This window comes from Anomaloglossus baeobatrachus, chromosome 3 (assembly GCF_048569485.1).
Source record: "Anomaloglossus baeobatrachus isolate aAnoBae1 chromosome 3, aAnoBae1.hap1, whole genome shotgun sequence".
NCBI lineage: Eukaryota > Metazoa > Chordata > Amphibia > Anura > Aromobatidae > Anomaloglossus > Anomaloglossus baeobatrachus.
The window spans coordinates 540469347-540613525 of NC_134355.1; positions in this window are offsets into that span (position 1 = coordinate 540469347).

Sequence of the window (144179 nt, forward strand, 5' to 3'; positions counted from 1 at the left end):
CAATCACCACTGCTTCTCCAAGAAAAGCATGCCCGCGCTACACCAGCATGTCGCACACAACATCACCACTTCCTTGAGAAAATCTGTGTGCGACAGGGTGCATTTCAACACAGATACTTGGACCAGTAAGCATAGACAGGGTCATTACATGTCACTGACTGGGCACTGGCAAACTATGGTGAGAGATGGAGAAGGGTCTGCTGTACAAGTCTTGCCGTCCCCACGAGTTGTTTCAATCCTTGTTCTGTATGTAGAAGTTAATACACTGCTTCTGCCTCTTCAACCTCGTGTGGGTCCTCTACCTTGGCGCAAACCCTGTGTGGTCAGGCCACCCTTCCTTGCAACTGCGCACAAGGACTACCACACACCTCCTTACTATGCTGGCAGCAGAGCTCAATGCCATCAGGCGGTCAAAGTTTTACTTTGAAATGTATGGGAAATGTGAGTCACACCGCTATTCCAGAGAATAGTAGTCAGGCAGGGTCAAAACATTAATTGAGGAACAGGAACAGAATGGGACGGCCAGGACTTAATCAGAAAACAAGCAGAGGTGAAATGCGTATCGGCCAACAAGGTACATAAACAGCAAGCAGGAAAAGTAGTCAGGTAACAAGCACACAAAATCATAAAACTGAACTGGGGGTAAAATTAACCAGAGGTTCATAGCTATGTCTGGCAGTGGTCTGCAGACAGGATGGGCATAAAAAAGGGTGTGGTGTCTTCCCATTGGTTGTAGCTGAATGATGGTATTTCATCTGTGAGATACCCACCAGCTACATTCAGCCAGAGATTCTGCATCTGTCAAGGTAATGCAGCCCAGTGGGTGAGCATAACCTGCGTCCACCTGCGCCGCTGGCATCGACTACTCTCCCATCATCAGCACTATTCATGAAAGGAACACGTTGTCACCTGGCGACCGGAGTACAAATTGACGGAGCGGACTCCGTTGGTGACTTAACAGCCGTGTGCGGCAATGATGCAAACCTGGCTGCGGGCCATCCTCAGGGCAATGTGACACACGTGCCTTTTAGGGCTCACGTGTTGAACCGAATTCGCCAGCAATTTTTAAAACACCATCACGGCCTACATGGCCTTGTGCAGTGGGCACGCTCGCTATGTGCTCACTTCCATCGTGCGCACACAGCAGCTCAACAACTTTCATCACTCCGGAAGTCTTAGGGTCTGGCAGTTAAACGCCGTAAATGCGATGTTTCGACACGCAGGAATTGGAATCTGCACATGTTGCAGCGTGTGTGGCAGCACCGCAGAGCCCTGCTGAAATACGGTAAGACATATAGCCTGGGATAACTTGATCCAGAGGTGGTGCAGATCACGCTGCTGGAGTGGTGTCAGATCAAGGACCTATGCACCCTGCTACACAGTTTTGAAATGTCGACGAAGATGTTTAGCACTGGCAATGTCATTCTCAGCGTGACAATTCTGGTCATCTACATGATGGAGCACACTGTAATTATTATTCGGAGTCAGGTGTTGGGACAAGAGGAAGGGGAGGAAGTACAGGAGGAGTCATATGCGGAAGGGATAACAAGATCTACGAGGTCCAGATGGTCAGTGGCACCTATGCGGCAGTCATGGTGAGGGAGAGGGATTAACAAGGGCGCATAGTATCAGCAAAAAGTGTTGATGAAAGTGCAGGAGCCCATGAAGAAATGGAGGACGAACTGGCGATGGGCATGGAAGACTCAGCAGATGAGTGAGAGCTTGCTCACATTTCGGTTGTGCGAGGTTGGGGGGAGAGGGCAGAGGAAGGATGCACGATTCTCACCTCTCTGCCACCAACACACCAAGGACTTGGTCCTCCTGGATGCACAAGACACATGAGCGCCTTCTTGCTGCACTACCTACATGACCCTCGGATTGTATGAATTTGAAGTAATCCTGAATACTGGGTTGCCACACTGTTAGATCCCCGGTACAAGACAAAATTTGGCGAACTAATTCCTGCCATAGAAATAGACGCACGTATACAGGAGTATCTGCAGAATGTGGTACGCAATCTTAGATCTACTTGTCCACTAAACACCAGTGCTGCACAGAGTGAATCTCAACGCTTTGTCATGGATAGGAGGAAATGGTCTTTTACTTGTCCACATCGGAGGGACCGAGGGATGGCTGCTGTGCTGAGATGGCGTTGAGTACGGTGTCCCTGCACAGTTGCACTTTTGGTCATATCCCAAAATGAGTTGAAAAAGGACAGATGCTGTTGGAAAGGGGAACAGGTGTGTTGGAAAGGGGAAAAAAGTTTTGGTCCGTGGATTTGGTGGTTAAGCTACTGTAACATTTGCTGAAGAAACAACATCTGTTACAGTGGGACTGGCAGATTTGGATAAAGTGGTATATAATCTGTGACCGCTATATAACGAAAATTAATAAGAAAAGAAAGAGAAAGGTATATATCCCCATCAGCAGTCAGTGTCCACCGTGCTCCCAGTTGGAAAAGGAGAGGTTGGCAACTTGAAGGTTTGGTGGAGGATACAGAGCTGTGTGGCTATGAAACTAATAGTAGCCTGAACCGAGTTAGACGCCATTCGGATCTGGAGACTGTGAGCCCTGTTAGCGTCACAGGGTCCACATGCCCACCCAGCCCAGGAACTCCCTGTTAACAACACAGGGGCCATTGAGTACGCTGACCGTGTGCGTAGGGGCCACACCTGTGGACAGCAGGCGCATTAGCAGCAGCAGGCCTGTTAATGCCACTGGGCTGCACAAGCAGGACTGTTAGGACAGGAGCTGGTCTTAACCGTTCTGCGTTACCAACTGTGGTGGTGGCCTGCATCCACCACCCGATCCCTGCCTACCTCTGGCCTAAAGCCGCAATGGGTTCAACACATGGAGGTGTGCTCTTTCGGAGCATAATAGAAGACTGCGCACCTCCTTGTTGGCTCCAGCCCCTTTTATAACCTGGGTCCACCCCAAACCAGGGTGAACCACAATGCACCTCCTGGAGACAAAAGTAGAGTGACACGTCATGAGTGGCATAACTAGCGTCCTATTTGGAAACGCAACTTCAATGATGACCTCATGGCTGCCATGACCCAAACACCTCACCAGTCATCGTCTGAGCATCAATAATGCGGTGACAAGTCATAGGTGTGGGCCTCTGCAAGCCATTTGGGAGGACACCTGATGCCCTGTGGTCTATATGGGACCCCCACATCAGGGCCAGGGCCAAAGAGTTCATTACCGGACCTAGTCTCTGATGCAGGAAGTGCCTGAGCATGCTCAGTAGCATGAAATACAGTCTCTGAAAAAAGACTATCAGCTTTAGCATGGTGTCTATGCCCAAAACAGGACTTATACCCGGCACGGAATGCAAGCACCTGTGCAAAGAGGCTTTTCACACTTAGTGTGGGAGCATGCGCTGTATCCCGAAATGAAAACTTAGCGTCAGGAATGGCACAGTCAGGCTGAGCATACTCACTAGGCGAAACACTGTAATTATGCTGCAGCTGGGGTACATCGGCACATGCATGCGCACTAGCTGCCTCTCCACACTTAGACGTGGAGGGGAAATTTGTCTTGGAGATGCTGTCTATGAACAGAAGGAAAAGCTAAAGGAAGCCTGACTTTCTATCCCTCCGAATTATGAAATGCAGCAATGAATTCCATGAGTTTGCTATAACATTAGCGTAGCAAAATGTGCATGAGGGTGTGATGTAGAGGTGCTAGAAATAGCTTGTCACCAGTGGGGCACTAATGGAATACAACAGCCAGTTCTATGATGCCACAAAATGGCAGTATTTTGTGCTATCATTATAGCTTATTAAAAACAGAGCACGAGGTTGTCATGCAGAGGTGCTGCACATAGATTTGCAGTAGTGTGAATTGACAAAAGTACAATAGCCACGTTTAGGATACAACTAGGTACAGTGAGTGTTTGCTAGTATAATGGCTGAGTTTAAAAAAGTTTGAGTGTGCAATGCAGGCAGACGTGCTGCAAATAACGTTCCAATACTGTGAATTGACAAAAGTACAATAGCCACGTTTAGGATACAACTAGGTACAGTGAGTGTTTGCTAGTATAATGGCTGAGTTTAAAAAAGTTTGAGTGTGCAAGGCAGGCAGATGTCCTGCAAATAACGTTCCAATACTGTGAATTGACAAAAGTACAATAGCCACGTTTAGGATTCAACTAGGTACAGTGAGTGTTTGCTAGTATAATGGCTGAGTTTAAAAAAGTTTGAGTGTGCAATGCAGGCAGACGTGCTGCAAATAACGTTCCAATACTGTGAATTGACAAAAGTACAATAGCCACGTTTAGGATACAACTAGGTACAGTGAGTGTTTGCTAGTATAATGGCTGAGTTTAAAAAAGTTTGAGTGTGCAATGCAGGCAGACGTCCTGCAAATAACGTTCCAATACTGTGAATTGACAAAAGTACAATAGCCACGTTTAGGATACAACTAGGTACAGTGAGTGTTTGCTAGTATAATGGCTGAGTTTAAAAAAGTTTGAGTGTGCAAGGCAGGCAGATGTCCTGCAAATAACGTTCCAATACTGTGAATTGACAAAAGTACAATAGCCACGTTTAGGATACAACTAGGTACAGTGAGTGTTTGCTAGTATAATGGCTGAGTTTAAAAAAGTTTGAGTGTGCAATGCAGGCAGACGTGCTGCAAATAACGTTCCAATACTGTGAATTGACAAAAGTACAATAGCCACGTTTAGGATACAACTAGGTACAGTGAGTGTTTGCTAGTATAATGGCTGAGTTTAAAAAAGTTTGAGTGTGCAATGCAGGCAGACGTCCTGCAAATAACGTTCCAATACTGTGAATTGACAAAAGTACAATAGCCACGTTTAGGATACAACTAGGTACAGTGAGTGTTTGCTAGTATAATGGCTGAGTTTAAAAAAGTTTGAGTGTGCAAGGCAGGCAGATGTCCTGCAAATAACGTTCCAATACTGTGAATTGACAAAAGTACAATAGCCACGTTTAGGATACAACTAGGTACAGTGAGTGTTTGCTAGTATAATGGCTGAGTTTAAAAAAGTTTGAGTGTGCAATGCAGGCAGATGTCCTGCAAATAACGTTCCAATACTGTGAATTGACAAAAGTACAATAGCCACGTTTAGGATACAACTAGGTACAGTGAGTGTTTGCTAGTATAATGGCTGAGTTTAAAAAAGTTTGAGTGTGCAAGGCAGGCAGATGTCCTGCAAATAACGTTCCAATACTGTGAATTGACAAAAGTACAATAGCCACGTTTAGGATACAACTAGGTACAGTGAGTGTTTGCTAGTATAATGGCTGAGTTTAAAAAAGTTTGAGTGTGCAATGCAGGCAGATGTCCTGCAAATAACGTTCCAATACTGTGAATTGACAAAAGTCCAATAGCCACGTTTAGGATACAACTAGGTACAGTGAGTGTTTGCTAGTATAATGGCTGAGTTTAAAAAAGTTTGAGTGTGCAATGCAGGCAGATGTCCTGCAAATAACGTTCCAATACTGTGAATTGACAAAAGTACAATAGCCACGTTTAGGATACAACTAGGTACAGTGAGTGTTTGCTAGTATAATGGCTGAGTTTAAAAAAGTTAGAGTGTGCAATGCAGGCAGACGTGCTGCAAATAACGTTCCAATACTGTGAATTGACAAAAGTCCAATAGCCACGTATAGGATGCCACTAGGTACACTGAGTGTTTGCTAGTATAATGGCTTCGTTATAATTAGTTGGAGTGTGCAACGCAGGCAGATGCGCTCTGCAAATGTCTTGGCACTAGTGGGACTATAGCAAAGTCCAATAGCCACGTATAGGATGCCACTAGGTACACTGAGTGTTTGCTAGTAAAATTGCTTAGTTTAAAAAAGTTGTAGTGTGCAATGCAGGCAGACGTGCTCTGCAAATGTCTTTGCACTAGTGGGACTATAGCAAAGTCCAATAGCCACGTATAGGATGCCACTAGGTACACTGAGTGTTTGCTAGTAAAATTGCTTAGTTTAAAAAAGTTGTAGTGTGCAATGCAGGCAGACGTGCTCTGCAAATGTCTTTGCACTAGTGGGACTATAGCAAAGTCCAATAGCCACGTATAGGATGCCACTAGGTACACTGAGTGTTTGCTAGTAAAATTGCTTAGTTTAAAAAACTTGGAGTGTGCAATGCAGGCAGATGTGCTCTGCTAATGTCTTTGCACTAGTGGGACTATAGCAAAGTCCAATAGCCACGTTTAGGATGCCACTAGGTACACTGAGTGTTTGCTAGTAAAATTGATTAGTTTAAAAAAGTTGTAGTGTGCAATGCAGGCAGACGTGCTCTGCAAATGTCTTTGCACTAGTGGGACTATAGCAAAGTCCAATAGCCACGTATAGGATGCCACTAGGTACACTGAGTGTTTGCTAGTAAAATTGCTTAGTTTAAAAAACTTGGAGTGTGCAATGCAGGCAGATGTGCTCTGCTAATGTCTTTGCACTAGTGGGACTATAGCAAAGTCCAATAGCCACGTTTAGGATGCCACTAGGTACACTGAGTGTTTGCTAGTAAAATTGCTTAGTTTAAAAAAGTTGTAGTGTGCAATGCAGGCAGACGTGCTCTGCAAATGTCTTTGCACTAGTGGGACTATAGCAAAGTCCAATAGCCACGTATAGGATGCCACTAGGTACACTGAGTGTTTGCTAGTAAAATTGCTTAGTTTAAAAAAGTTGTAGTGTGCAATGCAGGCAGACGTGCTCTGCAAATGTCTTTGCACTAGTGGGACTATAGCAAAGTCCAATAGCCACGTATAGGATGCCACTAGGTACACTGAGTGTTTGCTAGTAAAATTGCTTAGTTTAAAAAACTTGGAGTGTGCAATGCAGGCAGATGTGCTCTGCTAATGTCTTTGCACTAGTGGGACTATAGCAAAGTCCAATAGCCACATTTAGGATGCCACTAGGTACACTGAGTGTTTGCTAGTATAATGGCTTACTTAGAATGAGTTGGAGTGTGCAGAGGACAAGAGGGTACAGTGGCAGGATTGTGGTGCTCTGGGTAGAGGAATGGAAGCCTGCCTTTCTATTCCCTCCTAATGGTGAAATGCAGGGAGGAAATCCCTGACCTGGGCTACACAGACGCTGTTGCTGTTTGCAGGACCTGTCACTTATGGCTCTCTGACCCTGCCGCTTTGAGCCCTTAAAAGGACTGCTAGAATGTGCTCTCCCTAAGCTGTCTAACGCTGTGTATGCAGCGCATACAGCTGTATCGGCTATAGGACTCAGGAGGACGGAGCTGCGACACTGATGTCTGACACCAAAGACGCAGAAGGCAGATAATGGCGTTCGTGAAGAAAATGTGCGGTTTTATAATGCAGGGACATGTGACATGCAGATCCTATCACACATGCCGTTGCTTCTCTGGCTCAAAGTCCACTTAGGTGTGTGTGTGTCTGTGATTGGCTGACATGCTGGCCCGCCCCACAAGACGCGCGCGCTTAGGGAAGGAAGACAAGAAAAAAAAAAAAAAAAATGGCGATCGCCATTATAGAAACAGCAGTGATCTGAAGGCGCTGTTCACGCACACTATACACTGAAATGTGATAATAGTTTGATTCACAGAGTGACTTACACTATTACAGCAGAAACCAAGCTAGGATTTAGCTGTTTTTTGGCTGCTAGAACCGTTCTCGAACGTTTCTAGAACTATCGAGCTTTTGCAAAAAGCTCGAGTTCTAGTTCGATCTAGAACATGCCCCAAAATCACTCGAGCCGCGAACTGGAGAACCACGAACCACGAACCGCGCTCAACTCTAATATTGACCCATTTTGCCCTAAGTTATGGCAAGCTTTATTTAGGAATGTGGGAGAAGAACAACACATGTACCAAGAAGGTTGTCTATCAAAGGTCTGGCTCTTTGGCATCGCTTTACTGATGATATACTATTCATATGGGTTGTCTCACAAAACAAGCTAAAGTTATTTCTGGAGGAACTCAACACAAACAATTTTGGTTTGAAATTTATCTTAGCCACCAGTTAAACCTATGTTAACTAACTAGATATGAGTATATCATTATTTGTGGACCATGGAAAAATTTCCACCAAGTGGTACTGGAACTACTGTACGTGCATTCCAATAGTTATATCCACATTTCTAGTTGTCACTTCCTGGTAGGCCATACAAACATCCACAAAGGCCAATTAATCTAAATTAGAGAGATTTGCACACATGTCAAAGATTTCATTGAACAAGCTCATCTTCTTAAACGGAATTCATGACCGAGGCTTACAATCAGACCCATTTGGAAAAATCAACTGAGATCCAAGCAACAACCAGGAGGGACCTTCTTCTAAACTTCCACCAACCAATGAGTCCTTAAATCAATAATATGCAACATATTTGAATTGATGGACCAACGTCATTCCATATTCTTCCAACTGACATGGCACTCACATGATCTAGTTTGCCAATTGTATTGTCTGAGAGACCACTATTGATGAGCTGGATGATGCTTTTTCTCTTTTCCTGGGAATTCAACTTCATGGCTGCTCTTTGATTTGAATCAGGTACTTTTTGCTTGAAAATCCATACATACTGAGCTATTAGGGAATGTGACAACAAATTTATGTATGCTAAGATGATTATCAATCAAAAGAAGGTAATCTTACACTCAAAGCTGTAGTGGAGGAAAGAGATATAGAGCCTGAAAGTCAAAAGTTCAAACATTGCTACCCTTTTGCTCATCAGAGCCTATATATTTTTATCAACATATTTAAATATCCCTTAAAACTCCATATTTGCATTCAATGTTTTTCTCAATCAACCACTTACCAAAAAGTATACCATGATCTATTCCAACATAAGCAGCATCAAGGCATGGAGGGGCCACAGGCCCATTAGGTTGATGTGGTATACATACTATGATATACAGTGCCTACAAGTAGTATTCAACCTCCTGCAGATTTAGCAGGTTTACACATTCGGAATTAACTTGGCATTGTGACATTTGGACTGTAGATCAGCCTGGAAGTGTGAAATGCACTGCAGCAAAAAAGAATGTTATTTCTTTTTTTATATTTTTTTAAATTGTGAAAAGTTTATTCAGAGGGTCATTTATTATTCAACCCCTCAAACCACCAGAATTCTGTTTGGTTCCCCTAAAGTATTAAGAAGTATCTCAGGCACAAAGAACAATGAGCTTCACATGTTTGGATTAATTATCTCTTTTTCCAGCCTTTTCTGACTAATTAAGACCCTCCCCAAACTTGTGAACAGCACTCATACTTGGTCAACATGGGAAAGACAAAGGAGCATTCCAAGGCCATCAGAGAGAAGATCGTGGAGGGTCACAAGGCTGGCAAGGGGTACAAAACCCTTTCCAAGGAGTTGGGCCTACCTGTCTCCACTGTTGGGAGCATCATCCGGAAGTGGAAGGCTTATGGAACTACTGTTAGCCTTCCACGGCCTGGACAGCCTTTGAAAGTTTCCACCCGTGCCGAGGCCATGCTTGTCCGAAGAGTCAAGGCTAACCCAAGGACAACAAGGAAGGAGCTCCGGGAAGATCTCATGGTAGTGGGGACATTGGTTTCAGTCAATACTATAAGTAACGTACTCCACCGCAATGGTCTCCATTCCAGACAAGCCCGTAAGGTACCTTTACTTTCAAAGCGTCATCTCAAGGCTCTTCTACAGTTTGCTGTACACATGACATTTGGAGACTGGATGGCACTGCATACGACCCCAAGAATACCATCCCTACAGTCAAGCATGGTGGTGGCAGCATCATGCTGTGGGGCTGTTTCTCATCCAAGGAGCCTGGCCATCTGGTCCGCATCCATGGGAAGATGGATAGCACGGCCTACCTGGAGATTTTGGCCAAGAACCTCCGCTCCTCCATCAAGGATCTTAAGATGGGTCGTCATTTCATCTTCCAACAAGACAACGACCCAAAGCACACAGCCAAGAAAACCAAGGCCTGGTTCAAGAGGGAAAAAATCAAGGTGTTGCAGTGGCCTAGTCAGTCTCCTGACCTTAACCCAGCTCAAGATTAAAGTCCACATGAGACACCCAAAGAACCTAGATAACTTGGAGAAGATCTGCATGGAGAGTGGGCCAAGATAACTCCAGAGACTTGTGCTGGCCTGATCAGGTCTTATAAAAGACGATTATTAGCTGTAATTGCAAACAAGGGTTATTCCACAAAATATTAAACCTAGGGGTTGAATAATAGTTGACCCACACTTTTATGTTGAAAAATTATTAAAATTTAACTGAGCAACATAACTTGTTGGTTTGTAAGATTTATGCATCTGTTAATAAATCCTGCTCTTGTTTGAAGTTTGCAGACTCTAACTTATTTGCATCTTATCAAACCTGCTAAATCTGCAGGGGGTTGAATACTACTTGTAGGCACTGTACATGCTCATACATATACAGTATGTATATATATATATATATATATATATATTATTCAGTTTTTTAATATTCTCCTCCTGATTGTTATAATCTTCCACCACACACGTTACTAATAAGGCAAAAAGATTCACTATGGGGTCAACATAAAGCATTCATGCTCATCATCTAGCAACATTGATCCCATACAGAGCATATACCCAACTCAGGGATTTATATGTGCAACATTACTAATTAACTACTGAACCACAGCCAATGCACATACGTATATCTATATACATACATGTATACAGTATATATATATATATATATATATATATATATATATATATGGTATATATACGTATATACTGTATATGTAAATATATATATTTGTACTGTCAGCAATACCCTTAAAGCACAATATTCTCAATGTACCATTTCCCCCTATTTCTATAATGGAAATCCAGTAGGCTTATATACAGTACACATTTGATTTTTAACCCTTTGTTTTCACCTTTGTTTTTTAAAATAAAAAAACACTATATGGCTTATATCAAATAAAAGTTAAATGCAAACTTATTGTTCTAACTCCCTTGGGAAACTCACTAGACACATTTTGTCATTTATTAGCTAATTTATCACTATGCTGTTTGTCAATACAGCGTGTTGTGTTGTGTCTAAGTTCTGGGGTTGTCATCTTACTTTTCCCAATGACACGACTATTTAACGTACCATGCTCCCATTATACTATACATCCTGAAGAAGGAGGATGCCTCCCCTTTGAAACGCGATTTTTTTTGCATAGACGTCTCCTCTGACATCAGACACCAGCTTCATTCATTGCATCCCCTTGCCTGGTTTTCAGGCAATGCTTCTGTCTGGAGCCTGCAGTGTGTGGCACCATTCTGGATTCTGTAACCAAAAGCCATCAATATGTTTTGGTCACTTATGAAAGTCTGGAGATGGCTCACTGGTTTTCCCTTTTTATAGGCCATCAGTTGAACCAACTGATTTTATTTTTACTATGTGGCAGGATTGCTTTCTAATTATTGATAGATTGCAGCTGGTGTCATGACTTTCCGTGGCTTTTTGCACCTCTCTTTCTCATTATTATACATAACCTAATTTATAGAAATCTATGGTTTTATTTCTTTGTCTGTGTGTATTGGATAGATTGTTACTGACAGCTGGTAAGAATGTCATGTTCATAACACCTATAGAAATATATTTACATAGAAATTTTTTGACGTGTTCAATACTTATTTCAAGTCCTGTTACTGTTTTTATTTTAATGCAGACTCTCAGATGAAGAAGGGGTTGTCCAACCCCTTTAAAGTGTAAAAGTGTTTTTATTTTTATTTCCCCATAAATTAATAGACCAATGCAAATAATTAATTCTGTATTATTTCTTAAAGAAAACCTTGTTTCTTTCTTTGCCAAAATTGATCAGTCATTATCAAAATTCTCAACTTTGAAATAGGAAATGGCAGCTGAGAATCTATACTACAATATAGTCCTATGAATGCTTCATCATGTAAGACAGCATTTCCAAACAATATATGTAACCCTACAATTAATCAGTGTACTTATTGAAGAAACAGAAGTAACACAGTCAATAAATACTAAGACAAGTTTTTATTAATACATAATTAAAAAAATATGATAAAAATAGCAAATAGTGCTTCATGTGAACAAAATTCATATCAGAGACATGGACAAATGTAATATTGAATTCAAAATAATGTATCCACAAACAATAACTATTTAATTGCAGTGCTATTAATAAAGGGGATAAACTAAATATAACTGCAAGGATCAGTGAATGTAGTTATGAAACCCACCAGTGAAATTAAAGCCCTAGAGCGCCTAGGGTGAAGGGGACACAGACCTGCTACTCTTAGATCTACTTCTCCAAGGTAAGAAAACGCCTTTGTTTATATTATACTTGTTCATTGACTTTAGCTGCGCCATGCATATCGATACACATCATATAGATACTGTGCAAATACTATTATTAATAGGAGCTCTAGGGCTGCCATGTCACCGGTGTTTTCATAACTATGTTCACTGATCCTTGCAGGTATAGTTATTTTAGCCGTTTTATTTATAACACTTCCATTAAATAGCTATTGTTTGTAGATACACTATTTTGGATTTAATAATGCATTTGTCTGTGTCCCTGATATGAATTTTGTTCACATGAAGCACTGTTTGCTATTTTTCACAGTTTTTGATTATGTATTAGTAACAAACAGTGACTATGTCACTTCTGTTTCTTCAGTCAGTACACTGATTGATTGTAGAGTTACATGATTTGATTCTATTTTGATAAAAAAGGGAGGATGGGGTGGAGCTCTGCCTCTAGCTCATCCCTCTGCCTCTAGCTCATCCCTCTGCCTCTAGCTCCTCCCTCTGCCTCTAGCTCATCCCTCTGCCTCTAGCTCCTCCCTTTAGCTCTAGTTCCTCCCTGTGCCTCTAGACTAGATCTTCCCTCTGCATCTAGCTCCTCCCTCTGCCTTTAGCTCTTTCCTCTGCCTCTAGCTCCTCCCTCACATCTAGCTTCTCCCTCTGCATCTAGCTCCTCCCTCGGCATCTAGCTCCTCCCTCAGCATCTAGTTCCTCCCTCTGCCTCTATCTCCACCCTCTAGCTCTAGTTCCTCCCTCTGCCTCTAGCTTTTCTCTCTACCTCTAGCTCCTCCCTCTGCATCTAGCTCCTCCCTCTGCCTTTAGTTCTTTCCTCTAGCTCTAGTTTCTCCCTCTGTCTCTAGCTCTTCCCTCTGCTTCTAGCTCCTCACTCTGCAACTAGCTCCTCCCTCTGCCTTTAGCTCCTCCCTCTAGCTCTATTTCCTCCCTTTGCCTGTAGCTTCATCCTCCATCTGTAGCTATCTCACTAATGGGAAAGTCTTCAGTGAATACAGATTTTACCGCAACATTGAAGATTTTGAGAATGACTGATCAATCTGGCAGAGAAAGAAGCAAACTTCTCTGATTAGATACATTACAAAGTCACTTATTTTCATGTATTCTATTAATTTATGAAATAAAAATTAAAACAACAGTTACGCTTTAATTACAGCAGATAATTAGTATTCTGCATTTAAGTGACTCCCATTCAGGGTAGCACCAAAAGTCCCAGCCACACTAAATGAAATCAGGAGTGATGTCTGCAGTGCAAGCCCATCTCTATCTAGTGGCAGAGAAAGTGATGATAAAAGAGGATTCAAACAAGGATGTAACAATGTGTTTGTTTGTTTGTATTCTATTTCAATGCAGACTGTATGTTTATTTTCATTTTGATAGGAGGTGCTTGTAAATTTAATATTTTTTCACTTCATTTCATGGGCAGATTTGAAAATGTATTAATTTTTCAAAAATTTGCAGAGCAGGAAGTGATGTCACGTAAGAAATGTAATCTTGCTGGTGGTGATAATGATCTGCTATGTACCAACTGCATTGAAATAATTCATTTGGGTGAAATTAGTAACCCTGATATGTTAAATGAATCTAGTAGTTCTATTTTTGAAGGATAAACATTTGCTCCAAGTTTTACTTTTAACATATAATCTTTCAGTTTTGCTGCTGCATCTAATTTGGGGAAAGTTTAGGAGGTGTTGCTATATATCCGCTAGTCTATTGGAGTGTTTGGGGGTCTATTATTATACTTTATACCAAAGGTTGAACTTGACTTAAAAGTTTAAAGGGGGCTTTACATGCTACGACATCACTCAAGTGATCTCGTTGGGGTCACGGAATTTGTGTCGCACATCCGGTTGCTTTAGCGATGCCGTTGCGTGTGACACCTATGAGCGATTTTTCATCGTCGCAAAAACGTGAAAAATCGCTCATCTGTGACATGGGGCTCCATTCTCAAATATCGTTACAGCAGCAGTAACAAAGTTGTTCTTCGTTCCTGCGGCAGCACACATCGCTCCGTGTGACACCACAGGAACGAGGAACCTCACCTTACCTGCCTCCCGACCACAATGCGGAAGGAAGGAGGTGGGCGGGATGTTACGTCCCGCTCATCTCCGCCCCTCCACTTCTATTGGGCGGCGGTTCAGTGACGCTGCTGTGACGTCGCTGTGACGCTGAACGAACTGCACCCTTAGAAAGGAGGCGGCTCGCCGGTCACAGCGACGTCACAGGGAAGGTAAGTCCGTGTGACAGGTCTGGCCGATGTTGTGCGACACGGGCAGAGATTTGCCCGTGACGCACAACCGATGGGGGCGGGTACGCACGCTGGCGATATTGGTACCGATATCGCAGTGTGTAAAGCGGCCTTAACTCCACTTTCCTTATTTTTCTGTTATGCCATTGAGATTTGAAAGAAGATAATAGAGGTCCAGTGATTTCTATAACAAAAAATGAACACTACAGATTGCACCAGTTCCATCAATACAAATCAAAGTTGTGGAAATCTTCCAGTTAATTATGGAAGGGGCAGAGCTCATGATTTTTTAGGGGTCTAATTGTCATGGGACTAATAATTCATAGATACACGCAAATGTTTTAATGACTTATATGTTTATAAAATAAAATTTTAGATGATCAAAAAACTTTGTTAAGAGATTAAAGGAGTTTTCTCACAGATAAAGTTTAATTTTAAATAATTTTTTAATCAAGAGATCTTAGAATAATAATAAGTTACACAAATGGATGTGTTTAAAAATAATGCTACTGGGATAAGATAACTCGTGATCACAAATAATTCTTTCTTTGAGGTAAAACATTTTTTAAAACAGGCAGGGAAATGCTTTACCTCACAAAAAGAAACAGCTATGATCCCATGCTCTAAGGTCTTTATATTCTTTTTGATCAATAGATCTTAGAATAAGTTCCACAATTGGAAGTGTTTAAAAATAATGTTCCTGTGCTGAGATAACTTATGATCGCAATTAATTATTTCTTTGAAAAAATAATGTGCCTGTGCTAAGATAACTCATGACGGCACATAATTCTTTCTTTGAGGTAAAACATTTTTTTAATACAGGCATGGAAATGCTTTACCTCACACAAAGAAGCAGCTATGATCCCATGCTCTTAGGTCTTTATACTCTTTTTAATCAATAAATCTTAGAATTCACTCCACAATTGGATGTTTAACAATAATGTTCCTGTGCTGAGATAACTCATTATACAAATAATTCTTTGAAGTAAAACATTTTTTTTAAAATAGCCATGGAAATGCTTTACCGCACACAAAGAAGTAGCTATGATCCCATGCTCTAAGGTCTTTATACTCTTTTTAATTGATAGATCTTAGAATAAGTTCCACAAGTGGATGTGTTTGAAAATAATTTTCTTGTGCTGAGATAACTCATAATCACAAATAATTCTTTATGGTTTACCTCACAAAAAGAAGCAGCTATGATCCCATGCTCTAAGGTCTTTATATTCTTTTTAATCAATAGATCTTAGAATAAGTTCCACAATTTGATGTGTTTAAAAATAATGGTCTTGTGCTGAGATAACTCATGATCACAAATAATTATTTCTTTGAGGTAAAACATTTTTTCAATACATGCATGGAAATGCTTTACCTCACAAAAAGAAGCAGCTATGATCCCATGCTCTAAGGTCTTTATACTATTTTTAATCAATAGATCTTAGTATAAGCTCCAGAATTGGATGTATTTAAAAATAATGTTCCTGTACTGAGATAACTCATGATCACAAATAATTCTTTATGGTTTACCTCACAAAAAGAAGCAGCTATGATCCCATGCTCTAAGGTCTTTATATTATTTTTAATCAATGGATCTTAGAATAAGTTCCACAATTGGATGTGTTTAATAATAATGGTCTTGTGCTGAGATAACTTATGATCACAAATAATTCTTTCTTTGAGGTAAAACATTTTTTCAATACAGGCATGGAAATGCTTTACCTCACAAAAAGAAGCAGCTATTATCCCATGCTCTAAGGTCTTTATATTATTTTTAATCAATGGATCTTAGAATAAGTTCCACAATTGGATGTGTTTAATAATAATGGTCTTGTGCTGAGATAACTTATGATCACAAATAATTCTTTCTTTGAGGTAAAACATTTTTTCAATACAGGCATGGAAATGCTTTACCTCACAAAAAGAAGCAGCTATTATCCCATGCTCTAAGGTCTTTATATTATTTTTAATCAATGGATCTTAGAATAAGTTCCACAATTGGATGTGTTTAATAATAATGGTCTTGTGCTGAGATAACTTATGATCACAAATAATTCTTTCTTTGAGGTAAAACATTTTTTCAATACAGGCATGGAAATGCTTTACCTCACAAAAAGAAGCAGCTATTATCCCATGCTCTAAGGTCTTTATACTCTTTTTTTTAACTTCCTTTCCACCCAGTAGATGTTGTATGATCAGACCATGTCCCTCTACGGCCAGACACGACCATTACACAGTACACAGCAGGGGCACATTTATAAGATTATCTCAGCACAAAAGCATTTTTAAAACACATCTAATTGTAGAAATTATTATTATTCCAGGATATATTGATTAAAATGAGCTTTAAAATTAACTTTTTGGGGAAAACGCCTTTAATGCATTTATATATCTTGTTTTGCTCAATAAATTTACATAGACTATTATTAACCCCTTCACGACCGCGGGCAGTAAAATTACGTCCTATTTTAACGTGACTTAACGACCAGGGACGTAATTTTACTGCCTAAACTTCATTTGATTGCCGTGGCCATAGCAACGGCTTTCAAATGATGTCCCCTGCTGTTTCTTACAGCAGGGGACCTTTGCTTGACCCCAGGGGGGGTGGCATCGCCACCCCCCATAGGCGATCGATGTGATTGGCTGTTCAAATCGGAACCGCCAATCACATTGATCACGCTGTTTTCGGCAAAAAAAAATGCCAAAAATGGTGTGATCCTGTAAAATCCAGCTAGGACCGGAGCTGCAGCAGCTCCGATCATTAGCTGGAAGCAAGCAGACACCGTGGCCCCCCCCGCAGCACTGATTGGAGCGATCGTGCTATGACATGCAATCGCTCCAATCAGCGTGCAAAGGGGGCTGTCTGACCTGGCGGTGACCGCTCTCCCAAGGCTTGTTTTAGCCTGGAGACCCCTCCCCCAGCCATTCTGCGCTTGCATCCGCTGGGAGTTGTAGTGCCACGCTGCCCGCTGCTGCTGCTGCTTTCGCTTTCGCTTTCGCCTGATCCCTGCTGCCGCCGCCACTTCATCTGTGCTGCCGCCGCTGTTTTTCCAGGTGCCCGACCTCTGCTGCCCCCCCCCCTGATCTCTGGTGCCCCCAGCACCCCCCCCCCCACCCCGATCTCTGCTGCAACCCCCCCCCCGCCCCCGATCTCTGCTGTTGTCGCCACCTTCCACTGCCTGATCTTTGCAGCCGCCGCTGCTCCCCAGTGATCTGTGCTGTCCCCGTATCTCTGCTGCCCCCCCCCGATCTCTGCTGCCCCCCCCCGATCTCTGCTGCCCCCCCCCGCTCTCTGCTGCCCCCCCGATCTCTGCTGCCCCCTCCCGATCTCTGCTGCCCCCTCCCGATCTCTGCTTCCGTTGCCACCTTTCCCGGTGCACGACCTTAGCTCAGCCGCCGCGGGATCTGTGCTGCCCCCCCGATCTCTGCTGCCCCCCGATCTCTGCTGCCCCCCCCCGATCTCTGCTGCCCCCCCCCGATCTCTGCTGCCCCCCCCGATCTCTGCTGCCGTCGCCACCTTCTGCTGCCTGATCTTTGCAGCCGGCGCTGCCTGATCTGCCCCTTCCCCCACTCTGATTGCTCTGTAAACCCCCCCTCGGCTTCTCCTGTCCCCCCCTCGGCTTCTCCTGTCCCCCCCTCGGCTTCTCCTGTCCCCCCCTCGGCTTCTCCTGTCCCCCCCTGTCGTCCCCTCACCTGCTGCTGCCGCTGTCTGGATCCTCCTGCCTGAGTGTCTGACTGCTTCATCATCCAGACTCATCTGCGTCCTCCCTGGGTCCTAGCTTCCTTCTGCAGTCTGGTGACTGATATTCCTGCTGGTCCTGTGAGTATAATTTTTTTTTTTTTTCCCTTGTTGCTTTTTTTTTTTTTGTATTTCATCTGTCTGTGCGTCCTGCAGCCGCCGAGCGCAGATCCATGATGCATATCACGGATCTGCGTCCGAGCTCAGTTTAGCGCAGGATTTTTTTTTTTTTTTCCCGTATCAGTGATTGCTTTTTGCACCTTATCCGCCGAGCGCAGATCCATGATGCATATCACGGATCTGCGTCCGAGCTCAGTTTAGCGCAGGATTTTTTTTTTTTTTTTCCCGTATCAGTGATTGCTTTTTGCACCTTATCCGCCGAGCGCAGATCCATGATGCATATCACGGATCTGCGTCCGAGCTCAGTTTAGCGCAGGATTTTTTTTTTTTTTTTCCCGTATCAGTGATTGCTTTTTGCACCTTATCCGCCGAGCGCAGATCCATGATGCATATCACGGATCTGCGTCCGAGCTCAGTTTAGCGCAGGATTTTTTTTTTTTTTTTCCCGTATCAGTGATTGCTTTTTGCACCTTATCCGCCGAGCGCAGATCCATGATGCATATCACGGATCTGCGTCCGAGCTCAGTTTAGCGCAGGATTTTTTTTTTTTTCTTTTACGGACGCCTTTTTAGTATGTTTCTTTTTTATGATTCCAAATTTTAAATCTAGTTATTTTCTTTTTCTTTCTAGATTTTTTATTTGTCTACTCAAAGAAAATAAAGAAACACACACACACACACACACACACACACACACACACACACACACACACACACACACACTAATAAAGTTTAGTTTGTTGGGTTTTTTTGTTTTTTTTCCACGCCCCACACACCCTACACAATGTCTCACTTGCGCCGCTCATCCCGACCACGACTTTTTTCAGCCCAGGAGGCATATGACCATATTGCCTCCGAAACCGAGAGTGAGGGAGAAGACCCCACATTCTTGTACTCGTCCCACTCCGACTCCTCTTCCTCCTCCAGTGAAGAAGAATTACGAAGAAGCCACAGAAGAAGAAGTGGACATCAGCCAAGAGTGAGTGACCCCCAATCCAGCACTAGTGCTACTGCCCCCCAATCCAGCACTAGTGCTACTGCCCCCCAAACCAGCACTAGTGCTAGTGCCCCCCAGCCTAGCACTAGTGATCCCCTCTGGTCCCCGGCCCCTGCAAACTTTGCACCACGGATTCCGGACTTCATCCCCCAATCAGGAATCCAGTTTGAGACTGCCAACCTCAGTGAACTAGATTTTTTCAAAGTTTTTTTCACTGAGCAGTTCATAAGTCTCATGGTGGTGCAAACCAATTTGTACGCCGAACATTTTTTGGCTCAAAACGCTGCTTCCTCATTTTCTGACTGGTCTCCCATTGACGCAGTTGAAATGATGAAGTTCTGGGGTCTGGTTCTTAATATGGGGTTGGTGAAGAAGCCTGAAATCCGCAAATACTGGAGTGTAGATATTATAAATAACACTCCAGTATTTCGCATGGTAATGACCCGTCACCGTTTTGAGTCAATCCATAAATTTCTTCATTTCAGGGACAATTCGGAGTGTCTTCCCCGAGATGACCCGAATTTTGAAAGACTTTTCAAAATTCGTCCGGTCATCGATCACTTCAGCAACAAGTTTGCTGAAGTGTACATTCCCGAAAGGGAAATCTGCGTCGATGAAACCCTCATCCACTTCAAGGGAAGGCTGGGATTCCGTCAGTACCTGCCCAACAAGAGGGCCAGGTATGGAATCAAACTCTATAAACTCTGCGAGAGTACCTCAGGGTATACTCTCAGGTTTAGAGTTTATGAGGGAAAAGACACCCAGATCGAACCCCCAGAATGCCCACCTTCTCTGGGGGTGAGTGGGAAAATAGTGTGGGATTTGGTGCACCCACTGCTGGATAAGGGTTATCACTTGTATGTTGATAACTTTTATACCAGCATCCCACTATTCAGATCCCTCTCTGCCAGAGCTACTGCAGCGTGCGGTACTGTGCGCAGAAACCAGAGGGGTCTCCCTACGTCGCTAACTGGGCAGCTGCTCCGAAAGGGCGAGAGCAGAGCCCAGTGTAGCGACAACATGCTTGTGGTCAAGTTCAGAGACAAGAGGGACGTCTTTTTCTTGACCACAATCCATGATCCTGGCACCACCACCACCACAGTTCGGGGTTCTCTTTCACAGGTCCAGAAACCTAACTGTTGCCTGGGGTACAACCGGTACATGGGGGGAGTTGATCTCTCTGATCAAGTCCTCCAGCCCTACAGTGCAGCACGAAAGGCTAAGGTGTGGTACAAGAAGCTGGCTGTGCACCTCGTACAGATGGCACTGTACAACGCGTTCGTGCTATCACGATGTGCAGGCAGCACCAACACCTTCCTTCAGTTCCAGGAGGAAGTGGTCAAGGCCCTGATGTTTGGAGATCAGGAGGCAGCGGCCCCCAGTACCTCTGGAACTGAAGGTTCTCGTTTTGTACGAGGGCAACATTTCCCAGGCAAGGTCCCGCAAGCAGCCAGAAAAGGTAGGACACAGAGAAGGTGTAGAGTGTGCCACAGGAATGGGATTAGAAAGGACACAACATGGCAATGCGACACCTGCCCCGACAAACCTGGACTCTGCATCCCGGACTGTTTCAGAATCTACCATACATACATGCCAACCTGACATACTCCCCACAACTCACACAACATACACACACAAAAAAAAAACGGCACTCACACATACCATTCTGACTTATTCCCCTCAACTCACATAACACACACAGCCAAAAAAAAATAATATAAAAAAAAACACTCCCATGCCAACTTGACATTATCTCCAACACATGCCAACCTGACGTTCACTCCCGTAATAAAAACACTTACTTTCATCTTCAAGACGCAACACTAATTTTGGGATGGGGCATTGATCCAGGGAACTAGTCTGATTGCCATATGAGGAGTCGGGAAGGAATTTTTCCCCTAATGTGGAGTTTTTGATGCATGGGGTTTTTGCCTTCCTCTGGATCAATATGGGGGACATGGGGGTTCAAAATGCTCAGCACATATCTACATAGGTTCCTTGGGGGTTCTAGTTTCCAAAATGGGGTCACATGTGGGGGGTTTCCACTGTTTAGGCACATCAGGGGCTCTCCAAATGCGACTTGACACCCGCAGATCATTCCTCAAAATCTGCACTCCAAAATGTCCCTTCTTCCCGTCTGAGCCCTGCCATGCGCCTAAACAGTGGTTTTCCACCACATATGGGGTATCTGCGTACTCAGGAGAAATTGCACAACAAATTATATGGGGCAATTTTTCCTGATATGCTTGGGAAAATTAAAAATTTTTTGCTCAAAGAACATTTTTGTTGAGAAAATAAGATTTTTTTATTTTCTCGGCTCAATGTTCCAATCTAATGTGAAGCACCTGGGGGATAAAGGTGCTCACTAAACATCTAGATAAATTCCATGAGGGGTCTAGTTTCCAAATTGGGGTCACATGTGGGGGGTTTCCACTGTTTAGGCACATCAGGGGCTCTCCAAATGCGACTTGACACCCGCAGATCATTCCTCAAAATCTGCACTCCAAAATGTCCCTTCTTCCCGTCTGAGCCCTGCCATGCGCCTAAACAGTGGTTTTCCACCACATATGGGGTATCTGCGTACTCAGGAGAAATTGCACAACAAATTATATGGGGCAATTTTTCCTGATATGCTTGGGAAAATTAAAAATTTTTTGCTCAAAGAACATTTTTGTTGAGAAAATAAGATTTTTTTATTTTCTCGGCTCAATGTTCCAATCTAATGTGAAGCACCTGGGGGATAAAGGTGCTCACTAAACATCTAGATAAATTCCATGAGGGGTCTAGTTTCCAAATTGGGGTCACATGTGGGGGGTTTCCACTGTTTAGGCACATCAGGGGCTCTCCAAATGCGACTTGACACCCGCAGATCATTCCTCAAAATCTGCACTCCAAAATGTCCCTTCTTCCCGTCTGAGCCCTGCCATGCGCCTAAACAGTGGTTTTCCACCACATATGGGGTATCTGCGTACTCAGGAGAAATTGCACAACAAATTATATGGGGCAATTTTTCCTGATATGCTTGGGAAAATTAAAAATTTTTTGCTCAAAGAACATTTTTGTTGAGAAAATAAGATTTTTTTATTTTCTCGGCTCAATGTTCTAATCTAATGTGAAGCACCTGGGGGATAAAGGTGCTCACTAAACATCTAGATAAATTCCATGAGGGGTCTAGTTTCCAAAATGGGGTCACATGTGGGGGGTTTCCACTGTTTAGGCACATCAGGGGCTCTCCAAACGCAACATGGCATCCGCTAACGATTCCAGACAATTTTGCGTTCGAAAAGTCAAATGGCCCTCCTTGCCTTCTGAGCCCTGCTGTGCGCCCAAACAATTGATTTCCACCACATATGAGATATCGGCGTACTCAGAAGAAATTGCACAATACGTTTTATTGTGTGTTTTTTCCTAATACTCTTGTGAAAAAAAAAGCTACATGGTTGAAGTAACAATTTTGTGGTAAAAAAAAAAAAAATATTTTCTCGGCACAATGTAATAAACTTCTGTGAAGCCCCCAGGGGTTCAAAGTGCTCACTAAACATCTAGATAAATTCCATGAGGGGTCTAGTTTCCAAAATGGGGTCACTTGTGGGGGTGCTCCATTGTTTAGGCACCTCAGGGGGTCTCCAAACGCAACATGGCATCCGCTAACGATTCCAGACAATTTTGCGTTCAAAAAGTCAAATGGCCCTCCTTGCCTTCTGAGCCCTGCTGTGCGCCCAAACAATTGATTTCCACCACATATGAGATATCGGCGTACTCAGAAGAAATTGCACAATACGTTTTATTGTGTGTTTTTTCCTAATACTCTTGTGAAAAAAAAAGCTACATGGTTGAAGTAACAATTTTGTGGTAAAAAAAAAAAAAAATATTTTCTCGGCACAATGTAATAAACTTCTGTGAAGCCCCCAGGGGTTCAAAGTGCTCACTAAACATCTAGATAAATTCCATGAGGGGTCTAGTTTCCAAAATGGGGTCACTTGTGGGGGTGCTCCATTGTTTAGGCACCTCAGGGGGTCTCCAAACGCAACATGGCATCCGCTAACGATTCCAGACAATTTTGCGTTCAAAAAGTCAAATGGCCCTCCTTGCCTTCTGAGCCCTGCTGTGCGCCCAAACAATTGATTTCCACCACATATGAGATATCGGCGTACTCAGAAGAAATTGCACAATACGTTTTATTGTGTGTTTTTTCCTAATACTCTTGTGAAAAAAAAAGCTACATGGTTGAAGTAACAATTTTGTGGTAAAAAAAAAAAAAATATTTTCTCGGCACAATGTAATAAACTTCTGTGAAGCCCCCAGGGGTTCAAAGTGCTCACTAAACATCTAGATAAATTCCATGAGGGGTCTAGTTTCCAAAATGGGGTCACTTGTGGGGGTGCTCCATTGTTTAGGCACCTCAGGGGGTCTCCAAACGCAACATGGCATCCGCTAACGATTCCAGACAATTTTGCGTTCAAAAAGTCAAATGGCCCTCCTTGCCTTCTGAGCCCTGCTGTGCGCCCAAACAATTGATTTCCACCACATATGAGATATCGGCGTACTCAGAAGAAATTGCACAATACGTTTTATTGTGTGTTTTTTCCTAATACTCTTGTGAAAAAAAAAGCTACATGGTTGAAGTAACAATTTTGTGGTAAAAAAAAAAAAAATATTTTCTCGGCACAATGTAATAAACTTCTGTGAAGCCCCCAGGGGTTCAAAGTGCTCACTAAACATCTAGATAAATTCCATGAGGGGTCTAGTTTCCAAAATGGGGTCACTTGTGGGGGTGCTCCATTGTTTAGGCACCTCAGGGGGTCTCCAAACGCAACATGGCATCCGCTAACGATTCCAGACAATTTTGCGTTCAAAAAGTCAAATGGCCCTCCTTGCCTTCTGAGCCCTGCTGTGCGCCCAAACAATTGATTTCCACCACATATGAGATATCGGCGTACTCAGAAGAAATTGCACAATACGTTTTATTGTGTGTTTTTTCCTAATACCCTTGTGAAAAAAAAAGCTACATGGTTGAAGTAACAATTTTGTGGTAAAAAAAAAAAAAAATATTTTCTCGGCACAATGTAATAAACTTCTGTGAAGCCCCCAGGGGTTCAAAGTGCTCACTAAACATCTAGATAAATTCCATGAGGGGTCTAGTTTCCAAAATGGGGTCACTTGTGGGGGTGCTCCATTGTTTAGGCACCTCAGGGGGTCTCCAAACGCAACATGGCATCCGCTAACGATTCCAGACAATTTTGCGTTCAAAAAGTCAAATGGCCCTCCTTGCCTTCTGAGCCCTGCTGTGCGCCCAAACAATTGATTTCCACCACATATGAGATATCGGCGTACTCAGAAGAAATTGCACAATACGTTTTATTGTGTGTTTTTTCCTAATACCCTTGTGAAAAAAAAAGCTACATGGTTGAAGTAACAATTTTGTGGTAAAAAAAAAAAAAAATATTTTCTCGGCACAATGTAATAAACTTCTGTGAAGCCCCCAGGGGTTCAAAGTGCTCACTAAACATCTAGATAAATTCCATGAGGGGTCTAGTTTCCAAAATGGGGTCACTTGTGGGGGTGCTCCATTGTTTAGGCACCTCAGGGGGTCTCCAAACGCAACATGGCATCCGCTAACGATTCCAGACAATTTTGCGTTCAAAAAGTCAAATGGCCCTCCTTGCCTTCTGAGCCCTGCTGTGCGCCCAAACAATTGATTTCCACCACATATGAGATATCGGCGTACTCAGAAGAAATTGCACAATACGTTTTATTGTGTGTTTTTTCCTAATACCCTTGTGAAAAAAAAAGCTACATGGTTGAAGTAACAATTTTGTGGTAAAAAAAAAAAAAAATATTTTCTCGGCACAATGTAATAAACTTCTGTGAAGCCCCCAGGGGTTCAAAGTGCTCACTAAACATCTAGATAAATTCCATGAGGGGTCTAGTTTCCAAAATGGGGTCACTTGTGTGGGAGCTCCATTGTTTAGGCACCTCAACGGGTCTCCAAACCCGACATGGCGTCCAATAATGAGTCCAGCTAATTTTGCTTTCAAAAATTCGAATGGCGCTCCTTACCTTCCGAGCTCTGCCGTGCGCCCAAACAATTGATTTTTACCACACATGGGGTATCAGCGTACTCAGGAGAAATTGCACAATAAATTGTAGGGTGCACTTTCTCTTTTCTCCCTTGTGAAAATGTAAATTTTTATGGCTAAAGTAACATTTTCATGTAAAAAAGTAAAATTTTAATTTTTTCCTTCCACATGGCTTTGGTTCCTGTGAACTACCTAAAGGGTTAATAGACTTCTTAGATTTAGTTTTGAGCAGTGTGAGGGGTGCAGTTTTTAGAATGGGGTCACTTTGGGGTATTTTCTGTCACCTAGGCCTCTCAAAGTCACCTCAAATGTGATGTGGTCCCTAAAAAAAATGGTTTTGTAAATTTTGTTGGAAAAATGAGAAATTGCTGATGAACTTTGACCCCTTCTAACTTTCTAACGAAAAAAAATTTTGTTTCGAAAATTGCGCTGGTCTAAAGTAGACAAGTGGGAAATGTTATGTAGTAACTATTTTGTGTGACATATCTCCCAGATTTATAGGCATAAAATTTCAAAGTTTAAAAATTGCAAAATTTTCAAAATTTTCGCCAAATTTCCAAAATTTTCACAAATAAACGCAAAAAATATCAGCCTAAATTTACCACTATCATGAAGTACAATATGTCACGAAAAAACAATGTCAGAATCGCCGGGATCCGTTGAAGCGTTCCAGAGTTATAACCTGTCAAAGTGACACTGGTCAGAATTGCAAAAAATGGCCCGGTCATTAGGGTGTTTTAGTGGCCGGGGGTGAAGGGGTTAAACAGGACTTGAGCATGTCATTCACCAAAGGTTTGATATAAATGTGTAAGGAAGTTGTATGTTTATAGCAAAACCGCAGTACATAAATGATTAAATATAAGGTAATGCATTACGGTATCAGAAAGCATAGTCATTTTTGTGTGAATATTGTAGAAATGCTTGGATTTAGGCCAACTGTGCTCCATGATATTCAAAGACCAGGCTATTTTCGTTTGAGTCCATATTCAGGAGACAATGCGCATGATTTCAATAGAGACCCAGGTCTTTTTTATTTGTCTGCCTCACAGATGTTGAACCCTGGCAGTGGTTGTGTGGTTGATTCTGAATGTATCTGAAAATGCTAAAATAGGTCAGGGAGAAAGTGCTAGAAAAATAAAACATTTCAATTCCTACACCATGCTGTCAAGCCTATAGTTTATCAGAAGAATGGTTCATCATTATAATCCATTACAGCTGGATAATAAAAGTATTACAAACATAAATTTGAATGTAAATTAACCTTGATCTCATGAATTGTAGCATTCTGCACAAGCTTCCTTGTCAGTAATATTACCATTATGCAATATGAATGTCTTTTATTTTGATTTTCTGATGATTTTCCTTTGCCATCAGCTCAACCCCAATGATATTTATTTGTTAACGAATCCCATACAGTGTGTCACTTTTTACACAAGAAGAAAAGAAAATCCCTTTCTCCATGGCTTATAACATAGAAGTGAAAAGAGTAAGGAAATAAAACGGCGCGTTTCACTGGCTAGGTTCTGGTTGAATGAAATCTGGGATGCTTGCCAAATTAAAAAGAGAAGAAAAAAAAAATCCTGTTCTTCTTCTAGAATAGCCACAATGTTCATTATTAAGAAAAGCATATGAACCACAGGATTTGATTTTAATAACACCAATGTCTTCATTAATCTTAGCTTCCTGTTTAGCCTCATTATGCCTTAAATGCAGAGTTAATGTTCTACCTATTGAAGGATTTTACTTCAGATCCCACTTTTACCTCCTTGTCTATTATTTTCTCAAGGACTATCAGGTGTGCGTGTCAGATATCTTTAAATAGGCCGCTACCGGGAACAGATGCCTTGTTTATTTGGCCGGAGAACTAAAGTCTAAAGGAAAAAAAAAATCATAGAAAAGTGTGAAATCCATGTTTTTTTGTGTCAAGAAGCCTATTGCTATCACCTGCAATTGAGCTGATCTCTCCTACATGCTCTTTGGGCCCCGGATCTAAATCACCACCGCTGATAGCCTACGCCGCTTTGTATCTGCAGAACAAATAATGGCCTTTGTTCCGCGCAAGTTCCTAAACAAACTTAATCTTTCCAGCCCTGTGACAGATGACATTTAGATGTCCTTGTTACCCTTAAAATGAGTTTTATTGACAATCAGGGAACAAAAAGAAGGCCTTGATAAAGCCCAGTGTTTTATAGTCTTGCTAACAACATCTTAGCTTTAAGTGCAAGGGCTGGAGAAAGCCTGAAGTTGCCCCCATTTCCCCCTGCTTTGCTATATCACCATGACAACAGATATAGAAATCACTTAGTGACTCCAAGAAAGAAAACACTGTCACACAGTACCCCTTGTATAGCGAATCAAACTAAAGCTTTCATTCAAATGGCTATTCAGCGTGGGCATTCATGTAGAGGATGGGGTGGATTTTACACAGGTAACTACAACAGAAAGGCCAGCACGCACTCCAGCCAGAGCATATGGTAAAGTCTCTGCTTAATTAATGCATCCTCAATGGAATTTATTCATTTAAATGTGTTTTCTTTTACTTGAAACATCATCGTTGTAAAGGTCAACATTAATCAACATCTTGAAACTTTAAAGGACATTAAATAGTAATGCTTTTTATTCATATGGAAGAGATTCTTTTTCAAGTAGTTTTGTTAACTGTGTCAGATGCAAAAGACAATCCTGATTCATGAAGAAAAAAAAGACAAATCTAGAGAGGCCTCTACTGGTAGATGTATGTATGTGTCCCTTTGTGTTTTTAAAAGTTCTCTTAACACTTTCTATATGTTTTTGTTCTTCAGATTAGCAATGATATCGAATGAATATAACAATATTTTTTATTATTTGTTCAGGTATTTTATTTACTTAAGTAATTGGTATGTATATATATATATATATATATATATATATATATATATATATATATATATATAAATATATATATATATATCCATATATATAATTAATGTTCAATATACTAAAATATAATTTAGAATTAATTTTACAAATTTAATTTATTAGAATAAATACCTATTAATAAATATATAAATTGTGTGTTTCTAATTCGAGCAATATATAATTCAATGTATCATTCACTCTAATGATAAATAGAAGTTATATCAGCTTCAAGTTTTTGACCATCTCTTGTATTTAGATATATTATTGTGCTCGTCTCAATACTAAAATTGTATATATAAGTATATACAAACACATTTCAATTTAAAGCCATGTTAAGCTTGTAAGTATTTATAAAAGAGGTAAAATGAGGTCAATATATATGTGTACATGAATCAATAATTAAGCATTCTGATCTATATTCATTAACTAAAATTATATGTTAATTATCCAACCTTGATCTATGATTAATATGAATTGAAATAGAAAAAATATTCCTGTATAATAAAAAAAAAATATATGAATGAAACTAAATGAAATGTATACAACATTGAAGTGTATTCCAATGAAAGTTTTCATGATCAGACGATGAATGTATGTATATATTTCATTTTCAGACATAACATGTTAAAAGATGTTAACTAAAAATTAGCAATATTTAATGTCTACCTTTAATATAATACTTAAATTTATTTGTTTTAGCCTTATCATACTGTTCACAAGTAATATGTGTATATAGGTATATATATATATATATATATATATATATATATATATATATGCACTCTATATATATTTTTATATATATATATATATATATATAGTGTGCATATGAATGTGTATATATATATATATATATATATATATGTATATGTATCACCATCTATAAATATACATGTTCATACATATATTATGTGTGTGTGTATATATATATATATCTATATATATATATATATATATATATATATATATTTTCATACATGTATGTATATCTATATATATGTACATATATTCATAGATCACTGTATATATATATATATATATATATATATATATATATATATATATATATATACGTGTGTGTGTGTGTTTATGTATGTCATATTTTGAATATTCATACTTACATTACATTTCTAGATTTTATTTAGATCTAGAACTTTTACTAGAATGCAGGCTTTTTTGATCATAGACATTACTCAACGTATCTTGTATAGTTTGTTCTTTTTTTATTATTCTTCATTCTTCATGCTAGCTAAATTTTTAAGTGTAAAGTACTGAGGATTATGTTATCACTATATAAATATTGATGATACCTAGATGGACAACCTATGTAACTATGGAATTATTATTATTATTAATATTATTATTATTATTATTATTATTATTATTATTATTATTATTATTATTATGCACATGTATATGTCAAAGTCATGTCATTTAATAGATTTGGTATCTATTGTATTTATTTGAGAATTAATGTTTTAAGCATATGAACGTCTTTTTCTTTTATCATTAAATTATATTGTCCTGAAGAATAATTAAATATTCTGTTCATTCATTTAGCATTAAAGTTTTTTGTTATTATTATTATATCTTCTAGAGTGTATCAATAGATTTTTTTTTTGTATACGCATCCATGCAGTACATTCTGATTACTAGTGTACTGTGCTGCTACAGAAACTTGGGGGTTTAATGGATGACTGTTTCCCCCTAGTGACAAAAATAAGAATAGATGTTAAAATGTTCAGTTGCACTATGTTAAATACGCATTTTTTTTCAAAGTTTGTGTTTAGTCCAATATTCCTTTTTCAAATATGAAAACTGATACCTTAAAGTTGCAAAAATGTTAATTATTAGTTATTAGTTACTATTAATTAATTGTAGGTAATAAACAAATAAATTGTGACCTTTAGTTTATGGCATGAGAGATTTTATAAAAAAAAATGAAATGATTTGCAAAGCTAAATGGTTAAAATTACACATATTGTACGTATAACCCATAAATTGTCTGAATAAAGTAAAAGTAACAGCACAAAAATATCAAATAGTTTCTGTTTTAGGAATTTTTCAAATATGACAGATTTGATTCAGACATGTTTCTGATTGTGCCTTACATCTCAATAAACTGTAAAAAATCTTTATACATGGTGCAGATATAACCCCATTAATATGTATATAATAGACAGTAAGTTGCAGACATTTCTTCAATAAGCCTGAATCACACCTGAACATAAACTATATCAACACCTTTAAAATCCTATACACAGTCATAATGTATATTTGATCTAAATAAAAAGTAAATCATCAATTTTTATATAAGTTTATACAACATGTCTGTATAAGAATCAATTTCATTTAAGACAATAAAATGATAATAGAAAAGTTGTTTTTTATTTTTTTCTAGAAAATATATATTTTTAGTGAGTTTATTTTATATTGTATTCATTTTCTATAATATTACAGAGAGAAAGAATAAGACAATAATCTATTATGTGATTATTCAATCATAACTAAAAGTTTTCTGTGACTAATATACAGATCCTCAAGTACAGTGATTAGTTTTTAATAATCAGCAACATACAATTTGATTAAAAAATAATGAAAAGTATAATGCAACTTTGATTGCAAGATAATAATATCACTAGTTATTATTTTAAAGATTTGTATATTTGCAAGAATATTATTTGCTTTAGCGTATATAAAAATATCTGATTATTAACTGTAATTTTATCACTTTAGACAGTTCCTTCTTTTCTATATCAATAAAAAATGCAATCAATTATCAATTTGTCATGCAAATAAATTATTTCTAAACAAAAACCAAAAAAAAATTTAATTTTTATTACCTCCCTTACAAAGCAAAAAAAAAAAAGTACTGAACAATATCTGAACTAAAACATTCTTGATTCCTATAGTCACTAAATTAAAAAAATAGTCCAGCTATATCAGATGAGCCTTTTATACAGGTATAATTAATATTTCTATACAAATGTTAATAGCAGGTATATGTTTTTAGAAAATATAGAGGCAAAGTCATTTCTGCAAATTGTATTTGTTGAAATAACTGTGTTTCTGTTACTTTGGGGCTTATTTTGCAATATTTCTCTGTACGGTATTAACTATTTATAAGTAGACTTTGACAAACTAGTTATATTTAATATACTGCATTTTATTTTCTGTCTCCTATTTTAACAAAATGTGTATTGTTAGTTGCAGTACTGCATTGACATTTGACACAACTATCAGTGGACCAATACATTTTAAATAGATCAAGTCAGAAAAAAACACATAAATGCACAAATTTAACTGATATACCTATGTATGTGCATATATGTGTATATATATATATATATATATATATATATATATATATATATATATATATATACATACACACGCATATATATATATATATATATATATATATATATATATATATATATATATATATATACATACATATCATTCTCTATTCATTGTATATATATATACGGCCATATATCATTTTCTGTTCATTTAAATTTTGATAATTTCAATTACCTCTATTTACATATTACTTTAATATATTTTCATCTGTTGTCTTTGTGCATTACAACTTTATGTGCAATGTAAACTTAGCCACTGTTCAATGTAAAAGCACAGAAAACACACAGTGATGCAGAATATGCTGTTCCAAAAAAGTCTGTCAGTTTATAATTAACTTAAGTCAGTGCTCAGAACTGCAGACTCAAAACCTAACCAAGCAGTATACAGTGTATCACTCAGTGTGAGCACGTCATGTATATATATATTCATATTTATTTATTTTTATATATATATATATATATATATATATATATATATATATATATATATACTGTAACTGCTATTGTAAAATTTAGAATGTAATATTTTTATACATTTCTCCTCTTCTGATTTTGCAATTGTTTATTTACTGAAAGAATCAGTATGAAATTCTCATACAGATTCTCAAACAAAGAACATCATTTTGTAAAAGTGGACAAAGCTTGTGATACATAAAAAAAAAGTTGATCCGTTTTAATAACTATCTGATTTTTTTGTTAGATTGATTACAATTCAATTTCTATTAGTTATTTTCTAACTGAAACTTTCCTTATTTTAGCACTTAAATTGCCTTTATATACAGGTATCAGTCCATCAATAATTTGCTACTAGTCTCCTATAATAGCTTTCTGCATCATAAATAAGTCTTATTGGTAATACTATGTGGATTTCAATTGGTCATTTTGTTATTTTAGACACTCCGGTGGTTGATCATGATTCTGCACAAATTATCAGTGAAGGCCTGCTGACATGATCGATACCATAATTGTTACAATGTTTAGGTTTCTGAGAGATCATGGTGATTATTGTGAAGTCTTAGCGCACAAAAGATGAACAAGTAACAATAAAAGGATCATTGGTAAAAATTGAGTACACATGCATTAAATCGCTCTGACATTAAATTATTAAATTCAATTAAATTGAATGCTGTATGTATGATGATTGTATCGATGAAAATCTGCTTCTGACGCTATTACCAATTTTGTAAATAACCGGTTGTTTATTAATGGTTTGAAAAATTGTGACATTAATAGTTGGCATGAGTTTAAGATATATTATGTCCACTCTGTAACTTAGGCTACAATAGATACAATTGGAAAGATATCTTGAAGTTTTCCCTAAAATACTAAGATGGAATCATTTAAGATATGGCATCATTTAGAAACCCTGAAGATTTGATTGTCATGATTGCCCCTAGCTGTTGGAGCGTTGCAGATTCTTCATGGGTTCTACCTGCACAGCAATGCTCTCCGACAATCGCTTTGCGTGGAACTACAACCCAGCACCATTTATTGAAGGCCGGGAGAGCTGCTGTGCAAGGAATAGGTTTAAAGGACCCCAACTTCATTCACATCATGTTTACCAAAAATATTTAAAAAGTGTCACTAAAAGTACGGTATGTCTCCAACATTTGCACTATGTCAATATGAGTGAATGGATCTGTCAGGAGTTTCAAATTGAATGCTTGATATTATACTTGAAACAAATGTATGCCAAAGTATATCATATACATTTCACAAACAATGCTCCATTCAGACTGAATGCTTCATAAATAAGCCAAAACAAGAACACAGGAAAATATTGCTCTGTATCAAAAAAGCCTTATTTTCCTTTTTGTTATTTTATGTAGTAACATTTTTGGAACATACAAAAGTAAAGAAATCATACTAAACCACTACAAGTGCCTTTTTGCCTTCCACTCATAAATATATGTGCCAATGAGCTAAACAATGGTGGCCGTAGACTTTATCCGCATGACAGAGAACGCAAAAATAAAGCTCTCAAATTTACTACATCGTATGTTAAATTGCTTTAGATTTAATTGCTAAACCACATTAGTAATGCCTAAAATCCTATTAAAGTAGCAAATAGTCAACAAAAACGTACAATAATGTGCTTTTTTGTTCTTGATATTTTGGTATACTTATTTAAACAAAAAATAAACCCATCCAAACTAATACAAGCAGAGACTTGGCTGGGGATCCATACACTTGCTGTTTCAAATTTGCATTTCAATTAGTCTTTTGGCTTGCTTTACATCTCTAACTGATTCATGTCTAATATTATTTGCTCTGCACAAAGCAAACATTACGTCTCAAGACCCTGAAAATGGAGTTTGCTATTGTTGTCCCAACATCTACATCTGCACTACATCTGTGTATCAGCAAGCGACTCCTGGACCGGACTCCCCTATTTTAAAGCCAGAACATTTCTTGTCTGAAATTGGCTTTACAAGTGAGAATTTAACAGAAACTTGCAGTAGCCTACTAACATCAATAAAGATAGTACAATTGGAAGGATTTCGCACTAAAAGGGCTTTTCAATGCTATAATTTCTTGTGTGACTTGCTTTTTTTCAGTGGTTAAATGGAATTGGTGATTTCATCTATTTATTTTAAATGCAATATATATGTAAGTGTGTTTTGGAAAAAAACAATATATTGATTAACATTTTTTTTTTAATGAGAAAACATTAAAATTATAGAATAAAGCCCTTCTGATCAGCTGATCACTATGAGCCTGGATTTTTATAACACTTGGCACCCAAGAGATCCAGATGTCTTTCCTCACATTTGCTCTTTGCTCAGCATATGATGAGATAACCAGCTTTGTAAATAACATTATTTCGGGATACATTAGGAGTTGTCTATGATATATTTGTCTGTATGTGACCATCTAGTGCTTGTATTGGGAATTGCAACATGTCCACTTCTCATCATTTTTTTCCTTTGACACACTGTAAGCAAACGTATGAGAGGACACAACTATATGAATAGCTAGCAATGTCGTTCTGGAATGTAGAGCTAGTGCTATGATGTTAGCATGACAATGTCAGGTCATATGGACAAACAAGAGTAGACATTCTCAGACAAGCCTTTTGAATATCTTTGATAAAAAAAATTTGATAATTATATATTATATTGTACAGGTATAAAATGTTACTGATATATTGTATTTACACTACACAGGAATGTTCTGTGCTTCTTCTGTACATTCATTGCCAGTACTTTCCGAAAATCTTCCAGTATGAATTTTATGTTCTGTTTATATACCATGTGTAGTATATACATTCCTGTATAATCTTCCCTCTGTCAACATGCTGCACACTCACACTCTCCCATTCTCACATTCTGAATGGTATCTCCCATCTTAGAAGCAGGATGTCTTGGACAGCTGTCAAAATAGTAAGACAGTGAAACGGCTCTTTTCCTCTTGCGATTTTCATGTGCGAGTGCGATCCGATAAAACATCGGAACGCACCCGAACCAGTGTTAATAAAGGAGGCAGTATCCTCTTGCCTTTTATTTCTCTAGGTGCAGCGTTTTTCAGCGAGTCCCGCCTCACACACCCCCATACAAACCTATGGGAGCATGCGAAACATTGCACTGCACTCGTATGTTATGTGACTGCAGTGTGATATATGCAGAGACAGGCAGCAGAGGAGATGGGGAGAAAGTGCTCCCTCCTTCCTCTTCGAGGCTACAATACAATCACAAAATCACATCACAGTCACATGACCCTCGGCTGACGCACGCAGCAGAGGGTCATTAGCATATCGCTTCCGATGCTCTCGTATCAGAATCGGTGGAAGGCAGGCAGGTGGAAAAAAAACCCAAATGCTCAAATTTATCTTAGTTCAGTCTCCCTTTCTTAAAAGTCAAAAGTTTCAATACTAATTTAGATAAGAATTTTTCAGCATTCCTAATGGTACTGATGTAGCAAAAGTTATCATGACTCACAGTGCATCATCATGATAACGTATTACAGATGATTGTCTCTTTGAAAAAGTTTTGAGATAAAGTGAAGAACAATTATTTTTTAAAACTTTTATCCTTATTAGAAAGTTATGAAACTTTACAAACAATTTTATTAGGTGATTTGTAGCGATGAGTGAGAATGTTCACCACTGTAGCATGATGGCTCAGTGGTTAGCACTACAGTCTTACAGCGCTGGGGTTCTGGGTGCAAATCTCACCAAGGACATCATCTGTAAGTAGTTTGTATGTTCTCCCCGTGTTTGCGTGGGTTTCCTCTGGGTTCTCCGGTTTCCTCCCACACTACAAAGACATACAGATAGGGACACTAGATTGTGAGCCCAACGGGGACAATATTACCAATGTATGTAAAGAGCTGTGGAATTAATAGCACTATATAAATGAATAAATATTATTATTATTATTACCTGATCGAACATCAGGGTTCTCAGGCATGAATCAAGTGCAGCGTCTATTAGAAGTCAATGGGAAACGTGATCATTTTTAATCTCTGATGCTCAATGCTCAATCGATTAATGAGCAATGGCGAGCATGCTTTATCATCATTAGTGATTTGTCTTCATTCCTGTAAAAAAAAAAGGCATGTAAGTGGCTTTCAAATTCTCTCTTAGAGTACAGATGATGGCAGTGAAAGGGTCAGCTGAGCATCCAGGTCTCATTATCTGAGGATCGGTTGCTGCAGAAAATTGTCAGACTGGGGGTAAAAATACACTATTTGAACAAGAATGAAGAGAAGTCCCTACTATTTTTTTTTTCAAGATAAATCCTCCATTAAAGTGATTAGCAAGGTTTCACAACTTTCATTTTTGTTAAATAATTTTAGGTAGCATGGAATGTTTAGTTAATCTTAAACATTTCAGAATCTATTAACCCATGACAAAATGGTTGTTGAGTTACAATTTTTTTGTTCTGTAATGTCCAGTGCTCTGTTATCAGATGCAAGGTGCCAGCAGCAAAGACTGGGAAAAAGTGCAATTAGGTCTCATCAGTTGATAGAGAACAGTAGGGTGAGACAGGTGCTCAAATGATGCAGTTGTGAGATAACCAACACATAGTGGGATTAAAGCCGGCGTCACACGCTACTATTTATCTGATGATATGTCGGTGGGTCACGGTTTCCGTGACGCACATCCGGCATCGTTAGCGACGTCGTTGTGTGTGACACCTACATGCAACTCCGAACGATCGCAAATAGGTTGAAAATCGCTGATCGCTAACACGTTGTTCATTTTCAAAATATTGTTCGTCGTTTGGATCGCAGCAGACATATTGGTACGTTTGACACCCTGCAAACGACAAACAACATCCACACGACCGCTTTTGTCAAACAATATATCGCTGAACGATTTTGTGTCGCTTGTGAGATCATTACATGTGACCGCTAATAAACGACCTATGTGCGATTTCGGCAAATCGTAACTACGATATGGGCGTTTCACATCACTACTGAGATCATCAGATAAATCGTAGTGTGTAACGGGGCCTTAAGAGTAATAAACTGCTTCAATCCTACAGGTTAAAACACCAATAAAATGGCAAAAAAGATAGGTTGATTCTCTATATTGCTGAAAAAAATGCTAAGGAAGGGTTCCAGAAGACTGGATTACAAGTGATGTGGTTTATTAACTACACATTGAGTCATCATCCTAAATCATCAGGAAAGAAATCCACAAAAAATGATCCATTTAGCCTTTTGCCATCAGATTCAAAGTAATCGTTGGTACTCCTGTATATATTTGAGAAAGGTTTTATAGTTTGTTTTTATTAGATTTCATAAAGCTTTCCCGGAGGCGTTAGTTATTCAATAAAGGGTTTATCTAATACCTATTGTGCCCTTTATAAATATCTATCTTTAAGCCCTAACCACTTTTGCAGTTTCATTAATTAAAAAATTCCCTACCATACGCCCTTATCCTGCTATACATATTTTTTCCTTCCTTCCTGTAACTTTTCATTTGAGTTTAGACTCAAACATGATGTCACAGGTGGATGGCTCTGCAGTCATGTCCCCACAGCAACAGCTTATATAAACCCCTTCTGAAACAGTGTAAGTAGGGGGTCGAGTCCCCACTCCTGAAAACATCAACCATGTTATAGTTTGTTCCTGCATGGAGTTTGATAAGAATGTATTTTATAGTAACTTAGTACAGGAATGTAATGTAGGAATGTTTAATGTAAAATAGAACTGCTATATAGTTTGTAAGGAAGGAGATTGGCCTAGTAACTGACTGTAAGGCAAGCAACAGTTAAGTTTGGGACTAGCCCGAAAGGGGAGGAGTTAGTCTCTAGGGAAAGAACTAATTCCATCTTAGAATTCAGATATGTTTTGACTTGTGTGTAGTTTGGATGTTCAGGTTGTTTAATACCTAAAATGCTGCAGTTGGAAGAAGTTTCATTGACTCCAAAGCAGAAGATCAACTGTGAGATAACAAGAGTCCTTTGGGAGAATTTATCTACAGATGGAATAACTAAGGGCTACAAATGGAAGAGTAGCTCCAGAACTGGTAAATGGACTGTCAGTCAGGTCTCTAACCCATCCTGGCAGGGGTAAGAAACAATTTGCCAGCGGCAGTATTCCCCCTCCTTGTGCAGAACCTTTGGCAGCGACTGTGAGCAAGGAGCTCTTCTCTGGAGTTATGGCATCCCCCTTGCCCCTCTCTCATCCAGAGTGAATAGATCTTCTATTTGAAGAGCCTTAGAGCTTAGGCCTTGACCCCTAGGAAATTCATTCTCCAGGGAAAGTGACAACAGACTTATGTGGAAAAGTAACCATTGAAGACTATGTTGCTGTATATTTGAATATTATTTGAAAATAATGTGCATGAAATATTTACCTGCTTTATCACACATAAAGTCGAGGTTGTTGAAGTAAAATAAACGTTGAAAAAGAACTGTTTACTGCTGTGTTTGTCTTCACTGTGGATAAGATTTGGTTTGCCAATAGCATTGGTCATATACAACCTCTTGAAAGGTATGACCTGCACCACAAAAACCTATAAACCCAACCAGGTCCACCACAACATCAAAAATCATATCCCCCTTCGTGTGGGATTGACCAAGGCATTTGAGAATTGTTCCTCGACTGCGACTACCACCCCAGGCCAACCTTACAACTGGCATAGTCGACAGGATTAGGCTTTGCTTCAAGAAAATCAGCATGAAGTGGGGGAGGCTTGAGCCACAGTGAAGTCAATCTGAGGAGGAACTACAAGTGGACAGTGGAATGGCAGTCAGTGGCACAGCACAAAAAAGAAGCTCTGTCCTTCGTGGACATCAGAGGAGTGCAGGTGCACAAAGGCCTGTCTGGCCACTAAAAGGCTACATCATTCGGAGTTTGTTTCCAAGCCTAAAAGTTTTGGTACATGTCAAGGTGTCCGCTCTTTCAGGGCAAATTGGAAGACAAAAGTCCTCCCATTACAGATTGAGAAGAGCGAATGGATGGAGACTCTGTGGGAACAGGATGGTGTGCTGCTGAGAGAGACCACACCCTGCCAAGTATGTGATGCAAAGTGGAACTCCTAGGGGGTATAGAGTGCTGCACGATCTTGAATAGAGAAGCCAGATCAGTGCAACAAACTGGCTGCATGGCAAATGCTGAAGGCTGGACTGAATAATCCAGTTTGGGAAGCTGAAACAGTTGAGAAAGACTGATCAAGCCCTTGGATGGAAAGGAAGCTTTCTCTTCATGTCCATAGTGGGGAGGAGTTTTTCCCTTGACTACTTCTGAACAGACCTCACTTTGGGAAGAAGACTACCAAGCCAGATTCCAACATAGTGTTCTTGACTTAAGAGGTCTGATCATATATGAGGCTGACCAACATAGAATTAAGAGTCAGTTGTCAGACGAATTTGAAGGTTCTTTCCCTGAACACTATCTGAAACTGTCTTCCACCATAATGGTCCTTCGGTATGATCAGATAAGGAAACCAGGACCCACTGGACCATAGGGGGACTCCGGGCTTACCCTTAGTGGAAGGGGCTTGAATAAGCACTTAATACAAGGCAGACGCTAGGTGCCATTTCCAGGGCAGAGACCAGGACTGTGGCAACTAATTCCTAGAATTAAGACAGACACGGGGACAAGCGAACACAGTCACAAGAGTAGCAGGAACCTCCAGGGTAGCTGAGGTTGGTGGCACAGTCAAGGTGGACAAACGCAGTCTCTAGTATAGCAGGACCTCTGGGGTAGCTGAGGCTGGTGGCACGGTCAGGGTGGACAGGTGCAGTCTCAATTATAGCAGGAACTCCACAGTAGCTGAGGCTGGAGGCATGGGGAGGACAGGTACAGCCTCTAGTATAGCAATGCCAACCAGGGTAGTTGAGGCTGGAGGCATGGCTAGGTTGGATAGGCACAGTCTCTGGTATAGCAAGACCCACCAGGGTAGCTGAGGCTGGAGGCACAGTTAGGGTGGAAAGGCACAGTCTCTAGTGTAGCAAGGCCCAGTGGGGTAGCTGAGGCTGGTGGTATGGCTGGAGTGGACAGGCACAGGAAACCACAGAGACTGGGGGACAGGAAGGGATGCAGTTCACTGTAACCAAAGCACAGCAGATAAGGGAACATGACAAGTAGCTGGCTAGGGCACAGAACTACTAACTAACTGAACACATTGATCTGACACCTCCCCTAGTAGGAGAGTGCTTTAAGTACCCAGTGCCTTTCAGCGATAGGCTGAAAGGCACATCCAGGAAATAGTGCACTGGCCCTTTAAGAGAAGGGCACGCACCCTAGGAACACTCCGGAAGGACCTGCGCTGCGTGCACAGGCCTCGGAGGAGAAAGCAGGAAGAATCCACACGGAGTAGCGCGGATACATCAGGACGCATGATGAGCTGACCATGGTGGTGAGTAAGCATGCGTCCATGTTGGGAGGAGAGTAGGGAGTACAGGGACGCCAGTGCTACATTCCTATTATAATTTTCATCTGTTTTTCCACTCCTGATTTTGGCTTATAAATACTGATGTGAAATACTGACAAAATATTGAACATGGCCTAACAGTCTCCCATACGTCTTCATCCCTGCCAACTTTTAAATCATGTTTTTCTCTGAGATGCTGCAGAAAATCTTAGTGAAATATATATGGCTGAAATCAATCCACCAGTGCCAGATACATACTGCCCATGGATCCCATCAATGGGACTAAAACGTTATGCATAAAAAAAAGACTTAAATAAAAGAAGGAAATAAAAAAATATACATATTTGGCATTGCTATGAAAGTCCGATCTATCAAAATATTAAATGGATAAATGTTTTGGGTCATCCAATCCCTATAAAAAATATGCTAAAAAGCAATCAAGACTATACAACACTGCAACTCAAATTGGTATCAATAAAATTGTAACCTCACCACACATAAAAGCAAGCACGTACAAAGTGCCTTAGATAGAAAAATAAAAACATTACGTATCTTGTAAATTGGGGCAATAATACAATTTAAAAAAAAAACACTTTCTTGGCATAGCGATTTTTCATTTTTGCTTTTTACTTTTTTTCTCTTCTAATTCCAAAAGCCAAAACTTTATGTTTCCATCCAAATAGCCACTTGGGTGCTTGATATTTGCAGAATAATATAGTTTTGTATGGCACCATTTTTTTAACCATTGAACATACTGAAAAATGGAAGTATAGCTCGGCAAAAATCGCAATTCAGCAATTGGCTTATTTTTTTTTAATGACATTCATTGTGCGGTAAAAACAATTTTTTAAGTGACAAAAAAATGAAATTCATGTAAAAATGTTTTGTTTGTGTCGCCATGTTCTGAGATCTGAGCGTTTTAAATTTTCTGCCGATGGAGTTGTGTGAAGGCTTGTTATTTGCATGGTGAATTGATGTTTTGTTAATTTGTAAATACATAAAATATTTTGATCACTTCATATTACATTTTATGATAGTCTAGCATCTACAAAAAAAAGGCAATTCTGGAACTTAGATTTTTTTATTTTCTTCTTTATGCCATTTACCAATCAGAATACTTTTACAGATGTACAGTACAGACCAAAAGTTTGGACACACTTTCTCATTCAAAAAGTTTTCTTTATTTTCATGACTCTGAAAATTGTAGATTCACATTGAAGGCATCAAAACTATGAATTAACACATGTGGAATGAAATACTTAACAAAAAAATGTGAACCAACTGAAAATATGTCTTATATTCTAGGTTCTTCAAAGTAGCCACCTTTTGCTTTGATTACTGCTTTGCACACTCTTGGCATTCTCTTGATGAGCTTCAAGAGGTAGTCACCGGAAATGGTCTTCCAACAGTCTTGAAGGAGTTCCCAAAGATGCTTAGCACTTGTTGGCTCTTTTGCCTTCACTCTGCAATCCAGCTCACCCCAAACTGTCTCGATTGGGTTCAGGTCTGGTGACTGTGGAGGTTAGGTCATCTGGCGTAGCACCCCATCACTCTCCTTCTTAGTCAAATATCCCTTACACAGCATGGAGGTGTGTTTGGGGTCATTGTCCTGTTGAAAAATAAATGATGGTCCAACAAACTTTTGGTCTGTACTGTAGACATACCAAATATGCAATTTTTTCATTTTTATTTTTTTTTTCATTTCTTTATTTTTAACTGGGGGAATAGAGATGATACAATTTTTTTCATATCTTTTAAAAACTTAAACATAAATAAATCTTTACTGTATTTTTATTATACTGTAATATTATTGTATTTATCAAATATTTGATCCTTCTAATGTTTCATCAGGGCTTTGCTGTTTCTGGGAGTTATGGATCTAAAACCAGACATATTATTCCTCGATGGGAAACCTTAAGATGTGCCACATACACTCCCTGACAGAAGTTACTCTTTTGAAAGCTGAAACCCTCCCAAATTTGGTTTAGGTTATGAAAATAAGGTAGCTGGAAAGCAGAAATATTGATCATTTAATGAACACAGAAAGCTCAGATTTGGCAAGACAAAGGTTTTGTTGGCTTGTCATATAATGCACCCAATCCTAGTTTACATCCTCACCTGTACTCACTAAATGATCGGTTAATTAGTGGGTGTGTATAAAAGAAACCCAGCACCCCAGACCTTCACTTGAACTGCAACTTGACCTCTGACAACATGACAAAAATCCACCCTGTGACAAAAGCCTTGATTATCAAGAGGCTGAAGACCAGATCCACTGCAGAGGTGGCTGGCACCTTTAATGTGTCTCAGCATCAAGTTCAAAGAATTAAAAAAAGATTTGAAGAGACTGGAGATATTTTTGACAAGCCCAGATCCAGCAGACATCACAAGACAACTGCTCAGGAGGAACGTTTGTTGGTTAGAAAATCCAAAGCCAGCCCCTCTTTCACTACAGCAGAGCTCCAAAAGGCCTGGTCACTTCAAGTCCCTGTGTCAACTAGAACAGTTTGTAGGATTCTGTCTCAAAATGGCCTCCATGGTCGATTCAGTGCCCAGAGGCCAGCACTAAACAATCGGCAATTAAAAAACCGTGTGGCATTTGCCAAGTCCCACAGCCTGCTAAACAGATGGACGCTGGAAAAGTGGCTGAAGGTGGATTTCTTCAATAAATCTTCAACTGAATTACACCACAGCCACCAAAAATACTGCAGGAGACCTACTGGAGCCCGTATGGATCCAAAATACACACAGAAAACAGTTAAGTTTTGTGGTGGAAAGATCATGGTCTGGGGTTACATTCAGTTTGGGGGTGTGCAAAACATTTGCAAGGTGGAAGACAATATCAATAGCCTAAAATATCAAGAAGTATTAGCTACCTCTTAGATTCCCATTCATAAAAGGGGTCAAATTCTACAGCAGGATGGTGCTCCATCCCATACATCCATCTCTACAACAAAGTTCCTCTTGGCAAAGAATTTCAAAGTGCTCAAGGACTGGCCAGCCCAGTCACCAGACATGAACATGATTGAGCATGTTTGGGGTAGGATGAAAGAGGAAGCTTGGAAGACAAAACCAAAGAATCTAGATAAACTCTGGGAGATATTTAAGACGGCATTCTTTATGCATTGTATGAATCATTGTTGAACCACATGGATGCAGTCCTTCAAGCTCATAGAACTCACATAAAATATTAATTATGGCTCTAATAGCACCACAACTTCATTTACTAATAGTATGCAACATACCGTATTTTTCGGACCATAAGACACACTTTTTTCCCTCCAAATTTGGGAGGAAAGTTTGGGGTGCGTCTTATGGTCTGAAGCTGTGGGGTAGGGAGCTGTGGGGAGACAGCGCTATGTAGTGGGATCACAAGAGGCAGGAAGGGTCGCTGCTACAGGAAGCCGGCGCTGGAGAAACCACGTGTGCCCGCTGCTTAAAGTAAATGAATATTCATTCGCTGCTCCCCGCCCACCACTCTCTGCAGTCAGCGGGGGTGAGGAGCAGCTAATCAATAGTTTAATGTAAACAGCGGTCACACGTGGGTTCTCCAGCCCCCGGCTTCCTGCAGGGGCTGTGGAGACTGTGTGTCCGCTGTTTAGGAGGCAGGAGGCAGGAGCAGGGGGCCGCTGTAGTCATGTCTGGCCCGGGGGAAGTGCAGATCACTGCAGTGTCCGGGCCAGAGCACGGCATACCTTCACAGCACAGCCGCAGTCTCTATGCTGAGGGCTCAAATTACTTTCACTTTGCTCCTGCTGCCTCTGCACTAGAAACAGTCTTCCGTAGCTGACAAGTGATGTAATGCAGAGAGGTGGGCCAGAGCAGCACAGTGCAGCACAGTGCCCGCCTCTTCATTACATCACTGCAGGTCCTTGAGATATGGGAAACTTTGTTTGTAATGCTAGGACCAAACTGAAGCATGGTGAGCAGCACATCTGCAAGGCAATAAATAATAGTGTATAAAGGCATTACTGTACACCAGGATGGGGTTGGATCATATATATATATATTTACACACACACACACTATATAACACGCACACACACACACACACACACACTATATAACACGCACACACTATATATACACACACACAGTATATAACTCTATATATACACACACACACAATATAACTATATACACACACAGACGCACTAAATATATATATATATATATATATATATATACATACACACACACAGTATATACAGTAACTCTATATATACACACAAACACACACACACACACACACACACAATATAACTATATATACACACACACACACTCACCAGATTGGAGCATCACACATATAATGATAGTAAACATACATATTCCACGATGGGGGCCATTTATACCTGGAAGGTACCCAGAATAGGGGATATGAGGACAGAATTTGGAGATATTATTACCTCAGTAAAACTGTCAGCAGTAAAATAACAGTGTGTCATGACCACATTCTTTTACTTTAATTTTATTTTTTTTTCTATTTTTTCCTCCTCTAAAACAAGGGTGCGTCTTATAGTCCAGTGCGTCTTATAGTCCGAAAAATACGGTATCTTTGTATTAGAAGTTAATTATTTGTTTGAATTTCACATTACTTTCTGTGGGCGACAAACTTTTGTCTTGCCAAAATCTGACCTTTCTGTGTTCATTAAATGATCAATATTTCAGCTTTGCAGCAACTTTATTTTCATAACCTAAACCAAATTTGGGAGGGTTTTAGCTGTCAAAAGAGTAATTTATAGAACCAATGGATGAATTTAAAGTCAGGTTATAAGCTTTTATTTACATAACATGGATAAGTGACAGAACATCTGTCAGGGAGTGTAGTGTCAGATGCTTGCAAATTGATCCACTGTTAATATCTCTAATCTAATTCTTGCCCAGGACTTGGGTCCTTAAAGGCCCAGTCACACTAAACAACTTACCAGCGATTTCAACAACGATCCAACCTGATAGGGATCGCTGGTAAGTTGCTAGGAGGTCGCTGGTGAGATGTCATACTAGCGACACTCCAGCGATCCCACCAGCAACCTGACCTGGCAGGGATCACTGAAGCGTCGCTACACAAGTTGCTAGTGAGCTCACCAGCAACCAGTGACCAGCCCCCAGCAAGCAGCGCCGCGTGGAAGCGATGCTGCGCTTGGTAACTAAGGTAAATATCGGGTAACAAACCCGATATTTACCTTGGTTACCAGCGCACACCGCTTAGCGCTGGCTCCTTGCACACCTAGCCACAGTACACATCGGGTTAATTACTCGATGTGTACTCTGCTACGTGTGCAGGCAGCAGGAGCCGGCTTCTGCAGAGGCTGGTAACCACGGTAAACATCGGGTAACCAAGAAGCCTTTACCTTGGTTACCCGATATGTACCTTCGTTACCAGAGTCCCCGCTCTCACGCTGTCAGTGCTGGCTCCCTGCTCCCTGCACACAGCCAGACTACACATCGGGTAATTAACCCGATGTGTACTGTGGCTACGTGTGCAGAGAGCAGGGAGACGGAACTGGCAGCATGAGACTGGGGACGCTGGTAACGAAGGTAAATATCGGGTAACCAAGGTAAGGGCTTCTTGGTTACCCGATGTTTACCGTGGTTGCCAGCCTCTGCAGAAGCCGGCTCCTGCTGCCTGCACATTTAGTTGTTGCTCTGTCGCAGTGCTCAGCGTGTGTCACTCAGCGTGTGGGCGTGTCTCACTGCAACCAATCATATTTGCCGGTGAGCGGGGAAAGTTTAGAGAACAGTCGTGCAGCACCGCGCCGGAGGTCGGGGAATGGTAAGTATGCGAGAGGGGTACTCCATTCAGTCACTCTGGTGATTAGCGGTTACCGGTAAGTCCTTCACGTGTGACCGCGAATCAGGACGCGACACCCAGACAGAGCCGCGGTATGACAATGAAGTCGGGTGAAGTTCACCTCAGTTCATTCTCTACGCGCGACTCTGTCTGCTGTCAGTGGGTATGTATCTACGACATTGGGCATCACACACGCATAAATTCACACGGACAACACATACACGTCAGTTATTTCTCTCACACATAAATGGACAATCAACACGCACACACGGCTAGCATACGGCATTCACACAGATGGCACACGGACACAAAAAAGGACACAAAAACAGAAAACGGACCCGAAAAACGGACGTAACACATGTGCATGTTTTTCACGGACGTGTGAAGGGGGCCTAAAGGGAAGATGTCGCGATTTTTTATTTTTGTATTAAAAATAGTGATTATGATATCAAGTATTTTTAATACAAAATTAAAATCACTGCTTATTTAGTTTTTATTTAATTCTAGTTTTACTGGAAGCACTGGGGGCTGCCATGCTGGATTTGCTGTGTGTAACGACAGTTACTCACTCCTTTATGGCAGCCCCTGTGCATAGACTCTGATAGTCAGAATCCAACCCCTAGGCTTATTATAGGAGAGCTCCCTGCTGTGAAATGGACGTGCCCCCTGGGCTGTCCAGATCACAGCAGAGGGAGGAGAGCAGCGTCATCTTTCTGCAGCTCACAGCGGTCATGCTGTATGCTGAACTTTTCCCCCTGTCACCCGTTCTGGATATGTGAGTAGTGTACTGGTGCCCCTCCCCCCCGCCGCCGATGCTACCATCTCTGATATTACCCCCAGCTCTCCCCCCATGAACTGTCACCTGCATTGTGTGTGCGTGCGTGGCAGAGCATTGTGCGTGTGTGTGCGTGCGTGGCAGAGCATTGTGTGTGTGTTTGCGTGCGTGGCAGAGCATTTTGTGTATGCGTGCATGTGGCAGAGCATTTTGTGCGTGCGTGCATGTGGCAGAGCATTTTGTGCGTGCGAGCATGTGGCAGACCATTTTGTTCGTGCGTGTGGCAGAGCATTGTGTGTGCGTCCCTGGCAGAGCATTGTGTGCGTGCATGTGGAAGAGCATTTTGTGTGTGTGTGCGTGCATGTGGCAGAGAATTGCGGGCGTGTGGCAGAGAATTTCGGGTGGTCGTGCATGCAGAGCATTGCACCGTCATGCTGCTCGGTCACAAACACAGTATATACATAGTGTTCACACAGTATATAGTATATACACACAATACACAGTATATAGTATATACAATTGCTGGCTCCGCCTCCCTCACGCTGCTCGGTCACACAGAATATACACAGTGTTCATACGGTATATAGTAATACACACAGTATATAGTATATACAGACAGTACATGGTATATAGTATATACACATGCTGGCTCCGCTGCCCTCATGCTGGGCGCTGTCACACACATAGTATATACACAGTGTACACAAACACTGCGTGCTTCCGTGTGGCAGAGCATTGCGGACATGCATGTGGCAGAACATTGCGGGTAGGCATGCATGCTGCAGAGCATTGCTGGATCGGGGCATGCAGAGCGTTATGTGGGGAGCACTACGCAGCTGTCCTTGGTGACACTTTAGACATTTGTGGTCACCAACAAAATGGCTCTGCACTTTGTCCCTACACTTCATTCTCTTTTATCAGTTGGAAACACCCAGATTGGGAGGGGGAGGTGTGATATCACACACAGGAGAGCAGATTCTGCCCACTTTACTGCAGCTGTAATTGTAAGCTGTTTCTACAGTAGGATTTCTGTAGGATTTCAGCAGCTGCTCCATCTAGTGTTTAAGAGTGGAAAATATTAAACTTTATTTTTTTTATATTTTGCTCAATTAAAAACAAATAATAATATTTAAACAAAATATTAAAACATTAATACTTTACATTTTTTCAGGTATTGACATTTTTTTTTTTGGGCACGACACCTTCCCTTTAATGGTTTATCTTCCAGATGAGTTACTATTTGTTGGTATAAACCGTTTGTATGCATCCTTCTGTAAGTACTTTAAATGACACTGGTGGGCGGAGGTGGGGAGTGGCCTTTAAAGGTGGCTTTACACGCTATGAGATCACTAAAGCGATCTCGTTGGGGTCACGGATTTTGTGACGCACATCTAGCCGCTTTAGTGATGTCTTTGCGTCTGACACCTATTAGCGATTTTGAATCGTTGCACACACGTTCAAAATCGCTAATCGGTGACATGCCTCCCTCTTCCCAAATATCGGTGCTGCTGCAGTAAAGATGTTGCTCCTCATTTCTGCGGCAGCACACATCGCTACGTGTGACACCGAAGGAACGAGGAACCTCTCCTTACTTGTTTCCCGCCAGCAATGAGGAAGGAAGAAGGTGGGCGGGATGTTCATCCCGCTCATCTCCGCCCCTCCGCTTTGATTGAGCAGCCGCTTAGTGACGTCGCTGTGACGTTGCAGTGATGCCGAACGCACGTCCCCCTTGAGGGAGGGATTGTTTGGCGGTCACAGCGACGTCGCAGAGCAGGTTATGTGCATGTGATGCTGCCGTAGAGATAATGTTTGCTACGGCAGCGATCACAACATATCGTTACAACGACGGGGGGTGGGTGCTATCGCGCTCGACATCGCTAGCAAATGCTAGCGATGTTGTAGTGTGTAAAGCGGCCTTTAGTCTCGCTGTGATCCTGTCCCTGTTTAGGTCAAGGGGATTACTTCCTGTCCTGAGGGACTACGAGACTACTGTGGTGCTATCCTGAGGGACTACTGGAAATGGAATTACCAATTACTGGTAGATTTAATTCCCAATTTACTTTTTATTTTAGGGGATTTGAACCTATGATTGTCTGATCACTTGTACTATGTTACTACAGTATCACAGTATATAGTAAAAATCAGTGTCTCATTTCAACACCGGACTCAAGCTAGTCTTCATATGAGTAATGTCATGACAGGCACAGTGGCCCCCCCCAGCTGTTATGGCAACCCATCGGCACCCTGCGGTCACATTGTTAGGTAACCAGTGGACTTGGGTAACAATGCAAACTCTGGCTGCTCACTTTAAATTCAGATATTAACAGCTGTATTAAAAAGGATGATATCAGCAAATCTTGTTTCCACTGTCTGCTGTTAAAGGCAGATGACAAATGAATAACACAGGCATCATCTGCCAGGGATGATACAGGCTCAGATTCTGAGCCTGGTTAAAAGAAGGGGACCCAATATATAAAGGACGAGTGTCTCATACAGTATGTGAAAAAATAATTAAACCAAATGCCTTATGCAAGTGGACAAGAGGCCTAACAGTGTAAATTTGGTGCGCCCTCTAAATAACAGCTCGCAACTATTAATGTCTAAATTGTTCGCAACAAAGTGAGTACCCTCCCCCCCTCCAGTGACAATGTTCAAATTTTGTTCAATTAGCCATTTTTCCTCCTCGGTGCCATGCGACTCAGTGTAACAAGGTCTCAGGTGTAAATGGAGAACAGGTGTGTTACATTTGGTGTTATCGCTCTCACACTCTCGTATTTGTCACTGGAAGTTCAACGTGGCACCTCTTGACAAAGAAGTCTCTGAGGATCTAAAAAATATAATTATTGCTCTACATATTTATGGCCAAGGCTATAAGAAAAATGCTAACAACCTGAAACTGAGCTGAAGCACGGTGGCCAACACTGTACAGCTGTTTAATAAAACAGGTTTTATTCAGACCAGGCCTCGCCAATTGAGTGCACGTGTTCAGCGGCATATCCAGAGGTAGTCTTTTAAAAATGGATGGATGAGTGGTGGTTGGAGTGTCATGTTTGGGTGCTGTATGAGTGCTGCCAGCTGTGGGATGCTACTGTTCATTGACAGACTATATTTAAAGTCAAGCATAAACTTTCATAACAAACTACACTTCACAACAGAAACACGCCCCCTGAGGAAGCTTGAGTGAAATAATTGTCGCGGTGAGGGGACACTGACCTTACCATATTGTCTACACAATCACCCTGCTATAATGTAAAGAAAATGCTATATTTATTTGCCTTCATAGCTTCTATTGCTCACCGTATATCATTCCAGCCACTGGGTATTACTCTATTAGGAGATAGTAGTTTGCTATTTAATATTTCTTTTAGCTATGCATTCCTATTTCTCTCCTATAGCTGGTTTCAGGTGTACCCCCTTTTGAATATTCTACACTGAAGCAGTATAACCTTAATTGGGATTAGTGTGCTTTGACGAATTATTACTGTCCGTCTCCCTGTATACTTTTTAAAAAGCTGTTTTTGATGCAATGATGCACCTATTTCCCCTATTTTGTTATACTTTAAATATTCATTAATAAAATCCTGTTTTAAAACTTTAAGGACTCGTCACTTCGTTTTTTGACGCTTTGGCTATTTTCACTTAGGGGTGTACTCATGCTTGTTGCCAGTGGTATAGACATTAATAACTGTATGTTCAGTTATTTAAAAGGCACACCATTTTTACACTGTTATACAAGCTATACACTGACTAATTTATATTGCATCAAAGTGTCAGATCTTCAGTGCTGTCCCATGAAAAAATATATTAACATATTTACAAAACTGTGAGGGGAGTACTTATTTTTTTTATATACCGTGTATACCAGGATGGGGACAAACATACCAGAAAGGGGGACATAGATACCAGGATGGTAATATTTATATAAGGATGGGCTCAGGATGGGGAAATATTTAAAAAGATTGGGGACATATGTACAAGGATGGGGACATACTGTATATACCAGGATGTGCTCAGGATGGGGGCATAAATAGCAGGAGGAGCAACATATATACCAGGATGGGCCAAGGATGGAGACACTTACACCAGGATGGGGACAGATATACCTTAAAGAGGAAATATAGAGTATATTGTGGCACCCCTGTGGTTTGGCGCTACAGGGGAATGCAGCACCTTAACATCAAGCGACAGTGCTCTTTGGTCACAGGTGAAAGAGAGAAGAAATGCAGAGTCTTATATTAGATTGAGTAACATTGACTCAGCAACCCCTACCTTCATATTCCTGGGACTCCATAGGGGGGTGGAGCCTAGCTGAGCGTGAGACACGACGTGGTTGCCAGGATGACTGGGTGACAGTTAGTCAGTTAACAGTCAGTCAGAAAAGAGTGACAAGCAGAGACGAGAGTAAATTGGTAACTGAAAGCAGGGCTAGAAATAACATAGGCCCGACGTCCTGAGCGAGGGTACCCCGAAAGAAAAGAAAGACACAGGAAAAGGGGTAACCAAGACGGAAAGGGGACGCTTTAGGTCTGGCGAGAGCCGGCTGAAGAGTTCAGGTCGACACCGGTATAACGGAACCGAGGAGGTTTGTCAGGTTTATCCCCAAACCATTGACCATTAACCTGGGATCTTAAATAAGAGGAGTCCCGGTACCCATCAAGAGTCTGACTACTAACCCCAAGCCGAGTTCACGACGCTGTTGCGGGATAGATAAAGAAACCGTGCAGCATCAGACACCTGGGAAAACCAGTGACGAGACTAACGAGTGGGTTAAAGAGGGAGTCACAGAGCCATCAGAGCAGAGACCGAGAAAGAGACAAAAAAAGGTTACCTCAGAGAAAAAACTCTGTCATTAAATCTCCTCCGAAATTTGTGACCATTGGCCTTCTGGTAACCGAACTGTTTCTGTGTACTTTGCAAAACAAACCAGATGTTAGGAAAAAGGACTTGTTTAAGCTGATGTGGACTTGGTGTGTCATCTCTCCGCCATTCGACAGGACCCTGCGACGTTAGAGAAGAAGGCAGCCATCACCGCTCGGTCGCTTCCCTCCTGGTCAGCGACCGCCGCCCTGAGGTAAAATAGCTCCACCTGTGGGGAGCTGAGAGATCTTAAGCTGCCGTCACCCTCACCTCGGAGGCCGGCCGCAGGCAGCGCTGGTATATCCCGCTTACCAGACACCACAGGTGGCGTCACGTATATCCCCAAAATCATCCCTGTACACTATTCCCCAGCCGGAGAGTGAGCGCCCAGGGCACGAAGCCGAGACCGACCACCTGTGATAACCCCATCAAGAGTAAAGTTGCCGTAGTCCCAGCACCAGAGTACCCCTACCAAAAACCCTTATAGTCGACTCAATATCACAAATGTGGGTACAACCCTTAAATTTTTGTACATTTTTTAATATACTTTTTCATTGGACAATTCTGCATTATATCAATCTGTCATATCTTCAAAGTAGTCAGTGTATAGCTTGTATAATGGTTTATTTGGTGTGCCCTGTAAATAACTCAACGCACAGCCATTAATGGCCAAACTGCTGGCAAAAAAGTAAGTACACCCCTAAGTGAAAATTGACAAATTGTGCCCAATGTGTCAATCCTTTTTGTTACAACCACTGTTTTCAAGCACTGTCTTAACTTTCTTGGGCATCAAGTTCACTAGAGCTTCACAGGTTGCTAATGGAATACTTTTCCACTCATATATACATTATGACATCATAGAGCTGGTGGATGTTAGAGACTCTGTATTCCTTTACCTTCTTTTGAGCTTGCCCCACAGATGCTCTATAACAGTGTTTCTCAACTCCAGTCCTCAGGACCCACCAACAGGTCATGTTTTCAGGTTTTCCTCAATGGTAGACAGGGAATAATTCCATCACCTGTGAAACATTAAGGAAAACCTGATGAGGAAAGCCTGAAAACATGATCTGTTGGTGGGTCCTGAGGACTGGAGTTGAGAAACACTGCTCTATAAGGTTTAGGTCTGGAGATGTGCTTGGTCAGTCCAGCACCTCTACTCTCAATTTCTTTATCAAGGCAGTGGTCATCTGGAGGTATGTTTCAACGTTGTTATCATGTTGGAATTTTGCCCTGCAGCCACCTTCCAAGGGGAATGGATCATGCTCTGCTTCAGTATATCACAGTACATGTTGGCATTCATGTATCCCTCAATAAACTGTAACTCTCCACAGCCAGAAACCCTAATGCAGCCACAAACCAGGACTCTCCCACTACCATGCTTGATTGTAGGGAAGACATACTTGTCTTTGTACTTCTCATCTGCTTGCCACCACACACATTTGACACAATAAGTTTATTTTGGTCTCATCAGACCATAGGACATGTTTACAGTATTACATGGCCTTAGCCTGCTTTTCTTCAACAAATTGTGATTTTTCTTTTGCAGCTTCTTTAGAACAGGCTTCTTTCGTGGATAACAGTGATGCAAATCAATTTGATGCAATATGCAGCATATGGTCTCAACACTGACAGACTGACCCCCCCACACCTTTATCCTCTGCAGGAATCCCACATCTATTTTGAAAAGAAGAATGCTGAGCACGTGCACTCAACTTTTTTGGTCGACAATAGCAAGGTCTGTTCTGAGTGCAACCTGTCTTTTTAAATCGCTGTATTTTCTTGGCCACAGTGCTGCAGTTCAGTTGTTGGCCATCTTCTAATAGCCTAGACCATCTTTATGTAGAGCAACAATTCTTTTTTTTTTTCAGATCCTCAGAGAATTTTTTGCCATGAAGTGCCATATTGAACTTTTAGTGACCAGTATGAGAGAGTGTGTGAGCAATAACACCAAATGTAACACACCTGCTCCCCATTCACACCTGAGACCTTGTAACACTATGAGTCACATGACACCAGAGAGTGAAAATGGCTTCTTGTGCACAATTTAGACATTTTCCCTTAGAGGAGTACTCACTTTTGTTGCAGTGTTTTAGACATTAAATGCTGTATGTTCAGTTAATTAGAGCGCACACCAAATTTACACTGTTTTACACGCTGTACACTTACTCCTTTATATTGTATCTTCCGTGTTGCCCCATGAAAAGATATATAAGTTATATGCAAGATAAATTTTTACAAAAATGCGATGGTATACTCACTTTTGTTATATACTGTATACCAAGATGGGTCCAGGATGAGGACATAAGTACCAAGATGGGCCCAGGATAGGGAATATATATACCAGAATGAAGCCTAGGATGGGAGACACATATACCAGGATAAGAGACCTATATATCAAAATGGGAGACATATATATCAAAATGGGAGACATATATACCAAGATGGGGGACAAATATACCAGTATAGGAGACATATATAGCGGATGGGCCTTTACAATAGAGGACATATTAACATGGATAGGAGACTTATATGCCAGGATGGAGGGCATATATACCAGGATAGGAGACATATACAAAGATGGGGGACATATTTACCAAGTTGTGACATATTTATTAGGATGGGGCCTAGGATGGGGGACATATATACAGGATAGGAGACTTATGTATATTTACCAGGAAGTGTCACAGGATAGGAAATATTAGTATAGGATGGGGGGATTACTAAATAATGAAGGGGGAGGATAGGCAAGCCGTACGTCTTTATTAGATTTAGAATGCTACAATGGCCCATAAACCTGACTTACATGTATAGGTGGAGGGGTGTACAGGCCCACAGGCATCACAGCTGGACCTTGAAGCAATGAAAGAAGCTGACACAGTCTGAATCATAATATATTTTATAATATGGAAAGCCAGGTATGTGAGCATTACTTAATATACCTCAGGAACAGATTGCATGAGGATGCTCTGTGGGAAGTAAACAAGATAGCAGAGGCAGTGTGATACTCTTGGCAGCATTCTGCATTAAAACCATTGGTTTTGGCAATTTCATGTATGTTACTATCACACATACAGTGTCAAGTACAGCCCTTCATGTATTAGTATTTCCTGATGAACAAGAGCAGTTTTTTTGCATGTTTTTGAGAGGTTTTTTTTTTTCAATTTATGTACTTGGTTTGTTGCTGTTACAGCTGATAGAAAGTAAACATTTAACATTGGAATCTGTCCAAAATCCTGTCTGCCTAAAAAGGCAGACATTTTTTTTTTACATATTTCCTTTTTTTCCAGGAACAATTAACAAGAAACTTGTTTTCTTTATACAGAAAACAACAGTGAGACCTGGCACAGGAAAGGCTGTGGGTACAAATCAGCGAAATGTGGCGTTATCCAGACAACAATGTGGCACTGCTCAACTGATGCGGTTGTGTGAGACAAAACACTAATAAAGTTTGAGGATATGATATCCAGCTGCTGCAGCTCCCCAGGTTGCAGGATCCGATGTAATATTAAAGTAATAGGAGATACGGGTATCCTGCGCTGCTGGTTGTACAATCAAGAAAATTCAATACACGGCACAAAGATCTTTGTGGTTCTGCTAATGAAGAAGTCAGAGTACATGAAAACACGTAGAGATTAAACTGCACTGTTGTTCACATGCTGTATACTGGAGTTTCTTTATTCTACAACCAGCAATCCAGAATACCCATATTCCCTATTATTTCAGAGAACTGGCACAGACAGATAAATAGCAATCATACCGGTCCACAGGTACATGTTTAACCCTCCGTCACATACAATATCGGTTCTAACGAGTTCACATACAATGTGACTGTCAGGCGCAGGCTAGAAAAATACCTATAATATCTAATGTTTGCAATTTCAGTGCTCTAAAAGTGATCAGTGACCTTCATAGGGATGTAATAAAAGAGACTACACATAATCAGGTGCAAAAAAAAACATTTACTCAACATAAAAGTAATAATTCTGAAATACAAACATTTCAAAACGCCCGCCAAATAGTCCCCAGTTCGACTCTGTCAAAAAACTCTACAAAGAAAATTTATGGAAACAAACTTAATTTTAAGGTACCTTAAGTACTATTAAACACATATTCAATCAGAGTTAGATCCTGAAGTTTCCCCAGAAAAATTACACTTGGAGAGAATGTGATGAATAAAAACATAAAATACCAACCTTTTTGAGTGTGACGTGTTCACATACAATGAGCCTGAGAGATTAGCGCAGTTATATCTGTCCTCCTGGAGCTCTGCAATCCAACTGTGGTATGAGGTTTCACAGAGCTGCTAGAGACAGGAGACTACTTGGAGGGAGGGGATTTCCTCACAATCTGGTGAGGAAGGAGAAATTAAAGTAAAAGAGATGTGCCTGTCAGGCCTATTGTATGTGACGGAGGGTTAAAACACCCATGGAGGGAAAACTATAGAAAACAAGGGGTAGGGTAAGGACAGTCCAATTATAAAAGGGGCCAAAAGCACGTTATTGCCCATGTGCTCACACAGAAACCTGGTCCTGTAAATGAACTATTTTTCCCAGAAAATTGTTGCAATTAAATAGGTTTTGTTATGCAAATGTTTATTTCGTTGGTGTGCAGTGGAACACCAAAAAAAAAGACAAAGAGAAAAAGGCAAATTGGAAATATTTTTTTCCCAAAATTCCAAAAATGGGCTGGACAAAGTTGTTGGGACCTTTCCAAAATTGTGGGTAAACAACTTTGTTTCAAGTATTCGATGCTCCTACAAAGTCACCTGTGGTAAGTAAAAGGTGAGGACAATATGAAAATTGCACCTGTAGCCAGATAAGAAGGGGAAACGTTGACTCAGTCTTTGCATTGTTTGTCTGTGTGTGCCACACTATGCATCTAAAAAAAGAGAACTGACTGAAGACTTGAGCACCAAAATTTAAAAAAAAATATCAACAATCTCAAGATTACAAGTCCATCACCAAAGATCTTGATGTTCCTTTTTCCACAGTGCTGAACATAATCAAGACATGTTCTACCCATTGCATTGTAGCTAATCCCCCTGGACATGGACAGCAGAGAAAAATGGAATGAAGGATAGTCTGAATGGTGCATAAGCAGCCTCAATTAAGTTTCAAATAAATTTAAGCTGTCCTGCAGGCTCAGAGTGCATCAGTGTCAGTGTAAGCTAACCGTCGACATTTGAATTAAATGAAACGTCATGACAGGAGACCCAGGAGGATCCCACGGCTGACACAGAGACATATGTAAGCTAGACTGCAGTTTGTCAATATGTATGTAATAAATCTTTCTGGGAAAGTATCTTGTGAAAAGATGAGGCCAAGATAAATCTTTTTGGCAAAGCACATTATACTACTGTTCACCAAAACCAGAATGAGGCCTACAAAAAAAGGACACGGAGATACCTACAGTCAAATATGCTGAAGGTTAAAAGATGTTTTGGTATTGTCTTGCTGCCTCTGGCAGTGGGTTCCTTTACTGTGTAAGGCATCATGAAATCCGAAGCTTACTAAAAGTCATTGGGTCGTAATGTAGTTTCCAGTGTCTGAAAGCTGGGTTTGCTTCCTAGGTTATGGGCCTTTCAGTAGGACAATGACCCCAAACATACTTTAAGTAGCACTCATAACTGGATGGATAAAAAGTGCTGAAAAGTTCTTAAGTGGTCAGCTATGAGTCCTGATCTAAATTCCGTTAAACACCTATGGAGAAATTTTAAAATTGCTGTTAGGAGAAGAATCCTTCAAAATGAGAGCTCTGAAGCAATTTGCATAAGAGTGGTCCACATTTCCAGTTTAGCGGTGTGAGAAGCTTGTTGATGGTTATAGGAATTAATTGATTGCAGTTATTTATTCTAAAGGGTGGGCAACCAAATATAAAGTTGATGATGCCAACAATTTTGTCCGGCCCATTTTTAGTGTTTTGTGTGAAATTATGTCCGCTTTGCCATTTTCTCCGTTTCTTTGTCTTGTTCCAATACAAATACAGGAAATAAACATGTGTATAACAAAACATGTAATTGCAATAATTTTCTGGGAGAAATACTTGATTTTCTGGAACTATTTAAAGGGTGCCAACCCTTTCGGCCATGAATGTATATTATAAACAATTGAAGCTATATACTACATGAACACTAAGACTGTACAGTATATTGTCTTTTACAGTGAATAACAAGTTACTGTCATTCTTTTATCAAAATCAGTCATTTTTTTTCTTTTAAAGTATTTGGATGATAACTATGAGGTTGATAAAGCTATGGGTCAGAAAACATATGATTACTCCTTTGTGCATGTGTCTTTTTTTCTACAGACCTGTAAGTATTGCACAGCATGCACTAGACAGAAGTCTTATGCCCTGCTGTGACTTATTAATGTTCCTAAAACATTTTTTGCTTCTTTAAATATAAATGATTTGTGAGGAACTGCATCATAGTTAAATAGTGTCCAGGTTTATAAATATAATTACGGGTACATTTCTTGTTTATGATCTAAATTTCGGGAAACCTTACAATTCTAAATATTTCAGCTGGATCTATTTTTTTCCCTTGTGCACACAGGAAATATTTCATGATTTCAGCTTTAGTAAGGCAATTAATTTTCAACGTGGCCATAAGGAAGCTTTATTTCCAAAATAGGAACCAATGAAAGACACTAGTACATTTCTTTCACATTTCTGTTTCAACTCATGCCATGTGTAAATTGATGATTTATAACTTTTTATGGGGATGTCTCAGATTTGCCTATATACTAAATTCACAAAGCTTCTGAGAACTGTAAAATAATCTCTGTCTTCCAAGTCCTAGACTCTACATTGTCAGATAAATGTTTTTGAAAAGATCAACAGGAAAACACTTTCATGAAGCCAACGGCAATTTCTTGAGTTGCCAACACAACTGTTTATGAACCTTGCCAAGGAATCAAAATCTGCTTCTGGGAAAGTATGATGTACCTAAGCATCTGTGTTTTAAGATTCTTTTGTGTCCATCAGTAAAAGTCTGACATTTTTCAGAAATACTTTTCTGTCATAGTAAATATATTTCATCTGTCTCTAAACAACGGTTGTTACATTGCCATTTATACAGAAAATTGGATTTTCTTCATGAATAAAGCTCTAATATATTCTACTCAAATAGAAAAATAGAAAAGTGGTACAGAATATTCATGTTATCAACAGCAAAACAAACTGTCTTGTTAAAATAGAGCTGTTACACAGAGTACAAAATAATAATTAAATATTGTATTTAAATTTAATGAAAAATGTAAAAGTACAATACAGATTAATGTTTAAATTTATATTATGCGATCTATTCTTCATATATTGGGAAATTACTTTAACTCTAATTCCAATAAATACTAGTTAAGAGAAATGTTCTACATTAGTAAAAGAACTGACTGCAAACTTTAGCGAAAGGTTAGATTGATTGATAAGAGTGAAAATAGCACCGATTCAAAACCAGTAGGTATTAGAATAGAATTCCAACATGTACAACTTTCGTAGATATAGCAACATGTGATATTAAAACTTAACCTTTAATTGGGTTTATTAAAATGAAATATATACAACCTGTGATCCAAACACCAATTAAAACCTGAAAATAGTGGGGCCAATGGGTGGTGCATGTATTTATGGCGCCATCATTTTCAAAAATAAGGGAACAGGTATCGTTCACCTTTTATAAACAACACAGGATGGGTAGAGAATTCTTATACACAGATAGCTGATATGGTACCGCTGGCTAGATGGATGCTGGGTAAATGCAGCTTTCAAAAATGTATGTGATCACAAAAAGTGGCATGCCATTCAACCACAAAAATATTGTCACTCAGCGCTAATACCATCAGACTAAGACAGTGTAATTGCCCAACTATAGAGTTATGCTGGTGTAATACACTCTATCAGGGGACAACTAAACAAATGCACCATAAAATATAGTATCCAGGAGACAATAACCCCCTAACATATATACCATGCTGTATACCAACTATGTCTATAGTAAAAAAAATGAGATATCAAATACAGTGCAGTGTTAAGGCCACTTGAAGTGGAACCATCTCACCCAGTCTTTTCGTCCCAATGATGGATCGTCGTCCTCCCGTGTTGCTTAGTCCATATACCGGCACGGTGGGAGTAGTGGCTTGGTCGCTAGCCCTGTCAGGGATAAAGCTGACCCTTTAATTATCCACAATAACTCCCGCCCTTACAAGGGCAGTCCACAGCTGGCCCTGTTGTGGCTGACCCTAGTATCCAAAATACAGGTGACACCCGACGCGTTTCACAACGACTGCTCATCAGGGGAGGCATAAAACACCTGAGAATCGCGGTAGTGGCTCAACACAGAGCTTAAACCTACGTGGCCTGGTATCCATGAGGGTGTACGATGTACTAAGGTAATAAAAAGGGGACCTTGGTCCCACCCCCCCCAATTAGGGGACCCGCCTAACATAATTATGCAAATAGCACGGCGGTGATAGAGAAAACCCGGGTAATACATGGAATAGAACCATCTAGGAAAAATCCAAGAGGGCGATCTAGTGATGAATAGCCAACTCAGGATATATCTAGATGTGACCCATAATGTACAGCCTAATATAGACAGATCGTTCTTACCGGGCAGAACGTGCGTTATCTCTTAGTGATCCGATGGAGGGAGACAGTACTTCCTGGTTGTCCGATCACGTGAATAGTCACGTGACCGGCGATACACAGGAACCAATAGAAAATGAAAGTAGTGTGAGTCGCGTCATAGAAAGCCCGACCGCAGGTCATCAGTAGGTGACCACCTGGTGGAACGCAGGGTTTCCTGGTTCACCGGTCACGTGAGCAGTCACGCGGTCGGCGACGAAACAAAAAAGGAGAGGGGCGTCTCCAAAATGTCAATCCCATGGCCTACATCGCGACACACTGGGTGCTCGTCACGTGATAATGGCCGGCCAATTAAAGCACAAGGCTGTATGTTTCAGAAGCTACGTGCTGGTCACGTAGTGTGGAATGTACACTACCGACCCTATAGGCCGTGTCAAACAAATCATCGTCACATGGGAGAAACTTAATCAACATGTACAAATACACACTACAGGAATATCAAGGGGAATACAGTCCTCCCACATTATAAAAAGAAAAAAGGGGGGATTCAAGAGTTGCATTACCACACTTCGATCACATTAGAGAAAATAAGGTTACAGGTCTCATTCACCCTGTCTATTCGGACTGTGAATATATTGGTCACTCATATAACATTTATTCACGGTGAAATATCCAAAAAGAAAAAAAGGGTAGTGCATGTGATAGGTAGGTATGGACCCAAAATCAACCCATATGCTCGTGGATCAAAAAATCCATCCACTAGCACTATCTGGATATAATAGAACCAAAATAATGTGAATAACCAATATTGAGGGGGGGACAAAGGGGATCACTAAACTCATGTTTATGAGGCAAAGAGTGATACAAGAAAAATTGTGTAGACAATCATATGTATATTATATCCCAATAGGATATCAAGATAACCTATATCCTGATAAGGGAATTCAGATGATAATTACTAGAATACCAAACAGGAAGCTAACAATAGAGAGAATGATGAGACCAGCATTTAGATAAAGCATCCATAATTGAGTTGTTCATTCAAAACAGAAGGGGAGATTGTATTGAGCTGGAAGATCCACCTTGCCTCTTTTTGCAAGATCAATTGGTCCCAATCCCCCCCTCTGATCGGTTTCTCGACTTTTTCAATGCCAATAAACTTAATGGTGTCTTTTTTCCCACCACAACAGACTTCGACCTCTTGTCCTGTATTAAGGATTTAAACCTATTCGCACGTAAGTTGAAGTGGAGAAAATTCTTCCATTCAAAAGATAACAAACTCAGTGAAGAATTAGGTATTCCTTTAGATATTCTGCCTGATGTGAGACTGCTGGAAAGACTCCCTGATATGAATCCTAATCTTTCTGGACAAGGCCCCTTTTCCGGGTTCAGAAAGAAAAGTACCAAAATGGCACCGGTGCAGAACGATATGTCGACAATAGACATCTTCGTTAATCTAGTATCTAGAGATCTAAAGAAAATGAGTGAACATAATGTTTTCACACATTATAACTGCACTAAAGAGGAGATCATGGCCATTCGGACCTTGGAGCAGGACCGCCACGTTGTCATCAAACCCTCTGACAATGGTGGCAACGTGGTCGTCCTGGATCCGGCACAGTATCTTGCAATGTGCCATGATCTCCTCTCGGATAAGGAAGGGTATGCCGTCCTGAAAGATAACCCTACAACTTTCCTGATGTCTGACTTGAAAAACCTTTTGGATAAAGGTTTTGCCGAGAAGGTGATAGATAAGAAAGAGCACGAATTTCTATTGCCGGACCTGTGCTTTAATTGGCCGGCCATTATCACGTGACGAGCACCCAGTGTGTCGCGATGTAGGCCATGGGATTGACATTTTGGAGACGCCCCTCTCCTTTTTTGTTGCGTCGCCGACCTCGTGACTGCTCATGTGACCGGTGAACCAGGAAACCCTGCGTTCCACCAGGCGGTCACCTACGGATGACCTGCGGTCGGGCTTTCTATGACGCGACTCACATTACTTTCATTTTCTATTGGTTCCTGTGTATCGCCGGTCACGTGACTATTCACGTGATCGGACAACCAGGAAGTACTGTATCCCTCCATCGGATCACTAAGAGATAACGCACGTTCTGCCCGGTAAGAACAATCTGTCTATATTAGGCTGTACATTATGGGTCACATCTAGATATATCCTGAGTTGGCTATTCATCACTAGATCGCCCTCTTGGATTTTTCCTAGATGGTTCTATTCCATGTATTACCCGGGTTTTCTCTATCACCGCCGTGCTATTTGCATAATTATGTTAGGCGGGTCCCCTAATTGGGGGGGGTGGGACCAAGGTCCCCTTTTTATTACCTTAGTACATCGTACACCCTCATGGATACCAGGCCACGTAGGTTTAAGCTCTGTGTTGAGCCACTACCGTGATTCTCAGGTGTTTTATGCCTCCCCTGATGAGCAGTCGTTGTGAAACGCGTCGGGAGTCACCTGTATTTTGGATACTAGGGTCAGCCACAACAGGGCCAGCTGTGGACTGCCCTTGTAAGGGCGGGAGTTATTGTGGATAATTAAAGGGTCAGCTTTATCCCTGACAGGGCTAGCGACCAAGCCACTACTCCCACCGTGCCGGTATATGGACTAAGCAACACGGGAGGACGACGATCCATCATTGGGACGAAAAGACTGGGTGAGATGGTTCCACTTCAAGTGGCCTTAACACTGCACTGTATTTGATATCTCATTTTTTTGACTATAGACATAGTTGGTATACAGCATGGTATATGTGTTAGGGGGTTATTGTCTCCTGGATACTATATTTTATGGTGCATTTGTTTAGTTGTCCCCTTGAAAGCTGCATTTACCCAGCATCCATCTAACCAGCGGTACCATATCAGCTATCTGTGTATAAGAATTCTCTACCCATCCTGTGTTGTTTATAAAAGGTGAACGATACCTGTTCCCTTATTTTTGAAAATGATGGCGCCATAAATACATGCACCACCCATTGGCCCCACCATTTTCAGGTTTTAATTGGTGTTTGGATCACAGGTTGTATATATTTCATTTTAATAAACCCAATTAAAGGTTAAGTTTTAATATCACATGTTGCTATATCTACGATTGATTGATAAGAGTTGCAAATAATCCTTCAATTGGCAAAGACTAAATTTAAGACTACTTGACCTGACTCAATTAAGTTTTAGTCTTAAAGACCTGGCATGGATCGTTGGTGCATCGCTACGTGGTCGCTGGTGAGCTGTCAATCAGGCAGATCTCACCAGGGACCATCGACAAGCCACCAGCGACTCAGGTAACGATGCTGTGCTTGATAACCAGGGTAAATATCGGTTAACTAAGCAAAGCGATTTGCTTAGTTACCCGATATTTACCCTGGTTACCAGCATACACTGCTTACAGGCTGCCAGCGCTGGCTCCCTGTATACGTAGCTAGGGTACACATCGGGTTACTAAGCAAAGTGCTTTGCTTAGTTTTCCGATATTTACCCTGTTTATGTGTGCAGGGAGCCAGCGCTGGCAGCCTGTAAGCGGCGTACGCTGGTAACCAGGGTAAATATTGGGTAACCAAGCAAAGTGCTTTCCTTAGTTACCCGATATTTACACTGGTTACCAGTGTACGCTGCTTACACAGAGTCAGTGCTCGTTGGTCTCCCACTGTCAAACACGCCGATGTGTGCTGCATAGCGGGAGATTAACGAGCAAAAAAAGGTCTTGATCATTTTGTAACGATCAGCGACCTCGCAGCAGGGGCCCGCTCGCTGCTACGTGTCACTTACAGGGACATCGCTGGTGAGGTCGCTGATAGGTCACAAAAAGTGTGACGTTTCAGTGATCTCGCTAGAGATATCGCTATTTGTGACGGGGGCTTAAGGATTACTGGCGAGTATGTCTTGAAAGTCCAGGAAGATAACTCGATTATAGGGTGAGTTTTGAGCAAATTAGAACAAACTTATCTCATAATTTATAAAGTATATATCTTTCATGAGCACCAATGCAAAAATAACGGTGCTGTGACTGACTGTATTACAAAAGGCTTGAGGTTTTCAATTAAGTTAAAAAAGATATGTCAATATACACCCATTGGATTTAGACTCTAAAAGTCGTATGAACATAGTCTTAGTGGTAATAACCCCTTCACGACATGCATCATACTTGTATGGTGCAAGTCGAAAGTGGGTATATGGACCAGGCTTACAGAGTGAGGTCGCGCCCTACTTGGCACGCAATGGCTGTGTATTATAGTCATGACCTGCCACTAACAATCACAGGTGGAGCAGAGCACCACCTGAACTCCTAATGTAAAACTCTCACAGTGGAATTTATTACATGCTGGTATGAGGGTCTGCTATATCAAGTGCTCATTGGTTTACCCATGATGTGTTCATAGGTCGTTGAAGGATTATTATGACCTCAGGGTGTCTGCTGAAGACCTCAGTGCTTTTATAAAACCCTGCTTGTGGCCATACTTCAAAGGAGACTGTAATTTTTACTATAGTCCGCTTATGGGATTATCACAGCTTCAAGTCCCTTAAGGGTAATATTATAAATAGTGAAAAATAAGAGTTTTTAAAAAATATGAAAAAAACCCCCATAAAACATCTAATCACTGTCCCTTTGTTCCTTTAAAAATAAAGATAAAATAATATACATAACTGGTATTGTAACATTAAGAAAAGTCAAATCTATCAAAATATAAAAATAATTAACCCAATTGGTAAACATTGTAAACAAAAAAATTCAAGAACGCTAAAATTAAGCTTTTTTGGTCACTGTAACAAGCGATCAAATAATCATATCTATCCCAAATGTAACACTCACCGTTGGTGTTGTAGAGGCACAAGCAAGAGTGGACCCATTGGGCCAAAGGGGGTACCGAGCTTACCCTTTAGTGGGAAGTGTGTAACTAAGCACCTGCCATGCAGCAGATGACAACTACCCCTGCCAAGGCAATGACTGGGACTGTAGCAGATGACCCCCCAGGACAGGAGACTGATTCAGGTATGAACACAGGTCAGGCAGATACAGGCAGGATAGCTGAGGAAGACAGGAAAGAAGGTATGGACAGGTATGGTGGGCACAACAAGGTTGACAGGTATGGGAAAGCAGGCACAAGTACAGGTGACGGACACAGGAATAACGGGATCTGAAAACTAGCTAGCAGACTGGTAGACTAAATGACTAAGGGCATTGCACAGGCACTTCCCCTAGTGGGAGAGTGCCTTAAAAATCTACTGGGTATTTTCCTCTGGGAAATAGCATGTTGGCCCTTTAAGAGAAGGGCAGGTGTGCTCCCTATTCACATACCCATGGGACCTGTGCGTCGTGCACAGGCCTCAGAGGAGGAAGGAGCAGAGCACACATGGAAGGCTGAAAGGCATCTGGGGAGCATGCAACCCGACCGGGGCAGTAAGGAAGTCGGAGTCCCAAAATAGCATCAATAAAAATTTAATCTTGCCTCGCAAAAAATAAGCCATCACAAAGCTCCATAGACTGAAAAACAAGAATATTATGGGTCTTGAAAATGGTGGCACAACCCCCCCAATTTTTCTTTTGCAAACTTCTAATGTTTTTTGACCACTAATATATTAAAAAAATGAACATATTTGGAATCGCTATAATCATACTGATGAGAAGAATTTTATCGCAAGGTTATTTTTACTACAAAATGTACACCATAAATGAAAAAAAAATCAAGTCGGGATTAAGTTTTTTGCACAATTTTTCCCCGTTTGGAATTTTTTCCCTATTTTGCACCAAAGAGAAAGGGAAAAGAAAACAAAAAGCGCACCGATCTAAATGTAGCTGTTTAAATAATTCGTAGGTGAATGTTATACTTTCATACACTCACCTTTAGCAAGCCTTGTTAACTTGCTTATAGATCCGTTAGGACCTCAGATCCTAATGGAGAGTTCTCCTTCCCAAACGGTATGCTGCAGACTCCTGGTGGCTATTCTGTAACTCAGCCCAAGTTACCATAGGAATAATATCAATGTCAAATCCTCCAGGCTGTGTGCGCTCCCAAACAATTTGATCATAAAGGCTGTAATTATTTCCTGTGCAATTTTTTTATTATTTTTACAAGAACAAACAACGCGTTTCGACAAACAAATGTCTTCCTCAAGTATATTTTGCAGTACACTATGTGGTAAAATCCCTACAAACCAAAAAATAGCCCCCACAAAATATATAATAATAAAGTTAATTGATAAGTAAATAAAGGACAAGATAAAAAGCAATCAAAGTGGTCCAAATTGCAAGGGACAATAGATAAATAGTTCAAAAAAGTATTACGAACTCCAATAAATTAATAAATATGTAGCGTCAATAATATATAATTAATTTTCACTGAAGGGAGTCCAGTAAAAGCCAATGGTTACAATATGTGAGCTATAAATCAAAGTTAATAATAACAATACACACCCAAAGAATACCCATATATCAGCAGTGAATAAAGTGACAATTGCAATAACTGCAATACACGACATATGCACAGAGTACAAATAATGCACTTACAAAGATAATAAATAGCCTTCCTATAAAAATATTACTCTCAATGTAAAAAAAATACTGTATCTAATACATAGAGAAAAAAATGTATATAAAAAATAGCCCCAAAATTGGGCTTATGTAAAGGCTAAATTAGTTGCAAATTTGAATAAGGTGCAAATTTAATAGTATCCACAAAGTGCAAATAGATGGACCAAAAGATAAATGCCAGTAATGGTAATAAAGTGCATAGTAATGCTGGGCAAAAATACCAGAGAATAAATGGCTGGGTATTATTATAACAAAAAGAGGGTGATAACAGAACGATAGACAGGCAGAGCACAACAGAATGTTAAGATAATATGTACTAAAAATAGATCAGTGTTTACCTGAGGGCATGTCCCGCCAATTGCCGCGCCGACACCAGAGCCCTACACGTGTTTCAGCGTGTAGCCTTCGTCAGGGAGGTGTGATGTCAGTCGGCAGGAATGGGGGCTATTTTTATAGTGCCCCGCACCAATCAGGGGACTGTCTGCAGGCCTCCAGGATTTCTTATCGGGCGCATGACGCTGGATTAAAGAGTAGCTGTGCGGCATCCCGTAGGATGTCATCAGAGGGTTGGAGCCAGTAAAGCGAGCGGCTGCGAATCACATGGGAGTCACATGATTCGGGCCGGTCACGTGGCCAGGTCTGAACCCAGGAAAGAGACACCCCCACGATGACACACACAACCCCAATCCACGCATGCGCACATCCCAGAGTGTGTCTATGATAGAAAGAATATTAAGCAATGATAGGCAGAAAGTATTGATGAGAAAAAGGCTGCACATGAATAAATGAAGATTAGAGATACATATGGAAATAAAAAAGGGGGGTGTGTAATAAAAAAGTAAAATAAATTGAATAATATATGAAGATGATGTGAGTGTGATAAGAGTGTATATACATAAATCAAAAAAGTGACAAAGTGCATATACAGTACAGACCAAACGTTTGGACACACCTTCTCATCTCTAGAACAACTGTTAAGAGGAGACTTTGTGCAGCAGGCCTTCATGGTAAAATAGCTGCTAGGAAACCACTGCTAAGGACAGGCAACAAGCAGAAGATACTTGTTTGGGCTAAAGAACACAAGGAATGGACATTAGACCAGTGGAAATCTGTGCTTTGGTCTGATGAGTCCAAATTTGAGATCTTTGGATCCAACCACCGTATCTTTGTAGAAAAGGTGAATGGATCGACTCTACATGGCTGGTTCCCCTTGTGAAGCATGGAGGAGGAGGTGTGATGGTGTGGGGGTGCTTTTCTGGTGACACTGTTGGGGATTTATTCAAAATTGAAGGCATACAGAACCAGCATGCCTACCACAGCATCTTGCAGCAGCATGCTATTTCATTCGGTTTGCGTTTAGTTGGACCATCATTTATTTTTCAACAGGACGATGACCCCAAACACACCTCCAGGCTGTGTGAGGGCTATTTGACTAAGAAGGAGAGTGATGGGGTGCTACACCAGATGACCTGGTCTCCACAGTCACCAGACCTGAACCCAATCGAGATGGTTTGGGGTGAGCTGGACCGCAGAGTGAAGGCAAAAGGGCCAACAAGTGCTAAGCATCTCTGGGAACTCCTTCAAGACTGTTGGAAAATCATTTCCGGTAATTACCTCTTGAAGCTCATCAAGAGAATGCCAAGAGTGTGCAAAGTAGTAATTAAAGCAAAAGGTGGCTACTTTGAAGAACCTAGAATATAAGACTTATTTTCAGTTGTTTCACACTTTTTTAAGTATTTTATTCCACATGTTTTAATTCATAGTTTTGATGCCTTCAATGTGAATCTAGAATTTTCAGAGTCATGAAAATAAAGACAACTCATTGAATGAGAAGGTGTGTCCAAACGTTTGGTCTGTACTGTATATAATATTATGAAGCATGAAATAAACATAATATGTACATACATATAGACATAAGAGCATGTATATATACATATAAAGTGACAAAGTGCATTTATATTTAAAAGCATGAAAAAATATATCAATAAATGTGAATATAATAAATATAAGATGTAGTACATGTGAAGTGTGAAAAATAAATACAATAGAAAGTATATCATACAATAAACAAAAAAAAATATAAAGACAAATAAAAAACAAAAAACAAAAAAATTTTAGAAACATTTTTCTTCATTTTCCAGCTGTTTAGATGAAGGAGAGGTGATGATATGTGTAAAGCCAAATAAATAACTCTTCAAGAGGCATAACAGTCACATCAAATGCAAACTATAAATGAAAGAATAATGACGTTAGTAAAATTTCAGATACAAAACATATATTTGTGGAGACATAAAAACATACACAATAAACATACTGAACGAACAACACAAAGTAAAAAGATGTTATAAAGGCGGATAAGCTACATATAAATGTAAATATTGCACAAAACAGACAATGATGCACAAGAGAACATGCATAAAAAATGCAACAAAGGATGTAAAGAGGGGCATACAGAATGTCCATGTATATCTAAGACTGGAAGAAGGGGCAAACCTCTAAAACACAATCTAGTCCCTTAAGATATACCATGTCGAGGGTCCAGATACATTTACATTGTTGTTGGGCCATTCTTCTCATGACGTTACCTCCACGAATGCTAGTTTAAATGTGGTCAATACCAATAACTCTCAATAAAGATGCATCACAATTATGATGCTACTTGAAATGTTTTGGAATTGATTTAAGGGAATTCAAGTCAGTTTCAGTATGCGCTAGACTAATATCACGGACATGTTCACGAATGCGAACTTTTAACTCCCTACTCGTCAAGCCCACATATATAAGAGGACATGGGCATGTTGCATAATATGTGACTTCTCGTGTTGTACATGTAATGCTGTGGGTAATGGTAAATTTCTTGGTACCAGTGGAATCATAAAATACTGTGGCTACATCCACATTGGGGCAGGCTACACACTTTCCACAAGGCTTACAGCCCCACCTGCATACTGTTCTTCATAAAATGTATTAAAACATTATAATCCTTATAAAGGAATACATGTTCCAGGACTCCTTTATAAGGATTTTAATACTTTAATAAATTTCAAAGAATTTTATAAAGGACGGTATGCAGGATTTTCTTATACTTCCTTTCTATTAACTCATCACCTATCTCCCAAGGAGTCTTTAAAGAATGTGTATTAGGTTTGGTGAACAAATTCTGCTCTAAATTTCAGAAATTTGTATTCCTGCTTCTGGTTTTAGGATGGATCCCTCTAAGTTCCAGGATATTATGAAATGGGACCGTACTGAGAAACTGAAAGTGCTGAAAAGTTTCCTAGGGTTTGCAAATTATTACAGAAAGTTTCTAGAAAAAAAATTTGACATTGCAAGACCCCTGACTGATATGACAAAAAAGGATGGACTTTTCTAATTGGTCTCAGTTTACTTTATACACTTTTCATTGTCTTAAAAGATGTTTTGAGTCAGCACCGGTGTTAATAAAACCTGATGTATCTCTTCCCTTCACGAAAGTTGACGCTTCAGAGTTGGGGGTGTCACATTTTCAATTTTTTTAATTTTTCAAATGGCTAGTTGTATTTTTCATTCTTTATGTATCATAGAGCAGTTATGCTTATATTTCTCTGAATTTGGTGTGCAGCTTTCCCTTTATATAAATTGTGTATTTTTTAGTCGGCACCCTGTTCACATTTGCAATGGTGTTCCAGCAGTCTTTTTGATTGTTACGTTATATATGTTGACATGTAGACCCACCCTGAGTGTGTGCGCAAGCTGCAGATAAAGTCCATTAGAAATATGTTTATTGAAAAATGTAGTAAGACATACAAATAAGCCTCTGAACGTTAAATACACTTTGCACAACGCTTTTAGACTTATAAAGTCTTAGTTATGGTTGCTACCATGACTGAGACTTTGTAAGTCAAAACACATTAGTTTGAGCACAGCTGATTCCTCAAAAGTGAACCTGAAACACATAAAAAGAGTAAATTATTAAAGAAATAAAGAGTAGACAAAATACAACCTCATTTACTAATTTATTTCCCTGCAAAATCCCTAAGCCACATATTTATTATTCCATTATAACATCTCCTGCATCTCCCTCACAGTCCACCAGTTTCTCGTGTACACCTTACTCCACCTTCTCTCAGCAAAGCGGCCAGCCCTCTGTGCCACAGTTGTGGTCATGTAAAAGTCCTACATTTGCCAAAGCTAAAACTTTACCATATCCAATCTGTTGGCCAAGGAAATGCTGCCTTTCTGCCTGGTGAATACTGACAGTTTCCAAAAGCTGATGGACATTACAGTCCCACAGTATCAGTTGCCCAGTCACCATTACTTCACTAACAAAGGGGCTGCTCTACAATTCAGGAAATCCCCAAATCTTGTGGAAAAACTTCTGTATTCACCATTTCCTCCACTGCTTCTGCCTCCTCTACCTCCTCTAGGGCCTTCACCTGTGCCCTCAACCTCCCTTTTAACCCTGCTGCTTTGTTCGCATTTACTATACGCTTGTACTGTTTTGTGTCAAATTGACCCGACCTATTTAAATCTTTATTTTTAGCTACTGAAAGTGTTTTATTTAAATACATATTTCATTATTAAACTGTATATGAACATGGTTGATCATAAATTAAAATTTAATTTTTATTTATTTTTTTCGGAAAAAGGTTACATGGGCCGTTTGCAATTATGTTTGCATTATAGCATTCTGCAGACAAATAACAAACATGCTTTACATTTCTATTACTAAAACATTAAATCTAGCTAAATCTAACTTTGTGAAAACATTTTATAAAACAACAAATGATAAAAATTTCAGTTTTTCTTTTTTCTTTCTAAAAAGGTTGAACAGGTTTATGCATTTTTACACTGAACACAATAATAAAACACGTTCTTTACATTGATATTTTGCACATCCAGCACATGTCAGGTTTTTTTTATTGTCATAAGAAGATGGACAGAAGCTACATCTCTTCCTTTTTTGGCTGGTAGCTGTGCTGGTGGAGGCCGTGGGTATCGCAGCTGTGCTGGTGGAGGCCGTGTGTATCGTAGCTGTGCTGGTGGAGGTCATGGGTATCGTAGCTGTGCTGGTGGAGGCCATGGAGTCTCTTTCTTGAGCTTGCTGCTGGACACCATTCACAATGGCTGCTGCTCCTTCACTTCTTGTGTTGGCTTCGATAGAAGGCCTAACTAGGGATTTTCCCAATTCTTCGAGAAAAGTTCTTCTTTTATGCAGCTTATTTCTGTTCCAATTGGGGTCAATCTTTCTCCATAAAACAAATGCATTGTATGCATAAACATCCAGAATGTTGTAAAATATAATCAATGGCGACCGATTGGTTTTGCGTTTGCATGTGTATGTTGATATTGCTTGATTTAGATTATCAACTGCCCTTTTTGGAGCATTACAATCTAATATGTCTGGCTTTCTGTCTTCTCGATTACTTATTGTATTGTCATGGTGCATTGTGCTCATTAGAATGATCTGTTTGTTTGTTTTTTTGAGAAGACACAACTGTTGTATCTACAGTAAAATAAAAAGCAGAACTATACACGTCTCTTTTACTAAGGAAACCTTGCGGCAGTTCTTGCTTGTTTTTCCTTATAGTAGTGTGACGCCCTGGCCAGGCAAGGTAGTCACAAATAGGCCCCTACACAACACCTTCACTCTCAGGTGACATCAGTCGACCTTCAAAACCCTAGTCACCCCCTCAGGGCTAGATGGACACACCAGGGGGCGGAACCAGACGGTTGGAAGACGCCCACCAAAGAGTCCAGACAGCCCGGGGCGGGGAAAGTAGGCAGTTAAGTTCAAGGAGAGTGGAGGTCAGGCCTGTGTGTCAGGCCTGAAGTAAACTGACAGGTATCAGGGTAGCAGCCCTGGTGCCTTTGGCTAGGAAGCAGACATCAGTCTCCGTCTGCAGGAGCCGGGAAGATGACTCGGTGGAACCGAGGTGGACTGGGACAGGGTTGTAGCCCGCTGGTACCGACCCGGGGAACTGACTCAGAAACCAGAGCACACAGGGGGTACTCGGACCCTGAAGCCGGGACCAGAAGTGACTGGAACCAGCTAATTAATCGATTGAGGCCAGGACTAGAGGTCCTGTCCCACCCAAAGTCCTGATTGAAGGCAGCAGCCCACCGAGGGGGATAGAAGGCCACCGCCAGGGCTCAGAGATCCCACGGGCCAGCGTCTGCAGGCAAAGGCTCCTTAGGCTACAACCAGCTGTGAGCATTCTCCTGAAGTTGCATGCACAGGCAGTCCACCGTTCTAAAAAGTGCAGGAGAAAGACAGAGACCACCAGCTGGGTGGGGGACCAGAACGCAGCTGACTGCGGGCACCGACCACCATCACCTTGGTTTACCAGAGACTCGTGTGTTTCCTTCAATAGTGAGTACACCAGCACTCTGTAGTCGCCCATCTCCCTGCACCAACAAACCCCCAACGGGTCCAGGGGCCACCATCCCTGCCCACGGGGTGGTTAACAACTTGCTGCACAACATCTCCCCTGGGTGCCCCGTAACTGCAGCGGTGGTGTCCAAACTCACCACATACCATGGGTGGCATCACGAACCTAGTACAGTCCAGCCCGTACATATACGTCCTACATCCACCACCCCCCAACCCTATTCATTCAGAGTGTCCGCTGGATCCCCCGGGTCCGGAGACCTTGAGCCCCCCCACCGGAAGGCCCGGACCTGAACAGCGGCAGGCTGCCGGCATGGGGGCGGCACAGTAGCCAGCATGGTAAGTTGTCACATGTGACATTTTGTACTTTTAAGTCAAATTGAGAATAACTCGCATACCCTGATTTTTTTTTCAGCTATTTCTCTTACTCATAAGAACAGTGAAACCTCAACCCTTTTGAATAATGAGATGGAGTACACAGGAAAACAAATAAATTATTCCCCCTGGAAAGGGACCTGTGCATGTTAGAGTATCGAAACAAGCTTGTACACAATCTGGTTTTCCCCAAGGTAGCTTATGAGCCACACAGTGTGCATCACAGTACTAGACTCCTAACCTTAAGAACATGGAGTTGACATCCCAGAATCATTAGCAGCAGCAGTTTATGTGGCAGAAGCAATTTCTGTGAGTTGTGGCACACATTTTTAGACCATAGCATGCACCAGCAGAGCAGATTACAAGTCTGACACATAGTGAACAACTAGAGAGGATGGTGCCTGGGTATCGATACCGTCAGGGAGGTTAGACCCTTTTATCATTCAATTTGGTCTTCAAAAAGGGAAGAGTGGGTTGAACTTGCCAGTCACGTCTTGGAGGTTTTGTTGTGACCAGCAGTCAGCATTCCCTCAGAATGAGACTTCGGTGCTGCTGGTGGTGTCCTGAGGGATAAGTGCATCTGGCTTTCCCTTGAAAGTTTAGACTGCCTAACTTTTCAACAAGATGAACAAGTAATGGATCTCCAATGACTATTTCACCCCAGTCGCAGACTAGGCAATGGTGTAATTTTCAGTGTACTGCTTTGATCTCCCATTATTGCAGTCTTGACACCTTTGTAGTGGCCGCTGATGTTACTAACTAGTGCCTTGGTGGTGCAACAATCAAATGATTTGTGTTTGTTACTTTTCCAATTTGACGGTTTTGTCTTCACTTTTATTCTGAAAATCAGTTGCAAGACTTTTTAGCCCCAAATGGCTAAAAAAAAAAAAAAGGTGAGTGCCATTTAGGTTATGAATCTAATCAAACCAATATGAAAAAATAATCATGCTGGTGACATTGCATCAGCACATCTGACAGGTGCCATGAATGATCATCTAGTAAATTGGTATCGCCTGCCAGTCATTCAACCCAACAGGATTATGCATGATCAGAACCTGCTGACAACTCCTTTAAAAGGGGAGCACCCTTAAACAAGAAAGGCCCACTTAAAAATTGCAAAAATTGTTTTCACTTAAAATAAATGAAACTTTTTAAATGCATATAATTAAACAAATGTATGGGGGTGATCTGTGAGTACCTGCTGAAATTTGCTATGAAACCATAGTGTACTTCTAGGTCACATTATGCCTGTAATTAAGGTGTGAAGAATCTGCTCTTATGTCTGATCTATCCTCCCTTTTGGGTTTCCAATCCTAATATTCACCCTCTCTTATCCTTTTGCACAATGCAGAGACATTACTTTTAATTGTAAAGTGATACTGACATGTGGACAGCAACACAAAGGATGGTTGGCGGAGCTGATTGTTAGTTGGTGCTGCTCACTGTGTCACATGTTGTCATTACATATGCAGACTATCAGATGCTGGGTTTAGGTACATGAATCTGTGTGGTGTATCACACATGATTGGTTTAGATGTTTGGCCCTGCTCCATACACTACAATCGGAGCAGTGGTGTAATGTGTGGCTCTGTGCAATCTACTTCTTGGGGGTGGTGGTGTAATATGATCCTTATGCAAGATGTGGTACAATGTGTGAGAGTTGTTTCTCAGATGATGGACTAGATACATGCCTGAGGTGTAACCTGGACAGCTGTGCATGCGCAGGTCACCGCTGGGTCTCCTTTTTGTGTGTTGCCAGTAACGGAAGGGGTCTGAGAGCACCAGACCTACACCTCAAACTGATGCCCCTCTTACTAATCAATGTGAAAGGTAGAAATGCTGTGTAAGGCATTGTCCATTGCATTCATGGTGCACCATTACACTACTTGTACTTTGGGGCAATTAATGCCACTTTAGTGGTGTCTGTCCCTAATTTTTGTTTCAAATCTGGAGACTCCAAATTTGGCTTCCATGTTCTGTGTTGCCTTTGGCCCTTGATGGCAGGTGTCTCAGAGCACCAGGCATATACCTTTCACTCATCCATTCCTTTATTTTCAATTAATTTAAAAGCTTTAAATGCTGGCCCTGACACTATCTGGTGTTCCACGACACTATGGGTACTCTGGGCCAACACCCTCTCTTAGCTGTTGCAATCATAAAATGGCACCGACTCCAAATTTCACAATTTATATGCAGAGGGACAAGTGATTTAGCTCTTGTGTATGAAATTGTGGATGTTTTCTGTGCCCTGATTGGCTGCCAGAACATCCAAACTTATAGTTAAGAAAAAAAAAACAGTCTGCTGCTTTTCTGACCTCTCCCCACCTCCTGACTTCAACATGTCCCCACGCTCATTCTATAGCACCACTATCCTAGCCAAATTGATAATAGGGTAGAAGAAAATCTTTAGTACAATCTCAAACACTTACCAAACAAAACCAATCTTTGCCAATTTTTGTAGATAATTACTCGTAAATAAGAGCCTGAGCTAAGGCTCATACGGACTTTGAAATTGGCAAACCTTTCTCGAATAAATACGCTCATCTCTAATTATAGCTCATTTTTTTTTATCTAAATTGGTGTGCTCTGGAAAACCACACCTATCTAGTGTACATGTGTGTAATTGGCTTTGGAAAAATATATATATTTTTTTTTTAACCATATGCAACTCTCTTAAATTAAATTAATTTAAAGTTATACTAAATATTCTCGGAAACCACTACTATGTCTACTCAGCTTATCAAGCTCTATAACAAAATGATGAAGAGAAATTAACTTTTAATAATTTATGTAATTACTAGTGATGAGCGAGTATGCTTGTTACTACTCGGTACTCGCACGAGTATCACTGTACTCGGGCTACTCGGCGGGTACCGAGTAATTTTGCGATATTCGTGCTGTACTCGTGGTCTTCATCCCTGCATGTTGGCGCTCTTTTGAGAGCCAGCCCTCATGCAGGGATTGGCTGGCAGACCACTGCAATGCCACAGCCCTGTTAGTTGTGGAATTGCAGTGATAGGCTGGCCCGCACAGAGTAACCGAGCCTTTATACTGGCGGGCGCGCTGTGCTCTGCACACAGCCATCTCATATTCCCTGCTTTCCCCGACCACAGGCGCCTATGATTGGTTGCAGTGAGATACGCCCCCACGCTGAGTGACAAGTGTCTCACTGCACCCAATCACAGCAGCCGGTGGGCGTGTCTATACTGTGCAGTAAAATAAATAAATAAATAATTAAAAAAAACGGCGTGCGGTCCCCCCAATTTTAATACCAGCCAGATAAAGCCATACAGCTTTGTCGGGGTTAATAAATTGGTGATAAGGGACTTTGTTAGTGTTTTTTATTTCTAATAAAGGATTTTTCGGGTGTGTGTGTTTTTTAACTGTAATTTACAGATTAATCATGGAAGGAATCTTGGGGAGACGCCTGACATGATTAATCTAGGACTTATTGGCAGCTATGGGCTGCCATTAACTCCTTATTACCCCGATTTGCCAACGCACTAGGGTAAATCGGGAAGAGCCGGGTACAGTCCCAGAACTGTCGCATATAATGTATGCGGCAATTCTGGGCGGCTGCTGACTGATATTGTTAGGCTGGGGGCTCCCCATAACGTGGGGCTCCCCATCCTGAGAATACCAGCCTTCAGCCGTATGGCTTTATCTGGCTGGTATTAAAATTGGGGGGACCGCACGCCGTTTTTTTTAATTATTTAATTATTTATTTCACTGCACAGTATACACACACCCACCGGCTGCTGTGTTTGGGTGCAGTGAGACACCTGTCACTCAGCGTGGGGGCGTGTCTCACTGCAACCAATCATAGGCGCCGAAAAGCAGGAAAGCAGGGAATACGAGATTGTTTAATGAGCGGCCGGCTTTTTCAAAAGAGGAAAAGCCATCGGAGTTTAGTGAACAGCCTTGCAGCGCCGCGGCAGTGATCGGGGAACGGTAAGTAAGAGAGAGGGGGGAACTGACCGACAGACTGTGAGAGGGGGAGAGACAAGACAGAGAGAGACAGACAGAGCGAGACCGACCGACGGGAGATAGAATGAAAAAAAAAATGACCGACATCGCTAATAAAAAGCACAAAACGTGCGTTTTGGACATCGGAGTGCCACACAATGTTTTCACGTAAAATCTTTCATGTATTAATCTCAAAAAGTAACATACACCAGCTCTATCTCACTATTGGGTATGTGCCCTTAACATTTCCGCCATGAAAATTCATTTTGGTGTCATTTTGGAAGGTTTTCTGGTGAGTCCGTAAAAATGGCGTAAAACTCAGACAAAATTGTTCACAGCTGGGACTTCTGAGTGATAAATGCTTCAAGGGGTCTTCCCCATGCTGTTGCCATGTCATTTGAGCACTCTTCTGAGACTTTTGTGTCATTTTTAGTGTTTCTACATGCTGCCGGGGGTCATTTCTGAAAAATACTCGGGTCTCCCATAGGATAACATTGGGCTCGGTGCTCGGGCCGAGTACAGGAGTATCTTGGGATGCTCGGCCCGAGCCTCGAGCACCCGAGCTTTTTGGTACTCGCTCATCACTAGTAATTACAATGCAAACATTATTTGTGATTAAAACCTGGAATTAGAAGTAAATAGTTTAAATGGAACACATAAATTGAGTAGACTCTTAAAAAGGAATATCTGTGTGTTATCACTAAACTGCTCAAGTGCTCGTACATGCTCGTTTCAAGAAATCAGCATAATGTAAGTCAATCGAGAACTTGAGCTTTTCTCCAGAAGACCCCTTCAGGAGGGCTGGGGAAGCTGGAAAATCGCTGAAATGCATGGGAAGAACATGGGGAAGATGCATGGACGCATCTCTGACTCCCAGAACACTGCTAGGAAGTAAATAAATACATTTTTTTCAAAACCAGCGTGGGTTCCAACCTATTTTTGGTGACCAGCCAAAGTAAAATAGACAGCAGGGGACTGGTATTATGAGGTTGGGAAGGTCCATGGTTATTTGGCTCTTCCCAGCCTAAGAATAGCTGCCAGCAGCTGCCCCAGAATTGACATATCTATTACATGCACCAGTTTTTGCCCTTTGTCCGGCTCTTCTCCATAGTCCTGGTGCATTGGCAATTAGGGTATAAATCTTTTAGGGTTGATGTCAGCTGTGGATTGTCAGCTGGCATCAAGCCCAAATGTTAGTAATGCAAAGGCATCTATCAGACATTCTCATTACTAACCTAGTAAATGTGAAGTGAAAAAACACACATAAAGGAAAAAATAGTTTATTTGAATAAACGCACTCCTACATTATCCCTTGCTCACAAATTCCTTATTTTAAAAAGATGCACAAAACTCCGACGTAATCTATGGTGCACTGGTCCTATGACATCCCCCGAATTGGTGCTTCTCAAAACAAGGCTCACTAGGTCACTCTTGGTCAGCACCAGACCGGGAGTTTCTAAAATGCAGTGACATCAGTTACTCAGTGACGTCATTGTGCCTGAGAAATTTCAGGTCTGGTGCTGACAGGGAGCGACCTATGGAGCCTCTTTCTCTAAGCAAGGCTTCATAGGTTGGAGTACTGAGTCAGGGGATCTTGTGGGATCAGTACACCATTGACTACATTGCCCAAGGCTCTATTAGGATGCTGTGCACCAGAACCTGTTAGAGCACTTTCACCAGGTTCTGGTAAGGCACTTTCACCAGGCTTTGTTAGGGCACTTTTCACCACGCTCTGATAGAGAACTTTGCATCAGGCTCTGTTAAGGCACTCTGTACCAGGGTGTATTAGGGTGCTGTGCACCAGCCTCTGTTAGAGTATGCTGCACCCAACTCTACTATGGCACTTTCCACTGGACTCTATTACGGTGCTATGCACAAGACTGTGTTGGGCACTCTGCAGTAAGCTCTATTAGGGCACTCTGCGCCAGGCACAATTAAAGTTCTATTTACCAGGCTCTGTTAGCACACTCTGCACCAGGTTGTATTAGAGCTCTGTGCACCAGAATCTGTTTGAGAAGTCTGCACCAGGATCTATTAAGGCATCCTGCACCCGGCTCTGTTAGGGCACTCTGCACTAGTGATGAGTGAACCTGATTGGTAAAGGTTTGCCAATTTCTTTTTGTATAGGATTGTGATGCTGTCTGATGTGGGGATGTGTAAAATGGGTGGAGTAGGTGGGGACTTTGGAACAGGAGAAGGCTTTTTGCGTGCGGCACTATTTATTTTCTTAACTTTATTTGTGGATATTGCTGCAGCCAATCACGGTGCAGCAAACATCCACAATATTCAGAAAGAAGGGCTTCTATGACTGGCTACCTAAGTCACATATCCATGTGCATATAAATTGCTGATGATGTTGTGTCGGCGCCATTTTGTGAATGTGAAAGGTTAGGGAAGGTGCTGCCGCCAGGGCTGTTAGACAGTGTGCTTAGTTAGGGGACTAATGCTAGGTAGCTGAGATAAATAGGAGAGCGGTAGTTTACAATAGGGACGTGCAGTGTAGGGAAAGATGTTTGTGCCACAAATCGGCACCTTTTAGGTCGAAATAGGGTTTGGTACTTGAAGTGTCTGCTAAAGAGTTGCCATTGAAGCATATAAATAGGTATTGGTACATATTACTGCCTGCTCAAAAGTCTGAATTTATACATTTATAGGTATTGGTAATTAGCCATGCCTGGTCTAAAAAGTTGATAGTGAAGTATCTAAAAAGTGTTTCTTGCCAATTTTAATTGCCTGATCAAAATTATGCAAACAAATTTATAGTATTGGTAGTTAGCCGTGCCTGGTCTAAAAAGTTGCTAGTAAAGTATGTAAAAAGTGTTTCTTGGCAATTTTAATTGCCTGCTGAAAATTACACAAACAAATGTATAGGCATTGGTTGTTATCCATGCGTGCATAAAATGTTGCTAGGGTAGTATCTAAAAAGTGTTTCTTGCAGATTTTAATTGCCTGCTCAAAATTACACAGTGAAACACATTTATAGGTATTCTTATTAGTGCATGCTGGAAATCTGCTATTGAACAAGCTGAAAAGGTTTTCTTGGCACTTTTCTGTGTCTGCTACAAATTACGCAGTGAAACGCATTTGTAAGTATTGGAACTTTTTAGTGCCTTCACAATATTGGCAACTCAGGCTGGAAATAAATAATTTTTGTGTCAGGTGTCTGACATGTGTGTGTAGATTTGTGAAACATCTGTTTGAAAGGGGAAGAGTAGATCAACCATGAGTGGTAAATCAGGACAATGTTGTCATGCAAGGGGAATAGATGGGGTGTTGGAGCTGTACATGTGGGAAGTTCTGTCAGTCAAAGGTCTAGTGAGCAAATGCCATCTCATCCTATCGCAAGATAAATGATAACAACTTCCGTTATTGGACAGCCCACTCCACTAGATTTCTTTGACAGCTGCACATCACTTCAACTTTAAAATGAGGCTGATAAACAGCAGGTGCTTGAGTGGATGTCAAGCGCTGCACCATGTGGCCTCTCCTCCTCTTCCTGCATCTCAACATACCACCCCAATTACACTTGCTTCCTCCCACATCACAATCTCTAACCGGTAAACTGACTGTGCATGGTCAAGTCTTAAGAGCTGTTGACACATTCTATCCCATGGGCATCACAGGTCCACTCCAAAGATTCCCACACTGAAGAGGAGGAAAGCATCTGCACCAATGCCCAAAATCTTTGTGAGTTAGATCCTGGCAAAGATGAAGTAGGGTCACAGCAGGATCCCAACCGTCAACTTACATTAACTACCGGGGTTGGAGGCATGATGATGAGACTCAGATACCTGAGGCACACAGGCTCTGTCATGTGATCTCAGGAAGAGGAAGAGTGGGACAACATTGTGCCTGATGATGAAGTTGTAGATCCCACTTGCTGTGAACCGAAAGGCATGCAGCTGTATAGCTCAGTAGATAAGGAGGAATGGAAAGCCGAGGAGGTTAAGTTGGCAATTCTCAAATGGATTCGTCATTCATATGTGTATGCTAGGGCAGCATTGCTGCCAAACTAGGGTGAAAATGAGTCACTCCAACTATGATGATATCGTTACAGCTTACATGAAAATGATAGCGTTTCTCTTCACCTCTCACGCAAAAAGATTTTCAACCGTGAAGTGCCACCAAAAGGCAGGTTGTCTTCACAGAGGTCTTCTCTGCAGGTGCACCTTATGCCACCCCCCTGCTAAGTGAGCATCCCTTATTCGGGATGATGCAACTCTATCTGGTGAAACTTCAAGAGCAGACACCCTTTAATTTTGGTGAAGCTCAAGTGCATGCACACAATCAAATCCATCATAATTTATAAGATAAAGAGAAAGGGTAACTGGTACTTGATACAAAACAGTTCCTTTCCATTGAATTATTGGACCACTGCCCTCTTTCTAGCAATGTTGCATCCTGCAACCTACAATATTTCTTTTTGGTTCATAAATTGGCTTACTTAGTCCCGTTTTGCTTTGATGTTTCTTGTGAAAGATCCTTTTCTTCATCATATTTGTAGAAATGCCTGCATGTGCTGCCTCAGCTCTTGATCGCTGAGCTGCGGCCTTTCAAATGGAGTCTTCATTCATCTGTGTATGCAAACGCTGCCGAACTAGAGTGTAAATGAGTCACTCCAAGTCTGATGATGTTGTTACAGTCTACATGAAAAAGATACCCTTTCTTTTCACCTCACACACAAAGAGATTTTTGCCTGTAGTGCCAGTTGTTTTGGAGCAAGCGACCTATACCGGTCACACAAGCATGTCTTCCTTTTTAAAAATGAAATGCCAGGCTACAGCCTGTGTGTTGCATGGACCGTTCCTCCCTGCTCTTTTAAGGCCCTATGGGGAGAGGGCAATTGATGCTACTGTACTGCTGTTTGCCTGAAAGGATTTTCAATGTCGAGACTACTAGATAGGTCTCAAAGTTGTTTCTTGTCATTACCGGCAGGATTTTGGGAGCACCAGCCCTAAACCTGTCTCTCATCCACCTCTATATTTATTATGTTAATAGTCTACGAAGCTAATGGTTTTGCCAAAGCAGTGGTGCTGCACTGTAAAACGTATTTTTGGTGTTTTGGAAGCTTTTCGACCCTCCTTAATGGTGTTATTTCTGCCTTCCATTTGGCCTTTCATTGAATTCAATGAGGTTCAAAAAGGTTCGATACATGTTCGAAGTTCAGTTCGATAATGGTTCGTCGAACATACCACTTGTGCGGTTGGCTCGGCGAACCAAACTTTGAGACATTCGCTTATCTCCAGTCATAGTACCTAACGTTACTATCCATTTGAATTTCTTTGGCTCAACAATCGGTTTAAATTGCCGTCCCTCTATCCACATTGTATATGGTCAATACCTTTTGACCATAAAAGTTTTAAGATCACTATTATGATGTACCTTAAAGTGTCTCAATATAGTTTTAGCAGGGAGTCATCCTCAATAGAATTAGCTGACACTGTTTCCCGCACATGTTCCCTCACTGCCTAGACATAAGTCAAATCTATACCCTAGGACAGCTGCATGTAGCATAGTAGGATAACTTGAACAGTATTACACATAGTGTAATATCTAATCATAAACGTTTTCTGACCATTCACAGCTCTTCAAATGTTTTACACGCCATGCAGCTGCCACATGGAAAATATCCTGTAGTTGGGCCATTTTTGGAGAACGGATTACCTGTTTGTGGGTTATAGTGGTTTTCACCAGTAAATCCCTGAGATTCTTACTTCTTCTATATGTCAAGGATAAGTAATCCAATTTACATATTGCAAAAGATGGCTATGTTTTTAGAATCCCCCAATGTTTTTATAAAATTGTTCTCATAAAAGTCCACTAGGTAATGTATGTAGAAATGAATTTTGGCTTGCTGTCCTGCTTCTTCTTTATAGTAGTTATAGTAGTTATATTTAATAGTGAGACTCTTTTAGCTTGTTTGGCTCTTTGATATCCATTTTTAATACAGCGAATGCTCTATACCCCTGTCACAGAATCTACTTTTAAACTCTGATGCTTGTGCCTCGAATCTTTAATCAGAGGAGCAGATCCTCCTCATCCTGAGGAACTGGCTAACTGGGATGGCTTTGGTTTTCGTATATGGGTAACTTGATTTGGCATAAAGCAGGGAGTTTACTGCCGTCGATTTTCAGTGTACATCCGTTTGTAATTGTTGTAAGCAATACTTCTCAATGTGGATTTCCAAAAACTCAACAGCCACATCACTATGAGGCCTGAAACACACATCCGTGAAACACGTGCGTGTTTGGTCCGTTTCCGTATATACTGGAGACACGGCCAAACGTGCACCAATGTTATTTAATGTTTGAGGACACATGTGCGTTTTTCATTAAGGTCCGTGGGTCCATGTGCGTGCTACGTTTGTGTCTCCGTTTTGCACGTTTTGCATGTCCGTTTTCAGCACGCAACACGCAGCACGGACCCAATGAAAGTCAATGGGTCTGTGCGCACGTCCGAGTGACACGGACGCATCTCTGTTTGCTCCCTGTACGTTTTGTGCTTTTTTCATGTGATGTTGGTCTTTTTTCTTTTTCTGTTTCGCTCTCTCCCTCAGTCCGTCGGTCGGTCGGTCTCTCTCTATGGCCCGTTTCACACGTCAGTGAAAAACACAGACGTTTTTCCCTGACGTGTAAAACACGCCTATGTGCCTCCGTGTGCCATGATTCACAGCACACGTGGGTTGTCTAAGTGCAATCCGGGCTCCGTTCTCCGTGGCCCGTGATTGCACTTAGAAATCAACTCACCTGTGCCCGCTCCTGCTGTCCTTGGTGCTGATAGCTCCCGCAGTGCAGCATCTGGCCGGCGCTGACCCCCGCAGCAGCTGCTTCCGGGTCGGCTGTGTCGTGCATCATGAATATGCGCGACAGTAATGAGCCAGCTCAGAAGCAGCAGGCAGAACAGGCTGCACAGAGCGTCGTTGGAGCTGGGTGAGTTAAAATGCTTTTTATTTTAGAAGCACGTTTTTTTCTGGCACGTGTTTCATGGACCACACTACTGGGTGGCCCGTCGGACATCAGTGATGCCAGAAAAAAATGGACATGTCTCCGTGCAGCAATCACGGACACGCGGGTACGCTGCATCGAGACACGTGCAGTAAAAAATCACTGATGTGTGAGCAGATCCATTCATTAGAATGGGTCTGCGTATGTCAGTGATTCTGGTACGTTTAAAAAAAGCCCAAACGTACCAGAATCACTGACGTGTGAAAGGGGCCTATGTCTGTCGGTCAGTCTCTCTGTCTTATCTGTCCCTCTCGCTGTCTATCGGTCAGTTCCCCCCCTCTCTCATACTTACCATTCCCCGATCTCCGGCGCGGCACTGCACGGCTGTTCTCTAAACTCCGGCGGCTTTTCCTCTTTTGAAAAAGCTGGCCGCTCATTAATCAATCTCGTATTCCCTGCTTTCCCCGCCCACCGGCAAATATGATTGGTTGCAGTGAGACACGCCCACACGCTGAGTGACAGCTGTCTAACTCCAACAAATCACAGCCGCCAGTGGGCGTGTCACTATGGAGCAGAAAAATAAATAAATAATTAAAAAAAACGGCGTGCGGTCCCCCCCTATTTTAATACCAGCCAGATAAAGCCATACGGCTGCAGGCTGGTATTCTCAGGATGGGTAACCCCACGTTATGGGGAGCCCCCCAGCCTAACAATATCAGCCAGCAGACGCCCAGAATTGCCGCATACATTATATGTGACAGTTCTGGGACTGTACCTGGCTCTCCCCGATTTGCCCTGGTGCGTTGGCAATCGGGGTAATAAGGAGTTAATGGCAGCCCATAGCTGCCACTAAATCCTAGATTAATCATTTCATGCGTCTCCTAGAGATACCTTCCATGATTAATCTGTAAGTTACAGTTAAAAAACAGACACACCCAAAAAATCCTTTATTAGAAATAAAAAACACTAACAAATTCCCTCATTACCAATTTATTAACCCCAACAAAGCCCTCCATGTCCGGCGTAATCCACGGACCTCCAGCGTCGCATCCAGCTCTGCTGCATGAAGGTGATAGGAGCAGCAGAATACACCGCCGCTCCTGTCAGCTTCACGCAAGAAATGAGGTGAGTAGCGTGATCAGCTGCTGTCAGTCACGTAACTCACGGGCACCGCTGGATCCAGCGGTGGCCGTGGGTTACCTCACTAACAGCTCAGCTGATTGCGCTACTCACCTCATTTGCTGCGACGCTGGAGGTCCGTGGATTACTTTTTTATTTTACTGAACAGTATAGACACGCCCACCGGCTGCTGTGACTGGGTGCAGTGACACAGCTGTCACTCAGCGTGGTGGGCGTGTGTGACTGCAACCAATCACAGGTGCCTGTGGGAGGGGAAAGCAGGGAATATGAGATTGATTAATGAGCGGCCGGCTTTTTCAAAATAGTATAAGCCGCTGGAGTTTTTATAACAGCCGTGCAGCGCCGTGCCGGAGATCGGGGAACAGTGAGTATGAGAGAGGGCTGCTCAATTCAGTCACTCAGGGGATTAGCGGTCACCGGTGAGTCCTTCACGAGTGACTGCTAATCAGTATGCGGCACACAGACAGAGCGGCATGACAATGAAGTCATGTGAAGTTCACCCGAGTTCATTCTCATCGCGCAACTCTGTCTGCTGTCAGCCGACATGTATCAACGTCATTGTGCATCACACACACACACACACACGGAACATTTCACACGGGCAACACACACACATGTCAGTTATTTCACTCACGCACACACACACGGACATTCCACACGCACATACGGCTAGCATATGGGATACACACGCAGGCCACACATTCCATAAAAACGGACCTAAAAAACGGAAAACGGACCCGAAAAACGGCCCGTTTTACACGGACGTGGTTTTAACGGATGTGTGTTGGAGGCCTAGGAGTGTGTCAACGTGATGTTTAGATTGTTCCTGTTTAATTGTGTTATAAATTGTTCTAGACTCCCTGTTGCACCGTGCCAGATAAAAAAAAAAAATTGTCACTAAAACAAAGCCAACACTGGCCTGGGCACCTTCCCAACCAAAAACCTTCCTCTCAAAGAACCACAGGAAAAGGTTGCCAAAGGAGAGCGCACAGGTCTCCTCCATTGCAGTGCTGCACTTCTGAAAATAAAAATGTATTCTTAAACATGAAAAGTTATGGGTAACTATGAATTCCAGCAGTTCCAAAACTAATTTGCAAATGAAGCTATCAAAGTTGCTGCCCCTCAAGAAGAGGTGGACTGCTGCCATACTATCTCATGTCTAATAGTCTAATATTAGTATAGATTGCTTGGATATCAGCTGTGACCAAGTTCATGTCTGAAGGCCCCTTTAAACACTGAGACTTTCTAGAGATCCCACCAGCGATCCCAACCTGGCCGGGATCGCTACAAAGTCTCTGGTGAGTCGCTGGTAAGCTGTCAAACAGGCATACCTGGCCAACGACGTAGCAGCGATATGGACCTGCAGAACGACCTAGCTGGTCATTGGGGACGTGTCAAAGCAGCTATTTAAAAGGGAAGTCGCTAATGAAGTCGTTGTAACGGTGTCTAACACACCGATGCATGCTGCGCAGCGGGAAACAAAGGATCAAAAAATGGTCCTAAAAGATTTGTAGCGATCAGCGACCTCACAGCGGGGGCCAGGTCGCTTATGCGTTTCACACATTGCAATGTCGCTGGGGAGGTCGCTATTACGTCACAAAACCGGTGACGTTACACCGATGTCGTTAGCGATGTTGCAGTGTGTAAAGGGGGCTTGAGTCTAAAGAAATCTCATTGATCCTAGGCAGGATGTCAATAGTGTCCCAGACATAGAACAATAAAGTTTTCATCAAAGGCTTCAGATAGGGTCACATAAACCGTCTATTTCCTAGTCCATGGGGCGTCTTGGAGGATGAATGGGAGTTTTATGAATCTTTGGGATAAAATAAAGTGTTGGCATTTTAGAATTTTTATTAAACAGTTGATCCTTAACTTCCTTAGGTATATAATTCACTAATCACAAATGTCCTGTAGAATGATCTCTAATTACGCCAAAAAAGAGGTAGGTGGGTTGCATTCTAATTTCTGATGTTTTTTTGTCCTTTAAGGGTTTGTATGTTTCTCTTTCATACATATAAGTGGGCCACAGTTCTATATCCCCCCTTTGATAGCAGGCTTGATAATGACATCATCAAGTGGTTGTAGTTGTGTTAGTGCCCTGCGTTGAGCATGGGTCAAATTATCATGATTTCATTTAATGGAAATCTTTTTTAAATCATTGTTGACCAATCTCGTAAAGATTTACACAGCAGGACATCATGGTAAAAGGGAAGGTATCACTGATTGGGGGAACCTACCTTGGGATTCCATGGTTTGCTCCACCAGTAGGTCCTGCAGACCTTCCAGGGCCTCATTTTCCAGTATTGTATCCATTAGAGAGTTACTTGCATCTTTATTATATATTTTTTTTAAATCAATTTCCTCAAAAACAAATATGTATCTTTTAATCCTGTAAATAAATTAAATGTATTTGCAGGTGAGAAAGTTAACCCTTTACTGAGTACATCAATTAGGTCTTTTGTTAATATATGATCGGACAAATTGATTACCACACTTTTGATTTTCTCTGCCTGGTTGTTCTGCAAACACTTGCGATTCGATTTTGGTCTTGTTTTTGTTAGTATTAAAATTTCTCAAATCATATTTGCCATGAGTGGAGTCTTCACTGGATGTCTTGACAATGGATGCTGACCTACTTCTTGACTGGAATCTATTGTTAGATCTACAATTCCATCTATTTCCAGTTATAGTTGCTTGGTCGTTAATATCTCTATGTACCTTCTTTGTTTATGTTTCAGCTTTAGTTTTTTTCACATTTTTGTAATGCAATATCCAGTTCTGTATTTATTTTGGATAGTGTTTCTTTAGTTAGGTCTTGCTTCATCTTATTTTCTAACTCATATCTCTTTATCCAGTTTGTCCAATGTTTTTTGGTTTTGTTGAATGAAGAGTTGCATGAAGCCAATTGTGCAGCTACTTGCATACTCCTCCCACTTTGTTCTAAATACCTCATCCTATATTTCAAATGAAGGAAATATTTGCAATCTTAGCCCCCTGGGAAGGAGTCCCTTTTCAATATAATTCTCCAAAAAGTCCTGATGCTATCATATTTTAAGGTGTTTATTTAGAAAGCCTTCTATTTGAGACATGCATGTGTGTGTGTGCCTCTGCTATCTCCCACCGAGCATAAATTGATATCACTGTTAAAAACCTCATTTAGTTGTACTAGCCACAATTGTTCTCATGACTTAAAGTCCATAGTGGTTCTGGATGTTGCAGCTGTGAAAAACACATAGGAAATTATACCTTTTAGAAAAATCCAGACTATCATTATTTTCAAATACTATAGCGACTAATATGATATATATGCACTAATTAGGAGAACATTGAGTCACATTTGCTAAATAGTAATTTTTTTCTTATTTACTACAAAAACAATTTACACAGACAAATTAAAAGATATTATTATGGGGTGGCTCGGTGGCTCAGTGGTTAGCACTGCAGTCTTTCAGTTCTGGGGTGCTGGGTTCAAATCCCACCAAGGGCGACATTTGCATAGAGTTTGTATCTTATCCCCATGCTTGTGTCGGTTTTCTCTCACACTCCTAAGACATACAGATAGGGAATGTAGATTGTGAGCCGTAATGGGGACAGTGTTGCTGATGTATGTAAAGTGCTGCAGAAAATGTTGTTGCTATATAAAAATTCTTATAATAATTAGTAATCCCAATTATCTGACCTGAAGTATCCACTTAAGGCCGCTTTACACGCTGTGAGATCGCTAGCGTGCGTACCCGCCCCATCGGTTGTGCGTCATGGGCAAATCGCTGCCCGTGGCGCACAGCCACACAACATCGCTCAGACCCGCCACACTACTTACCTGCCTATCGACATCGCTGTGACCGGCGAACCGCCTCCTTTCTAAGGGCGTGGTTCGTTTGGCGTCACAGCGACGTCACTAAGCGGGTGCCCAATAGAAGCGGAGGGGCGGAGATGAGCGGCCGTAACATCCCGCCCACCTCCTTCCTTCCTCATTGCCGGCGGCCAGAGGTAAGGTGAGGTTCTTCGTTCCTGCGGTGTCACACACAGTGATGTGTGCTGCCGCAGGAACGACGAACAACATCGTACCTGCAGCAGCAACGATAATTGGGAATAGGGGAGCATGTCAACGATTTTGCACGATTTTGCGACCTTTTTCAATCGCTCGTAGGTTTCACTCACAACGACATCGCTAAAGAGGCCGGATGTGCATCACGAATTCCGTGACCCCGACGACATCGCTTTAGCAATGTCACTGCGTGTAAAGTGGCCTTTAGTCATAAATCATTTAAACATGGGCAACTCACCAATATCTATACAGACTGTGGTGTCTATCACCTGAAATATGTGAGGTCCTGCAAACTGACAAGCATATGCTTCAAGTTACTATTTTATCACTTCCTATTCAGATTCCCCTTGCCTTATGTACATGGAGGCACCACAGTTTCCATTGTCTATTCAGTTATTGTAGAGAAAACATATACATTACCCAAAAAGTTTTCTATGTAGCTATATGTTGGGCACTCAGTACAAGCGACCCCGAATGCGTGTTTTTTGGGCCGTGTTGTGGGGTGGCAGAGGGCCGTAAATGTGGGCAGAGGCAAGCCCCTGCTTCAAGTTAGCATGTCTCTTCTGTGCTGTACTTCTGCCACCTCCACAGTGCAACTAGGGACACCGTAGCTTCTCCTCCTCAGGACAAATTCAGACACAAAGTGCAGGAAAACATTTAACACTTCTTTAGTGAATAACTCAGATAGTTTCTGTGGAATACATCCATTGCGGGCACATAACTTGAACATTACAGACATGTTATCATTTGGTTTCATTGCACATTTTCCTGCACACTTCTCCCTTCCTGCACATCTCTCCGGCTCCTATAGGACTGTCTATTTCCCCCAGAAAAACCACAGTGACAGCGAGTAAATTCATGGAGTCCAACAGGGATCTAATCGCATTCCCTCCCACAGGGATTTGATACACCATGGGACGGAGTTCCTTCACCACAATCTCTGTGCTGACCCGTTCACCCAAGTCTATGTTACCTCACACTTAGACCAGTCCTATTGGAGTCAGTTACTTCCCAGAAATTCCACTAGAATCAAGGCCCACAACTTCACGGTCGGTCTATTTCTTCACCCAGCTACTGAAGAGTTTCCTTTGTCCACTTGATCTGGGTTTTCTGAGGTGACCCTGAGTGTCTGGCACATAGACCCAATCCTCAGTCATTCGAATCCCGGCCATGCAATCAGATGTGCCCAAGTATGACTCAATGTTCACCTAATTAGTGCATATGGTACATTATTTTTAAAAAAGAGAGTCTGGAGTTATCTAAAAAGTAATGGAATATGTCTTATTTCTAGTATGATGTTCCAAATATTTCACACAGCATGTAACATAGTGATAAATGATGGTGAAACACATCAAGGTTCTGGCAAAAGGGCTCAATTTTGTTCATAGCCTGAACTTTGATCTGTTCCAAATAATCCTCAATGTAAATATATTTTCACTGTTAAACACGGTAATACCACAGCTATGTTGGCTACTGGCATTACTGTTATTGTATGACCACATTGCATGATCAGGTCTATCTAAGACTCGGTAATGCCATGCTCACCACAATGTAACCGGAAATACTGTAGAGAGAGTTTTGCTGAAGAAGGGACAGTAAGTTATAGTTTCACAGTACCTGCTGGTGCAACATTAAATCAATGGTCCTTTTCAGGGCTAATTTAAATCTATAATAATATCACTTAGCTGCATTTATTATGGTGCAAGCTGCAGGGGAGGTATTAGAGGTACTGTATATAGGCATGGATTCTAGCATTGAAGAACATGCTGCTGCTATGTAAAAAAATCTATTCCATTGATAGTAATACTGCTCTTACAGTTAGGTCCAGAAATATTTGGACAGTGACACAATTTTCGCGAGTTGGGCTCTGCATGCCACCACATTGGATTTGAAATGAAACCTCTACAACAGAATTCAAGTGCAGACTGTAACGTTTAATTTGAAGGTTTGAACAAAAATATCTGATAGAAATTGTAGGAATTGTACACATTTCTTTACAAACACTCCACATTTTAGGAGGTCAAAAATAATTGGACAAATAAACCAAACCCAAACAAAATATTTTTATTTTCAATATTTTGTTGCGAATCCTTTGGAGGCAATCACTGCCTTAAGTCTGGAACCCATGGACATCACCAAACGCTGGGTTTCCTCCTTCTTAATGCTTTGCCAGGCCTTTACAGCCGCAGCCTTCAGGTCTTGCTTGTTTGTGGGTCTTTCCGTCTTAAGTCTGGATTTGAGCAAGTGAAATGCATGCTCAATTGGGTTAAGATCTGGTGATTGACTTGGCCATTGCAGAATGTTCCACTTTTTTGCACTCATGAACTCCTGGGTAGCTTTGGCTGTATGCTTGTGGTCATTGTCCATCTGTACTATGAAGCGCCGTCCGATCAACTTTGCGGCATTTGGCTGAATCTGGGCTCAAAGTATATCCCGGTACACTTCAGAATTCATCCGGCTACTCTTGTCTGCTGTTATGTCATCAATAAACACAAGTGACCCAGTGCCATTGAAAGCCATGCATGCCCATGCTATCACGTTGCCTCCACCATGTTTTACAGAGGATCTGGTGTGCCTTGGATCATGTGCCATTCCCTTTCTTCTCCAAACTTTTTTCTTCCCATCACTCTGGTACAGGTTGATCTTTGTCTCATCTGTCCATAGAATACTTTTCCAGAACTGAGCTGGCTTCATGAGGTGTTTTTCAGCAAATTTAACTCTGGCCTGTCTATTTTTGGAATTGATGAATGGTTTGCATCTAGATGTGAACCCTTTGTATTTACTTTCATGGAGTCTTCTCTTTACTGTTGACTTAGAGACAGATACACCTACTTCACTGAGAGTGTTCTGGACTTCAGTTGATGTTGTGAACGGGTTCTTCTTCACCAAAGAAAGTATGTGGCGATCATCCACCACTGTTGTCATCCGTGGACGCCCAGGCCTTTTTGAGTTCCCAAGCTCACCAGTCAATTCCTTTTTTCTCAGAATGTACCCGACTGTTGATTTTGCTACTCCAAGCATGTGTGCTATCTCTCTGATGGATTTTTTCTTTTTTTTCAGCCTCAGGATGTTCTGCTTCACCTCTATTGAGAGTTCCTTAGACCGCATGTTTTCTGGTCACAGCAACAGCTTCCAAATGCAAAACCACACACCTGTAATCAACCCCAGACCTTTTAACTACTTCATTCATTACAGGTTAACGAAGGAGACGCCTTCAGAGTTAACTGCAGCCCTTAGAGTCCCTTGTCCAATTACTTTTGGTCCCTTGAAAAAGAAGAGGCTATGCATTACAGAGCTATGATTCCTAAACCCTTTCTCCGATTTGGATGTGAAAACTCTCATATTGCAGCTGGGAGTGTGCACTTTCAGCCCATATTATATATATATAATTGTATTTCTGAACATGTTTCTGTAAACAGCTAAAATAACAAAACTTGTGTCACTGTCCAAATATTTCTGGCCCTGACTGTAGCTGCATTTATTCTAGGGCAAATTCTGGACGAGGGATAATGTATTAGAGGCATGTAGGCAGGGATTCTAACCATACAGGCCTTGCTGCTACATAAAAATAATCTATTCCATTCTCTAATAATACTTCTCTTTGCTGCATGTAGTGTAGGGGGTGCTGCTGGAGAAAGAATACCGTGTGAGGCCTGAAACACACATCCGTGAAACACGTGCGTGTTTGGTCCGTTTCCGTGTATACTGGAGACACGGCCAAACGTGCACCAATGTTATTGTATGATAAAAGCTCCACGTGCGTTTTTGATGCATGTCCGTTTGTCCATGTCCGTGATCCGTACCTGTGTGCGTTTTGCACGGCAGCATGTCCGTTTTCTGCACGCAACACGCAGCACGGACCCAATGAAATTCAATGGGTCTGTGCGCACGTCCGAGTGACACGGACGCATCTCTGTTTGCTCCCTGTACGTTTTGTGCTTTTTTCATGTGATGTCGGTCTTTTTTCTTTTTCTGTTTCGTTCTCTCCCTCAGTCCGTCGGTCGGTCTCTATGTCTGTCGGTCTCTCTGTCTTATCTGTCCCTCTAGCTGTCTGTCGGTCAGTTCCCCCCTCTCTCATACTTACCGTTCCCTGATCTCCGGCGCGGCGCTGCACGGCTGTTATAAAAACTTCGGCGGCTTTTACTATTTTGAAAAAGCCGGCCGCCCATTAATCAATCTCGTATTCCCTGCTTTCCCCACCCACCAGCGCCTATGATTGGTTGCAGTGGGACACGCCCACACGCTGAGTGACAGGTGTCTCACTGCACCCAATCACAGCAGCCGGTGGGCGTGTCTATACTGTGCAGTACAATAAATAAATAAATAATTAAAAAAAAACGGCGTGCGGTCCCCCCTCATTTTAATACCAGCCAGATAAAGCCATACGGCTGAAGGCTGGTATTCTCAGGATGGGGAGCTCCACGTTATGGGGAGGCCCCCAGCCTCACAATATCAGTCAGCAGCCGCCCAGAATTGCCGCATACATTATATGCGACAGTTCTGGGACTGTACCCGGCTCTTCCCGATTTGCCCTGGTGCGTTGGCAAATCGGGGTAATAAGGAGTTATTGGCAGCCCATAGCTGCCAATAAGTCCTAGATTAATCATGTCAGGCGTCTCCCCGAGATACCTTCCATGATTAATCTGTAAGTGACATTTAAAACACACACCCCCGAAAAAATAATTTATTAGAAATAAAAAACACTAACAAAGTCATCACCAATTTATTAACCCCGACAAAGCCCTCCATGTCCGGCGTAATCCACGGACCTCCAGCGTCGCTTCCAGCTCTGCTACATGCAGGTGACAGGAGCTGCAGAATACACTGCCGCTCCTGTCAGCTCCACACAACAAATGAGGTGAGTAGCGCGATCAGCTGCTGTCAGTCAGGTAACTCGCAGCCACCGCTGGATCCAGCGGTGGCCGCGGGTAACCTCAGTAACAGCTCAGCTGATCACGCTACTCAACACATTTGCTGCGTGGAGCTGACAGGAGCGGCGGTGAGTAGCGCGATCAGCTGAGCTGTCACTGAGGTTACCCGCGGCCACCGCTGCATCCACCGCTGGATCCAGGTAACCTCAGTGACAGCTCAGCTGATCGCGCTATTGCCTTCATTAGCTGCGTGGAGGTGACAGGAGCGGCGATGTCTTCTGTTGCTCCTGTCACCTTCATGCAGCAGAGCTGGATGCGAAGCTGGAGGTCCGTGGATTACGCCGGACATGGAGGGCTTTGTCGGGGTTAATAAATTGGTGATGAGGGTATGTGTTAGTGTTTTTTATTTCTAATAAAGGATTTTTCGGGGGTGTGTGTTTTTTAACTGTAATTTACAGATTAATCATGGAAGGTATCTCGGGGAGACGCCTGACATGATTAATCTAGGACTTATTGGCAGCTATGGGCTGCCAATAACTCCTTATTACCCCGATTTGCCAATGCACCAGGGCAAATCGGGAAGAGCTGGGTACTGTCCCAGAACAGTCGCATCTAATGTATGCGGCCATTCTGGGTGGCTGCTGACTGACATTGTTAGGCTGGGGGGCTCCCCATAACGTGGAGCTCCCCATCCTGAGAATACCAGCCTTCAGCCGTATGGCTTTATCTGGCTGGTATTAAATTTGGGGGGAACCGCACACCGTTTTTTTTAATTATTTATTTATTTATTTCTATACTCCATAGTGACACGCCCACCAGCTGTTGTGATTGGGTGCAGTGAGACACCAGTCACTCAGCGTGGGGGCGTGTCTCACTGCAACCAATCATAGGCGCCAGTGGGCGGGGAAAGCAGGGAATACGAGATTGTTTAATGAGCGGCCAGCTTTTTCAAATTAGAAAAAGCCGCTGGAGCAGTGTGAACGCCGTGCAGCGCTGGTGATCGGGAATCGGTGAGTAAGAGAGAGGCGGGGACACTTCAGTCACTCGGGGGATTAGCGGTCACCGGTGAATCCTTCACAGGTGACCACTAATCAGTACACGGCACAGACAGAGCCGCGGCATGACAATGAAGTCGGGTGAAGTTCACCCGAGTTCATTCTCATCCCGCTACTCTGTCTGCTGTCTGCCGACATATAGTAAACGACATTTTGCATCACACACGGATATTCCACATGGACAACACAAACACATGTCAGTTAAGTTTCACACGCACACACGGACATTTCACACGCACATACGGCTAGCATACGGGATACATACGCAGGCCACACATACCATAAAAACGGACCTAAAAAACGGAAAACGGACCCGAAAAACGGTCCGTTTTACACGGACGTGGTTTTCACGGATGTGTGTTGGAGCCCTTAAATGCATGTAGGCAAGGATGCTAGTCTTACAGACCTGGCTGCTGTTACATAAAAAAGTATTTTACTTTATAACAATACCAATATTAGCTGCAATTTGTGTAGTGCAAACTGCTGGAGAATGGATGATGTATTAGAAGCATGTAGGAAGGGATGCTAGCCTTAAGCGGGCTTTACACGCTATGAGATCGCTACAGCAATCTCGTTGGGGTCACGGATTTTGTGACGCACATCCAGCCGCATTAGCGATGCCGTTGCATGTGACAACTTTGAGTGATTTTTCATCGTCGCAAAAACGTGCAAAATCGCTCATCGGTGACATGGGGGTCCATTCTCAAATATCGTTACTGCAGCAATAACAAAGTTGTTCCTCGTTCCTGTGGCAGCACACGTCGCTCCGTGTGACATCGCAGGAACGAGGAAGCTCTCCTTACCTGCCTCCCGGCCACAATGCGGAAGGAAGGAGGTGGCGGGATGTGCATCCCGCTCATCTCCGCCCCTCCCCTTCTATTAGGCGGCGGTTCAGTGACGCTGCTGTCACGTCGCTGTGACGCTGATGAACCGCCCCCTTAGAAAGGAGGCGGATCGCCGGTCACAGTGACGTCACAGGGAAGGAAAGTAGTGTGACGGGTCCGGGCGATGTTGTGCGACACGGGCAGCGAATTGCCCGTGTCGCACAACCGATGGGGGCGGGTACACACGCTGGCGACATCGGTACTGATATCGCAGTGTGTAAAGCGGCCTTTAGAGTCCTTGCTGCTGTAACCTGAAACCAAAAGTTAATTTCAAGACTACAATCCATTATATTCCCAATTAATACCGCTGTTAGTTGCAATCAGTGTAGGGATGTCTGCTGGAGGAAGGATAGATTTGGTATAGTATATATTGCTTTATAGTCCTTCTATAGGTATGCTGCTGCTGCTGCTGCTGCAACCTAACTGCATTGGTCAGAACATGTTACAGACCACATGCTGGTTTAAGGTGGGGATTGGAGACTGAGGACGAAGTACCTCAGGACAACCACCATCATCAGGCTGCAGAAAGCCTCAGAGTCCACAAGCCTAAACACCAAAATTTCCACGGAAAATGGTCAGGATCTGCAAAAACATAGCACCCTGTGTCTAATCTTTGGTTATTATGTGTGGAGCCTAAACGGAATACTGAAAGGCATGTTGTAGCCAGTATTTATCTACTGCCCTCTACTGCTCACAAAGCCTTGGCAATATGTATAATATAGCGATCCAGCATCTAGGCATGTTGCACACCAGTTCATGAGCTGGCATTTGCAAGTGCTGCGGCAGCACTGCTAAACCAACAGCAGCTGTAGATCAGAGATGACAATTCAGAGATGAGATGAGGAGGAGGGACAGTAACTGCTGTAGAAAGTGGGGGAAAGCCTGATGGAATTAGTGTTTGCAATCCTCTGTGTCAGTAGCATGTGTGCCTTCCCAGGGTCCGACACTGTCCTAGCTTCCAGAAAGTTTACCCAGTGTGCCATCAGGCAAATGGAACTAAACAGCCCAGTAAGTGAAACACCACTGGAATTGGGATCTCTGACTTTATGTTATGCTGTTCTCAGATTAGGTGGCAAAAACCTGATGACAGCTTCCCTTTCATGCTTATTTTATATATGTGGCCTTCTAATAGCCAGTTTTAGGTACTGCTCCATAGCAAGGTAGCGATAGGGGCAGTTAGATAGTAGAGAGTTAAGAATAGTGGAAGGAATTTGATTTAATAATTCTTTATTTAATTCTTTCAGAGGCAAAATACAAGGAGTTGTTGCATATGGTGAAGTTAAAAAAAGTTGTGTGAAGGCCAGCTTAATACTGGAGGCTCAAAGACAGGGTGGATGTGGCAAGTGCCAAAACCAGTATTAGAGACTGAAACACAGGATGGGACAGCAAAGTACCCCTATTCCACTGTAGATCAGATGATGTGTCAGGTGTTCAAGGACCTGAATCACATGACACATCAGCTGATTGTATAAAAGCTGTTTATACAATCAGCAGATGCATCAGTAAAAAAAAAAACTACACAATTCTGTGCAGACTCCCAGCCGATCACTGCAGGACCCGGCGGTAATCAGCTGATGCGGTCACCTGATATCATCAGCTGATAGTTTAAGCCGACCGGGTGGTAATAAGCCGGCCTCACCGCTGGACTTATACGATCAGCTGATGCCATCAGGTGACCGCATCAGCTGATCACCACCAGGTCCTGCAGCCATCGGACGTGTCCCGGGAGTCTGCAGACAGGTGAAAATGACTTTTTTTTTCTACCATTCACTTTTGATTTCGCAGCTGCTTTCACCTCCTGTCTGGACATGGCGCCGGACGGGAGGTGGAAGCAGGGGTGGAGGATACACTCTTCTGTGTTTAACAACACAAGGAATCCTCTTCCTGTACACATGATTGTACTACCCAACCCTTGCATTTATAGCTGCGTTTATAGTCATAGAAACGCTTAGGGTAAGTTTACACACTGCGGGTTTTTTTGACGCTGCATTTTTGTGCGTTTTTTTCCCACAAAAAATGCACAAAAATGCAGCATCTTAAAAAACGCATAAAAAAAATGCATTTTTTTTGCGTTTTTTGCTGCATTTAGCTGCGTTTTTGCTCACTGGCCTTTAATACGTTTTTAAAGATTGTTGAAAAAAAAAAGGTCTGATGTCATTTCCTTCTTCAATATGTTCTTCATTCTCTACTAGTGTATTCAGGAGAGCAGACAGCAGCTGCAGAACTACAAGGCTCAGCATGCTGCATCCAGGACTGCTTGCTGGAGGGAGAGACAAGGGAAGCAGAACTTCAAGTCTCGGCATACTTCATCCACTAGTGTATGGAGGATAGCAGACAGCAGCTGCAGAACCATAAGGCTCAGCATCCTCCATCCAGGACTGTATGCTAGAGGGAGAGGCAGGGGGAGCAGAACTGCAAGGCTCAGCATACTTCATCCACTAGTGTATGCAGGAGAGCAGACAGCAGCTGCAGGACTACTAGGCTCAGCATGCTACATCCAGGACTGTATGCTGGAGGGAGAGACAGGGGGAGCACAACTACAAGGCTCAGCAAACTTCATTCACTAGTGTATGCAGGAGAGCAGACAGCAGCTGCAGAACTACAAGGCTCAGCATCCAACATCCAGGACTGTATGCTAGAGGGAGAGGCAGGGGGAGCAGAACTTCAAGGCTCAGCATACTTCATCCACTAGTTTATGCAGGAGAGCAGACAGCAGCTGCAGAACTATAAGGCTTAACATGCTTCATCCAGTACTGTATGCTGGAGGGAGAGACAGGGGAAGCAGAACTACAAAGCTCAGCATGCTTCATCCAGGACTGTATGCTGGAGGGAGAGACAGGGGGAGCAGAACTACAAGGCTCAGCATGCTCCATTCACTAGTATATGCAGGAGAGCAGACAGCAGCTGCAGAACTACAAAGCTCAGCATACTCCATCCTGGACTGTATGCAGAAGTTTTTTTGCCTCCCAAAAAAATGACGTGGGCTTCGCCCTATTTTTGTATGCTAGCCAGGTATAGCAGGCAACTACGGGCTGTCCCCAACCCCCAGCTGCCTATTTGTATTCGGCTGGGAACCAAAAATATAGGGAAGCCCTTTTTTTTTTAATTACTTCACGAATTTCATGAAATAATTTTAAAAAAAATGATGTGGGCTTCACCCACTTTTTGTGTCCAGCCAAGTACAACTAGGCAGCTGGGGATTGGAATCTGCAGCGCAGAGTGCCCAAGCTTTCTGGCCACCCCCCTGCGAATTGCAGTCCGCAGCCGCCCCAGAAAATGGCGCTTTCATAGAAGCGCTATATTCTGGCGCTGTATCCAACTCTTCCAGCTGCCCTGCTGACGGGTGGCTCACTGGGTAATAATGGGGTTACGGCTAGCTGTAAATTATCAACTGGCCCTAAACCCGAAATTCATGGTGTCACGCCAACATTAGACATGGCCACCATGAATTTCTAGTACAGATAAAAAAAACACAACACACAGAAAAAGGCAAAGCGATCAGATGATTTGTCAGTTGAGAGAGAGAGAGAAAAGAGAGAGAAGAGAGAGAGAAGAGAGAGAGAAGAGAGAGTGAAGAGACAGAGAGAAGAAAAAGAGAAGAGAGAGAGAAGAGAGAGACGAGAGAGATGAGAGAGAGAAGAGAGAGAGAAGAGAGAGAGAAGAGAGAGAAGGGAGAGAGAAGAGAGAAACGAGAGAGAGAAGAGAGAGAGAGAAGAGAGAGAAAAGAGAGAGAAGAGAGAGAGGAGAGAGAGAATAGAGAAAGAAGAGGGAGAGAGAGAAGAGAGAGAAGAGAGAGAGAAGAGGGAGAGAAGAGAGAGAAGAGAAGACTGGAAGCAAAGCAATCAGATGGTGTCAGGTTCAAGAGCCTGAATCACATGACACATCAGCTGATTGTATAAATGGCTTTTATACAATCAGCTGATGCATCAGTGCAAAAAAACCCAAGCAACTACACACTTCTGTGCAGACTCCTGTTCAATCGCTGCAGGACATGGCGAGGGGGGGCAGTAAGAGATAGAGACAGAAAGAGAGAGGGAGAGAAAAAGAGAGAGAGAAAGAGAAAGAGAGAGAGAAGAGAGAAAGAGAAAGAGATAGAGAAAGAGAGAGAGAGAGAGAAGGAGAAAGAGAAATAGAAAGAGAGAGAGAGAGAGAGAATTGAAAAATTACGCGTTGCATTAAGCACTACCGCACTCATCATCACTGCACACACCCCGGCACTACCGCCCCCATCATCTTCAACGCACACACCCCGGCAGCACTACCACACTCATCATCATCCCCGCACACACGCAGGCACTACCGCACCCATCATCATCACCGAAAACACCCCGGCACTACTGCACTCATCATCATCCCCGCACACACCCCGACACTACCGCCCCTATCATCATCTGCGCACATACCCCGGCACTATTATATTCATCATCATCCCCGCACACAACCCGGCACTACCGCACTCATCCCCGCGCACACACAGGCACTACCGCACCCATCATCATCACCGCACACACCCCGGCAGTATCGCCCCATCATCATCCACGCACACACCCAGGCACTACCGCACTCATCATCATCACCATACCCACTCTAGCACTACTGCACTCATCATCATCCCCGCACACACCACGGCACTACCGCACCCATCATCATCCCCACACACACCCCGGCACTACGGCCCCCATCATCATCCCCGCACATACCCCCGCACTACCACCCCCATTATCATCCCCGCTCACACACCCCGACACTACCGCACCCATCATCATCCCCGCACACACCCCGGCAGTACCACCCCTATCATCAGCTGTGCGCACACCCCGGCACTACTGCACCCATCATCATCCCCGCACACACCCCGGCACTTCCGCCCCATCATCATCCCCGCACACACCCCAGCACTACCGCACTCATCAACATCCCCGTACACACAAGCACTACCGCACCCATCATCGTCCCCGCACACACGAAGGAACTACCTGAGTGAAGTCTCCAGTGACAGCGCGGCTCACTTCAGTTGCTGCATGGAGCTGACACAGAGCGGTCATGTTCTATAGCACTCCCTGTCAGCTTCATGTAGCAGAGCTAAAAGCGTTGTGTGGATTACGTCGGACCTGGATGAGTATTTGGGGATTAATAAAGTGGTAAATGAGGGGGGGGTTTGTCTTTTATTCCAAATAAAGGATTTTTTGGATGTGTGTGTTTATTTTCTTTAACTTACACGTTAATCATGAAAGGTATCTCGGGGAGACGCCTGCCATGATTAACCTAGGACATAGTGTCAGCTATAAGCTGCCATTTAACTCATTATTACCCTGATTGCCACTGCACCAGGGCAATTCGGGATGATCCGGGTAGACTGTCGCATCTAATGGATGTGGCAATTCCGGGTGGCTGCTGGCTGATATTGTTAGGGTGGTGGGCTCCCCATAACATGGCGCTCCCCATCCTGACAATACTAGCCTTCAGCCATGTGGCTTTACCCTGGCTGGCATCAAAATTGGGGGGACCGCAGGTTTTTTTTTTTTAATTATTTATTTATTTTACTGCACGATATAGACCCGCCCGCTGGCGGCTGTGATTGGTTGCAGTGAGACAGCTGTCACTTAGCGTGGGGGCATGTCTAACTACAACCAATCATGGGCGCCGGTGGCTGGGGAAAGCAGGGAATACCAGATTGAATAATGAGCGGCAGCCATTTTCAAAAGAGGAAAAGCCGCCGGAGCTTTGTGACAGCGGTGCAGCTGATCTCTGAGTAGGAAAGAGAGAGGGATTGTGCTGGTGATGCAGGACGCATGCTAATACACAATGTGCGCACATAGCCTTACTTTGAAAAGCCACGCTTTTGGTGATCGAACCGTTATCGAACGTTAACTCAAATTGTCGAGCGTGAAGCAAATCGTTCGAGTTCGTCGAACGACTCGAACATCGCCCAAAACAACTCAAATTTGAAATTGGCAAACGGTTCGATTCGAACACCGCTCATCTCTAGTTGTGACGCCACCTGTGGTACATGGCCAGGAAGTAGCCGCCACTGCTGTCTCTGTCCTTCGGGGCAGATGGTAGTAGCAGCCAGAGATGGTATTACTTGCCACAGGTGGAGCGGGCCCCGAGGAGGATGATGAGGGCAGTAGTGATGGCGAGGGCCTTTGGCACCGAGATGCGGAGCTGCGGTGTCAGAACATAAAAGTTTGAGTCAGTACTGAGGTTCCAGGTGTCTTTACTCACTTTTTGGTGCCACTCGCCCAGGTAGTACCGGATTCCTTCGGAGGTCAGTCCAATGTTGTGCTCCGTGAGTACTTTCCTCCGAGCACCATGTGTGTTGGATCCCCGTGGCTTGAAGCTACTTGGGGACCCCAGTTCATCTCGAGTAGTCCTCTTGTCCCTATTTGCAGGTGCCGCGACTCCGTACTGGGGTCTGGTGCTGTCCAAGGCCACGGATCCTATTTGTCACTGTGCTTTCAGGCTCTGTGTGGCCAGGGAAGCTTGAATCCCGGCAGATTCTGGAAAACCAACTTGGAGAATGATCTTCCCTGGGGTCCTGCACCCTCCGTGTGGCGCCGGTTCCGAGGGAGCAATGAAGCTCTCCCCTCGGCAACCACGTGAACTCCTGTGTCCCACCAGAGCCCCGATGAGATACGTTTTCTCCCTTCCTCTCCTGCTTGAGAACTCCTGAAAACTGTTGTGTTGGCTCCTCTAAGTGGCTGCTCCCTACTCCCCCTGTCACTAGTGGGTGTTGCCCCTCATGTTTGAAGGCAACCTTAAGACCCTACCCTAGCCCGGTCCCCATTGGGGAGGGCAATATTTTTGTGTATTTGAGTATGTAAGTGGTGAAACCGGTACCAACCGCCTCCAGATCTGGGTGCAGCACTACACCTTAAATCAGGTGCAATACCCTGTGGCGACTGGAGCCTCAGGTTCACCACATAAGTACTATGAGTACGAAAAGAACAAGATTGTGTTCCAGCAGGACAATGACCTAAAACATACAGTGACACTGGCAAAGAAATGGTGCAATGACAATAAAGTAGAGTTCCTGGATTGGCCCTCACAGCCCCCAGGCCTTAGCTAATTTCAACACTTGTGGGTAGTGTGGAAGAAAATGTATACATAACCAAATTAATCCACCAGTGTGCATCAGCATTGGTAATGTGTAATAGACACCTGGGTCAGACTTTGGTCGGGACATGCTTGAATCTGATTGAGAGCATGCCCAGGATTCAGGAAGTGCTGAAAACCAAATGTGGATTTACAAAATAATAATAATTAAAATTTTGATTTTTAAGTAACATTTTAGTGACATGGCAAGATTCTGCATAACTAATCAAGTGCTAAATAGTTGCCAGTCAAATTTATGTATGAGATAGCCAAGATGATTGTCTATATTGTAATGGAGTGAGATATGGAGCCTGAAAGTAAAAAGTTCAAAACATTGTTACCCGTTTGCTAGTCAGTGGATATAGGCCAAGAATGTGGTGACCACACTAGACTGCATATTTATATAAATAAAATTAAGTCAATTCATGCTGCACACACTCATGTCCATTGTTAAAATACTGTATCTAGATATTGTGTTCGAAGGATCTAACCACTTATGTAAGTGTAAAGAAGTGGAATATGTCTGACACCCTCCTGAAGACTTTAATAATACAATTTCTGGTGTTTTGACATTTTGTAATTTTTAATACTACTTCCAAGCTATGGGCTGTAGAGGTTAGACACCTGGGAAAAGAAGGGTTAACAGCTGGCCAGTCCATGGCAGAAACTGCAAAGGAACAAGGGAAAAGTTAGTTTCCAACTTTATGCAGTAAGAGTTCAGTAGTGAAGAGAGAAAGTGATATTGTCATACTAGCATTTGTCTGTGTGTGTATGTATGTGTGTGTGTGTGTGTGTGTGTGTGTGTGTGTGTTAAAGAAGATATCTGTATATATAGGTAGCAGGCCAGAAACTGGAATTAAGAGGTGGTAGAAACATCTGAAGACAGCTGGAAAGTCAGGGTGTCTTGTGTGGGAAGGAGAAGAAATGGACTGGAGAGTTCATCTTCTGAAGTACAGCGTCAGAAGTCCTGGAGGTAGCTTTGGGTTGTGAGTATTCCTGAGACACAAACAGGCAAAGTAAGACTGACGCTGACTTGTAGGCTAGACCTTATTGAACTATAGTGACTCTGTCCGCACAGAATGACTGTTCAAGCCAAGTGCATGTGCTCAGGGCATCATGGTAGAGCCAATCATCTAAATCCACCGTATCACTTGCTTTTTTTCCTTCTATCTCCTCCCTTCTCTGGCTCTATGAAGCCAGAGTGATCTGTTAAATAAGAGGGCAGAATGGAAATAGAAGGAAAACAAGCAGGTGGGAAAATGTATTTAAATAATTAAACCAATTAAACCCCGCCATGAGGCATGAGCGCTGATACTTGGTTTGAACAGTCCTTTTGTGCTACAGAGTCCTTTTAGCAAACAATTACTGGGCTTGCCAAACTGGGTTACGTGTATTCCAAGGTGTGAGCTGAGGAGGTAGAGCGTTGATATGGAGTCCCAACAGTAAAGTAGTCTGCATTTCTGTAACATTGTTCACAAGATATATGCTGCCACTTTAAGTTTTAACCTCAGTATTGTGCAAAAGATGAGAATAATAAGTTTTATTCATGCTACCTACTATACATATGATCTAATTATCAATTCACTAAATAATTGATTATTTTTACATCCCTGGGTGACTTTTTCCTTTTTGAATTATTGGGCAACTATATACCATATCAATGGCCAATATATGGTCTGAAAGTCAGTCTAAGGAAAAGTACATCAGGCACATACATCAAGGCATACATGTAACTGGTGTCTAGGGACAAAAAAAGTAAACAGAGCAAGGGGCCCATATATTTTTCTGGCACACACGTGTGATGCCCTGGACCAGCCAGGTAGTCACAGATAGAGCCCCGCGTAACACCAGTCCCCTCACTAGGTAACACCAGCCAACCATTTAAACCCTAGTCACCTCCCTCAGGGCTGGATGGACACACCAGGGGGCGGAGCCAGGCGGTTGGACACACCCACCGAGGAGTTCAGAGAGCCTGATGCAGGAAAAAGTAAACAGTTGAGTTTGGAGTCGAGTTAGGGAGTGGAGTGGAGGAAGTCAGGCCTGTGTGACAGGCCTATGACGTACTGACAGGTGCCAGGGTAGGAGCCCTGGTACCTTTGGCTAGGAGGCATACGGAGGCCTCTGCCTGCAGGAGCCGGGAAGACAGCTCGGTGGAACCGTGGTGGACCGGGACAGGGTAGTGGCCCACCGGTACCGACCCGGGGAACCGACTCGGAAACCGGAGCACAAGAGGGGGTACTCAGACCCTGAAACAAGGTCTAGAAACTACTGGACTGAGTTAATTAACTGATTGGTCTGGACTTTAGGTCAGTTCCCACCCAAAGTCCCTGATAGAAGACAACAGCCCAACAAGGGGGATAAGCAGCCACCGCCACGGCTCAGAGATCGCACGGGCCAGCATCTGCGGGAAAACAAGCTCTTTCGACATCCACAAGCCGGGGAGCGGACTCCTGACGCTGCAAGCGCAGGTAGTCCAACATCTCAAACAGGTGCAGGAGAAAGGCAGAGACCACTAACCAGGCGGGGGAACCCGACTGCAGCCGGCTGCGAGCACCGACCACCATCATCTTGGTTTACCAGAGACTTGAGTGTTTCATTCTAATAGTGAGTACACCAGTGCCCTCCGGCCGCCCATCTCCCTGCACCGCCAAAGCACCCCCAACGGGTCCCGGGGGCCACCATCCCTGCCCACGGAGGGGTTAACAACTTGCTGCATACCATCTTCCCTGGGTACCCCATAACTGCAGCGGTGGTGTCCACCTTCACCACATCCCGTGGGTGGCGTCACAAACTTAAAACACGGCTCTGGCCGTACACCTACATCCCCAAACCGCCAGGCCCTTTTTGGTCGGAGTGACCGCAGGACCCCTGGGTCCGGAGACCCTCGAGCCACCCACTGAAGGTTCGGAGATGAGCGGCTTGTTTGCAGCCGAGCACGGGGCGGCACACACGCACTCTTCTGTCTGTGTCCTTCCCTGGTTCAATGGCCCCAGACATTCTCTTCAAAGTAAAAATATGAAAAGCAAAAACTTTTTTTCTGACCTAAGGTTTTGCTTCAAAATATGTAAACCATCAATCTAGGTAGTTTAGATCACACTGGATTGCTTTCATATGTAGCATTATGGGAAACCACCAGATTTCAGAGGCATTAGGAATGTAAGGATTTTCAGTCTGTGAATGTAAACCCAAACCTTTTTATTCACAGCAAATAGAGATATAGAAAACATTGTGGTGAAATACAACTTGTAATATAGTCATTATACAGTTATTGACATTTATAGCCAAGTGGCATTTCCTAACATGAGACACATACCATGAGGCAGCAATATATCTGCTGTACATGTCACAGTAATATAAAAATTAGCCTTGTTCATATTTTATTGAATCTTCCAACCCCGACACATTTACTATGAAAATGTTTTCCCAAAATGGTCTTGAAAATATTATGTAAGCTTCCAATCTGACAGCGCCTTCTTTCTACTACAGCACCTATTACCTCATTGCCGCCACTTGTTTGAAGAAATTTGCCATATATAATACTGGAAATGACAGGTTGGTAATTTTACTAGAGAAAGGCTAAATTTTCATGTTTAAAGTTTGGCAGTCCTTGTAAGTTACAAAAATTATGATGTGTGCAACAGCGATTTAAAATAAAATTAATCATGAATTGGGGTTACTAAACAGAACATTCCTATTTTCTTAAGAAATTATCTGAGCCAATAGATTATTATAACAGATGGCTTAGAGTTATGCTTGGAAGAGATTTTGATAAACCAGTCACATGCTGTATATTACATGCGCTCTCATGGTCGCTCTTTAAGCCTGCTTTACACGGTACGACCGAATGTGCGATTTCTCAATCGATCATACCCGCCCCCATCGTTTGTGCGTCACGGGCAAGTTGCTAGTCGTGTCGCACAAAGTCGTGAAACCCCCGTCACATGTACTTACCTGCTGAGCGACCTCGCTGTGGGCGGTGAACGTCCACTTCCTGAATGGGGAGGGACGTTCGGTGTCACAGCGACATCACACAGCGTCCAGCCAATAGAAGCGGAGGGGCGGAGATGAGCAGGATGTAAATATCCTGCCCACCTCATTCCTTCCGCACTGCCGGCGGGAGCCACGGGACGCAGGTAAGCTGTGTTCATCATTCCCGTGGTGTCACACGGAGCGCCGTGTGCTGCCACGGGAACGATGAACAACCTGCTGCAGGAAAAATAAACGATATTATGAAACTGAGCGACGAGTACACGACTCACGATTTGTGAGCGATACTGCGTCGCTCAGAGGTTTCACAAGAGTCGACGTCGTGTACGATGCCGGATGTGCGTCACGAAAACCGTGACCCCGACGATGCATCACACAATCCGTCGTCTCGTGTAAAGCACCCTTAATAGAGAAGGACACATTTAGACAGTGTTGGACAGTAGTACATTGGATCCACCACAGAAATCATTCTTGGGGTTCACCATGTAGTGATTTAGAAATAAGACAAGACAAAGTCTGCAACAGAGCTGCAGGAAAAATAAACGATATTATGAAACTGAGTGACGAGTACACGACTCACGATTTGTGAGCGATACTGCGTCGCTCAGAGGTTTCACAAGAGTCGACGTCGTGTACGATGCCGGATGTGTGTCACGAAAACCGTGACCCCGACGATGCATCACACAATCCGTCGTCTCGTGTAAAGCACCCTTAATAGAGAAGGACACATTTAGACAGTGTTGGACAGTAGTACATTGGATCCACCACAGAAATCATTCTTGGGGTTCACCATGTAGTGATTTAGAAATAAGACAAGACAAAGTCTGCAACAGAAAGAAGGAATACAGCGCCCAGTTAATTAGGGCAATGCATGTAAAAGTAAATAATAGATTTCTTTCATTCCTCTTAGGCCTCTTCACACGTCAGTGGAAAACACAGATGTTTTTCACTGACGTGTTAAAGGTACATATGTCCCTATGTGTGCCGAGATTTTGCACACGTGTGATCTCCGTGTGCTATCCGTGATAATACACGGAGATCTACTTACTAGTCCATACTCCTGCTGTCCGTGGTGCTGATATCTCCGGCTCTCCAGTGTCTGGCCGCTGTGTCTCTCCCCACTGCGGCTACTTTTGGGTCAGCGGTGCATAACTGCATATGCATGAGCATAATTAGCCGGCCTGGAAGCAGGAGAGCAGTGGCCGGAGACAGCAGCGCTGGAGGTGAGTTTAAAAAAACTTTTAATTTTAAATGTACATGTTTTTCTGGTACGTGTTTCATGAATCACACCCTAGTGTAGTCCGTGGGACATCAGTGATGCCAGAAAAAATTGACTTGTCTCCGTGTGGAGCACAAGGATATGCATGTGCGCAGCACCGAAACACGTCAGTGAGAAATCACTGATGCATGCAGAGACCCATTGACTTTAATGGGTCTGCATATGTCCATGATTCTAGTACGTGAGAAAACAGTAACATACGTACCAGAATCACTGACGTCTGCAGGAGGCCTTACTGTCATGGTTTTGTGATACAAAGGATACAGTTCCACTCTGCAGTGCTAAGATATGTGGAACAATGAATATGGGAATATAGACATGCATTACTGCTATGAAAAAACATGTACAAATTGAGATACTTAGCACCCAAAATTGGCTAGATATTATGAGAGCCCAACAACCAGCGGCAAGACAACCTCATTTTTGTCGGGCCCCTATCTTGTTTCAAATTAACTTTGCACCTGTTCACATTAGAATGATAGGATGTGCCATCAGTCTTTTTCTTAGATTACAGGGTTATGCCTTCTGATTGAACACTCCTGCTCTTCAGTCTCAGGCAATTGTAATTCTCCACTTGCATGTTCCTGTCCGCCCATAAATTGTAAGTTTTTTTAATCCAAAACAGAAGCATTAGTTTGATAGGGAGCCAACAAAAATGAGGTCGCCTTGCCGCTGGCTGTTGGGCTCACATAAAATGTGGCCAATTTTGTGTGCCAAGTATTTCAATTTTTACATGTTTTTTCATGGCAGTAATGCATGTCTATATTACCATATTCATTGTTTCACATATCTTAGCACTGCAGAGTGCAACTGTCTCCTCTTTGTTACTATGTTTCATAAGCAGTTTGCATCTGTTCACATTGCAAAGATAGGATGTGCCATTAGTATTTTTCTTAGATTACAGGGTTTTGTGATATTTCTGCTCTTTCAAGGTTTCCTTATCTGGACTACATTGGATTTTGTGGACTACGTCCAATCAGTATGGCATCAATTTTTTTTTTAATAAAATAGCCAAAGTTGGATGGTAAAGGTGAGCAAATTTATTAGATTGGAACAGAATTCTCCTCAAATACTGCAAAAATTTATACTCTCCAGAATACAGATTTTTTGCAATTCCTTCTATGTTAATTCATAAATATGCTGACCAGTTGCGGCCGCCATTTTGCTAAACAGCAGAGGGCGGACAAAAAGTTTTCAAAATGTATAATAATACCTCACTGCTCACCTGTCCCAATGGACCTGCAGTCCACCATCTTGTTATCTGTGTTTCTTCTTTTCATCCTATCAGTTATCATACATCTCCAGCAGCCTGCTTCACACTGGTCCAACATGTTCAGCTCAACCAGGCCCCTGACATCACTGAGGGCAGTCGTGTTGAACATCGGGACCGACATCTGTCTTTAGAGGTGCTGACTAGGCCTTGGCCAATATAAGATAAGAAAAAATCTAGCACTCTGAGGTAAATATGATTGAAATAGGGAATTTTTACTTGAGGTCCAGTAGAAAAGGTGTAACATGGTGTTTTAGTCAAAGCAAACACTAAATACATTAAAGGAACATCAGAAAAAAAAGAGACAAAAATAAAAATTAAAATAAAAAATCCAAATATATGCATCATAAATAGGACAATTGACCAGACGTAAGGCACCGGATGGGCAGATATTCAAATATATAATACAAGATTTCAGTATTGCATAGTCAATGCGTCATAATACATGATTTCAGATATGAATAATAATGCCATCTACTATAGAATAAATAAGCTCATGAAAAATAATTATTAGCAAAAAATGATAATAAGAAGTCATGTGACCAAGTGTAAGCAGACATACGGCCCAAACTAATATACTAAAAAGCATGATGACAATATACAGGAGTCGATAGGACAGACCTCTTTTGGTAGTGAGCATGTAACAGGAGAAGCATTTGATTTGTCAGAGAATATAGGACTAGAAAAAAAAGCCAGCAAAATTTCTAAAATGTTATTAATAAATGGAGATTTTTTGCAAAAAATTGCAATCTTTTGAGCTACCCCACCACGACACGGCAAATCTCATGAGGCAGTCTTACACTATATTTTATGTTTAATGGGTGCCATACGGCCTCACAAATTAAAAGCAGAACTGTTTATCCATTAGAAACAGTACTTACCTGATGCTTTTCTATCCTGTACCCATGACTAAGTCATGGCTGTGGGCAGGACAGGCCCAGGCAAGTGCTATTTGAATTAAATGGCCTGCGGACAGGACTGATGGCTGAGTGTGAACAGTCACCACTTGCCAAAATCAGACAGAACAACCAAGATAGGGTGCACGGCTTGGTGGAGACTAACCACCTGCCAAAAAAAATAGAAAAAATAGCCAGCACAATTTCTAAACTGTACTTAATAAATTGAGATTTTTGGCAAAGATTGCAATCTTTTGAGCTACCCCGCCTTGTCACGGCAAATCTCATGGGGCAGTCCTACACTGATGGATAAACAGTTCTGCTTTTAATGTGTGAGGCCGTATGGCACCCATTAAACAAAATAAAATATAGTGTAGGACTGCACCATGAGATTTGCCATGACGTGGCGGGGTAGCTCAAAAGATTGCAATTTTTTGCCAAAAATCTCCATTTATTAAGTACAGTTTAGAAATTGTGCTGGCTATTTTTTCTAACATAGGACTAGAACTGACATGCCACTGGACCATTATAAGTTAAAAATATTGGACTAACGCACAAAAAGAGAAAAGTACCACACTGTGAAGACAATAAGACATGGTCTTACCAGAGGTGTCTTACAACTTGTCCTTTGGCATATTTATCTCTTCATATATTTGTATATTATTTTAATTTACTTTTCATTCTCGTTTTTTCTGTTGTTCCTTTAGTGTATTTTTGATATAAGTCTTTAATAGAAAAGTTATACCCATGTTACACCTTTTCTACTGGACCACGATTAAAAAAAATCCCTACTTCCATTGTATTTACGTAAGAGTCTCAAATTTTTTCTTCTTATTTTGTACTGAGTGGGCAGGCACCTACAACTTCAAGCAGGGCTATGCCTTGGCTGGCCAAAAAAAGGGACATGAAGAATCAGACTACAAACTGCAAGGGGGCGGTGACATAGGTGAGCTATGAGGTGAGAAAGCATATTAAGGAGTATATTAACCCCTTTATGACCAGGTGATTTTCAGTTTTTCATTTTTCCCTCCCCTTCTTCAAAGAGCCAGAGCTTTTCTACTTTTCTATCAATGTAGCCATATGAGGGCTTGTTTTTTGTGAGACAAGTTATACTTTTGAATGACTCCATTCGTTGTGCCACATATTGCATTGGAAAACAGGAAAAAATTCCAAGTGGTTTGAAGTTGCAAAAAAAGTGCAATTGCACAAATCTTTTTTTGTTTTTTATTTACCATGTTAACTATATGGTAAAACTTACCTAAAAATATGATTCTCCAAGTCAGTACAAGTTCGTAGATACCAAACATGTGTAGTTTTACTTTTGTGTAACTGGTGAAAAAAAATTCTGAAGTTTGTAAAAAAAATAAAAAAGATTTTTTTCATACTATGCCCTTTGCTTATCAGATTAATTGATTTTATATTTTGATAGCTCGGAAATTTTTGAACTCAGCGATACCAAATATGTGTATTTTTTATTGTTTTATTTTCAATGGGGCAAAATGGAGTGATTTGAACTTTTTTTTTTTTTATATTTTTTAAAATGTCTTTTTATCACTTTTTTTATTGATTTTACGCTTCAAGCCTGCACTATTCAATTACTTCTACTTGTCAGAACGATGTTTCAGCATCACTATGAACAGCAGAAAAGTGTTTCTCCCGTGAATGCTGGCGCTCTTCCGGCATTCACAAGAAATAAGCTGTGAAATCAACTCAGGTCACTAACTAATCCCACACTGTTATGACAACCTATTTTTACCACATGATTGCATCACAGGGGTCACCAATGTCGTCAGTGAGTAGCACAATCCCCACTAGAGCACGTTAAATTGCACTGTAAGAGTTTAACAGCACAATCTAACATGCTAGGCAGCACTCACGTCAACGGTATTTTGCCGCAAAACCAGATCCATCACAAATGCATTTCAGTTCTATTCATTACCAATGGAGTCGCGGCAAGATGCGGTCACATGCGGTTGTGTATCATGCTCGCAACTTCATGTGACCACATCTTGCCACGATTCTATTGGAAATGAATAGAACTAAAATGCATTTGTGACGGATCCGGTTTTGCGGAAAATACCACTGATGTGAGCGCTGCCTTAACAGGCACAGGTGGATCTCTGATCAACCTGCACCTTTTAGCTCCAATGTGTGCTCCTCAGATCAGCAGACATGTGACTGGAATAGTGTGGACTTACTACACGAGCTAGCATTAAAGATAAAGGTACGACCTACTGCATACTATAGGTCATACAGGGGTTAAGGAACACTTGATTTTCAGAAAAGAATTTTAATGCAAAAGTTGAGGAGTATAAACATCTCAAATCGTTGCAAATTCAATCATCTCTGTTGATAGAGATGTGTATGTATATATGTATATATATGGATGATTCCAGCGAAGACTCCTGGTGGGGAAATACATTTTCTTTTATGAATCCAGCTAATTGGTTTAAGGGCCTAGCAGGTTGGGTTTCTGGCATTATACAATCCTGTATGCAAATATTGTTATTCTGTCTATTGCTTTATATAGCTGTAAAAGCATTGATATATGCATTAGCTAAGCTACTGAATAATGTATGTTCTAAGAGTTTCAGTATTGAACCCTCTGTAGTTTACTACAGACCCCAAATGGCCTCTACTGACGGGGAGTAGGTGTCCACACTGAGGGTGGATGGGTGAAGTGGTAGGAAGACCCCTCATGGATACTAGGCCTATGAGCCAGCAGCTCCTGTTTGGATGCCTACTGACCCTGTAGTGAAGGTTATACCATTTACAAAAGGGGGAAATTGATATAGAAGAGTTAATAGTTTCTCTATTTCTTTATTAAAGATATTTTATTGAAATTTAGTAAGTATATCTGGTGGTAGTTCATAATAATCATGGAGCCTTCAGAATTAGAGACAAGCTCAAGGATTATTATTGTCTCTAAATGTTCTTCTTATCTTCTTCTTATCTCAAATGCATGACTCTACATTTTTGTTTTGCTAAAACTTAAAGGTCATATGAGCAACTTGTAAAGTCCAGCTAGAAGCCTTTTTTGCAATATCACATTGAACTGTAAATGGTATAAATAAACTGTACCTTAGCTGAATAAACAGAAAATTGATCATGCTCACATGAATGCAGGTCTTTTTCTCCGAGCACTCGATCTTGATTAGGTCTGAAGAGGCCTAATTCAGAGGACCTCACTAGTGATCCCATAAGCTGACTTGTGACAAAACAGAACAGCTATAACACATGGTTTTTAAAAAAAAAGTATATTCATTTTTCCAGGCATCATCAGAGCAATATCTTTCCGCCTAGCATGAAGAGACGCAGGGATTCAGCATTTGCGGCTCTTGTAACGGTGCAACAAAGACCAGACTATGAGGACCATTTTGTCAAATGCAGATTTTTGTAATAAACCAATAGCATTCAATTCAACTGAAATATTTTCTCTTAACTTTACAGATAACATTTTGCGGTGCACATATGTTTTTAACTGTGTCTTGTCCTTTTTTTCATATGTATTAAAAACCCTTGAACGATATTATGGGGAGAGTCTTTGTTAATAATCATCCTATATCTCTTGTTTGAGTTATGTGGTTCTATTTGTGGGGGGAAGTTTACTTTCAGTACCTATACTGATGTTTTTGCTCTTAAAAGTTTGTTGCAATTTCAGAGTTGGGACAAATCATTTAAATATATAGATATGAGCTTTCTTTCATTCTTGTTACTGTAATTTTTTTCTGACAGTTCTGCTTTTTGAAGTTTTTTGTACCTGGACTACATCAGAATCAGTGAATTATGTCGGAACGGCATTTGATCCATGTCTGTAACACAATGGTCAGAGATTGATGTTGACTGGTAGTGTTTATTTTAGTTAAGTATTGTTATGTATTGTTTACATTTCAGTAAAGTATTGGTAATGAACTGGTAATCAACTTTCCTTTGCTGGTGCTTGGTCTAAACTAGCTTTGAATTTTGTCACCCCAAAACTGATATTTCCTCTCATTACTAGTTTACAAACTAATGTAACAGGTGTATTAGGAAGGGTATATCCCTCAAATATTGGCCATCCTATGTTACAGGCTACCCCTGGGGAGACCCTTGGGGTGATCAGATTTTCACTGTGGATTAATAATGATTCAATATATTGGAGTAGAAATATATTCTATTTGAATATGAAATATGCATTTTGAGAATACAGGTTTTGGTATATTTGCTTTGTATTTATTCAGCAAAATCTCAATCAACTGTTTACGGCCAGAAGAAGTGTAAGAAAACAAAACAAAATCTTATATTCACTTTAATGCTTATTTGTCCAGCCCTCTGCTTTCATATTTTTATTGGGGGAGACCTCCATGGGGGTCTGTCTCAGGGTCTCAGAGGAAAATTCCAAATCAGAACTGCGCAGATGAATCAGGAAAATGACCACACAGAGACATGTCTCTATCCAGGAGAAGCTCAATGCTCTTCTGACCTTTATATTCAAAACATAGGACATATATACAGCTTACTCAATACATCCACATTATCTATTAACCAACCAGCTAGCTGGGCATAGTTAATTTCTTGTCTGAACAGTCTTAACAACATTCGTTAGCAAAACATTCAAGTGTGTTTAGACACAGATGAAAGTCTATGAATGGAACAATGTCAGTTACTTATTTGAAACTACAGATAAGCATTCTTCTATGAATAGAAGAATGCTAGTTACCCATCTGAAACCACAGACAAGTATCTCTTCCATTCATGATTGTCAGTTATTCATGAACTAAAACTTATTCTACTTAGCCCTGAGCATAATTTGTTTTGGTTATATATTCCATTATTATTTCAATTAGGTATATATGGAGAAGCAATACATAAAGCATTCAAAGAACAGATTATCTTATTATTATACTGGATAAACGATTCATAGCCTAGGCCTTCACATTTTATTCTCTTGAGTCTGAGCAGACCCCAGAACATAACAAGGGACATTCAGATTGCAGTGAGTAACTTCGCCAAAGATCATCAATATCCTGGGAAATTTTGCAAAATTTGAATTCGAATTGTCCTTTCATCTTTACTGTGGATTTAACTCTGCAGTAAAAGGGTAAATCCACAGCAGAAGCTGCACTTATTTTTTCCAATATGTATAAACATACTCTTTACATGGCATAAAGTGACATTTGCGGCAAATTTCACGTGTAAGAATACATATTGGTTTGATTATTGAGGTGAATTTACTGTAATAAAAACCTGGAGCAAACCTGTTCTGTATGCATTTACCCTTAGGGGCACTTTGCACACTGCGACATCGCATGTGCGATGTCGGTGGGGTCAAATTGAAAATGACGCACTTCCGGCATCGCATGCGACATCGCAGTGTGTAAAGGCTGGATGATACGATTAACGAGCGCAAAAGCGTCGTAATCGTATCATCGGTATAGCGTCGGCGTAATTCATAATTACGCTGACGCAATGGTCCGATGTTGTTCCTCGCTCCTGCGGCAGCACACATCGCTGTGTGTGAAGTCGCAGGAGCGAGGAACGTCTCCTACCGACCTCACTGCGGCTTCCGTAGGATATGCGGAAGGAAGGAGGTGGGCAGGATGTTTACATCCTGCTCATCTCCGCCCCTCCGCTCTGATTGGCCGCCTGCCGTGTGACGTCGCAGTGACGCCGCACGACCCGCCCCCTTAACAAGGAGGCGGGTCGCCGGCCACAGGGACGTCGCACGGCAGGTGAGTGTGTGTGTGAAGCTGGCGTAGCGATAACTTTCGCTACGCCAGCTATCACCACATATCGCTGCTGCGACGGGAGCGGGCACTATCGCACTCGGCATCGCAGCATCGGCCTGCGATGTCGTAGTGTGCAAAGCCCGCCTTAGAGTTTTATCTCAAATTGCATATTTGGTGTGATAATTCTCGAAATCTATAGTGCTGATGAGGGCTGTATGGTGCATTGTTCCTCTTCTTCAATCAGCATGCCTTGCACCTTCCCCAGCTTGATTAACCCCTTCACAACATATGACGTAAGACTTACGTCATGTGTCATCAATAGTGATTAGCGATCACTAAAAAGCAGAAGTGCTTGATACTCAAATTCTGATCAGGTCTGATGTAGTGATGACCCACCACCCAAGTGTTCTGGTTTGGTTTGTCGAACTTCAGGTGTGTTCGTCGAACGTTCGACGAACATTCGACAAACACTTTCGAACACCATCGAACACCATTGAAAACAATGGTAGGCAAACACAAACACAAACAAACACATAAAAAACACCTTTTAAGGTGTCCAAAAGGTGACAAACTACTCAGAAGACACAACAAACACATGGAAAAGTGACAAGTACATATACTCATGCGAAAATAAAAGAGCTGGATGAGTAATTTGAGGAGGAGACACAGATATAGGCATGTCATGCCCTTCTAAAATCATGTAAAACACAGTAAGAGGACTCCAACAAGAGTCTCCATTTTTTCTAAAAATTTGGGCACAGACACCACTTAAGTGGCATAATTGTCCCACAGTTACAAACTTAAAATGGTTATGTTCATGAAGCAAATTAAAAAATCCACAAGCCTTTAGTCTCCCCAGGATAACACAGGGGTAGAAAAGTCCTTGGGACTCCATGACCTGCTCATCTTGATGAACGTTAGTCTGTCCACATTGTCACTTGACAGACACGTGCGCTTATTTGTCAACACACCACCAGCAGCACTGAGCAAACGTTCCGAGAGAAGGCTGGCTGCGGGACACGACAAGATCTCCAAGGCGTAAGTGGCGAGCTCATGCCATTTGTCCATATTAGAAAAACTGCGGAAATAGAAAGCGCAATAGGATCTTACCCGGTATATACTGAGAGAAGTGGAAGATTTGCACTCACCTCAAATAAGCATGTGGTATTAAGGTAAATTCTGCTGCAGCCCCTGAGGTAGATAACAGAGAGAAATAATGGAGAAGGGCTTTTATGCCGCGCTATTCACCAGGCACAAGGACGAGAAGATATTCAATGTTCCTTTATTGTAGCTTGAGTCTACGCGTTTCAGGACCTCTGCTCCCTTCATCAGGACATAAGGCACAAAATTAACATATCTGCTGCTGATTCCCAAATGCAGCATAAATACAAGACAAGGAAAAAAAAAAAAGGACATAAGAAACGCCCCCAAAATAAAAAAAACTGGCGGGCTGCAATGATGCACATAACAGGAAAACATTAAAAAACATCAAAAGAGAAAAGATTTCATGAAAAAGGATAGACGTTCCTATACAAACATGTTACAAATTGATAAAAACAGGATATTGTGGGTTAAATTAAAAGGAAGTGTATAAAAATTATATATAAATAATTAATTTAGGGGTTATCAGAATCTTATTTGTACTAGAACCAGTTATCCCATACGGTTAGCATGCATGGAATCTTTTCTCATTTGATGTTTTTTTAATGTTTTCCTGTTATGTGCGTCATTGCAGCCCGCCAGTTTTTATAATTTTAGGGGCGTTTCTTATGTCCTTTTTATTTTTCCTTATCTTGTATTTATGCTGCGTTTTGTGAATCAGCAGCAGATATGTTAATTTTGTGCCTTGTGTCCTGATGAAGGAAGCAGAGCTCCTGAAACGCGTAGGCTCAAGCTACAATAAAGGAACATTGAATATCTTCTCGTCCTTGTACCTGGTGAATAGTGAAGATTGACGCACAACTCATGGGGATGGCAAGACTTGTACAGTAGACCCTTCTCCATCTCTCACCATAGTTACCCAGTGCCCAGTCAGCGACATGTAACGCCCCTGTCCATGCTTACTGTTCCAAATATCTGTGGTGAAATGCACCCTGTCACACACAGAGTTTCTCAAGGAAGTGGTGATGTTGTGTGCGACATGCTGGTGTAGCACAGGCACACCTTTCTTGGAGAAGTAGTGGCGACTGGGCATCTGGTACTGGGGCACTGCGACAAACATAAGTTCTCAAAAATCCTCTGTGTCCACCAGGCGGAAAGGCAGCATTTCTGTAGCCAACAGTTTGCAGATGCTGAAATTCAACCTCTTAGCTTTGTCATGGCTAGGAGGAAATAGTCTTTTACTTGTCCACATCTGAGGGACCGAGGGCTGGCGGCTGTGCTGAGACGGCATTGAATAGGGTGTCCCTGGCAAACTGCTGGTCTGTGAGGAAGGTGCAGGCAGAGACATAATGTTGCCTTTATCCAAAGGTGGTGCTCTCGATGTCTAAGACAGTTCAACACCAGCAGCTGTTTCCACTTCCAAAACAACTAACGACCTGCCAATCACACTGCCTGTTGCGGGTAAAGAGGTGAAAGGTCTGCGTCCAAACGCATGTGTGACTGCTGTCCCCACAGTCACAGTGGATGAATACCGCGTGGATGCACTTGATGGGGCAGATGGTGGTTTGCCCGCACCGCTAGGCTGCATTGTAGCACAGTGAACTTCCCACAGCGACTTATGCTTCATATCCATGTGACGGTTCATGGACGAAGTACTCAAAATTGTGAGGTTTTGGCCTCTACTTATGCGAGCTTTACACGAGACGATATATCCTGCGATATGTCGTCGGGGTCACGGTTTTCGTGATGCACATCTGGCATAGCGCACGACGTCGTCCCGTGTGACACCTCCGAGCGACAGAGTATTGCTCACAAATCGTGAGTCATGTACTCATTGTTAACTTTCATAATATCGTTTATTTTCATGTGTGCAGGTTGTTCATTGTTTCCGTGGCATCACACGTTGCTCCATGTGACAACACGGGAACGATGAACACAGCTTACCTGCGTCCCACGGCACCCGCCGGCTTAATGGAATGAAGGAGGTGGGCGGGATGTTTACATCCTGCTCATCTCCGCCTCTCCGCTTCTATTATGACTAGAATAAAGCTTTGCTCACCGTAATAGGGTGCTCAGGAGAAAAATCTGATAATAATAAAGTAAAAAACTCCGGCACTCAAAATTTATTGCAATTCTTTTTATTTTGGCTTTTTATTTCCATTTCATAGGAGTAACATTCAAAAAAACGTTTTCGGCTATTCGCCTTCTTCAATTTTGTTACTCTATAGCATCAGAGGATACATATATACTGGACTCACAGCAGCCTTTAGGGTATATTCAGAGAAAAGATATTCTTTCTGTTTCATCAGTGGTCAGCAAAAGAGTGAGTCCTCCGCTTCTATTGGCCGGCTGCCGTGTGGCGTCGCTGTGACGCTGAACGTCCCTCCCACTTCAGGAAGTGGACGTTCGTCGCCCACAGCGAGGTCATCTGGAAGGTAAGTGCGTGTGACGGGGGTTAAACGAGTTTGTGCGCCACGGGCAGCGATTTGCCCATGACGCAAAAACGATGGGGGCGAGTACGATCGCTCGAGCTATCGCACAATAGATCGACTCGTGTAAAGCAGGCTTTAGAGATTTTCGACAAAACTTACAGATGACCTTAGTTGGGTGATCCTTTACGATGTCAAAAAAAGCCCAGGCTAGGCAATGCTTAGAGCCCATGCAACCTACAGAGCCACCCCGACTTCTGCTCAGAGACAGAATTGTGGCTGAGGATGCAGTTGTTGACGTGCTTCCAGTACTTCGTCTCTGTCCAGGAAGGTGCAACCTAACCTCGTCGTCTGTAGCATCCTCTTCCACCTCCTCTGCTGACCTCATCGACTGGCTGACGGTGGGTTGAGAGTAAGTGTGATCTCCAACCTCATCATCACCCTGTGTGTTCTCACTCCCCTCATGCTCAGAGCCAACCTCTTCCTGCCCTGACCGAATAGTCAAGTTGTCAGTCCAATCAGGTATCTGAGTCTCATCGTCATCACCATGTTCCTCATTGTCTCCACCAAGAGGAACTACAGTTTGGGAATGTGAGTCTACATTATGCTCAGAACCTTCTTCATCTCGGCATGAATCTGACTCACAAAGCTTCTGGGCATCAGTGCAGATCATTTCCTTGTCTGGAGTCACTGCAGCTTTGGAGCAGACCTCTGATTCCCAGTCTAAAGTGTGACTGAACAGCTCTGCAGACTCAACCATCTCTGTTACTCCATACTCAGCAGGGCAGGTGGAGACTTGAGAGCTGGTAGGAAGCAAGTGCAATTGGGGTGACACCTCAGAGGACTGGAGTATTTGGGATGTGGAAGTAGAGGTGGAGGAGAGGCCACTTGATGGAGCACTTGAGATCCATTCAAGCACCTGCTCTTTTTGTGCCTCATCTACATTTGGTAACGATAGTCGTGTCCGTAAGAAAGGGATCATATCAGATTGTCCACGGAAAGAAGTAGACATCTTACTTTGGCTGAAAGATGGTCTTTCTTCAGCAGATGTTACTGTTGCTTTACCACCTACTCCTCGGACACAAACCTTTTTTCCCTTTCCAACACGCATGTTCCCCTTTCTACCAGCATCTGACCTTTTGCCACTCATTTTGTATGTGAACAAAGTGGCAACTCTGCAGTTGTTGGCAAAAAAAATTAGGATGAAAATTGAGCAAAGCTGAGTAGCCAAACACTACAACTATGCCCAAGCGATTGCCTGGGGTAGCTGCAGTAAAAAATTGGCTATTGGATAGACAGTAAAAACTTGGCTACTGGATAGACAGTAAAAAATTGGATACTGGAAAGACAGGCGGTGTAGCTTTCTACACAGGAGTGCTACAACACGGACTACCAAACACTGCTACTATGCCCAAGGGATTTCTTGTGGTAGCTGCAGTAAAAAAATGGCTACTGAATAGACAGTAAAATATTGGCTACTAGATAGACAGTAAAAAATTGGCTACTGGATAGACAGTAAAAAATTGGATACTGGAAAGACAGGCAGTGTACCTTTCTACACAGGAGTGCTACAACACTGACTACCAGACACTGCTACTATGCCCAAGGGATTGCCTGGGGTAGCTGCAGTAAAAATTGGCTACTGGATAGACAGTAAAAAATTGGCTACTGGATAGACAGGCGGTGTAACTTTCTACACAGGAGTGTTACAACTAGAGTTGAGCGATGTTCGAGGTTCGCCAATTTCACATTCGAGTGATTCTGGGGGTGCTCGAGATCAAACTCGAACGTGAGCTTTTTGCTAAATGCTCGATAGCTCGAGTTACGTTCGAGAACGGTTCGATCAGCAAAAACCCTAGCTAGTTACTAGCTGGCTTTTCACTGTAATAGTGTGAGTCACTCTGTGATTCACACTATTATCTAATTTCAGCGTATAGTGTGCGAGGGCGGCACGTTTAGATCAGTGTTGTTGTTTTTTCCCTAAGCGCGCATGCAGTGGGGCGGGCCAGAATGTCAGGCAATCCCAGACACACACACAGCTAAGTGGTCTTTTTGCCAGACAAGCAAGGGCACGTGTCATAGGCTGTACATGTCACATGTCCTTGCATTATAAATATGTCCATTTTCCCTCACGGCGCCATTATCTGCCTTCTGCGTCTGGGTGTCAGTCAACGCTTACGCAGCTCCTGTCGCTGCTCCGGCTGTGTACGCTATACACACAACGCTCTACAGATTAGGGACAGAAGTTTATTTCTGCCCTTTTCAGGGCTCAATTCCTCGGGCTCAGAGCCATAGGTGACAGTGAGGTCCGTGGAAACGCTGTATACAGCTTCAGATAACAGCGTCTGTGTACCTAAGCTCAGGGAATTCCCTGCTGCATTTCACCATTAGGAGGGATAGAAAGTGAGGCTTCCTTTCATGTCCACTGACCCAGAGAACCCAGCCACTGTACCCACCTGCCCACGTTTGCCATGATATTTTTATAGGAAACAGTGCTGAAACTTAGTGGCACCCAAAAAGTGGCTGCTATACTCCATTGTTGTCCCACTGGTGCCTAGCATTTTCCAGCACCTCTGCATTCAACCCTCATGCACATTTTGCTACGCTATTTTTATAGCAAACAGTGCTGTAACATAAGTGGCATCCAAAAAGTGTCTGCTGTACTAATTTTCTGTCCCATTGGTGCCAAGCAATTTCCAGCACCTTTGCATTCAACCCTCATGCACATTTTGCTACGCTATTTTTATAGCAAACAGTGCTGAACATAAGTGTCATCCAAAAAGTGTCTGCTATACTAATTTTGTGTCCCACTGGTGCCAAGCAAGTCCCAGCACCTCTGCACTCAACCCTCATGCACATTTTGCTATGCTATCCCTATAGCAAACAGTGCTGAACATAAGTGGCATCCAAAAAGTGGCTGGCATACTCCATTGTTGTCCCACTGGTGCCAAGCAAGCCCCAGCACCTTTGCATTCAACCCTCATGCACATTTTGCTACGCTATTTTTATAGCAAACAGTGCTGAAAATTAGTGGCATCCACAAAGTGTCAGCTATACTTAGTTTGTGTCCTACTGGTGCCAAGCAAGTCCCAGCACCTCTGCATTCAACCCTCCTGCACATTTTTCTACACTATTTTTTATAGCAAACAGTGCTGAATATTAGTGGCATCCAAAAAGTGGCTGCTATACTCCATTGTTGTCCCACTGGTGCCAAGCAATTTCCAGCACCTCTGCATTCAACCCTCATGCACATTTTTCTACCCTATTTTTATAGCAAACAGTGCTGAATATTAGTGGCATCCAAAAAGTGGCTGCTATACTCCATTGTTGTCCCACTGGTGCCAAGCAATTTCCAGCACCTCTGCATTCAACCCTCATGCACAGTAGCATCCTCCTCCACCTCCTCTGCTCACGTCATCGACTGGCTGACTTTGGTTTGACAGTAAGTGCGGTCTCCAACCTCATCATCACCCTGTGTGTTTTCATTCCCCTCGTCTTGAGTCCTCCGTGACAACCTCTTCTTGCCCTGACCGAATAGCAAAGTTGTCGTTACAATCAGGTATCTGAGTCTCCTCATCATGTTCCCCATTGTCTCCACCAGGATAATGTACGGTTTGGAAATGAGGGTGTACATTATGCTCAGCACCTTCTTCATCGGGGCCTGGATCCGACTCACAAAGCTTCTGGCCATCTGTGCAGATCATTTCCCCTGTCTCTTGGAACTCACTGCCTCAACACGTCAGATTATCTGCTACACCTGCAAGCTTCAAACGGAACCTGAAAAATCATCTGTTCAGAAATGAATATAACCTTCAATGACACCACCACCGTGCGTAGCTGCCGCCCAACCTACACCACACCTACTGTCTCCTCCCCAAAATACTTTACAATGTAATCCCGCAAGAGCTGGGCCCTCTTCCCTCTGTACCAGTCTGTCTATTGTTACTTGTATATGTATTCTGTATGTAACCCCCTTCTCATGTACAGCACCATGGAATCAATGGTGCTCTGTAAACAAATAATAATAATAATAATAATAATAATAATAACTTCTTTGTCTGTACTCACTGCAGCTTTGGAGCAGACCTCTGATTCCCAGGCTATAGTGTGACTGAACAGCTCTGCAGACTCAACCATCTCTGTTACCCCACACTCAGCAGGGCTATTGGAAACTTGAGAGCTGTTAGGAAGCAAGTGCAATTGGGTTGACACCACAGTGGAATGGAGTATTTGTGATATTAAACTTGAGGTGGAGGAGAGGCCACTTTAGGGAGCACTTGAGATTAGACTTGAGCGCGGTTCGAGGTTCTCCAGTTCGCGGCTCGAGTGATTTTGGGGGCTGTTCTAGATTGAACTAGAACTCGAGCTTTTTGCTAAAGCTCGATAGTTCTAGATATGTTCAAGAACGGTTCTAGCAGCAAAAAGACAAGCTAATTACTAGCTGGCTTTCCGCTGTAATAGTGTAAGTCACTCTGTGACTCACACTATTATGAAATTTCAACGTATAGTGTGCGGGAACAGCGCATTCAAATCACTACTGTTTGGATAATGGCGATCGCCATTTTTTTTTTCCCCTTGTCTTCCTTCCCTAAGCGCGCGAGTGTAGTGGGGCGGGCCAGCATGTCAGCCAATCCCAGACAAACACACAGCTAAGTGGACTTTTAGCCAGAGAAGCAACGGCATGTGTGATAGGATGTCCATGTCACATGTCCATGCATTATAAAAACGGACATTTTCCTCCAGCACACCATTATCTGCCTTCTGCGTCTTGGTGTCAGTCACCGCTGGCGTAGCTACTGTCTCCGATACTGCTGTGTACGCTCTATACACAGCGCTATACAGAATAGGGATAGAAGTTTCTATTAGTCCTTGTAAGGGCTAATACCGGCAGAGTCAGAGCCATAGGTGACAGTCAGGTCAGTGAAAACAGATTTTAACAGCTACACAAGATGACAGCGTCTGTGTAGCTAAAGTCAGGGATTTCCTCGCTGCATTTTCCCATTAGGAGGGATAGAAAGGGAGGCTTCCTTTCCTCTACCCAGACCCACAAACCTGCCACTGTACCCTCCTGCCCTTTGCACACTCAAACTCATTGCTACTAAGCCATTATACTAGTAAACACTGAGTAAACTTAGTGGCATCCTAAAAGTGGCTGTTGGACTTCCATTAGTGTCCCACTGGTGCAAACCTATGTGCAGCACCTCTGCATTGCACACTCAAACTCATTGTTACTAAGCCATTATACTAGCAAACACTGAGTAAACTTAGTGGCATCCTAAAAGTGGCTGTTGGACTTCCATTAGTGTCCCACTGGTGCAAACCTATGTGCAGCACCTCTGCATTGCACACTCCAACTCATTGTTACTAAGCCATTATACTAGCAAACACTGAGTAAACTTAGTGGCATCCTAAAAGTGGCTGTTGGACTTCCATTAGTTTCCCACTGGTGCAAACCTATGTGCAGCACCTCTGCATTGCACACTCAAACTCATTGTTACTAAGCCATTATACTAGCAAACACTGAGTAAACTTAGTGGCATCCTAAAAGTGGCTGTTGGACTTCCATTAGTGTCCCACTGGTGCAAACCTATGTGCAGCACCTCTGCATTGCACAGTCAAACTTATTGTTACTAAGCCATTATACTAGCAAACACTGAGTAAACTTAGTGGCATCCTAAAAGTGGCTGTTGGACTTCCATTAGTGTCCCACTGGTGCAAACCTATGTGCAGAACCTCTGCATTGCACACTCAAACTCATTGTTACTAAGCCATTATACTAGCAAACACTGAGTAAACTTAGTGGCATCCTAAAAGTGGCTGTTGGACTTCCATTAGTGTCCCACTGGTGCAAACCTATGTGCAGCACCTCAGCATTGCACACTCAAACTCATTGTTACTAAGCCATTATACTAGCAAACACTGAGTAAACTTAGTGGCATCCTAAAAGTGGCTGTTGGACTTCCATTAGTGTCCCACTGGTGCAAACCTATGTGCAGCACCTCTGCATTGCACACTCAAACTCACTTTTACTAAGCCATTATACTAGCAAACTATGCTGCCAGTTTAAGGGCCGTAGTTGCATTGTCAGGGATAGTAATTGTTGTTTATTCTGCTGTTAATAAAGCTAGATCACCGCTGCAATCTACACCACCTCTCAATTTTTACTACCACATTTTAAGTGCACAATCTTGTCACAATCAAAATGAGTGGCAAAATGACAGATGCTGGTGGAAAGGGGAAGAGGCGTGTTGGAAAAGGAAAAAAAGGGTTTGTCCGTGGGGAAGGTGGCAAAGCTCCATTAACATCTGCTGAAGATAGACCATCTTCCAGCAAAAGTAAGATGTCTACTACTTACCGTGGACAATCCGATGTGCTCCCTTTTTTATGAACACGAACAACTGGAACAAGATGATGGCCAAAAAAAAGAAAATGCTTGAATGGATCTCAAGTAGTCCAACAAGTGCCCTCTCCTCCACCTCAACTACCGCATCCAAAAAACACCAGTCCTCTGAGTTGTCATCCCAATCACACTTGCTTTCTCCCAGCTCTGAAGTCTCCATCCGCCCTGCACAGTATGGTGGAACTGAGATGGCTGATTCTGCAGAGCTGTTCAGTCACACTATAGCCTGGGAATCAGAGGTCTGCTCCCAAGCTACAGTGAGTACAGACCAGGAAATGGTCTGCAGTAGAGTTGAGCGCGGTTCGTGGTTCGTGGTTCTCCAGTTCGCGGCTCAAGTGATTTTGGGGCATGTTCTAGATCGAACTAGAACTCGAGCTTTTTGCAAAAGCTCGATAGTTCTAGAAACGTTCGAGAACGGTTCTAGCAGCCAAAAAACAGCTAAATCCTAGCTTGGTTTCTGCTGTAATAGTGTAAGTCACTCTGTGAATCAAACTATTATCACATTTCAGTGTATAGTGTGCGTGAACAGCGCCTTCAGATCACTGCTGTTTCTATAATGGCGATCGCCATTTTTTTTTTTTTTTTCTTGTCTTCCTTCCCTAAGCGCGCGCGTCTTGTGGGGCGGGCCAGCATGTCAGCCAATCACAGACACACACACACCTAAGTGGACTTTGAGCCAGAGAAGCAACGGCATGTGTGATAGGATCTGCATGTCACATGTCCCTGCATTATAAAACCGGACATTTTCTTCACGAACGCCATTATCTGCCTTCTGCGTCTTTGGTGTCAGACATCAGTGTCGCAGCTCCGTCCTCCTGAGTCCTATAGCCGATACAGCTGTATGCGCTGCACACACAGCGTTAGACAGCTTAGGGAGAGCACATTCTAGCAGTCCTTTTAAGGGCTCAAAGCGGCAGGGTCAGAGAGCCATAAGTGACAGGTCCTGTAAACAGCAACAGCGTCTGTGTAGCCCAGGTCAGGGATTTCCTCCCTGCATTTCACCATTAGGAGGGAATAGAAAGGCAGGCTTCCATTCCCTTACCAAGAGCACCACAATCCTGCCACTGTACCCTCTTGTCCTCTGCACACTCCAACTCATTCTAAGTAAGCCATTATACTAGCAAACATTCAGTGTACCTAGTGGCATCCTATACGTGGCTATTGGACTTTGCTATAGTCCCACTAGTGCAAAGACATTTGCAGAGCACGTCTGCCTGCATTGCACACTACAACTTTTTTAAACTAAGCAATTTTACTAGCAAACACTCAGTGTACCTAGTGGCATCCTATACGTGGCTATTGGACTTTGCTATAGTCCCACTAGTGCCAAGACATTTGCAGAGCGCATCTGCCTGCGTTGCACACTCCAACGAATTATAACTAAGCCATTATACTAGCACACACTCAGTGTACCTAGTGGCATCCTATACGTGGCTATTGGACTTTGCTATAGTCCCACTAGTGCAAAGACATTAGCAGAGCACATCTGCCTGCATTGCACACTCCAAGTTTTTTAAACTAAGCAATTTTACTAGCAAACACTCAGTGTACCTAGTGGCATCCTATACGTGGCTATTGGACTTTGCTATAGTCCCACTAGTGCAAAGACATTTGCAGAGCACGTCTGCCTGCATTGCACACTACAACTTTTTTAAACTAAGCAATTTTACTAGCAAACACTCAGTGTACCTAGTGGCATCCTATACGTGGCTATTGGACTTTGCTATAGTCCCACTAGTGCCAAGACATTTGCAGAGCGCATCTGCCTGCGTTGCACTCTCCAACGAATTATAACTAAGCCATTATACTAGCACACACTCAGTGTACCTAGTGGCATCCTATACGTGGCTATTGGACTTTGCTATAGTCCCACTAGTGCAAAGACATTAGCAGAGCACATCTGCCTGCATTGCACACTCCAAGTTTTTTAAACTAAGCAATTTTACTAGCAAACACTCAGTGTACCTAGTGGCATCCTATACGTGGCTATTGGACTTTGCTATAGTCCCACTAGTGCAAAGACATTTGCAGAGCACGTCTGCCTGCATTGCACACTACAACTTTTTTAAACTAAGCAATTTTACTAGCAAACACTCAGTGTACCTAGTGGCATCCTATACGTGGCTATTGGACTTTGCTATAGTCCCACTAGTGCCAAGACATTTGCAGAGCGCATCTGCCTGCGTTGCACACTCCAACTAATTATAACTAAGCCATTATACTTGCACACACTAAGTGTTTTTTAGTGGCATCCTATACGTGGCTATTGGACTTTGCTATAGTCCTACTAGTGCCAAGATATTTGCAGAGCGCATCTGCCTGCGTTGCACACTCCAACTAATTATAACTAAGCCATTATACTAGCACACACTCAGTGAACCTAGTGGCATCCTATACGTGGATATTGGACTTTGCTATAGTCCCACTAGTGCCAAGACATTTGCAGCACGTCTGCCTGCGTTGCACACTCCAACTAATTATAACTAAGCCATTATACTAGCACACACTCAGTGTACCTAGTGGCACCCTATACGTGGCTATTGGACTTTGCTATAGTCCCACTAGTGCCAAGACATTTGCAGCACGTCTGCCTGCGTTGCACACTCCAACTAATTATAACTAAGCCATTATACTAGCACACACTCAGTGTACCTAGTGGCATCCTATACGTGGCTATTGGACTTTGCTATAGTCCCACTAGTGCCAAGACATTTGCAGCACGTCTGCCTGCGTTGCACACTCCAACTAATTATAACTAAGCCATTATACTAGCACACACTCAGTGTACCTAGTGGCATCCTATACGTGGCTATTGGACTTTGCTATAGTCCCACTAGTGCCAAGACATTTGCAGCACGTCTGCCTGCGTTGCACACTCCAACTAATTATAACTAAGCCATTATACTAGCACACACTCAGTGTACCTAGTGGCATCCTATACGTGGCTATTGGACTTTGCTATAGTCCCACTAGTGCCAAGACATTTGCAGCACGTCTGCCTGCGTTGCACACTCCAACTAATTATAACTAAGCCATTATACTAGCACACACTCAGTGTACCTAGTGGCATCCTATACGTGGCTATTGGACTTTGCTATAGTCCCACTAGTGCCAAGACATTTGCAGCACGTCTGCCTGCGTTGCACACTCCAACTAATTATAACTAAGCCATTATACTAGCACACACTCAGTGTACCTAGTGGCATCCTATACGTGGCTATTGGACTTTGCTATAGTCCCACTAGTGCAAAGACATTTGCAGAGCACGTCTGCCTGCATTGCACACTACAACTTTTTTAAACTAAGCAATTTTACTAGCAAACACTCAGTGTACCTAGTGGCATCCTATACGTGGCTATTGGACTTTGCTATAGTCCCACTAGTGCCAAGACATTTGCAGAGCGCATCTGCCTGCGTTGCACACTCCAACGAATTATAACTAAGCCATTATACTAGCACACACTCAGTGTACCTAGTGGCATCCTATACGTGGCTATTGGACTTTGCTATAGTCCCACTAGTGCAAAGACATTAGCAGAGCACATCTGCCTGCATTGCACACTCCAAGTTTTTTAAACTAAGCAATTTTACTAGCAAACACTCAGTGTACCTAGTGGCATCCTATACGTGGCTATTGGACTTTGCTATAGTCCCACTAGTGCAAAGACATTTGCAGAGCACGTCTGCCTGCATTGCACACTACAACTTTTTTAAACTAAGCAATTTTACTAGCAAACACTCAGTGTACCTAGTGGCATCCTATACGTGGCTATTGGACTTTGCTATAGTCCCACTAGTGCCAAGACATTTGCAGAGCGCATCTGCCTGCGTTGCACACTCCAACTAATTATAACTAAGCCATTATACTTGCACACACTAAGTGTTTTTTAGTGGCATCCTATACGTGGCTATTGGACTTTGCTTTAGTCCTACTAGTGCCAAGACATTTGCAGAGCGCATCTGCCTGCGTTGCACACTCCAACTAATTATAACTAAGCCATTATACTAGCACACACTCAGTGTACCTAGTGGCATCCTATACGTGGCTATTGGACTTTGCTATAGTCCCACTAGTGCAAAGACATTAGCAGAGCACATCTGCCTGCATTGCACACTCAAAGTTTTTTAAACTAAGCAATTTTACTAGCAAACACTCAGTGTACCTAGTGGCATCCTATACGTGGCTATTGGACTTTGCTATAGTCCCACTAGTGCAAAGACATTTGCAGAGCACGTCTGCCTGCATTGCACACTACAACTTTTTTAAACTAAGCAATTTTACTAGCAAACACTCAGTGTACCTAGTGGCATCCTATACGTGGCTATTGGACTTTGCTGTAGTCCCACTAGTGCCAAGACATTTGCAGAGCGCATCTGCCTGCGTTGCACACTCCAACGAATTATAACTAAGCCATTATACTAGCACACACTCAGTGTACCTAGTGGCATCCTATACGTGGCTATTGGACTTTGCTATAGTCCCACTAGTGCAAAGACATTAGCAGAGCACATCTGCCTGCATTGCACACTCCAAGTTTTTTAAACTAAGCAATTTTACTAGCAAACACTCAGTGTACCTAGTGGCATCCTATACGTGGCTATTGGACTTTGCTATAGTCCCACTAGTGCAAAGACATTTGCAGAGCACGTCTGCCTGCATTGCACACTACAACTTTTTTAAACTAAGCAATTTTACTAGCAAACACTCAGTGTACCTAGTGGCATCCTATACGTGGCTATTGGACTTTGCTATAGTCCCCCTAGTGCCAAGACATTTGCAGAGCGCATCTGCCTGCGTTGCACACTCCAACGAATTATAACTAAGCCATTATACTAGCACACACTCAGTGTACCTAGTGGCATCCTATACGTGGCTATTGGACTTTGCTATAGTCCCACTAGTGCCAAGACATTTGCAGCACGTCTGCCTGCGTTGCACACTCCAACTAATTATAACTAAGCCATTATACTAGCACACACTCAGTGTACCTAGTGGCATCCTATACGTGGCTATTGGACTTTGCTATAGTCCCACTAGTGCCAAGACATTTGCAGCACGTCTGCCTGCGTTGCACACTCCAACTAATTATAACTAAGCCATTATACTAGCACACACTCAGTGTACCTAGTGGCATCCTATACGTGGCTATTGGACTTTGCTATAGTCCCACTAGTGCCAAGACATTTGCAGCACGTCTGCCTGCGTTGCACACTCCAACTAATTATAACTAAGCCATTATACTAGCACACACTCAGTGTACCTAGTGGCATCCTATACGTGGCTATTGGACTTTGCTATAGTCCCACTAGTGCCAAGACATTTGCAGCACGTCTGCCTGCGTTGCACACTCCAACTAATTATAACTAAGCCATTATACTAGCACACACTCAGTGTACCTAGTGGCATCCTATACGTGGCTATTGGACTTTGCTATAGTCCCATAAGTGCAAAGACATTTGCAGCACGTCTGCCTGCGTTGCACACTCCAACTAATTATAACTAAGCCATTATACTAGCACACACTCAGTGTACCTAGTGGCATCCTATACGTGGCTATTGGACTTTGCTATAGTCCCACTAGTGCCAAGACATTTGCAGAGCGCATCTGCCTGCGTTGCACACTCCAACTAATTATAACTAAGCCATTATACTTGCACACACTAAGTGTTTTTTAGTGGCATCCTATACGTGGCTATTGGACTTTGCTATAGTCCTACTAGTGCCAAGACATTTGCAGAGCGCATCTGCCTGCGTTGCACACTCCAACTAATTATAACTAAGCCATTATACTAGCACACACTCAGTGAACCTAGTGGCATCCTATACGTGGCTATTGGACTTTGCTATAGTCCCACTAGTGCCAAGACATTTGCAGCACGTCTGCCTGCGTTGCACACTCCAACTAATTATAACTAAGCCATTATACTAGCACACACTCAGTGTACCTAGTGGCATCCTATACGTGGCTATTGGACTTTGCTATAGTCCCACTAGTGCCAAGACATTTGCAGCACGTCTGCCTGCGTTGCACACTCCAACTAATTATAACTAAGCCATTATACTAGCACACACTCAGTGTACCTAGTGGCATCCTATACGTGGCTATTGGACTTTGCTATAGTCCCACTAGTGCCAAGACATTTGCAGCACGTCTGCCTGTGTTGCACACTCCAACTAATTATAACTAAGCCATTATACTAGCACACACTCAGTGTACCTAGTGGCATCCTATACGTGGCTATTGGACTTTGCTATAGTCCCACTAGTGCCAAGACATTTGCAGCACGTCTGCCTGCGTTGCACACTCCAACTAATTATAACTAAGCCATTATACTAGCACACACTCAGTGTACCTAGTGGCATCCTATACGTGGCTATTGGACTTTGCTATAGTCCCACTAGTGCCAAGACATTTGCAGCACGTCTGCCTGCGTTGCACACTCCAACTAATTATAACTAAGCCATTATACTAGCACACACTCAGTGTACCTAGTGGCATCCTATACGTGGCTATTGGACTTTGCTATAGTCCCACTAGTGCCAAGACATTTGCAGCACGTCTGCCTGCGTTGCACACTCCAACTAATTATAACTAAGCCATTATACTAGCACACACTCAGTGTACCTAGTGGCATCCTATACGTGGCTATTGGACTTTGCTATAGTCCTACTAGTGCCAAGACATTTGCAGAGCGCATCTGCCTGCGTTGCACACTCCAACTAATTATAACTAAGCCATTATACTAGCACACACTCAGTGAACCTAGTGGCATCCTATACGTGGCTATTGGACTTTGCTATAGTCCCACTAGTGCCAAGACATTTGCAGCACGTCTGCCTGCGTTGCACACTCCAACGAATTATAACTAAGTTACATTGTCAGGGATATTTATTCTTTATTATTCTGCTGTTAATAAAGCTAGACCACCACTGCAATCTTCACCACCTCTCAATTTTTACTACCACATTTTCAGTCCACAATCTTGTCGCAATCAACATGAGTGGCAAAATGACAGATGCTGGTGGAAAGGGGAAGAGGCGTGGTGGAAAAGGCAAAAAAGGTTTTGTCAGTGGGGAAGGTGCCAAAGCTCCATTATCATCTGCTGAAGATAGACCATCTACTAGCAAAAGTAAGATGTCTACTACTTATTGTGGACAATCCGATGTGCTCCCTTTTTTACGGACACGAACAAGAGGAACAAAGGTAGATGATGGGCAAAAAAGGAAAATGCTTGAATGGATCTCAAGTGGTCCAACAAGTGCCCTCTCAGCCACTTCAAGTACCGCATCCAAAAAACACCATTCCTCTGAGTTGTCATCCCAATCACACTTGATTTCTCCCAGCTCTGAAGTCTCCATCAGCCCTGCACAGTATGGTGGAACTGAGATGGCTGAGTCTGCAGAGCTGTTCAGTCACACTATAGCCTGGGAATCAGAGGTCTGCTCCCAAGCTACAGTGAGTACAGAACAGGAAATGGTCTGCAGTGATGCCCAGAACCTTTGTGACTCAGATTCAGGCCGTGAGGACCAAGTTTCTGAGCATAATGTTGACCCTTTGTCACAAACTGTAACACCTGTGGTTATAGACAATGAGGAACATACTGATGAAGATGAGACGCAGATACCCGATTGGGATGACAACTTAAATATTCGGTCAGGGCAAGAAGAGGCTCGGTCTGAGGGGGAGGGGAGTGCGAACACAACAATTGATGATGACGTTCTAGATCCCACCTACTGTCAACCCCCAGTCAGGCACTCGAGGAGGTCAACAGAGGCGGTGGAGGAGGATGCAACCGACGACGAAGTTACCTTGCGCCTTCCTGGACAGAGTCGGAGCACTGGTAGCACGTCTACAACTGCATCCTCAGCCACCACTCTGCCTATGAGCATTATTCGGGGTGGATCAACAGGTCGCATGGCCTCTAAGCCTTGCCTAGCCTGGGCCTTTTCTCACATCGAAAAAGATCGCCCAACTCATGTGATATGTAACATTTGTCATGATTCTGTTAGTAGAGGTCAAAACCTCAGCAGTTTGACAACTTCTTCCATGAATCGTCACATGAATAAATATCATAAGTCCCGGTGGGAAGCTCACCGTGCTGCAATGCCGGCTAGCGGAGCGAACCATCCACCGCCCGCCCCTTCCAGTGCATCCGCGCGCTCTTCATCTTCTAGGACTGTGGGGACAGCTGTCACACCTGTTTTTCCACGCAAAATTTCCACCACTGTAACCGCAACAGGCAGTTTGCTTGTAAGGTCGTCAGTTGGTTTGGAAGGGGAAACAAGTAAGTGTGTACAGCTCTCTCAGACATCGATAGCACCAACGTTGGATGAAGGCAACATCATGTCTCCGCCTGCACTTTCCTCACAAACCTGCATTTTTCCAGGGACACCCTACTCAACACCGTCTACACACAGCAGCCAGATCTCTGTCCCTCAGATGTGGTCAAATAAAAGGCAACTTCCTCCGACCCATGACAAAGCTAAGAGGTTGACTCTATCCCTCTGTAAGCTGTTGGCTACCGAAATGCTGCCTTTCCGCCTAGTGGACACACAGGATTTTAGAGACCTTATGTCTGTCGCTGTGCCCCAGTACCAGATGCCTAGTCGCCACTACTTCTCTAAGAAAGGTGTGCCCGCGCTACACCAGCATGTCGCACACAACATCACCGCTTCCTTGAGAAACTCTGTGTGTGAACGGGTGCATTTCACCACCGATACTTGGACCAGTAAGCATGGACAGGGACGTTACATGTCGCTGACTGGGCACTGGGTAACTATGGTGATAGATGGTGAAGGGTCTGCTGCACAAGTCTTGCCGTCCCCACGACTTGTGTGTCAATCCTCTGTCTGTCCAAGTTCCGCCACAGCTTCTGCATCCTCCACCTCATCTGGGTCCTCCACCTCCGCCCCAAGCCTGCCTGGTCAGGCCACCAGCGTTCTCACTGCGCAGAAGGAATCACGCACGCCTCATTACTATGCTGGCAGCCGAGCGCAACGGCATCAGGCGGTCTTTAGCTTGACATGTCTTGGTAATAAGAGTCACACAGCTGAGGAGTTGTGGTCAGCTCTGCGGTCCGAGTTTAATAAATGGTTGTCTCCACTCAACCTGCAGCCTGGTAAGGCCGTGTGCGACAATGCTGCAAACCTGGGTGCGGCCCTTCGCCTGGGCAAGGTGACACACGTACCTTGTATGGCTCACGTGTTGAACCTTGTCGTGCAGCAATTTTTAACACACTATCCCGGCCTAGATGGCCTTCTGAACAGGGCACGAAAACTGTCTGCTCACTTCCGGCGTTCAAGCGCCGCAGCTGAGCGACTTGCATCGCTACAGAAGTCTTTCGGCCTGCCGGTTCATCGCCTGAAATGCGATGTGGCGACACGCTGGAATTCAACTCTCCACATGTTACAGCGACTGTGGCAGCACCGCAGAGCCCTGGTGCAATACGTCATGACGTATAGCCTGGGCCAACGAGATGCAGAGGTGGGGCAGATCACCCTGATGGAGTGGTCTCAGATCAAGGACCTATGCACCCTTCTGCACAGTTTCGACATGGCGACGAATATGTTTAGCTCTGACAATGCCATTATCAGCATGACGATTCCAGTCATTTACATGCTGGAGCACACGCTAAACACTATTCGGAGTCAGGGGGTGGGACAACATGAAGGGGAGGAACTACAGGAGGATTCATATGTGCAAGGGACAACAACATCACCAAGGTCCAGACGTTCATCATCACCAACGCAGCAGGCATGGGACCATGGGGAACAGGGATCGACAAGGGCGCATAGTAGCAGGCGAAATGTTGAGCAAGGTGCAGGAGAACATGAAGAAATGGAGGACGAACTGTCCATGGACATGGAAGACTCAGCGGATGAGGGAGACCTTGGTCAAATTTCAGTTGAAAGAGGTTGGGGGGAGATGTCAGAGGAAGAAAGAACGGGTAGCACCTCTATGCCACAAACACAGCGTGGACTTGGTCCGCATGGCTGCGCAAGACACATGAGTGCCTTTTTGTTGCACTACCTCCAACATGACAGTCGTATTGTCAAAATTAGAAGTGATGATGACTACTGGATTGCCACACTATTAGATCCCCGGTACAAGTCCAATTTTTGTGACATAATTCCAGCCATAGAAAGGGACGCACGTATGCAGGAGTATCAGCAGAAGCTGTTACTCGATCTTAGCTCGGCTTTTCCACCAAACAACCGTGCAGGTGCAGGGAGGGAATCTCCCAGTTGTAACTTGACAAACATGGGACGGTCTCGTCATCTTCACCAGTCTACCCGTACCAGTAGGACCGTATCTGGTGCCGGTAACAGCAATTTTATGGAATCTTTTCATAATTTTTTTAGACCCTCTTTTGAAAGGCCACCAGAGACAACAAGTCTGACACATACTCAACGGCTGGAGAGGATGATACAGGAGTATCTCCAAATGAACATCGATGCCATGACTGTGCAACTGGAGCCTTGCTCCTTTTGGGCTTCAAACATAGAAAAATGGCCAGAGCTCTCCAGTTACGCCTTGGAGATTTTGTCGTGTCCAGCTGCCAGCGTTGTCTCTGAACGTGTATTCAGTGCTGCTGGGTGTGTGCTGACAGATAAGCGCACGCGTCTGTCCAGTGACAATGTGGACAGACTGACGTTCATCAAAATGAACAAGTCATGGATCCAGAAGGAATTTACTACCCCTGTGTCATCCTGGGGAGAGTAAATGCTTGTGGATTTGGAATGTGCTTGATGCAAATCAAAACATCCTGTTTGCAACTAGGGCCCAAGTGCTGCCACTGATGGGGTGGGTGTCTGTGTGGCCCAATTTTTGGAAAAAAGGGAGACTCCGCTTGGAGTAACCCTTGCTTACATTGTTTTTAAAAGAAGCCAAGATGATCAAGTCATGGGTCAGCAAAGACTTTGCTACCTACCCCGGTGTCATCCTGGGGACGGTTAATTATGGGGTATTTTTGAATGTGATTGATGCAAATGTAGCTGTGAAGTGTACAACTAGGGCCCAAGTGCTGCCACTGATGGGGTGGGTGTCTGTGTGGCCCAATTTTTGGAAAAAAAGGGAGACTCCGCTTGGAGTAACCCTTGCTTGATGTGTTTTTAAAAGAAGCCAAGATGAACAGAGCTGGGATCAGGAAAGACTTTGCTACCTACCCCGGTGTCATCCTGGGGACGGATAAGAATGGCGTATTTTTGAATGTGCTTGATGCAAATCAAAACATCCTGTTTGCAACTAGGGCCCAAGTGCTGCCACTGATGGGGTGGGTGTCTGTGTGGCCCAATTTTTGGAAAAAAAGGGAGACTCCGCTTGGAGTAACCCTTGCTTGATGTGTTTTTAAAAGAAGCCAAGATGAACAGAGCTGGGATCAGCAAAGACTTTGCTACCTACCCCGCTGTCATCCTGGGGACGGATAAGAATGGCGTATTTTTGAATGTGCTTGATGCAAATCAAAACATCCTGTTTGCAACTAGGGCCCAAGTGCTGCCACTGATGGGGTGGGTGTCTGTGTGGCCCAATTTTTGGAAAAAAAGGGAGACTCCGCTTGGAGTAACCCTTGCTTGATGTGTTTTTAAAAGAAGCCAAGATGAACAGAGCTGGGATCAGGAAAGACTTTGCTACCTACCCCGGTGTCATCCTGGGGACGGATAAGAATGGCGTATTTTTGAATGTGCTTGATGCAAATCAAAACATCCTGTTTGCAACTAGGGCCCAAGTGCTGCCACTGATGGGGTGGGTGTCTGTGTGGCCCAATTTTTGGAAAAAAAGGGAGACTCCGCTTGGAGTAACCCTTGCTTGATGTGTTTTTAAAAGAAGCCAAGATGAACAGAGCTGGGATCAGCAAAGACTTTGCTACCTACCCCGGTGTCATCCTGGGGACGGATAAGAATGGCGTATTTTTGAATGTGCTTGATGCAAATCAAAACATCCTGTTTGCAACTAGGGCCCAAGTGCTGCCACTGATGGGGTGGGTGTCTGTGTGGCCCAATTTTTGGAAAAAAAGGGAGACTCCGCTTGGAGTAACCCTTGCTTGATGTGTTTTTAAAAGAAGCCAAGATGAACAGAGCTGGGATCAGGAAAGACTTTGCTACCTACCCCGGTGTCATCCTGGGGACGGATAAGAATGGCGTATTTTTGAATGTGCTTGATGCAAATCAAAACATCCTGTTTGCAACTAGGGCCCAAGTGCTGCCACTGATGGGGTGGGTGTCTGTGTGGCCCAATTTTTGGAAAAAAAGGGAGACTCCGCTTGGAGTAACCCTTGCTTGATGTGTTTTTAAAAGAAGCCAAGATGAACAGAGCTGGGATCAGCAAAGACTTTGCTACCTACCCCGGTGTCATCCTGGGGACGGATAAGAATGGCGTATTTTTGAATGTGCTTGATGCAAATCAAAACATCCTGTTTGCAACTAGGGCCCAAGTGCTGCCACTGATGGGGTGGGTGTCTGTGTGGCCCAATTTTTGGAAAAAAGGGAGACTCCGCTTGGAGTAACCCTTGCTTGATGTGTTTTTAAAAGAAGCCAAGATGAACAGAGCTGGGATCAGGAAATACTTTGCTACCTACCCCGGTGTCATCCTGGGGACGGATAAGAATGGCATATTTTTGAATGTGCTTGATGCAAATCAAAACATCCTGTTTGCAACTAGGGCCCAAGTGCTGCCACTGATGGGGTGGGTGTCTGTGTGGCCCAATTTTTGGAAAAAAAGGGAGACTCCGCTTGGAGTAACCCTTGCTTGATGTGTTTTTAAAAGAAGCCAAGATGAACAGAGCTGGGATCAGCAAAGACTTTGCTACCTACCCCGGTGTCATCCTGGGGACGGATAAGAATGGCGTATTTTTGAATGTGCTTGATGCAAATCAAAACATCCTGTTTGCAACTAGGGCCCAAGTGCTGCCACTGATGGGGTGGGTGTCTGTGTGGCCCAATTTTTGGAAAAAAGGGAGACTCCGCTTGGAGTAACCCTTGCTTGATGTGTTTTTAAAAGAAGCCAAGATGAACAGAGCTGGGATCAGGAAATACTTTGCTACCTACCCCGGTGTCATCCTGGGGACGAATAAGAATGGCGTATTTTTGAATGTGCTTGATGCAAATCAAAACATCCTGTTTGCAACTAGGGCCCAAGTGCTGCCACTGATGGGGTGGGTGTCTGTGTGGCCCAATTTTTGGAAAAAAAGGGAGACTCCGCTTGGAGTAACCCTTGCTTGATGTGTTTTTAAAAGAAGCCAAGATGAACAGAGCTGGGATCAGCAAAGACTTTGCTACCTACCCCGGTGTCATCCTGGGGACGGATAAGAATGGCGTATTTTTGAATGTGCTTGATGCAAATCAAAACATCCTGTTTGCAACTAGGGCCCAAGTGCTGCCACTGATGGGGTGGGTGTCTGTGTGGCCCAATTTTTGGAAAAAAAGGGAGACTCCGCTTGGAGTAACCCTTGCTTGATGTGTTTTTAAAAGAAGCCAAGATGAACAGAGCTGGGATCAGCAAAGACTTTGCTACCTACCCCGGTGTCATCCTGGGGACGGATAAGAATGGCGTATTTTTGAATGTGCTTGATGCAAATCAAAACATCCTGTTTGCAACTAGGGCCCAAGTGCTGCCACTGATGGGGTGGGTGTCTGTGTGGCCCAATTTTTGGAAAAAAGGGAGACTCCGCTTGGAGTAACCCTTGCTTGATGTGTTTTTAAAAGAAGCCAAGATGAACAGAGCTGGGATCAGGAAATACTTTGCTACCTACCCCGGTGTCATCCTGGGGACGGATAAGAATGGCGTATTTTTGAATGTGCTTGATGCAAATCAAAACATCCTGTTTGCAACTAGGGCCCAAATGCTGCCACTGATGGGGTGGGTGTCTGTGTGGCCCAATTTTTGGAAAAAAAGGGAGACTCCGCTTGGAGTAACCCTTGCTTGATGTGTTTTTAAAAGAAGCCAAGATGAACAGAGCTGGGATCAGCAAAGACTTTGCTACCTACCCCGGTGTCATCCTGGGGACGGATAAGAATGGCGTATTTTTGAATGTGCTTGATGCAAATCAAAACATCCTGTTTGCAACTAGGGCCCAAGTGCTGCCACTGATGGGGTGGGTGTCTGTGTGGCCCAATTTTTGGAAAAAAAGGGAGACTCCGCTTGGAGTAACCCTTGCTTGATGTGTTTTTAAAAGAAGCCAAGATGAACAGAGCTGGGATCAGGAAAGACTTTGCTACCTACCCCGGTGTCATCCTGGGGACGGATAAGAATGGCGTATTTTTGAATGTGCTTGATGCAAATGTAGCTGTGAAGTGTACAACTGGGGCACAACTGCTGCCACTGAAGGGGTGGGTGTGTGTGTGGCCCAATTTTTGGAAAAAATGGAGACTCCGCTTGGAGTCACCTTGCGGTGTTTTACATGATTTTAGAAGGGCGTGCCATGCCTATATCTGTGTGTCCTCCTCTTTTTCCTTGTCCAGCTGTTTTGTTTTCGCATGAGTATATGTCCTTGTCACTTTCCAATGTGTTTGAGTTGTTTGTCACCTTTAGGACACCTTTGAGGGTGTTTTCTAGGTGTTTTTCTGTGTTTGTGATTGCCTGCCATTGTTTCCTATGCAATTCGAGTTCGGTTCGTCGAACGTTCGACGAACCGAACTCGAACGGGAGGTCCGTTCGGCGAACCAACCTCGAGCCGAACCGCGACCGGTTCGCTCATCTCTAGTCTGCAGTGATGCCCAGAACCTTTGTGACTCAGATTCAGGCCGTGATGACCAAGTTTCTGAGCATAATGTTGACCCTTATTCACAAACTGAAACACCTGTTGTAATAGACAATGAGGAACATACTGATGAAGATAAGACGCAGATACCAGATTGGGATAACAACTTAAATATTCGGTCAGGGCAAGAAGAGGCTCGGTCTGAGGGTGAGGGAAGTGCAAACACAACAATTGATGAGGAAGTTCTAGATCCCACCTACTGTCAACCCACAGTCAGGCCCACGAGGAGGTCAACAGAGACGGTGGAGGAGGATGCAACTGACCACGAAGTTACCTTACGCCTTCCTGGACAGAATCGGAGTACTGGTAGCACATCTACAACTGCATCCTAAGCCACCACTGTGCCTCTGAGCACTAGTCGGGGTGGATCAGCAGGTCGCATGCCCTCTAAGCCTTGCCTAGCCTGGTCCATTTTTTACATAGCAAAAGATCGCCCAAATTATGTGATATGTAAAATTTGTCGTGATTCTGTTAGTAGAGGGCAAAACCTCAGCAGTTTGACAACTTCTTCCATGAATCGTCACATGAATAAATATCATATGTCCCAGTGGGAAGCTCACCGTGCTGCAATGCGGCCTAGCGGAGCGAACCATCCACCGCCTGCCCCTTCCAGTGCATCCGCGCGCTCTTCATCTTCTAGGACTGTGGGGACAGCTGTCACACCTGGTTTTCCACGCACAACTTCCACCACTGTAACCGCAACAGGTAGTTTGCTTGGTAGGTCGTCAGATGGTTTGGAAGGAGAAACAAGTGTGTGTGTACAGCTCTCTCAGACATCGATAGCACCAACGTTGGATGAAGGCAACATCATGTCTACGCCTGCACTTTCCTCACAAACCTGCATTTTTCCAGGGACACCCTACTCAACACCGTCTACACACTGCAGCCAGATCTCTGTCCCTCAGATGTGGACAAATAAAAGGCCATTTCCTGCGACCCATGACAAAGCTAAGAGATTGACTTTATCCCTCTGTAAGCTCTTGGCTACCGAAATGCTGCCTTTCCGCCTGGTGGACACACAGGATTTTAGAGACCTTATGTCTGTCGCTGTGCCCCAGTACCAGATGCCCAGTCGCCACTACTTCTCTAAGAAAGGTGTGCCCACGCTACACCAGCATGTTGCACACAACATCACCACTTCCTTGAGAAACTCTGTGTGTGAACGGGTGCATTTCACCACCGATACTTGGACCAGTAAGCATGGACAGGGAAATTACATGTCACTGACTGGGCACTGGGTAATTATGGTGATAGATGGTGAAGGGTCTGCTGCACAAGTCTTGCCGTCCCCACGACTTGTGTTTCAATCCTCTGTCTGTCCAAGTTCCGCCACTGCTTCTGCCTCCTCCACCTCGTCTGGGTCCTCCACCTCCGCCCCAAGCCTGCCTGGTCAGGCCACCAGCGTTCTCACTGCGCAGAAGGAATCACGCACCCCTCATTACTATGCTGGCAGCAGAGTGCAACGGCATCAGGCGGTCTTTAGCTTGACATGTCTTGGAAATAGGAGTCACACAGCGGATGAGTTGTGGGCAGCTCTGGAGACTGAGTTTAATAAATGGCTGTCTCCACTCAACCTGCAGCCTGGTAAGGCCGTGTGCGATAATGCTGCAAACCTGGGTGCGGCCCTTCGCCTGGGCAAGGTGACACACGTGCCTTGTATGGCTCACGTATTGAACCTTGTTGTCCAGCAATTTTTAACACACTATCCCGGCCTAGATGGCCTTCTAAACAGGGCACGAAAACTGTCTGCTCACTTCTGCCGTTCAACCACCGCTGCTGAGCGACTTGCATCGCTCCAGACGTCTTTTGGCCTGCCGGTTCATCGCCTGAAATGCGATGTGGTGACACGCTGGAATTCGACTCTCCACATGTTACAGCGACTGTGGCAGCACCGCCGAGCCCTGGTGCAATACGTCATGACGTATAGCCTGGGCCAACGAGATGCAGAGGTGGGGCAGATCACCCTGATGGAGTGGTCTCAGATCAAGGACCTATGCACCCTTCTGCACAGTTTCGACATGGCGACGAATATGTTTAGCGCTGACAATGCCATTATCAGCATGACAATTCCAGTCATTTACATGCTGGGGCACACGCTAAACACTATTCGGAGTCAGGGGGTGGGACAACAGGAAGGGGAGGAACTACAGGAGGATTCATATGCGCAAGACACAACAACATCACCAAGGTCCAGACGTTCATCTTTCCCAACGCGGCAGGCATGGGACCATGGGGGACAGGGATCAAGAAGGGCGCATGGTAGCAGGCGAAATGTTGAGGAAGGTGCAGGAGAACATGAAGAAATGGAGGACGAACTGTCCATGGACATGGAAGACTCAGCGGATGAGGGAGACCTTGGTCAAATTTCAGTTGAAAGAGGTTGGGGGGAGATGTCAGAGGAAGAAAGAACGGTTAGCACCTCTATGCCACAAACACAGCGTGAACTTGGTCCGCATGGCTGAGCAAGACACATGAGTGCCTTCTTGCTGCACTACCTCCAACATGACCCTTGTATTGTCAAAATTAGAAGTGATGATGA